This window comes from Spermophilus citellus (assembly GCF_964194105.1).
Source record: "Spermophilus citellus genome assembly, chromosome: X".
Lineage (NCBI taxonomy): Eukaryota > Metazoa > Chordata > Mammalia > Rodentia > Sciuridae > Spermophilus > Spermophilus citellus.
In genome coordinates this window covers 117,094,975-117,239,153 of record NC_138190.1, presented here as the reverse complement: position 1 = coordinate 117,239,153, position 144,179 = coordinate 117,094,975, and the positions used below count along the sequence as shown (strand labels likewise).

The window sequence follows — 144,179 nt, the reverse complement described above, 5'->3', positions numbered from 1 at the left end:
ATTCACAGCAGAGATCTTATACCTTTCATTCTCCAATTTTAGCCACGAGTTAGGCAGAAGCACAAAAATACAAAACTCACTGGTTGATATAAAGAGAGTTGGCCATTGCATTTATATTTATTTATTTATTTATTTTTAGTTTTCAGCGGACACAACATCTTTGTATGTGGTGCTGAGGATCGAACCCGGGCCACATGCATGCCAGGCAAGCGTGCTACCACTTGAGCCACATCTCCAGCCCCTGGCCATTGCATTTAGTAGACTTTATATTTCTGTTTGGAATGTGTTTCTGGCAGATGGGAAAATTGAGTTTACTTGTTGAATGTGAGGACCTAATTTTCCTGCAAGTATTTTTGGAGGAGACTAGGATTTTCTTTGCTGTGATATGCGACCTTATGGAAGTTGTGGATTGTAGTTTGGGTGAGGGACCAAGAATACATCAAGTAGCTCTCAGAATGACTCCAAAACTCAGCAGAGTAGATGAAAAATCCATTTTTTTCCCACTAGCTTTTCTGTGTCTCTTGGGAGTCCCTGAGTCCATTGATACCCCTAATGAGGAAAGGGGCAGAAAACTATGGTGACCATAGGGCAGTAAGAGGCTGAAGTAAGAAGGGAAAAGTCTGCAGGGATGGACATCAGGGTAGGGAGGTGAGGGTGTTGAAGAGGCACAGATCAAGGGATTTCCAGGATGTGAAGGGAAGATCAAGGAAATTGAAGGAAGAGGAGGAGAGGTCTGATGGGACAGGAGAGACCTCAGAGGAGCCAGTCTAGTGAGGTCTCCAGTTTCCCAGTGCAGTTCCATCCTATCCTTAGTGAAGTCTGCCATGTGTGATGACAGAGGAGAAAATGGTGGTCAGCTGGAGTGCAGGCTGAGGCAGTGCCCATTGGAATGAAAGTCCCCTTCCCCCACCCTGTAGGGTGGCAGGTGCTGGACCCAGTAGCAAAAAGGAACCAAGTAGGAAGTCAGTTGCACACTAGACTTCTGTCTGGGAGTTGGAGCGGTTCCTCATACAATGTCTATTGGGGAGCAGAAATGCTCCTCTACCTGTTCCCTGTTCAAGGAAAAAGGATGACTCTATCAACTCTTATTCTGTGGTCTGACATCTGATCCATTCTGGTGAATGTTCTTTGTGTTCTGGAAACAAATGTGTTTTCTGTACTCATGGATAAAGTGTGTGTGTGTGTGTGTGTGTGTGTGTGTGTGTGTGTGTGTGTCCATTTTATTTAAATTGTGTTTCAAGTCCCATGATTTCTTATGTGGATTTTCTGTTGGAATGATCTGTCCATTGTTGAAAGTGAGGTCATAAAGTCATAAAGTATTGCATTGTTGTCTATTCTCTTTTCTGTTTTGTTAGTATTTCCTTTACATATTTTACATATTTAGGTGCTCCAATAATGGGTGCAGATATATCTATAGTTGTTATATACACTTGATAAACTTTGCCATTATCTAGTAATAGTATTTTCCTCCTTGCATAGTTGAAACATTTTCTATTTCATCTGATGTAAGTATAGTCACCTGTGTTCCCTTTGGGTCACTATTTTCATGGAACATCATTTTTTATCTCCGCTTTCATCCTATTAGTCTTTAAAGCTACACTGATTTTCTTGCAAACAGCATATAGTTAGATCTTTTGCACAATCTCAAACCAGGTATGGCGGTTAATGTTAACAGGAGGATCACAAGTTTGCCACCAGCCTAGTAACAGCTCAAGATAGCTGTGATCAGGTCATGATGGATTCCTGAAAGTTGCCAGGTTTAACTTATTCTTCTAATCATTTTTAGTTATACATTGTTAACCAAATGCGTATTTACTACTTGTTATTTGTTGTCATGTCACACGTATTAAAATTTTTAGAAAAGTGTATTCCATCCTCAGTAACACACACACACACATAAAATAGAAAAGTACCTTTTTGTTTTGGAGGCATTAATAGTTTTCCATTTATTTTTAGTTATATCTAAAGTGTTTATGCATATGCTACCTTTCTACTACCTTAATTTAAGAAGAAATAAGAAGCTGATATATTCCATGCTTGTGTAAATATATTAAAATAAATTCTACTGTCATGTATAACTAAAAAAGATCAAATAAAAATAATTTTAAGGGCTGGGGTTGTAGCTCAGGGGTAGAGTGCTTGCCTAGCATGTGTGAGGCACTGGGCTCAACTCTCAGCACCACATATAAATAAGTAAAATAAAGGCTATTGACAACTAAAAAAGTATTTTAAAATAAGTTTTAAAAGAAGAAATAAGAAGTTGCATTTGAGAGAAATATTTTTTACCATCCTGGTTTCAATTAGTTTTCTAGTTATTTCCAGTTATTCCTAGATAGTTGTTTACCTAAGTAACACTAGTTATCTATATCACTAATGTATTCATTCAACAAGAAATAAATTATATTGAGAGATTTTTTTCTTTTTCCTTTTTTTCTTTTTAATTTTGTGGTGTTGGGGATTGAACCCAGGGCCTTGTGCATGTGGACAAGCACTCTACCAACTGAGCTATATCTCAGCCCTCTTTTTTTAAAAAAATATTTTTTTAGTTGTAGATGGACACAATACCTTTATTTTACTTTATTTTTTTTATGTGTTGCTGAGGATCGAACCCAGTGCCTCACGCATGCTAGGCAAGTGCTCTACCACTGAGCCACAGTCCTGGCCCCATTGAGAGATTTTTTTCAATCTGCATTCAACTAGTTACTCAGGTAATATTTAATTATTGCTATATAAAATTTACCTATGTATTCTAGTTATTTATAGCACTACTTTCACATTCTAAAAACAAAGATTTTTACATAAGAAAAGCTGTTTTCAGCTTTTGAGGTTTATGTAGTTTTTCAGCACATTCTAGTTATCTCTAATGAAATAGTTCATATCTACCACCAATTATTTATATTTTCACTATCTTATATGAAGAGGGAATGAAAATCGGCTTTAATAATTTTGTGTTTCTCTCCATCCTAGCTTCATGTATTTTTCTGGTTATTTCTAGTATCTCTAGATTATACTTACCTAGGTATCACATGTTATGTATATTACTAACAAGTTTGGGGTTTTTTTTTTAAGTACTTGGGTTTGAACCCAGGGCCACTTAACCACTTAACCACTGAGCCACTTAACCACTGAGCCACATCCCCAACCCTATTTATTTATTTATTGGTGGTGCTGGGGATTGAAACCAGGGCCTTGTGCATGCGAGACAAGCACTCTACCAACTGAGCTATGCCCCCAGCCCACTTTTTATTTTTTGAGACAGGGTCTTGCTAAGTTGCTAGGGCCTCTCTAAATTGCTGAGGCTGCCTTTGAATTTGTGACCCTCTTGCCTCAGCTTTCTAAGCCACTGTGATTACAGGCATGTACCACTGTGCCCAACTACTAACAAGTCTGTTTTTTAAAAAGACTGCAAATTTGGATTTGAGAAAAGTGTATTTTACAGCATCATGCCTTTACATACCCATCGACTTATCTCTGTATAAGCGTTACCTAAGTAATTACAGCACTATTTCCACATTACAAAGACATGACTACTTAGATATGAGAAGAAAGGTTTTTCAAAATCTAAATTCAGTCAGTGTGTCTAGTTACATCTAGTTACCACTGGTAAAATGGTTACACAGGTGTGAATAATACCTAATGGGCACACTCATTAATTCAACAACATTTAGGAATTCAGATGTGAGGGGTGCTTTATGTTGCCAGTTAAGCACTTGCCAAAAAAAAAATCACTACTTATTCCTAGAATTAACTTATATTTCCAACAAGCAGTAAGAAGTTAGTGTGTGAAAAATGTGTATGTTTCCCTAGACTTCTTAGTCACCTCTAGCTAACTCTAAGAATGTAGTTAACATAGATACTACTATTTGTCTACAACATTAACATTTTATTCCAGGATGAAATATGAATTTATTTTATTTTTTTAGGATTTTGTACATTATCTTTATTTTTTATTTGTTATTTTTAGTTATACACAACAGTAGAATGTATTTTGGCAGAATATACATATATAGAGTCTAACTTATTCTACTTAGGATCCCACTCTTGTGGTTTTACATGATGTGGAGTTACCCTGGTCATGTATACAAACATAAGCCTAGGAAATTTGTGACCAATTAATTCTACTGTCTTTCCTATTCCTCTCCCCTTCCCTTCGGTTTGTTTCTCTTTGTCTAATCCAATGTATTTCTATTATTCCCCTCCCCAACCTCCCTTGTTTTGGGTTAGCATCCACAAATCAGAGAGAACGTTTGGCCTTTGGTTTTGGGGGGATTGGTTTATGAAATATGAATTCAGGGTTGAGAGTTGTTTTCAGCTTGGTGAGTTCAACTTGTTTTTCTGATTTTTCTGTAGATTACATATTACTTAAATCCCACTGGATAGCTCTTCAATTAACTCATAATTCCAACAAGGAAATAAGAAGATAAACATAAGATTATCATGATTTTCAGCTTCCTGACTTTGGTTATTTTAGTTATCACTAGTTATCTATATTTAACTAATTATCTAGATACCACTACATATCTGTGGCACTAATTTCTTATTTCAATAGGAAATAAGAATTTAAATTTGACAATGTTCTTTCCTATTTCCTGATTTCAACCAGTATTTCTGCTTATCTCTAGTTACTGCCTATAAATCTATCTCCCAATATTAATCTCTTGGATTTATGGATCATTTCATCACAAATTAAGTTAGATTGAGAAGAATGTTATCCTAGTGCATTTTGTGTTTCTATAACAAAATACCTAAGACTGGATTCTTCATAAAGGAAAGAGGTTCATTTAGCTCACAGAGTATAGCACTGGTATTGGATTTTGGTAATCACTTCATGCTGCATTATAACATGGTGGATGGCATCACATGTTGGGAGCATATGAATGTGAGAGAGAGAGACAGAGAGAGAGAAAGAAAGAGATCACATGGAAAGAGATCACCTCCACCAGTCCAATGAGTGAGAATCATTTCCAAGAAACCTAACTCACTGCCACAAGAAAAGTATTGTTGCCCACGTTCTGTGCGGGCTACGGAACCAGGGTCTCTTGGGCTGGAATGAACAAATCACACAGACACAGAAAATACCTTTTTCGGGATGAGGCTCCTCTGCCTCAGCTGTAGGCTCCCACAAGGGAGGCTAGAGGAAAAGACAAGGGAGGTAGGCGAGAGAGCAAGAGCACGCCCGCAGGAACCCTAGTTTTAATTGAGGAGAGCTGTTCTATAGAATATTACATCCAAAAAAGACAAAAGGGTAGTATTACAAAAGAATGAGGAGGCAGCCCACTCCAATTGGGTAACGCCCACTCCCAGAGCTTCACTGCCCTGCCAAGCGAAAGTGATGTCCACCTGCTTTCCTACAGAGCGGAAGTCAGAAGCCAGTTCCATATCTCCATCCATCAAGGCTAAGGGTACGTGCTCAGCTCCTATGGGGCAGCTCTCCGCAAAGTATGCAGCTTTCTTAAAGATCTAATCAACATCTTTCAAAGCCCTCACCACCTCAATCCTATTACATTGGGGGCCAAAATTCCAGCACATAAATCTCTGGGGGTAAACCATATCCAAACTATAGTAGATATGCTTTTAATTCATGGTTTCTACTAGATGTTCTAATACGCTTTGGTTAAATATTTACCTAAGTACCACTATTTATTTATAGTACTAACTTCTTAATACAACTGAAACATAAAAAGAATATAGAATCCAGGACAAACTTTATTTCAGCTTCAAACTTCAATTACTTATTCTACATATCTCTAGCCATCTCTATGTTACTAACATGTAGGTGCCACTAGTTACAGTACAAACAACATCCTATTCCAAAAAATGTTCAGACTAACATTTGAGAAGAATTTTTGTAGCCTTCAGGCTTCAACTATTTGTTCTGCTTTTATATGGTTATTTCACTTTAACTCTGTGTTTACCTAGTTATCTACTTTACTAACTCTACATTCCTAAAACAAAGAATTAACAATTGGAAAGAGTGTGTTTCCCAGCCTCCTAAATTTGAAGTTCCTGTACATATCTAGTAAACTGGTTACCCCTAATTATCTATACTACTGATACATTATTTCAATCAGAAATTAGAATTTCGTATTCAGAAGATTGATTTCACACTCTTGCTTCAACTAGTTATTTGCAGTTAACTAGTATACATGTCACTACTAATTATTCATATAACTAAATCTTCATTCCAACATAAGATTAGGGTGGTAAGGAATAATACTACAATTTTTCAACTTCTGTACTCAAACAGATTTCTTGGTTATTCTAACTATCCCCTATAAACTAGTTACCTGGGTACCAATATTCATCTATGACAATTACAGATGATTGCAACAATAGTTACATTTATGTGTCAACAAGATGATTTTTTAAACTTCCTGGATTCAAATTGTTGTTCTTTGTATACCTCATTCCCTGTAATTAAATAAATAGGTACCATTACTTGTAAATAATATTAACTCATTATTGTTTAAATTTTTTAGTTATAGATGGACACAAAACTATTATTCTATTTATTTTTATGTGATGCTGAGGATCCTACCCAGTGCCTCACATGTGCCAGGCAAGTGCTCCACCATTGAGCCATTATCCCAGCCCCTCGTTATTTTCATAACACATAAAAGTTAGAATTGAGAATAAAGCCTTCATTAACTTCCTGGTGTCCAATATTCATTCTTTTCTAGTCACCTTTATTTAACTAATCACCTACATGCTACTTCATGACCACACTACTCACTCATTATTCCACTATAATAAGAATTTAAGCTTAAGAAAAAATGTGTTTTTCAGATTCTGGGTTCCTATGTGTTTTTCTATTTATCTCTACTTATTTCTAGTTAACTAGTACCCTGGATATTCTCAGTTATCAGTAATATTAACTCCTTATTTCAACAAGAAATTAGAAGGTAGAATTAAGAATATGGTTTTCATCTTCCTAGATTTAAGTAATAACACTAGTTGTTTGTAGTTGACTTTTTCCCTAGGTTCTGTGACCTATCTAACATATTAACACATTACACTTAAAAAAAAAACTATGATGTCCGAGTTAAGAAGGATGCTTTTTCACTTCCTGGCTTACACTGGTCATTTTAGTTATTTCCAGTTTTCCCTAGTTATCTAGCTTTTATAAGGTTTCACTACTTATCTGTAGTTCTAAGGCAACATCCCAACAAGAAATACGAATATAGTATACAAGACTGTGCGTTCCAATTTCCAGACTTCAAATCAATGTTCTAATTATCTCTAGTTGTCTAATTAAATAAGTGTCACCAAGAATCTATCATATTAGATAATTATTATAATAAGAAACAGGAAATCAGTATAGTGAATTACGATTTTCAACTTTATGACTTCAAATATTTTTCTTAAGTATTCCAACAATAGACAAGAATACAGTGTTATTGAGAAGAATGGTTATTTAACTTACTAAATTCAACCACTTTTCTTTTGTGTCTTGTTTTCAACTCATTTTTTTCTGGATATTATCATTTATTCCTTGGTTACTTACTAATATACAAGGTGCCATTAGATATTTATGACACTAATTTGCTAGTTAAATCAGTAAAGAGAATTTTGAGTTGAAAAGAACATCTATCTCTGGTTATCTCTAGTTAATTAACTACAAAATATGATGATAATGGCATATAGCATATCAGGAAACATAATTGAGCATATCCTTGGTGTCAGGGTTAATATTCAGAGGACAGATACAAATCCCATCTTCCAAACTGGGTGACCATAAACAGGTTACCTAATGTCTCTGTGACTCTGTAACATGAAGGTAATAATACATCTATGCCTATGGGGTGGTAAGAGGGTTAAACATATTAATATAAACCAGTTACTTAGACCACGAAGTCTATGAAAAAATTTGAGTGATTCATGCCAATTTTTACTTGGATAAAGCTAAATTAGGTATGTAGTGTTTTCAAGTCTGCATCAATTTAACTAAAGACTTTAAAACTAACTTGGCTAGGGCTGGGGATGCAGCTCAAGCGTAGCGAGCTCGTCTGGCATGCATATGTCCAGGGTTCGATCCTCAGCACCACATACAAAGAAAGATGTTGTGTCCGCCGAAAACTAAAAAATAAATATTAAAATATTCTCTCTCTCTCTCTCTCTCTAAAAAAAAAAAAAAAAAAAAAACAAAAAAAACAAAACAAAACAAAAAAAACCTAATTTGGCTAGTGCCCAGACAGGCAACAGTCAACAAAAGGGCACATGATTGAAGTTTAGAAAGCACTGGAATAAATCATGGAAATCTCAGATGTGAGAGACCATAGGATTCAAACTTTGATAGATGTCCTACCTAGGCTTATGAAAACCATGATTAAAAGTGTTGTAGTTCTCTCTTATGACTTCAAATATTTGAAGTCACAGGCCAAAAATCATTGCAGGGTACCTAGCTCTGAGAGACAGAGCCCTCCCGAACCCAGCCTGATGAGGTTGGTTAAAGTTAGGGAGAGACTGTGGGGGTGAAATCACTCCACAGTTTTTTTTTTTTTTTCAGAATAAAGAAATCAATCATCCTATAGCTAGTTTCCTAATCATCCGCTGGAAACACGAAATATAAGAGATTTATTTCCATCTGTTAAGCCCAGGAGGCCAGTAAGTAGGGTCCACCTTACTTTTAGGGGCTTATAAAAATAGCTGGCTGGGGTTGTGGCTCAGTGGTAGGGCACCTGCCTTGCACGTGTGAGGCACTGGGTTCGATCCTCAGTACCACATAAAAATAAAAAAGATAGTGTGTCCATAAAAAATGGTTAATTTACCTTATAAAATGAGTACTGATGACAACCGTGGTTATGAAAGTAAAGATGGGGTAAATGATGTGCATTTTCAAGCATAGGGCCCATTGTTAGGAGCTATTCTCAATATTGGGGATATTAACATGACCAATGGTACTACAAAACACTTTTTGAAGGGAATCTGCTCCCCGTTTTGGGGGACCTTTATCAATAGGGAGCAAGAATTTAGAAAGACAGTTCTAGATCTAAAGGGAACAAAAGAAAAAAGAAGGGGGTGGAAGACCGGGAGGGGGAGAGAAGGATGAGGAGGGGGAGGGGGAGAGACGTAGAGCTGAAGGCGTGTACTACCCCAGGTCTACAGCGAAGGGAGCGAAGGCAGCCAGCGAAGCATAAATTAGCAGATACTGCATACTCCACAGTCGCGTCCAAAGGAAGAGCCAAGTGCAGCATAAGCATTCTTGGATGCACTGGGCAAGGTCCTGCACGCGGGCGTGTTGGGTTTCCTGCAGGTTGCATCTGAATCCTCTGAAAATCCAATCTGAAGCTTCCACTCCTCCGTACCCCCTGGAGAGCTTGGGGCACTAAGCTTTCTGTACATAATTGCAAAAATTTTGCAAGTAGCCTACTACCTATTCATTTAATCTTTAATTACTAGGCCGATTTAGGGATTTGGGGAGAAAACGGAACAGAACCAGAGTCCTAGGTGGGAGAGTGGTGCTTACAGACCTCAAGTGTCACAAGGCTCAAAGCCTTCGGTTCAGCGTGCTGGAGCTGCTAGGGGCTAGACGCGGGTTTTTCAGCTCTATCATGGCTTCTCTCGCTCTTGAGGAGCTTAGGATACCTTGCCATACGCCAGAGAGCCAGCATCGATGGCTGGGCTGAGAGATGTTCCAAACATTCCTCCAACGTCTCTGGAGGGTAGTGTGAGATCTCTCTCCTCCGCCCCTCCCCCTACACCAAATCCACTTGCTTTGGGATGAACTCTTGTACTAGACACGGGCAGTCTGGTACAGCCCCTTCTTCCAGACAGTCACCCCGCCCGGGTCACAAGTACTCTAAGTTGCAACTTTTAGTTCCCAATAACCATATAGGCACGCCCCCTATGCGCCCATCCCCCCAGTTTTGTGGCCACGCCCTAGCCCCATGTGCATCCCAGGAGGTCCAATCCACCAATCGCAGTGCGACTGGAGATTACCAGAATAGTAGTCGTCTCGCCAGTAGCGTGCAAACAAACGATCACCCAGACTAGGCACCGGAGACTTAGCAGTGGCACACAGCTTAATCGACGGCACTGACATCATGGACCCTCCGCAGGAGTGCAGCCTCGAGGACGCCAGCTACCAAAGCCTGGGAATAGGCGAGCTCACAGAGAAAGTTCAGGGTCAGTGCCTGGGCCGGGACTTACGCTTTGGCGAGAACTCTTAAAAAAGCAAAATCCGTCTGGGAGAGGCGAGTGATGGGACGCTGTTGCGCTGCCACCACCTCCGCTTCACTGGTGGTAGCCCAGGGCTTGAACACCGTGATCTCTCCCCGTCCCGCTCCCCGACTTCCCTCTTTTCCAGATAAGAAGCCGGCCAAGATATCGGTGATTGTAAAGGGTAGAGACGACCATGGGCAGAAGATAAGGTCCGAATCTGAGCAGGGAGCGACAGCAGAAGTCTGCTGTACTGGTGCGGGAGTTCTCGGCCCCGTGAACCAGAAGGGCGGCGGTGACGAGAAGCCCAGGCTGCAGCAGTTGAAGGAGCCGGGCCACGAGGCCGCAGAATGTTCACAGTCCGGAGATACCGACCAGAGCGACTTCTGCAACAAGTTCAGCCAATTGCAACTGCAGGAACTGGATCGCGTTTTCCAACGCACTCAATACCCCGACGTGTTCGCACGGTAAGCGGCTTGCTCTGGAGGTGCGTAGTTCTCCAGGGCAATACGAGAACATCACAGGGCACCTTTGGCTTTCTCCCAGTCTCCTTCCCTTCCCTCCGGAGCCGGAGCGGAAAGCTACCTAGGGGACTCAAAGCCAGAGTCTGCCCGCCAGGTTGGGGCGATACTTACTGGGAATCACGGTTCATATTTTCATGCCTATATAAATTCAATCAACTAGGGAAACTTTAGCAGAACTTTTTTTAAAATAATGTTTTAGATGTTAGGGCAAGGAGAGTGAAGATAATGTGATCATTGTAGAAACATTTCATTAGTTTTGATGTTTAAATGCTGAATTAAAATAATTACTATTAAATCTTGAAATTTTTAGCGCCCCCTTAAATTCTACAAAGAAAAATCCATTCCTAAAGCAACCCTGGAACTGGGACGATGGGAACATCGGCTAGGGCCCATGGAAGGATAGACATTTTGAAATAAGTAAGAAACGTACATCTGCATATTTTACTTCATTCATAAATCCAAATACTAAACATTTGATGTTTTCTCCCCTTCAGAAAGGAACTTGCAATACCCCTGAGTGTTACTGAAGGCAAAGCGGAGCCCAATAAATCTGAAAAGCCCAATTTGCCAGAGAAGCCATTCTAAAACCTGCATCAAGACTTCAGATACTTTTCTACTAGATATTCTCAAGCTGCTGCTGTTTTTGTTGCCTTTTCCGTGTTTGTGAAATGAGTTTTGAATGGGGGGTGGTTGGGGAGTGAGAAATGAAACAAGTAAACCTGAGCATATGGAAATTTCTTGGTACCAAAAAGAACATGACTTATTAATGGAAGAAATAAAAATGATAAAGAACCAAACGTTTATTCCATGTATGAATAAAATATAAATAAAGTTCAACTTCTAACAATGGTATTTATTTATTATTTATTTTTTGATACCGGGGATTGAACTCAGGGGGTGCTTTAACCACTGAGCCACGTTTCCAACTTTTTCTTTTATGCCCCCCCCCATTTTTAAAATTTTGGGACAGGGCCTCATTAAGTTGCTAGAGCCTCACTAAGTTGCTGAGGCTGGCTTTGAACTTGGGATCCTTCTGCCTCTGCCTCCCATTGCTGAGATTACAGGCACATGCCATTGCACCTGGCTCTAATAATGATTTGTTTTAGGAAATATTTCTATGTGGAGTCAGGTTAGGGCTCAGTCTGACCTGGGAAGTACGCAAATTAATACACCAAGGAGCTAGGGCATGAGAGAGTTCACTGTTAAATTGTTTAAAACTATTTAAATCATGTGTAGACTCTTGGCTAAATGAGTGACTTTATAAATGTTTAGGCAACAGGGTAAAGGAATAATGAATTCCCACACAGCACACTATATGAGTGGTTAATGAGCGGGGTAGTGTAAAAGTCTAAGCGCTTGGTTGTTCTGTTTTTATTCTTCAGTAAAGCAATGTAGATAGTGGAAGCCCTAAATTTTAGTTTTCTGGAGTGGTTTGATGTGTCAGCCAGAAAAAATTGATAAAATACATTGTGAAGGGAGGGGGCAAGGTTTAGCAAACTGGAAATTTGTGTAATATTGGAACCAAAAGAACAATCTAGAGCTGGGGTTGTGGCTCAGTGATAGAGTGCTTGCCTAGCATGTGTGAGGCACTGGGTTTGATTCACCACATATAAATAAATAAAATAAAGGTCCATTGACAACTAATAAAAATTAAAAAACAATCTAGAGTAAAGTTACACTGACCTAAGAAGGGCAAAAAGGTTAAAGACAAATTGCATACACTCAAATACATACCTTGAAGATATGGCACACATTTAAGTTTTTGAACAAATACTCTTGAGGAATTTCTGACATCCAACGGTATTTTTTACCTTTATTTTGTTTATTTAGTTTTTTTATGTGGTGCTGAGAGTTGAAAGCAGTGCCTCACTTGCGCTAGGCAGGTGCACTATCACTGAGTGACAACCCCAGCCCCTAAGGATATTTTAATTTTTTTTTTTAGTTGTCAGTGGACCTTTATTTTATCTATATGGGGTGCTGTGGATTGAACCCAGTGCCTCACACATGCTAGGCAAGCACTCCACCACTGAGCTACAGCCCCAGCCCCTGAGGGTATTTTTGATTGGACAATAAGAACGTTTGTATGTATTACATATAATTCCTTTGTCAGATATATGTTCTCCAGGTATTTTTCTCCTAGTCTCTACTATTTTATTTTCTTAATGCCTAATAAGGTTAAAGGGTTTTATTATTATTATTATTATTATTATTATTATTTAGTTGTAGTTGGACACAATACCTTTATTTTATTTATTTATTTTTATGTGGTGCTAAGGATAGAGCCCAGTGGCTCCCATGTGCCAGGCAAACATTCTGCCACTGAGCCACAACCCTAGCCCAAGGTTAAAGTTTTTAATTTTGAAAAAAAGGTATTGTGGGGGGCAGGCCAAAAAATGGCTTTAGTTAGGCTCCCTCACTGAGACTTCTGGTGGGCTGTTATGTTTTTGAGACTTCTGGTGGGTTATGTTATGTTTTTAGTGCATAGCCAGGGCTGGGAACTAGCTGTTATGGTTAGTCAAGGCCAGAAACGCCAGGATTCAGTATATGGATTCAAGGTCATAAACATTAAATTGGGAATATGTGCCGCCCCCCCAACATTATGTAACCTGTTGACAATGTGCCCTCTTTGTTTGGCCTGCATATAAAAAGGGCCCAAGGAAATGGGATAGGAAGGGCTAAAAGGGAACTGTCTGGGGCAAAGCTGAAGCTGGAGCTTGGCTAATGGCTATAGGGGCCTCCAAATAAAGGATGATCAATACTCCCACATCTTCTTCCATCTGCTCAACCCCAAATCTGTTTCCTGGGTCAGAGCCCCCCCCCCCCTGAACGACTGGTAATTTTTGTTGTCATTTTGGTTTTGTTTGTTCAATTTTGAGAGTTTGTTGTTTTGTTTGCACTGGTGTTTGAACCCAGGGCCTTAGCATATGCTAGCTAGGAGGGGGCTCTACTACAGAGCTAAACCCCAACCCTGGTGGTATTATTTTTAAAGAATGGGTTCTGTGAAATTCATTTGGTAGAGAGGGGTAAAGACTCTTAATTCAGACCAGATTGTTACCTGTGTTAATTTGAAATACTTTTGCAGTGGCTCAGGCAGTGGTGACTCATTTTGGTCAAGGGGCCAAAATATTACTATCTGACACCACAGAAAACCATCAGTTGTATTAAGAGAATATTTTTCTAAACCAGAAGCAATCTCCAGGATGAGTTTATTCAGCTTTGCTCCATAGTGCATGCCTGAGTATAGTGATGGAAAGGAGCCATACATCTGGCTGTGTTGAGTTTTAGTAAATTTTGACCCATTTTGGCTAAATTGCTTTAACTCTATAGGCTGAAATACCCTTTTCCAATCACAGGTAAGGCAAGCTACAAATTCTCCAGGTCACCCATGAACAGCGTTCCTTTTCAGACTATCTTTTTTTTACTCTTAAGGGTTTCAGAGGATAAATGGCTCCTTAACATCCTTGAGAAAACCTGTGTAAAAATCCATTGCACTTGTATTTAGTTACTTCAGACTGAAGTTGGGCTTTTCGCATAGGCTGTTCTCTGTAGTATGACTTTTTGTTTGTTTGTTTCTTTGTTTGTTTAGGTCTTGGGATTGAACCCAGGGGTGCTTCACTGCTGAACTACAATCCCAGCCCTTTTTATTTATTTTTCATTTTGAGACAGGCTTTCCCTAAGTTGCTGAGGCTAGCCTCAGACTTGTAATCCTCCTGCCTCAGCCTCCCAAGTTGCTGGGATTACAGGCAGGCACTGCCACTTTAAATGCGTCCCACCTTATGCTCTTCCCCCACAGCCAGAGTGATAGGAAGGACCAAAAACATCTGAACACCTGATGGTAAATGGTCAGCTCTCAGGATCATTTCTTCAGGCATAGCATTAACTGCTGGAACTGAGTACAGTGTGTCAGCTGGGCTTGAATTCAAGAATAGGAAAAAGTTACTAAAGAATTTACAGACGGAAGGAAAGACAAAGCAATTAACCTAGTCCCAACCTAAACTGAAGGGAAACAGTGATAACTCCCCTAAAATATTTTATCAATAAGGGGCTGGGTTGTAGCTTAGTGGTAGAGCGCGTGCTTAGCATGTGTGAGGCCCTGGGTTTGATCCTCAGCACACATAGAGATAAATAAATAAAGGTATTGTGTCCATCTACAACAAAAAAAATTAAAAAGTATTTTATCAATAAGGAAATAGCTTATTCCTGTGGAGTCTAAAATTTCAATGGTGTAAAGACTTGCATGTTGTGGAGTTTTTTTTTATTATGACATTAATTGTTCAATATGATAAACCAATCCCCTTCCCCACCCCCATTAAAGTTTTGGTTTAAGAATAAGGGGGTCAAGTGGAGGTGGTGTCAGAGGACATTAATGTTCAGAAATATTCCTCTTCCCCATAGCTCTGTGGGTGTAATCTTGGATGGACCTTAGAATGACATCCTATTTCTGGGTTCTGATTGGAGATGGATTCATCTGGAGTCAGTCACTCAGGCCACCTATGTCATCCATGCCTCCTCTGCTCTTGCCTTCTTTTGGCCTGGAATGAGTTCCTGTCAACATCAGTCATTTTGTAATCCCTATTTTCTTTCTTTTTTTCTTGGAGTTGGAGGGTACTGGGGATTGAACTCAGGGGCACTCAACCACTGAGCCACATCCCCAGCCCTATTTTGTATTTTATTTACAGACAGGGTCTCACTGAGTTGCTTAGCACCTCACTTTTGCTGAGGCTGGCTTTGAACTGGTGATCCTCCTGCCTCAGCTTCCCGAGCCACTGGGATTACAGGCGTGCACCATTACGCCTGGCTATAGTACCTATTTTCTAAGGTCTATCTTCATGATAGTTTTTCCAAAGTGTTATTTTGCCACTTTGGAGAACATAACATGACATCAAGAGTACATCACCAAATTCCTGTTAAAACGAATTTAATAAATTTAACAGAGGGCTGGGGACGTGGCTCAAGCAGTAGCACGCTCGCCTGGCATGCCTGCGGCCCAGGTTCGATCCTCAGCACCACATACAAACAAAGATGTTGTGTCCGCCGAGAACTAAAAAATAAATATTAAAAATTCTCTCTCTCTCTCTCTCTCTCTCTCTCTCTGTCTTTTAAAAAAAAATTAACAGAGTCAATGCCTTTTTTTCTTTTTAGTTGTAGGTGAACACAATACCTTTATTTTATTTATTTTTACGTAGTGCTGAGAATCGAACCCAGGGCCTCACATATGCCAGGCAAGCACTCTACCACTGAGCCACAACCCCAGCCCCACCTTTGTTGTTGTTGTTGTTGTTGTTTTAAAGAAAGAGTGAGAGAGGAGAGAGAGAGAGAGAGAGAGAGAGAGAGAGAGAGAGAGAGAGAGAGAATTTTTTTAATATTTATTTTTTTTAGTTCTCGGCAGACACAACATCTTTGTTGGTATGTGGTGCTGAGGACTTGTTTTTGTATTTTTCAGGAAACAAGGGACTTCTCAGTATGATTGATTTTGTGTATAAAATGTTGTTATTAGTATACAGATGGGAATGCCATTTAAACAGAATGGTCGGAAGATCTCTTTTCATGAAGTGACATCCCTGAATCACCATCAGTAGGCCTATGCATCCCACAAAAGTTTTCCAGATACCCAGAGTCTTTACACTGACCTCCATTTTTTCTCCTCTGCCTTCTATCACTCCACCCTCACTCTCACACTTTGGGACCACATGCATGTGCAAGATGGAGCAAGATGAGTCCCCAAGTGAGAGAACTATATTTCCAGGCAGGGCAGAATCCTTTCTGTGCTAATATGAATGCTCAGGCCCAACACTGTACTCATATATAAGGGAAACTTCTTAAGAGGCTACTCAGAGCTTCATGGGAAGGTAGCAGTGGAATCTTCATCTAATACACTCCAAATTATGCTACTGCCCTCTCTCTTTATGAAGAACATGAGGAATAGCCATTCTGGCCCAGAGGTCCTGCTGCTTCAAAAGAAACACAACAGAAGACTCCAAAACCAGAGTGAGACCCTTTTCCCCTTTCTCCTCCATCCCCGACCCAGAGAAGCTTGTTATTGTACCTTCCACATTGAAAACAGATAATCATGTTTTCAAATGTTCTTTGATCATCTTTGAGAGAAACCTGAATCCTGCTAATTTAATTTGGAAAGGGAAGTTTTGGGTTTAGTGCCATTGGAATCAAGGAGATAGAACAATCCTCACAGGAAAGAAGCATTCATTCATTTATGCTGTCATCTTCATGTAAAATAACCAGAGTAGAAAATAACAAAAATGAAAATTCAGGCTGAGCACAGTGGCACACGCCTGTAATCCTAGTGGCTCTGGAGGCTGAGGCAGGAGGATCGCAAGTTCAAAGCCAGCCCCAGCAAAAGCGAGGTACTAAGCAACTCAGTGAGACCCTGTCTAAATAAAATGCAAAATAGGGCTGGGGATGTGGTTCAGTGGTTAAGCACACCTAAGTTCAATCCCCGACACCTAAAAAAAAAAATTCAGCTGGGCATGGTGGCTCACACCTATAATCCCAGCAGTTTGGGAGGCTAAGGCAGGAGGATTGCAAGTTCAAAACCAGCCTCAGCAATTTAGCTAGGCCTTACTTAACTCAGCAAGATCCTGTCTGTAAATAAAATATAAAAAAGGCTGGGGATGTGGCTCAGTGATTAAGTGGCCCTGGGTTCAATCCCTGGTACAAAAATATATAAACAAATAAATAAATAAATTTAGGGTGATATAGGAGACCAGGACAACTTTTTCTGGGGGGGGGGTACTGAGATTGTATCCCAGGGAGTGCTTAACCAGTGAGCTACATCCCCAGGTCCCCCATTTTTAAGAAAAAGTTTAATTAGTTATTGATGGACCTTTATTCATTTATTTGTTTATATATGGTGCTGAGAATCCAACCCAGTGCCTCACACATGCCAGGCAAGTGTGCTACCACTGAGCCACAACCCCAGCCCCAGGCCTCTCATTTTTAAAAATATTTTGAGACAGGGTCTTAGTAAATTGCTGAGGCTGGCTTTGAACTCGAAATATTCCTGCCTCAGCCTCCCGAGCAGCTGGGGTTTTAGGCCACCGTGCCTGACATCAGGCCCACTTTCTAAAAACAACACTTTAAGGATTTCTCAGTACAATCTTTGCTTTTGAGTGATCTCCTGCAATTCAAGGACACTTTAAGGTCATTTTTTGTTAAAAATAGTTAATTGTGCCAGGTGCAGTGGTGCAGGCCTATAATTCCAGTGACTCAGGAGGCTGGGGCAGGAGGATTGTGAGTTGAAAGCCAGCCTCAGCAATTTAGTAAGACCCTAAGTAACTTAGTGAGACCCTGCCTAAAAATAAATAAATATATAAACAAAGAGTGCTAGGATGTGGCTCAGTGGTTAAGTACCCTTGGGTTCAATCCCTGGTAACAAAAAAAGAAATAAAGAGGGCTGGGATCGTGGCTCAGTGGTAGAGTACTTGCCTAACATGTGTGAGACACTGGGTTTGATTCTCAGCACTGCATATCAATAAATAAAATAAAGGTCCATCAACAACTTTAAAAAATTAAAAAACAGAAAGAAATCAAGAAAAGAAAAATAGCTAATTGTGAATACTTAGGTCACACACTATGAAGTAATTGCTAACATGAAGTACTATGGTTACATCAGAATTTCCTCCCACAAGGGTTAATCAAATTTGTAAAGGGTTAACCAATTTGTAAAGAGAGGAAAGCATTTTTTGCCATTTATCCACTATTTTATTTTAAAATATTTATTTTTTAGTTGTAGTTGGACACATTATCTTTATTTCATTTATTTATTTTTTTATGTGGTGCTGAGGATCGAACCCAGGGTCCCGTATATGGAAGGTGAGCACTCTACCACTGAGCCACAACCCCAGCCCCACTATTTTATTTTTTAAAATATTTGCATTAGTGCATTATACTTAAACATAATGTTGGGGTTCATTTTTACATAATCATATATACATGGAATATAATTTGCTCCACTTCAATCCCCAATACTTCCTCTTTGCCTCCCCTCCTCCCTATCCCTGTTCTCCTTCTTTTTGTTTACTGGTCTTCCTTCTATTTATTTATGTATTTAAAAATTTATGCTTTATAGACATACATAGAGGTGAAATTCACAGTGGTATATCATGTACACAATTTGGTCAATTTCACCCCACAGTTTGTACACTTTTTTTTTTCTACTGGGGATTGAAACAAAGGAAGCCTAACCACTGAGCCACATCTCCAACTCTTTTTATATTTTATTTAGGGACAGGGTCTTGCTGAGTTGCTTAGGGCTAATTTGCTGGGTTGGCTTTGAACTTGTGATTCTCCTGTCTCAGCCTGAGCCACTGGGTTTACAGGAGTGTGCCACCACCCCTGGCTTGTCCACTATTTTAACTCCTTTTTTCTCTGCAACCTTCACACCTTTGGGTATCAAGCATCAGCAAAGCACTTGCACATAATGTGGGCTTTTTCACTAAAAGGTCATTACTACCCAGAGGCCCCAGGCCCTGGAAGGAGTGAAGAACATCTAAGAATACACCTATACATGCCCATTTCAGGTGTATTCTTAGATGTTTAGATGATTATTAAACCAGCTCCTTATTCCCAATGTTGAGCCCTGTCCTTTTATTTTATTTATTTTATTTTTTATAGAAAAGGTCCTACTATGTTGCCCAGGCTGGTCTCAAACTCCAGGGCTCAAGTGATCCTCTTCCCTCAGCTTCCTGCATAGCTGGGGCTATAGATGTGCACCACTGTGCATGAGAACTCCTGTTTATTGTTGTTGTTTTGAGATGGTCTTACTAAGTAGCTGAAGCTGCCTTTGAACTCATGATCCTCCTGCCTCAGCCTCCCAAGCCACTTAGATTACAGGTATGTACCACCACACCTGGCTCCTATTCTGTGTGTGTGTGTGTGTGTGTGTGTGTGTGTGTGTTTTCTCACTATGCTGATAGGTTGAGAATATATAAATTTAAATATATTAATGTAAGTTTTTTCCTTTTAATCATTTTTTATTCATCCTTTAGTTATTCAGCCTTTTTTTTTTTTACTTTGGAGAGTTGGGATTTTATGTGTGTTTGTTTTGATTTGATTTTTTTAGTTGTTGATGGACTTATATTCATTTATTTACATGTGGTGCTGAAGTTTGAACCCAGTGCCTCACACATGGTAGGCAAGCGATCTACCACTGAGCCACCACCTCAGCCCCTTGATTTGATTTTTAATTTGTTTGTTCTCACCTTTTTGTTCCTCTTATTGCTCCTTATTCACTTTCTTCCACTATTAGTTCCCAAATTCTCTTGTTTCCTCTTGCTTTCTTTTTATTTATTTTATTGGGTGTAGTTATTTTTCATTCCTTCTTTGCAGACATCATCTGCTACCTCTCTCTGCTCCTCTCTGTTCATTTTTAAAATGTTTTTGAAATTTCTCTTTGCCTTTCTATCTCATTTTCCCTTCACTGTAATTTTACTATGTGTTAGAACTATTCAGTCTATATAATCCCTATCCCTCACCAAAATCAAGTTGTGGTTATCAATACAGTGGATGATGTAGTTGACACCTGTTGTTTAAAGTTGGATCTAGTTCACAGCTGTTAATTGTTGGTGCTGATGTTAAATGCTGACCTAACCATTCTTCTTTGTCTGGCAATAAGTGTTATATGTCATAGTAGGCACTGGACATTTATTTTAAGGCTTTATATTGGTTATTACTATTATTGCTATTCTTTGCTCACTCTTTATCTAGGAGAGACTAGGAAGTGATTGGGATACTACAAATTTATGGGTAGAGATCCTGTTACTGAGCTACATTCACAGATCAGCCAAGTGACAGCAAACCTCACTCCATGCATGAATTTGCCCCATCAAGCTTCAATAATACTTCACATACAATAGGAGAAACAAAAACCCCAAACCAATGACCAGCCTCCAAGGAGGAACAGCTCTAGGAGGACCTCAGGTTCCACTCCTAGACATCTACTCATAGAGCAAAGAGAGAGAGAAGTCCCAAGATAATAGCTCAGAAAAAAACCATAGTATGCTGCAGCTCTCCAAGAATGAATTAAATCAGTAATTTTACAGCAGCAAACTCAACAGAACTTAAACTAGAAATTTACACTTGGATTATGCTGAGCCTAGATGGTGAAGCTAAAAGATACCAACAACCTAGGACTTACTACAAAAAAGATAACTTCACACTGTTTTAATCAGCTTTTCATTACTGTGTCCAAGGACCCTGACAAGAACAATTTAGAGGATAAAAAGTTTATCTTGGCTTATGGTTTCAGAGGTTCAGGCCATGATTGGCCAACTCTATAGCTCTGGGCCCAAGGTGATGCAGAACATCATGAGGCAAGTGTGTAGTAGAGGAAAACAGCTGAGGACATGGCAACCAGGAAGTAGGGAGAAATCTTTGCTCTCTAGGGACACAACATAAACCCAAAGACATACCACCAATGGCCTACTTCCTCTAGCCACACCCTTCCTGCCTATAGTTATCACCCAGTATGATAATCCTTTCAAATTATTAATCCATCAAATGGATTAATCTACTGATTAGTTTACAGCTCTTATAATCTAATAATATCACCTATGAACATTCTTTCATTTTCTCACACATGAACTTTCAGGGTATACCTTATATTTAAACAATAACACACACTAAAGGACACATGCGTAAAGGAGGATGAGGAATACATATCAACAAATGCACAAGTCCATCTCCTCTGAAAACATGAATAAACAGGCAAACAAGTCTCCCCATAAAATTTACAGTACCCCAACAAAGGAACCCACAGCTATGGAAGTGGATGAAATTCCACTACAAATTCATGGGTAGAGAAAAAGACTATTAAAAAACTGGTTATTAAAATGTTCCAGTAGGGGGCTGGAGTTATAGCTCAGCAGTAGAGTGCTTGCCTTGTACACGTGAGGCACTGCATTCAATTCCCAGCACCACATATAAATAAGCAAATAAAATAAAGGACCATATTTTAAAATATTAATTTTTTAAAAAGAGAGAGAAAGAGAGAGAATTTTAATATTTATTTTTTAGTTTTCGGCAGACACAACATCTTTGTTTGTATGTGGTTCTGAGGATCGAACCCGGGTCCCATGCATGCCAGGCAAGTGCACTACCGCTTGAGCCACATCCCCAGCCCAATATTAATTTTTAAAATTCATTTTTAATTTAAATATTAAAAATGTTCAAATAGCTATATCTAAGGAACAAATTAGGAGAGCAAATACAGTAAATGAAAAATCATTTCTTTTTTTAAAATTTTTTTTAGTTGTTGACCTTTTTTTTAAAAAAAAATTTATTTTTTAGTTTTAGGTGGACACAATATCTTTATTTTCTTTTATGTGGTGCTGAGGATTGAACCCAGTGCCTCACACATGCCAGGCAAGTGTGCTTCCACTAAGCCCCAGTCCCAGCCCCTGAAAGACCATTTCAATAAAAAAAAATAGAGATAATGGAAAGAAACCAATTGGAACTCCTGAAAATGAAAGACTCAATGAATCAAACAAAAAATTCACTTGTATGTATCACCAACAGATTAGATTACATAGAAAATAGAATTTCAGGCCTCAATGATAGAACTTCAGGCCTTGAAGACAGGCTATATGAACTTGAACATTCAGTATACAATGAAGGAAAAAAATAAAAGACCATGATCAGAATGTACAAGAACTCTGGGACATTATCAAGAGAACAAACTTGAGGGGCTGGGGTTGTAGCTTAGTGGTAAAGTGTTTGCCTAGCATGTGAGAGGTACTGGGTGTGGTCCTCAGCACCACATATAAATAAATAAAGGTACTATGTCCATCTATAACTAAAAATATTTTTTTAAAAGAGAACAAACTTCAGAGTCATTTAGGACACAAGGGAATATGGAGATACAGGCTAAAGGCATTCAGAACTCCAAATAAACAAGATCTAATCAAGACTAATTTAAATATAGCAAACATACCAAAAAATGGCAGGAAACTAGAAACACATAGCCATAATATAATTGAATGTAAATGGTCTCAAATTCCCAATTAAAAGATATAGATTAGGGGCTGGGGTTGTGGCTCAGTGGTAGTACACTTGCCTGGCATGTGTGAGGCACTGGGTTGGATTCTCAGCACCACATATAAATAAATAAAGTAAAGGTCTATTAATAACTAAAAAAAAGACATAGATTATCAGAATGGATCAGAAAAATAAAATCCAACTATATGTTGTATGCAAGAGACTCATCTCATAGGCAAAGACACCCACAGGTGAAAGCTAAAGGATGGAAAAAGGTATTCCATGCAAGTGGAGTCTGAAAAAAAGCCTGAGTACCTATTTTCATATCTGACAAAGCAGATTTCAAGCAGAAATTAATTGGAAGAGACAAAGAAGGTCACTGCATACTTGTAAAGGGAACAATCCAACAAAAAGATATAATGACAGCTGCTCACAGTGGCTCACACCTGTAATCCCAGTGGCTTAAGAGTCTGAGGCAGGAGGATCTCAAGTTGAAAGCCAGCCTCAGCAAATTAGTGAAATCCTAAGCAACTTAGGGAGACCCTGTCTCTCAATAAAATACAAAATAGGGCTGGGGATGTGGCTCAGTGGTTGAGTGCCCCTGAGTTCAATTCCCTGGTATCCCCCCCCCAAAAAAAAAAGATAATCCCAGGTAAATGTCAGCGCACCTATTTACATTTAAAAAAAAAAAAAGAATACTAGGTGATTTCTTTCAATGCACTCTTATTACCAAAAGACAGATCATCCAAACAAAGTTAATAAAGATATTTCTGATCTAAATAATACTATAAATCAAATGGACCTAATAGGCTTTGTAATGGCTAATCTGAATTGTCAACTTGATTAGATTAAGAGACACCTAATATTAAGAGGTTTCTGTATATGTCAGTGAGGGTGTGTCAAGGCATGGTTGGCAAGTGGGACAGTGAACTGAAGTGGAGATAGTCGATTCTTCTTGAATGGTTTCTTGATTGCAGCTGCAATTGCCTAAGGATATCTTTCATTCTTCCAAAATAGACTCTGCCAGTGATTCTCCAGGGGGTTTCCAGGACTTGAGTCCTGAACTGTGATAGCATCATTGATCCCTCTTGTTCTGAGGCTTCAGCATCTTGGACTGCACAACTACTGGTTCCTCCAGCTCTCCAGCCTGCAGATGGCCATTGTGGGACTATCCAGCTTCTGGTTATGTAAGCCAATCTAATAAATCCATTTTTATAATTGTTTCTGACCCTCTACAGAACACTGACTAATGCAGAATTTGGTACTAGGAGTGATTCTAGAAACAGAATTGTAAGGATGAATTTATTTGGTTGGTTTTATGGTTTCTGGAGTTGGCTGTCTAAATTGGTTAGGCCTAAAGTTACTAAAGTCTCTCCTACTGGTACTATGGAGAGCACTGATAATCCATGGTATGAACTGTTTAAGGAGATTTGTAAACAAATGCCCTCAATTTGCCACTTATAAAAAGCAAGTTTAGTGACTCATACTTTTGAACATTTCTGGAAAACTAAGAAATATGATGATGTTGGTTGGTTGCTTCTGGCTTCACTGGACAAAGTAACAAAGGAGAAGGATGAGCTCAGAAATTCAATTTCTCAGCTGCAGACTTGCATAACTGATGTAAAAACTGCTCAGGGCTGGAGTTGTAGCTCAGTGGTAGAGCACTCGCCTACCATGCGTGAGGCACCAGATTCGATCGATCCTCAGCACCACATAAAAATAAAATAAAGATATTGTGTCCACCTATAACTAAAAAATAAATATTAAAAAAAAACTTCTCAGGGTGCTCTGAGGGAGAATCTTCTTTCTTCTCAGAGGACTGAGGTTGCTGAAAACCAAACACAAATCCTCATCCAGCAATTGGCTGAATTCAGACAAGTTTAACTCTCAGCCTTGGAAGACATCTACAGTAAAAGTGAGGGTGCTGCTTGGAAAAGAATAGAGTCCACTAGATTAGGATGACAACATAAGGGAGGACCCTGAAGGGGCTAGGGACATTGAACTCCTAATTCTGATGAATTTATTTTGCCAGAAATTGTTGAGTCCCCACCCTTAGCCATGGCCAAGTTGTCCTTACTCCCATCCTTGGTGGTATTGGTTTCTTCACCTCACCTCGAGGGAAATAATTCTGTTTTGCCTATGAAAATAGTGAAGACCTTTCTTGATTCAGTTGCTCAGCATGAAAATGTTGATACTCCAAAGGACCCACCCTCACCACCACTTTTGACTCTAGGCCTGTAACTAGATGCAAGTCTAAGCAGGCCCTTAGAGGTAAGGTACAGAATGTGACCCACAAGGAGGTGCACTACTCTCCAAAGGAACTTCTAGAGTTTTCTAATTCATACAAGTAGAGGTCTGAGGAACGTGTGTGAAAATCGATTTTAAGGGTGTGGGATAATAGCAGAAGGAACATAAAATTAGGCCAGGCTGAATTTATTAATATTGGCCCATTAAGCAGATTCTAGTTTTTATGTAGCAGCTAGCAGTATTAAAAAATAGTACTAATATTTTGTTTGGATGGTTGGCTGAAGTATGAATCAAAAGATGGCCTCCTATGGGGCTCATTGTCAGAGCACTTGCCCAGCATGCTTGAGGTACTGGGTTCAATCCCTGGCATCACATAAAAATTTAAAACAATAAATAAATAAAATAAAGGTATTGTGTCCATATACAACTAAAAAAGAAAAAAAAAGATGGCCTACTATGAGTGAGCTGGAAATACCTGATATCCCTTGGTTTACTGTTGATGAAGGAATTCAGAGGCTCAGAGTGATTGAAGTGCTAGAGTGGATCTGTCATATAGGACCTTCTCCTCCATCCTGGGAGGGTCCAGAAGAAGGTGCACAAGTTTGTCCTTACTGAAATAGAATCTTATTCTGGGTATGGATTTGCCTTCCCTGCACATAGTGCTTCAGCCAAAACCACCATCTGTGGACTTATTGAATGCCTTATCTATTATCATGGTATTCCCCACAACATTACTTCAGACCAAGGAACTCACTTCACCACCAAAGAAAGTGAGATAATGAGCTCATTCTCATGGGATACACTGGTCTTACCATGTTTTCCACCATCCTGAAGCAGCTGGTTTGATAGAATGGTGGAATGGACTTTTGAAGTTACAGCATCAGCTAGGTGGCAATACCTTGCAGGGCTGGGGCAAGGTTCTCCAGAAGGCTGTCTATACTTCAAATCAGCATGCAGTATATGGTACTGTCTCTCCTGTTGCTAGGATTCACAGGTCCAGGAATCAAGGACTGAAAACAGGAATGGTACCACTCACCATTACTCCTACTGACCCACTAGAAAAGTTTTTGCTTCCTGTCCTACCTTATCCTCTGTTGGCCTGCAAGTCTTAGTTCCAGAGGGAAGAGTGCTTCCGCCAGGACGTATAACAATGATTTCATTAAACTGGAAGTTAATTTTTATTTTTTGGAACTGGGGACTGAACCCAGGGGTGTTTTACCACTGACCCACATCCCCAGGCTTTTAAAACTATTTTATTTAGAGAGGCTGGGGTTATGGCTCAGTGGTAGAGCTTGCCTTGCTCGTGCAAGGCCCTTGGTTCGATCCTCAGTGCCATAAATAAATAAATAAATAAAATAAAGTTACTGTGTACAACTACTCTCTCTCTCTCTCTCCCTCTCTCTCTCTCTCTCTCTCTCTCTCTCTCTATATATATATATATATATATATATATATATATATATGTAAATATATATATATAGAGAGAGAGAGTGAGAGAATTTTAATATTTATTTTTTAGTTTTCGGTGGACACAACATCTTTGTTTGTATGTGGTGCTGAGGGTCGAACCCGGGCCGCATGCATGCCAGGCGAGCGCGCTACCGCTTGAGCCACATCCCCAGCCCCGAAAAAATATATTTAAAAAAATTTAAAATATTTTATTTAGAGGCAGAGTCTTGTTGATTTGCTTAGGGTCCTGTTAAGTTGCTGAGGCTGGCAACTTAGGTGACCCTCCTACCTCAGCCTTCCAAGCCGCTGGAATTACAGGCATGCACCACTGCACTTGGAAAACTGGAAGACTTTCCTCTGCCCACTTTGGACTCCTCATATCTCTGAGTCAACAGGCTAATAAGGGAGTTATGGTGCTGGCAGGGGTGAGTGATCCAGATTACCAAGGGGAGATTGGACTATTACTACAAAATGGAGGTAAGGAAGCATAGTCCTGGAGTACAGGAAATCCCTTAGAGCATCTCTTGGTGTTACCACGTCCTGTTATTAAGTTCTGTGGGAAACTTCAACAACCCAATCCAGGAAAGATGACAGATGTCTCAGACCCAGGAATGAAGGTGTGGGTCACACCTACAGGTAAAGAGCCAAGACTGGCTTAGGTGCTTGTGAAGGTAGAGGGAATACAGAATGGGTTACATAAGAAGGTAGTTATAAATACCAACTATAGCCACATGACCAGTTACAGAAATAAGGATTATAATTGGTATTAATGTTTCTTTCCTATTTTGTTAAGATTATGTTTGTGCATTATTACACATGCATTAAGAGGACATGTTTGTTACTCTCCTATTATTCATTAATCATGCCATGTAATATTGATTGACTTAACATCAGTAATTAAAGTGATATTAAATGTGTATTAGAATATTTAAGTGGTGGGATGTCAGAAGAGCAAGCATCAAAAGCATTTTTTATTTTTTCTTCCTTTCTAGGGAAAGAACTTTTTGATTATGTGCAGGATAGTTATATCATGTTAGACAGAATTATAACCTTCTTATTGTGTTTATTTGGAGATTAAGTATGATGTAAAGAGTCATGTTTGGGTTTCAGATTAACAAGCGCTAACCTGAATTGTCAACTTAATTAGATTAAGAAACACCTAAGGGCTGGGGATATAGCTCAGTTGGTAGAGTGCTTGCCTTGCATGCACAAGGCCCTGGGTTCAATCCCCAGCACACACACACACACACACACACAAAAAAAAAAAAAAAAAAAAAAAGAAGAAACACCTAAGAGGCTTCTGGGTGTGTCAATGTGGGTGTGTCTAGGAATGACTGGCATGTGGGACAGTGAACCGAAGCAGAGATTTACCCTAAATGTGGGCAGCACTGTCCAATAGGTTGGAGGCTTAGATAGAATAAAAGTTGGAAGAACAAGGAAGTAGCAGCAGATGCATGCTTGATTCTTCTTAGGTCCTTCACTCTTCCAAAGTGGCCTCTGCCAGTGATTCTCCAGGAAGTTTCCAGGCCAGACTTGGGTAGCATCATTGCTTCCTCTTGTTCTGAGGCTTCAGAATCTTATACTGTGCAGTTACTAGTTCCTCCAGCTCTCTAGCCCACAGATGGCCATTGTGAACTATCCAGCTTCATGGATAGATGGATGGATAGATAAATAGTTAGATAGATAGATGCATATAGATATATATCCTGTTGTTTCTGTTCCTCTAGAAAACCCTGACTAATACAGATATCTACAGAATATTTCACCTCAGACAGCTGAATTGGACTGGAATGTAGCTCAGTGGTAAAGCACTTGCCTCACATGTGTGAAGCCAAATAAAGAAAACAAAACCAAAACAAACAAAACAACCAGCTGAATTTACATTCTTCTCAGCAGCTCATGAAAGCTTTTTCAAAATACAACATATTCTAGTTCATAATGTAAATCTTAGTAAATACAAAAAAAGATACAATCCCATGCATTCTAGCAGATCATAATGGAATGAAACTAGAAACAAACAGCAAGAAAAATAATAGGAACTAATAAACACATGGAGATTGAGCAATACTCTTTTAAATGAAGAATGGATCATAGAAGAAATGAGAGAAGAAATCAAGAAATTCTTAAAAACAAATGAGAACAAAATAGAACACATCACAATCTCTGGAAAGTATGAAATCAGTTGTAGGAGGAAAATTTATATCGTTGAGTGCTTACATTAAAAATAGAGATCTCAAATAAGTAAGCTTAGGTTCCACCTCAAGGTCTTACCAAAGGAAGAACAAACTAATTTCAAAATCAATACAATACAGAAAATAATTAAGATCATATACAAAATTGATGATATTGAGAATAAAAATACATTATACAGGATCAATGAACCAGGGTTGCAGGTGTACAACACCATGCCTAGCTTCAATGTTAACATCTTCTGTTAGTGTGGTATATTCGTTAAAATTGATGAATCAATATTGGTACATTATTAAATAAAGTCTATAGTGTATATTTGATTTCATTCTATGTATTGAACATCTTATGGATTTTGATTTTTTCTTTCTGATACTGGGGATTGAGCCTGGGGGCACTCTGCCACTGAGCTACATCCATAGTCTTTTAAATTTTTTTTTGTTTGTTTTGAGATAGGGTATCTCTAAGTTGCTGAGGCTGGACAGGTATGGTGGTGCACAACTGTAATTTCAGTGACTTGGGTAGCTGAGGCAAGAGGATTGCAGATTTGAGGTCAGCCTCAGTAGTTTGGTGAGATCCTGTCTCAAAATGGAAGGGACTGGGGATGGAGTTCAGTAGTGGAGTGCCCCTGGGTTCAATCTCCTGTACCAAAAAAAAAAAAAAAAGTTGCTGAGGCTGGCCTTGAATTTGCAATCCTCCTGTCTCTGCCTCCCAAGTAGCTGGGACTATGGGTGTGCCACCACGCCTATCACTGACTAAAGTTTGATGACATTTATCTAACATATAGTATCATGCAGAATAGTTTTACTACCCTAATAATCCCTCATGATCCACTGGTTTCTCCCTTCCTCCATCCTCTGTAAATCAGATATTTTACTGTCCCTATAGTTTTGCCTTTTCTAGAAGGTCATGTATTTGGAATCACATCACATGTAGCCTTTCAGATTTCTGAAATATGTATTTAAGATCTCTCCACATCATCATGGATTGATTTTTTTAAATTTGAATTTGTGTGTGTGTGTGTGTGCTAGAGATTGAATTCAGAGGTACTCGACCACTGAGCCACATCCCCAGCCCTATTTTGTATTTTATTTAGAGACAGGGTCTCACTGAGTTGCTTAGTGCTTCACTGTGGCTGAGGCTGGCTTTGAACTCACGATTCTCCTATCTCAGCCTCCCAAGCCACTAGGATTACAGGCGTGTGCCACCATGTGGGCTGATTTTTTTTGTAATGCTCAGTGATATTCCTTTCTCAAGATGTACCACACTTTATGTATTCATTTACCTACTGAAGGATACCTTGGTTGTTTCCAAGTTTGGACAGTTATGAAAAAAGCTGCTATACACAAACAAACAAAAGAATACACATAACAAATTCAGGTAAGGATGTTGGGGGAAAGGTACACTCATATATTATTGGTGGGACTGCACATTAGTACAACTACTCTGGAAAGCAGTGTGGAGATTCTTCAAAAGACTAGAAATAGAACCATCATATGACCCAGATATCCCACTCCTTGGTATTTATCTAAAATAACTAAAATCAGCATGCTATGGGGATAAAAGGCACATCAATGTTTATAGAAGCACAATTCACAAAAGCCAAACTATGGAAACAGCCCAGGTGTCTGCCAACAGATGAATGGATAAAGAAAATGTAGTATATATGCATAATGAAGTTTTACTCAGCCTTAACGAAGAACGAATTTGGGCTGGGGTTGTGGCTCAGTGGTAGAGTGCTCACCTAGGACATGAGAGGCCCTGGGATCAATCCTCAGCACTACATAAAAACAATAAACAAAATAAAGGTATTGTGTCCAACTACAACTAAAAAATAAATATTAAAAAAAGAAGAATGAATATATGGCACTTACTGGTAAAAGGACGGAACTGGAGAACATCATGCTAAGTGAAATAAACCAGATTCAGAAAGTCAAGGGTGAAATGTTCTCTCTCATATGCAAAAGCTAGAACAACATAAAGGACAAAAGAGAGGGAGGCAGATTTCATGAAAATAGAGGGGAGATCAGTGAAATAGAGGAAAGGGACTGAGGGGCAGGACAGAGGGACAGGAAAAGGGAGGAAATGAGGAATAAAATGGACAAAATTATGCTACACACATACACACATATCACAATGAATTCCACCTTGATGTATATCTATAAAGCACCAATTTGGAAAAAAAAAAGAAGGAAGACCTGTAGAATAAATGAATGGGAATAGGGAGAGGAAGGGGGGGGGGAGAAACAGTACAGATTGAAATGGAGCAAATTACATTTCATGCATGTATGATTCTGTCAAAATGAACCTTACTATTATGTATAACTATAATGCACTTTTTAAAGAAGTAAGTGATTCAGGTTTTGAGCATGATAATTCATGGTGATGCATGCCTGTAATCCTAGAAACTCAGGAGTCCAAAACAGGTGGATTGCCAGTTTGAAGCCAGCTTCAGCAATTTAGCAAGGCCTTAAACACATTATCAAGACCCTGTCTCAAAATATAAAATAAAAATGACTGGGGATGTAGCTCAGTGGTAAAGCACCCCTGGGTTCAATCCCTAGTACAAAAAAAAAAAAATGTGATCAATAAATTTTAGTCTTGGAAGCTCTTAAACAATTATTGTTATAATCATAAAGTATCTACTAATTCAAATGGATACTGATCAGAAAAGTTTCCCTAATCACTTCTTCAACCCCCATTCTCACAACCCCAAAACCTGTCTCAATTCTTGTGGGTATCAATCATGTACCTTCCCAGTCAGCCGCAGGGTCTCATATTACAAAGAGGAATAGTGTATTGAAACTGAAGGCTCCCATGCCCCATAAGATACAATGATTTGATTCCTGAAAAGAATGTCAGGTCTGTGTTTAGTGTAAATGATTCTTTGTCTGGGCTGTGCTGGTATTCGATAGGACCCACCCTCTGCAAGCCTGGAAACACTGGGCATGGTGGCTTACCTGTAATCCCAGTGGCTGGGGAGGCTGAGGCAGGAGGATCATAAATTCAAAGCCAGACTCAGCAACTTAGTGAGGCCCTAAGCAATTTGGTGAGGCCCTGTCTCTAAGTAAAATAGAAAAAAGGCTGGGGATGTGGCTCAGTGGTTAAGTGTCCCTGGGTTCAATCTCTAGTACAAAAAAAAAAAAAAAAAAAGGAAGGAAGCATGTGCCATGGGGCAGATAGACCACTGTTGCAAAACTTTTATGCTTAACTGATACAAAAGTGCACAGCTTGGTATCACAGAAGTTAGGCTGTAGACTTTCTTCCTTCTTAAGGGGTCTCTATATGTTGCCAAAGCTAACCTTGAACTCCTGGACTCTTGGAATTCCTCCTTTTCTCAGCCTTCTGGCTAGCTGGGATTATAGACACACCTCACAGTGCCCAGCTAGACAGTAGTTTTTACATTGAAAGCTTTCTTATTAGAAAATTTCCATTCCAAATCACATAATTTCTCTGACTCAATTTAGTTCAATTTTTTTTTATTTGCAGTGTGGGGGATTGAATTCAGGGCCTGTACTCATGCCAAGCAAGCACTCTGCCAATAAGCTACATCCCTAAACATTTTTTTTTATTTTTTAAAATAATTTTAGCTGTAGATGAAAAAAAATCTTTATTTTTTAATGTGGTGCTGAGAATCGAACTCTGTGCCTTACACATGCTAGGCAAACACTCTACCAATGAGCCACAACCCCAACCTATCACCAACCATTTTTAAAAATGTTTGTTTTGAGACAGGGTCTAGCTAAGTTGTGCTTGCCTCCATCTTGGATCTTCTTGTCTCAGCCTCCTGAATAACTGGGATTACAGGCATGAGTTACCTCTGGTTTCAATTCAGATTTTGGATCTTGCCCCATGACCAATTGGTTTTTACATAGAAGATATCGATATCCAATATTGTGGTCCATTTTTCTGTTTAACATTATTTCATAAAACTGTCCTTTCAATTTCAAAAAGAAAAGATTTCCCATAATCAATTCATATTAGTTTTCAGTTTGATGAGTTACTTCTTAGGAAAATCCCTGAGGCCATTAAGCTACTAATAGACTTGATTTGGAATTTTTACAGGAAATCTATGTGTCTTCAAAAATCCAAATCAGATAGCCTGGGGATGTGGCTCAGTGGTCTACCACTTGCATGTGTGAGGCCTGGATTTGATTGCTAGCACTGCAACAACAACAACAACAACAACAAAAATCCAAGTCATTTAAAAACAGTATAAAATGGTGCTGCAGCACAATTCACGATAGCCAGATTATGGAATCAACCCAGATGGCTGTCAACAGATGAATAGATAAGAAAATGTGGTATATTTACAAACTGGAGTTTTACTCGCCCATAAAGAAGAATGAAATAATGTCATCTTTTGAGAAATGGATGGAACCGGAGAACATCATACTGAGTGAAATAAGCCAGACTCAGAAAATCAAGGGCCAAATGTTTTCTCTCATTAGTGGAAGTAAGAGCAAAATAAGAGAAAGAAGGTAGTTGGGGAGGGGATCAGATATCATAAGACATAAGGAAGATCAGTGGAGTAGGAGGAGAAGGAGAGGGAGGGAGGAAGGGAAAGGGGAAGAAATATGGAATGAATTCAACAAAATCATGTGATATACATTTGTAAATATACCAAAGGTAATTTCATCTTTATATATACATAGAAAAAGCATATAAGGGGCTGGGGCTGTAGCTCAGTGGCAGCATGTGTGAGGCACTGGGTTCGATCCTCAGCACCACATAAATAAATAAATAAATAAATAAACAAATAAATAAATAAATTAAAGACTTGCTGTGCATCTACAACTATATTAAAAAAATAAAGAAAAGAATGGAGTTTTTGTGAAAGTGAAAAACAAACAAAAAGCGTTTATCTTATTCTTTGCCTTCTGGTATGCAATTATAAATTTGTAGGAGTAAAGAAGTACCAATCAAACATAAATAAATAAAGGAGTGAAAGAAAGATCATCAGAGTAGAGGAGGGAGAATAGGAGGAGAGAGAAGGGGAGGGAAAGTGGGGGGGAATTTGGATTGAAATGAAGTTTAAAAAATAGTGCTACAAAAGTGTACAGACTGGTATCACAAAAGTTAGGGTCTTGATAAGCAAAAAGAGACCAACTACTTGGGAGGCTGAGGCAGGAGGCTTGCAGTCTGAGGTCAGCCTGGAAATTTTAGTGAGACTCTGTCTCAAAATTAAAAATAAATAAATATCAGTGGTAGAACACCCATAGATTCCATCCCCAGTAGCATGCAAAAAATTATAAAATGAATATAAATACTGATCATTAACCCTATTGCTTCGATAGTAAATGAAAGACTGGTTCAATGGGCTGGATAACTAGTGGGTTCCAGTTTCCTTTAGTTGGAGCACATTGGTGGAGATGTGTGACTGGGGAATTAAATATGCAGTTTTTCTTTGGGCTGCTAATTTGATTGGAGAGCATCAGGCTCAAGTCATTAACATAGAATTTGTGCTTTCTAAGTTAACTAGAAAATATGGGCATAAATATCATAGCTCACCCCTAATTGCAATAAACCCTCCTTATTTTGCTTGGGATTTCAAAAAAGAAAAGAAATCATATTTTTTGATGTGTGTATATATATGTATATATGCATAAAGTACATACATTCATATACATACACATGCCTATATAATTATACAGAGAAAGCACACGAAACACATGCAGAATTGTGTGTTGTTCACATGGTTACTCAGTGAAACATATCCTGTGTTCCGTGGACTTTCTCTTCAGGTATTTCAAGTTCGAATCTGAGAAAGGACTTGATCTCCTACGCACCTTAGATTTGATGAACCTCTGTCGGAACTGAACACATGCGCGGACCCAGTTTCCAGACCGGCTTATTTATACTGGTACCTGCCCCTTCCGGTTGGGAGGAGCCCTTAGGTCTGAGGAAGGTATTTGCTGACGTACCCGGAACTGTTTCCAAGGTTTCTTCAGGTTTGGGAGGTTGCACAGCGGCGAGTTGTGGGAGCCAAGGCAACCGGGAATCTTCCCGGGGTCACAAGAGCGCCCCCTTGGCCCTCAGCTTCGGGGGCACAGCTGCGGTAATGGCTCCGGTGTCCAGTTCCCGCAGCCCTGAGCGGGAGGCCTCTGGCTCCGGAGGAAGACGCCGCAGTTCGTCGAAGAGCCCCAAACCCAGCAAATCTTCCCGCTCCCCGCGGTGTCGCCGGTCGCGCTCGCGTTCTTGTTCTCGGTCTGGTGACAAGAATGGCCTAAGTCATCAGCTGGGTGGTCTCAGCCAAGGTTCCCGAAACCAGTCGTACCGCTCGCGCTCGCGTTCGCGCTCTCGAGAGCGGCCCTCTGCGCCACGGAACACCCCTTTTGCTTCTGCCTCCTCGTCCACGTATTATGGAAGCTACTCACGCCCCTACGGGAGCGACAAGCCGTGGCCTAGCCTTCTGGACAAGGAGAGGGAAGAGAGCCTGCGGCAGAAGTGAGTGAGCTCGCCGCATCTTTTCTTGTATGAGCCCCCCCCCCCCCCCGCCTTTCGAGTCCGATTTATCGTTCATTGTGTTTCTGACTATTCGCATTTGGTTCTGCCTGTCTTGCACCCATTTTCGTCCCTTTCTTCATTCCACTCACGGCAACCTTGTATTCTGCCTTTATTTCCCATATATTTTCACTTGTCGGCGGGTCCCTTTATACAGCGCCCTATTTTATCGCTGTCCCCTTACGCGCTCCTGGCTTGTTAGCAGACGTCTCCAAGAGCCTCAGATCTACCGGAATTATAGCATTTACTTGGCTGTGTCATTATCAGTCGTGAGCATGATTTTATTGCTCACAAACTGAATTCATGGAAAGAAGGATCACTATTCTGTTGGTTCCAGAATTCGACATGCAATCAATCATTGCTTGAGTGGAGAAACAGACAAGTTTGAGATAACGGAATATATCAATGGAAATGTTTTGTACGGAATTGTAAAGAGTTGAAATTAAGGATTTATATTGCACAAGATAATTACATGAATGTGGGGGAAGTGATCTGCTTAGCTGTAGATGTAGTTACCTTAAGAAAGATCTGGGTAAGTGGTCTCAATCTTGTTGGTGAAAAATGATGTCAGGGTGAGATTGGGTCTCCACTAATAAGAATGAATATTGGAGTGGGAAAGTGCCTAGTTTAAGGAAGAGGAAGAGGCTTAGAATCATTGCTGTGTGACTCAAAATATCTAATATTTATTAAACATTATGTGTTGGGCATTGTACTAAGCCATGCACTATGTGTTTAAGAAACTAGAAGTCTGAAAGTATTACAGGCATTGAGGGGCAAGTTAAAGTTCCAACAGTTGGGAGATGGCTTCATGATTCTTTTTCTTCCAGCAGTGGGAACTAATAAAGTATAGTGATGAGAAAGACAGGCTCCAGAATCAGACTGCTTGAAACCTTTGTTATCCACCTAATAGCAGTGCAGCCTTGTAAAAGTTAATTTAACCTCTGTGAACTTCATTTCTTCACCATTAAAAAGATGCTGAGGCTGGGATATAGCTCAATGGTAGAGTGTTCACTGAACATACTTGAGGCCCTGGGTTCCATCCTGAGCATTGTAAAAAAAAAAAAAAAAAAGCAGGGTGAGGGTATGGGGGTAGATAAAATTAGTACCATGTCTTAAGGTTGTAATAATTTAGTGCCTGGGACATAATAAATATTCCATAACTGTTAGCTATTAGTGCCTCATGCATGGAAGCAGAAAATAAAAACAGTCCTGAATTAGGTTAAAAGACCTACCCAAGTTAAATTGTTCAGAAAAGTATCCATAGAATATATCACTCAAAAAGCAAATGGCTTCTTGCTGGTGAATCCTCACCAAAAAATGTCAGAACTGCTTAAGTGATTTTTTTTTAATTTTAGTTATAGATGAGCACAATACATCTATTTATTTATTTATTTTTGTGTGGTGCTGAGGATCAAACCCAGTGCCTCACATGTGCTAGGCAAGCGCTGTACCACCAAGGTACAACCCCAGCCCCATGCTTAAGTGAAATTTGCATTTGTACATTTAGAAGATAAGTAATTTGTCTTAACAGTGCAGATGAAGCCAGATGGCAACAGGTATAAGAACAGGACTTTATGTTCTTCATAGTCTGGCAGCATTCTTTCCCCTATATTTGTATATTCTAAATACAGTTACAAGTATGGCCCCTTTTGGACTGTTTCTTCAAAGTGGCAAACCCTTTGAGACTGACTCTGTATAGCTATATCTTTTCCCCTGAATAAAGAAGTAAAAAATTCAAACTAATTATGTTTATTTTGAAGGATTATTAAAAACAAATGGAATCTAAAACAGCTAAACTTTGAGGAACTGAGCCTTAGGGTTTTATTTTTCAGTTTATGAAAAATAGCAAAAATTAAAACAGAATAAATCACAAACATCATAAAACAAAATAATTAAACAATTTTAGTGTCCTCCAAAGAACAGAGAATGTACTCCTTTTCCAAAAAGGAGCTAAAGGGAAAACTGAGGGAACAAACCTGACATCTCATTGAGTATAATATTTGTCAAATAATTTTTTTCTTTTATTTTCGAACTCCCTTTATTTTCTATTTCTAATTCTTCATTTTTATTTTCTTTATTAATTCTTAGCTTCCTGAAAACTGAAGGTTTGACTAAATCAAAAGAGACTTCTTTTTTAATCATGCATGAACAAAGTTATTTCAAAATGTAAAACATTCTGTCACATATTACAATGAAGTGATCAGTTAGAAGCTGTGCTGTGCACTTGGTATAGGGATGCCCTGGACAGTCTCCCAAGCTATTGTTTCTTATCCAGGCACTGAGGCTATCTGTAGTTTGTACCATTTGATAGGATTACGAGAACATCAACTCCTATGTGATTAATTTCCACTTAAACCAGGTTTTTATTAACTTTTAAAACATAAGGAAAGTCAGTTGTGATGGCAGGCTCCTATAGTCTCAGAAGCCTGTGAGGCTGAGGTAGAAGGATCACTTGAGCCTAGTAGTTTGAGGCTAATCTGAGCAAAATAGGGAGACCCTGGCTCTAAAAAGAAAAAAATATAATAAAACATTGGGAAAATAGGATTTAACCGGACTCTTGTTGAATTTGATTGTACATTTAGGAAATAATCCATCCATGAGTTATAATTTAAATGTTTATATCCTCTAGGAGATTAAGTGAGAGAGAGAGGATTGGAGAATTAGGAGCTCCTGAAGTATGGGGACTTTCTCCAAAGAATCCTGAACCTGAGTAAGTGATTTAAAAATATGTTATAACATTAATTTAAATCCTGATTCTATTGTGAACTTTTTTTTTTAATACCAGAGATTGAACCCAGGGGCACTTAACCACTGAGCCATGTCCCCAGCCCTTTTTTATATTTTATTCAGAGACAGGGTCTTGATGAGTTGTTTAGGACCTTGCTAAATTGCTGAGGCTGACCTTGAATTCATGATCCTCCCAACTCAGCCTCAGGGTGCTGGGATTACAGGTGTGCACCACTACACCCAGCTCTGTGAACATTATGGTTAAGTGAAGAACTTTACATCTCAGTTTTTTTTTTCTTGTGATTTGTGCTATTCTACTCCTACGTCTTAAAAATGTAGAACAAGCTGGGCACTGTGGCATATGCCTTAATCCCACTGACTCAGGAGGCTGAGACAGGGGGATTGCAACTTTGAGGCTAGCCTCAGCAATTTAGCCAGGCCCTAAGCAACTTAGTGAGACCCTGTCTCAAAATTTAAAGAAAGGTGGGGGTTGGGGATATAGCTCAATGGTAAAGTGCCTCTGGATTAAATTCCTAGTACCAAAGAATAAACAAATAAATAAAAATAAAAACGGAACATATCTAAGGATTAAACATGTTGCTAGTGGACTTTAGCATGCTAATTGTTCTGTTTAAATTGTAATCCATGCATCAAATTTCCTATTTATAGAAAGGTTCAGTGTTAATATACATTATTTTGAATTATTGTTCTCCACTAACCCAGTTTCAGATTGCATGGCAGTTTATAGCATTACAAAGAAATTTCTTTAAAAATGAACATCAAAAAAGAAAGAAAAAAATAAAAAAATAAAAATGAATATACTGGGCTGGGGTTGTGGCTCAGTGGTAGAGTGCTTGCCTAGCACACTTGAGGCACTGGGTTTGATCCTCAGCACCACATAAAAATTAAATAAAGATATTGTGTCCACCTACAACTAAAAAAATAAATATTAAAAAAATGAGGGCTGGGTTGTGGCTCAGTGGTAGAGTGCCTGCCTTGCATGTGCAAGACACTGGGTTCGATCCTCGGCACCACATAAAAATAAATAAATAAAATAATGGTATTGTGTCCATCCACAACTAAAACAAACAAACAAATTTAAAAAAATGAATATATTAGTATGGATTTGTTCAGCTGATTTTCCTATATCCAATACTATCTGAAGGTGTGATGCTTTTTCCCCTTATTTTGTTTCTTTTGGTACTACTCATAAGTTTTTTCTTCCCTCTTCTGTATTTCTTTGTCTACTTTAATTTGAATTGAGACAATTAAAATTGCCTGACAGGTAAACTATAATTTGTGGCAGGATGAAAAGCATTATTATCTGAAACTTGAGGGCTAGGTGGGGTACTAGGGATTGAACCCAGAGCACTCTACCACTGAGCTATATCCTCAGCCCTTTTTATTTTTTATTTTGAGTCAGGGTCTTGCTAAGTTGCTGAGACTGGCCTCAAAATTGTGATCCTCCTGTCTCAGCTTCCCTAGTACCTGGAATTGCATTTGTGCACCTCCACACATAGCTTGAAACTTGTTCTTATAGATACCTTTAGAGAAAGCTTAAAGAACCTGAACTGAGAGAATTAGAGTTGGAAAAAACTCTAGAAATAATTTTCTAGACAATTCCTAAATTATTCCAGGTTTTATTTTCAGAGGAAAAGATTATATGATGTGGAAACTCTCCTTCTGAACTATTATTTATAAGATTTTATTAATTTTCACTTTCAGAATTCTCTGCAAATGAATGAAATCTCTTTAGACTAGTTTATTAGGTTCTTCCTGCTCTGGGGAGACAGAGCAGTTGTTGCTTTATCATATATCCTTTACACACTTTGAATAAAATCCTGGGGCAGGGAAGGTAGCTTAGTGGTAGAGTGTTTGCCTAGCATGCTTGAGGCCCTGGATTCTATCCTCAGCCTTTCCAAAAGACAAAAAAGGTAAGAATAAAATCCTAAAGTCTCCAGGCACATTGGCACATGCTCAGGAGGCTGAGGCAGGATCATAAGTTCAAAGCCAGCCCCAACAAAAGCGAGGCCCTAAGCAACTCAGTGAGACCCTGTCTCTAAATAAAATTCAAAACAGGGCTGGAGATCTGGCTCAGTGGTTGAGTGCCCGAGTTCAATCCCCAATACCCATCACTCCCTCCCCACCCCCCCCCCAAAAAAAAACAATCCTGAAGTCTTTCCATAGCCTTTCATCTTTCCTTATGGTTTCTATTCCTTTTTCCCTGTGGTTTCTTCTGAAATTATAGATTTTTCTGTGTTTTGTTTGAATGACACTTTATAAACCCTGTAGAATGATGGAAATGCAAGAATTTTTTTTATTATGAAGGTAGTAGACCCTTGAAATATGCTCTTACAAAAATGGTCCTGTGCTTACTTTTATGGTTCTTAGGCAATCAGTGTTGTTACTAAAAATTTTAAGACTCTGTTTAATACTCCTAGGTCCATATTTCATCACTTTTCTAATTCTTACAACCATTTTCTTTAAATTAGCTCTGATGAACATACACCAGTAGAGGATGAAGAGCCAAAGAAAAGCACTACTTCAGCATCTAGTTCAGAAGGTATTTTTTAAATATAGAACTTTTTAATTTATTTTATTTTTATTTTTTTAATATTTATTTTTTATTTGTACACAATACATTTATTTTGTTTATTTACTTTTATGTGGTGCTGAGGATCAAACCCAGGGCCTCACACATGCTAGGCGAGTGCTCTACCATTGAGCCACAACCCCAGTCCCTTTAATTGATTTTAAATAGTAAGTTTAGGGGGGCTGGGGTTGTGGCTCAGTGGTAGAACACTTGCCTAGCACGTGTGAGGCGCTGGGTTCCATTCTCAGCACCACATATAAATAAATGAATAAAATAAAGGTCCATCAACACTAAAAAATATTTTTTAAAAGTAAGTTTATAAGTAGTTGAACATTGGACTTTGCTTTTATTCAGATTGCCAATCATCTATTCCTTTTCAAAAACAATAAAATTGACATTTAGAAATACTTCTTTAGAAATTAGTTTTTTTTAATCTGTGTTTCCTACAGATGAAAAGAAGAAAAAGAAGAAGTCTAGTCATTCAAAAGAAAAGTCTAAGAAAAAGAGAAAGAAAAAATCATCTAAAAGAAAACACAAGAAATATTCTGAAGATAGTGACAGTGACTCTGATTCTGAAACAGACTCCAGTGGTAAGCAAACCAACATCATTCTGCAAGCCTTTCTTCAAAACTAGTTTTTTTTTTCCTTAAAATTTATTTAGAAGGACGTTGTTAAATAATAATAGCCAAAAGTTTCTGAATGCTCCTTGATTTTATGCAGGCAGCCTGCTGTGTGCTTTATATTCATTATTGCTATTTAGTCCACACAATAGCATCTTATAGATGAGGAAATGGAGGAACAGAGCGGGTAATAAGTACCACACCTAAGGTCACATTTGGGATTCAAATGTAAACTAACTGACTCCAAATTGATTGTGCATAGTTGTACATAGCACAGGGAACCCAAACCAACTTGGGGTTAGGCTGCAAGATGTGTGGTGCCAAAGGAAACCATACAGGGCTCCATCAGTGGAGAGCTCTTTTTGTGTAATTAGCATGCCCAGTGGGCTCCACCTCTGTATAATTTTTTTAAAAGGCATGCTATAAAGTACTCCCTTCAGGTTGGCTGCAAGGTACCCCATCTGGGGTGGTACTTCACAATAAGCCACCAAAAAGATGGCTTTTTTAAAAGTTTACTGTTTATCCAATTTATTTCATTTTTTTTTTGGTGGTGCTGGGGATCAAACTCAGGGCCTTGCAAATATTAGGCAAGCACTCCATCAACTAAGCTACTTCCCCACCCGAATTTATTTTTAAATGTGTTCCAATTTGAGCTGGTTTTGTGGCTCAGTGGTTAGAGTGCTTGCCTGGCACATGTGAGGCACTAGGTTTGATCCTCAGCACCACATGAAAATAAATAAATAAAGGTATTGTGTTCATCTACAAATAAAAATATTTTTAAAAATGTGTTAAAATTCAACAGTGTGATATTATCTTATTTTTCTAATTATATTCTTACCTTTTTGTTTTCCTAATTTTCTGTAAATTTGTATAAAAGCCACATTTTTATACCCTCTCCTGGCTGATATATGACTAGAAGTTGCCTCCTTTGGGGTTGACACATTATATATAAGTGTCTCTTCCTCTGATGTTATTCAGGTTTCCTGGTTCCCATTGTCATTTTTCTTCCTTACTGCTGGAAGACTGAATTCTCTTAAAGTGCAAATCTAGGGCTGGGGTAGAGCTCAGTGGTAGAACCCTTGCCTAATATGTGCAAGGCCTTGGGTTCTATCCCCAGCATCACAAAAATAAAACCAACAAAAGCATAAATCTGAGGATGCCGATCCCCTACCTAAAATCTTTCAGTAGCTTTCCCTAGTCTTCAGGGTAAATTTCAGACCCTGATTGATCAGAATCCCATGTTCTTTCTCTTGACCCTGTCACTTGGTACAGAGGGACTCTTTGTACAGTCTGTCCCTTCCTCCAGCTTCACTCACTCATAGCAACCATGGGCATAGAGTACTTTTGTAATAAACTGATATTTTTTTAAACTAGCTTAAGAGTCACCTTTTCCTAGCCAACTATTCTTCAAACACCCTCCCCAAATCAGTCTGATTTCAAGATTCCTCTGTCACTCTGGATTATATTTATCTCTATACCCATCTCTCTTCTCTATCACACTGAGCCACTAGAAAATATTCTCCTCTGTACTGCAATACCATATTTTCACCTTTTTTATCATGAAAATCTTTATAAACATTCAGAAAAGTAAAGAGAATAGCATGACTGATAGTATAATTAATACCATATTCTTATCCAAATTTAACAATTGTTAGTATTTTTGACATAATTGCTTCAAATATGTTTTTGTGTTGGTGCATTATAATTATACAGAATAGTAGGACTCATTATGCCATATTTGTACATGTGCATAACACAATCACATATGGATCTTTTATTGAGATAGTCAAAGTAAGTTACAAATATACTTTGATGTAAATATTTCTATATGCATTTTTAAAAAGTAAGGACATCTTTCTACTTAAACACAAAACTGTTATCTCATTCAATGAAATTAATAATACTCTATATCGCCTTATACCTAGTATGACTTTAATTTTATGTTCCCACTGCCTAGTACAGTTTCTGGCAAGTTGCAATAAATACTAGTATGAATTAATTTCTCTGTAACATCAAATGGTATAGCAATAGGACTTCATCTACTCAAAAGTATTAGGGTTTTAGAATTTAAAATTGTTTCTAATTATAATGTGTTTTAATTTACAGATGAAGTTACAAAGAGGAGAGCAAAGAAAAATAAGAAAAAGGAAAAGAAGAAGAAACACAGATCGTCAGTTTTTTTCTATAATGTTTTAGTGGAAAAGCTAAAATGTGTATAAAATTATATAAAACAGTATGATTCTCCTGTATACTCATCACCCAGTTTGAATTATTTTCAACTCATGGGCAGTCTCCACTATCACCTATTGTCTTGGAACTAATCCCAAATATCATTCCATCCATAAATAATTCACCTTTCTCTAAAAGATAGGCATTCTTAAACACACACACACACACACACACACACACACACACACACAATGTTGTTATCATGCCCAAAATATTTAACAATAATTACTCAATTCTCAGTAGTTTTTTCTACAGTTTATTCAAAGCAGAATCCAAATAATGTCTATAAATTGCAATGATTATATTTGTATAGTGTACTTCATCATGCTCTTCTGACCTCTGTATTTCCCATACAATAATAGATCTAGAGACTTGACAAGCTTAATTTGGGCAGCTTCATAGGTGGTGCTGTCTACTTCCATTAGGAGACAAAATAATGTCTGGTTGTCTCTTTTTGCTATATGAGCAGCCATTGGTTGTTATTGTCTAATCCTTTACTTCATTAGGGTTTGCAAAATGATGATAGCCTAATTCTGACTTTCCTTCTTCATTAATTAGGTAGAATAATTCTATAAAAGAAGCTTGCACTCATCAATTACCTAAATATCCTGAAGTATAGTTTGTACAGCAATTATCATCACTTGTTTTTTAAAATAATTAATTGGATTTTTTTAGTATTATGAGCTCAAAAATGTAAACACATTTAATGCATTTTAATTCATTACAAAGATATTATTAGTGCTCAAATTGGTAAGAGCTGTTCTTAAGCTGTTTTATTTCTGTTGTCTTTCTACAATATAAGAACTATATTTCATTGTTCCCTTTAATCTCTTTTTAAGTAGTGAAACATGATTTGGGTAAATATTAGAAAATTTTTAACTTAAACTTCTCTAACAAGTTTGAATTAGCTTGGAAGTCATTTTCATTACTGACTTAAAAAATTAAAATGTCTTTTAACATGGGAATATTAAGTGAATTTGTATCAAATTATAATCCCTACAGGAAGAAATATAAGAAAAAGAAGTCTAAGAAGAACAGAAAAGAGTCTAGTGATTCAAGTTCTAAGGATTCTCAAGAAGAATTTCTAGAGAATCCCTGGAAGGATAGATCAAGTAAGTTCTTCTGATAGACTTTAACTCAAACAGATAAAACATTAAAGTAACCATTTGGTCAAAATGTGAATGTGTTTCTGAATATCTTTCATGCAGAGACTGAAGAACCCTCTGATTTAATTGGCCCAGAGGCTCCAAAAACACTTGCTTCTCAAGATGACAAACCTTTGAAGTAAGTTGCAGTGTATTTATAATATCTAATGTACCTTTCAAAAAGTATGGCCGTAACTTACCTTGCCAAGCTTATCCCCCTCTACTCCCCAGGTTCCATCTGACCTGGACTACTAAAAGTTCCCTTTGTTTACATGTTTCCACTTTTGTGCCTTATTCAGCTTGTTTCTCCCACCAACTTGCCTTTGCTTCTTCTTCCTGCCCTGTTTTCTTCCCTATCCCCAATTTCTTCCTGTTAAAATCTTTATCCTTCAAAGCCCTTTTCAAAAAGAGTAAGCATATGCTGATTCCCAATACTTCCCCTCCACAAGTAGTTGTAATTTCTACCCCACTTTAATCCTTACAGCATATTCCATTCTTTTGTGGAAGACATTTTTTACCATGTATTATAATTATATCCTTATTAATATGTAAACTCCAAAAGAACAAAGATTATTTTTGTATTTCAAGCTTTGGATTTAATAGGTATGCAAGAAACATTCACTGAATTAAATGAAGGGATAATAGCTTTTAAAGTCTCTTTGAATCAAAGGTAATAGATACTTGTTTCTAAATAGCATTATTATTAGTTATAAGTCTAAAAATATTAATTTTAGAGATATTATTTCTCCATTTAGGGTTTTTTTGTAAGGGAAAAAGAGAAAGGGAATGAGCTAGAGGAAGAAGCAGAAATGGCAGTACCTGTAGAGATAAATAAACCTACAATTATAAACCCTGAATTTACACTCACTAATGTCAGTTCTTTTGTTTAAAATATTTATGCGTTTCTGAGTTAATAATGTAAGTCATAGTGCATTGTTCATTAATTAAAGGAATTCACATTGGGCTTCCCAGCACACTACTGCTCAGCACTGTTATTCTTGTTGTTTGAAAAAAATGTTTTGTGCTCTCTTTAGACGATTAGTTTTATTATATTGAGATGGTTTTTAATGGACCTTTTCTGATTCTGAATTACTTTGTAGCTATGGCCATGCTCTCTTACCTGGTGAAGGTGCAGCTATGGCCGAATATGTAAAAGCTGGAAAACGTATCCCACGAAGAGGTGAAATTGGCTTGACAAGTGAAGAAATTGCATCATTTGAATGCTCAGGTTATGTAATGAGTGGTAGCAGGTATGTTCTTGGCATTGAATTCAGTTTCCATGATTAGCTCTTTTCCTTTTCCTTCTACAAGAATAATATTTTGGTGATTGGAAATTGGAGTATAAATATTGGTTTGATATTGGCTTTTTGGTATAAACATACTTAGCTAACATTCCAAGTTTATATAAAACTTAGTCTCAAACTCAACTATAACCCTAACTTTGAAGAATCACTATTTCCTGTGTCCTTTCCTAGTTCATTTTTTGATACAGATATTTTATCCACTGGAAGATATAGTGAAGTTAGTAACTAACTATCATAGTTCCACAAGGAATGTGGCAATTTAGTAGTAAGAAAAACATTTGCACAAGAAATGTTTCTTGGTTTTTGAGCTTGCTTCCAGCTGTCAGTGTACCCAGTTTTATGGTAATGAATAGCAGAGAAGGATTTTGAAAGATGTCAAGTTCAGTATGCTGAAAGGAATACACAATTAGGGAGAAGAAAGCACAGTAACCAGAGAGAACAAGGAGAGTAAGGTAATAGGGCAGTAGTACTAAAATCAAATTGAAATTTGGATTCTTTAAAACTTACTTCTTTAAAAAGTAGATAACTAGGGCTAGGGTTGTGGCTCAGAGGTAGAGCACTCGCCTAGCATGCATGAGACACTGGGTTCAATCCTTAGCACCACATAAAAATAAAGATATTGTGTCCACCTATAACTAAAAAGTAAAAAAAGTAGATAACTATTTTGAAATGACACTGGAAGCAAATATTTGCAGAACCTAAAGCACACCTTCAGAATCTTGAGAATTCTGAGGACCAACATGTTAAAACATCATTTCAGAGACCTAGCACAGTAAGACAAGGAAAAGAAACCAGAGGCATAAGGATGGGAAAGAATGATATACCACAGTCATTTTTTGTGAAGTATATGTTTACATAAAAAATTCCAAAGAATCTTTAGTTGAATTATAAGTAATAGAAAGGTGTAACAAATTGTTGTATATAAGGTTACTACACACAAGTAAATTGCATTTCTATATACCATCAAAAAGCAACTACAGAATGTAATAAAATAAAAAAAGGAAACATCTTTTATAATAGTGTCAGAGATTACAAAGGACTGGGGAATGAATCTAACAAAAGATGCCCCAAACCTCTACAGGGAAAACATTATTAAGAGACATTAAATAAGACCTAAATGGTGGAGAGCTGCCATGTTCATGGATAGGAAGGCAATATTTTAAAGTTGTCGTTTCTTACCAAATTGATCTATAGATTTGATAAAATTCCAATCAAACAGTTTTTCGTGAAACTTATCAAACTGGTTCTCAAGTATATTTATTAGATGAAAAGGCCAAGAGCCAAGTCATTTCTGAAGAAGAATAGGGAAGGTTAGATTTTCTCTACCAGAGATGAGAACTTAGGAAACTACAGCACTTTAGAAAGTATAGGAGAACAACCAAATTGCTCAATGGAATAAAATACAGAGCCCAAGGACAACCATATGTGTATGAAAGATATAGTGTATGAAAGATATGGCATGTCAGATCAGTGGAAAAGAGGGAACTATTTAGTAAATGGAAAAAGAAAAAAATGGTTATCCATATGGAAAAAGATGAAAGTAAGACCCTAAATCATCATATATGAAAGGCAGGGCCACTAGATTAAGGACTCAAAGAGCAGATATCTTTTAGACCTTGAGATGAAGTATTTTCTAAAGAAAATAAAAAGTCTACTGACCATAATATATATTGATAAATTTGCCTAGGTTAAAAATAAGAATTTGTGTTCATGAAAAGATGCATTAAGGGCTGGGGATGTGGCTCAAGCGGTAGCGCGCTCGCCTGGCATGCGTGCGGCCCGGGTTCGATCCTCAGCACCACGTACCAACAAAGATGTTGTGTCCGCCGAGAACTAAAAAATAAACATTAAAAATTCTCTCTCTCTCTCTCTCCTCTCTCACTCTCTCTTTAAAAAAAAAAAGATGCATTAAAATAAGTAAAAAGACAAGTTTCAAACTGGAATATGATCTTAGAATACACACAACTCATAGTTGAGAAAATTTAAAGAATACCTGTAAATAACACAAAAGAAAAATAGGAAAATGACACAAACAGGCATTTGTCAAAAGAAATAATACATATGCCCAATATTCACTTAAAAAGATATTCTTATTATTGGAAATAGAAATCAAGAACTTAATGAAATACACAAAAGTTGAAAGTTTTAACAATACTTATCATTTTAACGAATGTGGACCTATAGGTTCTCTTAAATACTGCTAGTAGAACTGGATGCAGTAAGGCATGCCTGTAATCCCAGCAGCTCAGGAGGCTGAGGTAGGAGGATCATGAGTTCAAAGCCAGCCTCAGCAACTTAGCAAGGCCCTGTCTCAACATAAAAAATTTAAAAAGGTAGGGGATGTAGCTCAGTGGTTAAGCGCCCCTGAGTTCTATCCCTGGTACCAAAAAAAAAAAAAAAATGGTATTATTAAGAAAAGATTGATGAGGATATTCTGTGAGAAGAATTACTGAGAAATTAAGCCAAAAATAAAATTATCTCCAGGCATCGCCGAATGGAGGCTGTGCGACTGCGGAAAGAGAACCAGATCTATAGTGCTGATGAGAAGAGAGCCCTTGCATCCTTTAACCAAGAAGAAAGACGAAAGAGAGAGAACAAGATTCTGGCCAGTTTTCGAGAGATGGTATACAGAAAGACCAAAGGAAAGGATGACAAATGAGGATTTTCCGATTGCTCAGCAGATATTTTTAATAACAAAAAAGAAAGCCTGGGTTCCATACATATACACAAAAAGATTATTATGCTCTGAAAAAGCTTTACAGTGCTACTGTGCCTTCTATTTAACTCTTTCAATCCCTCAATAAAAAGCTGCTTATTGATATATCTTTAGTAAGTTCTTTGGGTTATTTTGGATTGACTTACAACTTTCTGGTTTAAAAATCCAAAATATGAGTGAAATCCTACTGTATTAGGGGAGGTGGCATAGAGAGAAAGAGTCAGTGAGATGAGAAACCTTAATCACATGCCATGGTTCGGTGCTACTATTGGCTCTACATGATGCTCTCCCCCATCCCACTGAACTTGTGGGAAATGATCATTCCTCTGTGTTGAATGTGTTATAAATGGACTTGATATATAGAAGCTATATAGGAGGCTATTTTTATTAACAAAATGAAGGCTTTGCTGAAAAAAGCAAATCTGGAATTTGAAAACTGACTTGTATAATACAATATACAGTCTGCCCAGGAATTAATTAATTTTGGTTTAAGTCCCTACCTCCATTCTAAAACTAACAAACCAACATGCATACTAGCTATGGATTTGTTTAAGTGAAAATGTGAACATTAGGTGGAATTCCTAATAAATTACTTAAAAATAGTTATTTTAGGGGCTGGGGGTGTAGCTCAGTGGTAGAGCAGCAGGTGCTTGGCATGTGTAAGGCCCTGAATTTGATCTTCAGTACTGCAAGAAACAAAAAGTTCTCTCAAATATAAAGTCTTGGGAAATTTATTGCTATGCCAATATAAATTAGTATTTCTAAGTTGTACTTTAATGATAAGATAACATCTAAAAAGAGTGAGAGTCAACTACGGTCAAGAGTACTGATTGGAAAAATATAGTATTTTAACTTAGTTGTTTCAAACAGATGTAGATAAAATTATATTAAACTTTTTTAACCCTATCCTTTATGTAATAGGTAGATTTCATTTTAAGCATGGTTAAAGCTTTCAGTTTATGTTTTTATATCTGTCATTCATTTTAATTCTTAACTTTGTATAAAAGGCCCTTATTTCATCACATTTTTGAAAGTAAAAATTGTGATCATAATATTTTTCCTTCCCTTATTTTGTTCAATTTTAGTTAGGTCACAAGTGTAAAAGGGGAGGGGCAATGTAAATTTTGACTTGTTATGGTTGGAAACTGTTTGATCTGTGTTGTTATTATGTACATAGGATGAATTTAGGTTACTGGATGATGGGTAAATTCAGACTGTGCTATTTTTAAATGCCCTCTCTCCTTATAATAGTTTAAAGTGGTTTTTCTTTAAGGAATTTATAAGTAAAGCAGTCATATTTCATAGTATAGAGCACAGGTTTTTCTGTATGTTCTAAGAAAATGTCTACTTTTAACCCGCAACTACTGAACTAAACAGCTGTCAGCATGTAACAACATTCATGACCCCTGAACTTGAAGGGATTTGTATTTATCCATTTTGCTGAGCCTAATAAATCTGTAGTTTCCTAAAGTTAAAAGGAAACTAGAGCTAAGCACAGTGGCACATGACTGTAATCCTAACAACTCTGGAGGCTGAAGCAGAAGGATCACACGTTCTAGGTCAGCCTCAGCACTTTAGCAAGACCCTGTCTCAAAATAAAAAATTAAAAAAATAAATAAATAAATAAATAAAAAGGGCTGGGGATGTAGCTCGGTAGGAAAGCAACCCTGTGTCCAGTCCCCAGTATTGCAAAAGAAAAACGGAACTAAGTTCCCAAACTTGTCTTAATCCATTTACTTCCTTATATAATACAACCTAAAGTTTATAATTCCCACTTAAAAGTTTTATTCTCTAAGGACGTTATTTTTTAAAAAATATTTTTTACTTATAGATGGACACAATATCTTTATTTATTTTTTATGTGGTGCTGAGGATCGAACCCAGTGCCTCACACGTGCTAGGCAAGTACTCTACCACTCAGCTACAACCCCAGCCCCAGGACATTATTTTTAGTTGGCATGGTAGTTTTAACTGCAGCAATTTTGTGATATCCGAATATTGTGAATTTTTTTTGATTCTCTTGTGTCCTCCAGAGAGTAGATGCTCAACAACTGTTTGTTGAGTAAATGAAAGAAAAGGTATTTATTTCAGAACCTTACCATTCCTTTTATCGGGGTTTGTGTAGGAAAGATCTGCCAAAGAATTGTTTCAGTAGCATATTCTTTGGGGAAGTAAAGGGAAGAATAAAAGGGCTAAAAGTATTTCATTTTCAGCTTATTACAATTAATGCTTCAAACTATGCTTAGTCACTTGAGCCATGAGTCAATAGTAAGGCTATTGTATTTTAAATATATATATATTTATATATTTTGTTCTCCAAGAAAACTTATCTAGTTTCCCACCTCATGTCTATTGCTCTGATAAGATTATCCCTCCTTTTTAATTTATTGTACAAATATAATAGTAAAAAAATAAGAAAAATTACAGTTCCTTCACATCAATTATCATTTGTATTTTGTGTTTCTTTCCAGTGTTTGTCTTTGTAAATATGTATTCTAAAGTACTTGTAAGTAGTCACTCAGAGTATAATGTAATTTTGTCTTTGGTGTTTTAAAATTTGGCAACCAGACAAGGGAGTCTCACAGGAAAATTAGAAACAAGTGATAATCTGGTGTGAGGATAGGAAGACAAAAAATAAGTGAGGGTAGTAACTGAACCCATCCCTGTGTCATTATCCTCCCACCCCCATCCTCAAGCCACCCAGCTGCTAATGTAAGTAAAGTGGTAAGTTGAGGAAGGCATCATGCCAGGTTGCAGAGTTTCAAAATGTATTATTTAGCAGTAAGATTTAACTCACTATAAATGAATGGGCCTATGAGGAAGGGGAACCCTTCAAACGGGTTATACTATAAACTGTAAAACTATTGCCTTTTTTTTTGATTCCCACTTGTGTCCATAAAAGGTGTGTCTGGGCTGGAGACTTAAGTGCAGAGGGGAAACAAGAAGCCAAGTACTAATCTTAGTTTGGTCTGAGAGGTGAATTTTAGCACCTCTCTAAATTCAGCTCTGTGCTTGCAAGGATCTAAAGGATGCATAGAGGGATAATAAAATCTTTTAGAAACATACTAGTTAATCTGCTAATGTGATGGAAGTTGAATGGAAAAAGGAATGCAAAAAATTACAGCTGGATTGTATGCCGCAAGTTTATTATTCAATAAATATTCTGTGGTTTGATGTGCTGTATTGTATTTTTAATATTTTTGGATTAGAAAAACAATCCTAAAACATTCTGTAAGATTCAGACAATTGAATTTAGAAGGTGATTGACTCCATTAAAAGATTTTTGGCCTCAATAATGTCCCTTGGCCATTTTTCTCGAAAGCGAGCCATTCCTGGTCTACAGAGGAAGAAAAACAAACACCAAAAGCTTTTAAAATTTAAAAAAAAAATTGAACCAGGGATTTACTGTTATATTCCTAGTGAGCAATAAGCCATTTTTTTGCCAGGGAGAGAGTAAGTAGAGAGGGTGGCAGGGTTCTCTGTATTCGTTACTGTTTTTTGGGCCCAATCAACAAAAGGATTAATGAGCTTACATGTAAAGATCTTTAAGAGAGCTATATACAGATAAAGAGATTATTTAATACATGATATAATTCCATGTAATTTTGAAGTTTCTTATAGAAACAATAGACATGACCGGCTTTTTTACCCACCCTATTCCAGCAAATAATCCTCAAGTTTCTAATTATTATTATTATTTTTTGGTGGTGCTGGAGATTGAACCCAGGGCTTTGTGAATTCTAGGCAAGCACTCTACCAAATGAGCTATATCCCCAGCCCCTCAAGTTTCTAATTATTGCAAAACCAGACACTAAGGAAAAGATGTTCTAGACCAATGGCAGAATTCTAGTTTTAGTTCATTCTAATAGGGTAGGTCCAAAGAAGATAAATGACTATTACGTGAATTATCTGGCTGTGGGTCTTCTGGATTCCTGGAGTATAATGACCTTTTCCCCACCCTTTCAAAATATGTCTCCAAATGTTCATTACCTTAGAACTAATGAATGGCCCTCAAAGATATAAGAGACATCAATGGGTGTATCCTAAGAGAAAGAAGGACAACTGTCAGCGTAGACTGAACATACCAACTCTTAATTCCCTCCCTACTCTTCTCTAGATATATACTCTTGAATTTCCAGAATTTGTCCTACTTATAAGGTGGGAACCTCTAAGTGGTAGTTCTTTGTCACTTTAAATCTATCTGAAAAAAAGATCTTTTTGGCAAAAAATATCTTAAGAATTGCCACAAAATTGGAGACAGGTTGTCAGAGGATTGTGCTCTTTATTAATAGGAGCCTGAGGAGTTCATTTACTTTCTTTACATGCTTCAGTTTACTCAGCTGACAATCTCTACCTCTGAAGAATGACATCAGATGGAAATAATATAAATGAACAAGATTTGAAAACATAACAAAATATAAGTCATAATGTCTCAATGTTCCCCTCCCACTCTGACCTCCAAAATGATGCCTGGAATATTGAGCAAGAGCCTTCTTCCCAATACTATCTATATATTGTCTCCAGTATGGTCTGGATCATTTCCACCAGCCTTACTTCAAAATCTCTTGACTTTCAGAGCAAGACAACTGATGGAGGGATATATGACCAGAATTGAACTCTCCATCTATTGTACCTCTTTAGATTACTCCAGCTGAAGATACATGTGTTCTGGAATAGAATGAGTAGGGGATATAGTTGGCTCACTGACGATATCATTCATATATAAAGCCTTAAAGTCAGATCAGAGCTCAGGCAACTTTTGAGAAAGGATGGGAAGACAAAGGGAAAATAACACTTTTCATGTCTGTTATGTACCAGGCATTATGCTTGTTACCAGCCCTGCTCCTCTGAGGACCTTTCTCCTGGAATCATGGGTGTTATTTTGGCTCCTTTCACACCAACTCTCAAGTCAACATGCTATTTGTGGTCTACCTAGTGGCTACAAGCAGTCATTCCTTCAAGATCTTTTTTTTTTTTTTTTTTTTTTTTTTTTGGTCAGGTCTTGTTTTTCAGCAAGACAAATGGCCTGCCCTTATAGAACTTACATTCTGGTGGAACAGACAAGAACAAAATAATTGATGATATAGAATATTTGAAGGTAATAAAATGTAATGAAGAAAAAGCATGGGGGATGGGATGGAACAGAAAGAAAGTGCAGGAGAAAAGGTGAGGGGGTAGAAAACTACACAATGCATGCTCGTAGAGGAGAGTATTCTAGTCAAATGGCACAGCAAGTGCAGAGTCCCTGAGGCAGGACTATACCTGGCTTACTTGAGAAGCAGCAAGATCAGAGGGGTTGGAACAGAGTAAGTTAGTGGAAGGGGAAAGCAGATAAAACAAGGGACCAGATCACACAAGGCCTTGTAGCCATTTGATATGCAAATATAAGTCTCTGGACCTGCAGTGTGAGCACTGCCTGGAGACTTGTTAGTGATGCAGAATCCCAAGTTTTACCCCTGACCTGCTGAATCAGAATCTCCATATTACCAAGTACTTTGTATGTGCTTTAGAATTGGAAAAGCACTTTTGGAAAGTTTTAAACAGAGGAGTGACAGAAATTCACTTGATGAGGTTCACTGGCTGATTGCTTTATAGAAAAGAGGCACATTGATGGCAAGAACAGAAGCAGAGAGTCTGGTTTGGAAGGTGTTGAAATCATCTTGGTGCAAGAAGATGGTGTCTTGGAAGAGGGTGGTACAAATGGACTGGTATGAAATTGTGGGGCGCTGGGTATGTTTTTGAAGGTAGAGTCAGCTGGATTTCTTAATGGATTGGTTGAGGAGTATGAGAGAAAAGAAAGGGTCAAGGATGGCACGAAGAATTTGGCTATCAGCTGAGACAAGGAAGACTGCATGTAGCTCAGATTTGGAATAGAAAATTGAAAGTTTAATTTTAGACACAATAAATGAAATATTTATTATACCTCTGAGTGGGAGAGATCTGGACTTGAGCTGTAAATTTGGGAACCACAAGCTCTTGGTGACATTTTTCAAGACTGATCGAGATAACTATGGAAGTGAGTAAAAGAAAAGGATTTAAGACTTGAGTTTTGGAACACATCACATGTAGAAGTTGGTGTGAGGCAGAGATAGCAATGGAGACTGATAGAGAATGGATGGTCAGTGAAGCAGGATGAAAACCAGAAGAGTGTATTCTTCTAGAAACCAAGTGGGAAGTTTCATGGAGGAGGGAATAATCAGGTAGGACAAGTGCTGCAGATGGGCCAAGTAAGATGAGGACAGAAATATGATAATTAAATTTTGCAAAGAGGGCATCACTGATAAATTTGACTAGAGACATCTCCATTCTCCTTGAAGCTTCACTGTGGGGGAACAGAGCACCAAAAGAAGAGCTTACCGGAGGTTTGCTTTTGGTGATCTTGATGGTGAAGTAGGCAGCGGCACTGACTCGCGGCATGGGTACCTGAGCTGTTGGGATGCTCCAACGCACGCAGTAGATATAGCGGAAGGTGTGACTTAACTCTTCCTTCTTTATAAACTCTGTGTAGTGCACCCAGCGGCTTTGGTACTCCCAAGTCTGCTTCATAGAAAAAAGAAAGCTCACAGACAAAGAAAGGCAGACTTCTACTCAAGCACTTTTGATAAAAGCAGTGCATAACAGTCAGGGTTGCAGCCCTGTTCCGGAGTCCTTGCATTTTTTTTTTTTTATTGGGAGTCAAACTAGAGTCAACTCTCAGTTATCTCCACAGTGGGGGCGTGAAAAGGTGAAGCTGAAATGAAACAAGAAAAGAATGCACATATCACTTGAAATTGGGCTTTAGATTGGAGGGGCACACCCTCTGAAGTGTATGTGTACATATACACAGCCACAGGCTGCTCCACACCCTTACTTGGGTGTGTAATTGGAGTTGTGGTTAATTGGAAAATAATTAAAGAACATGTGTTCTGCTTGCCCCATCTCAGGAGACCTACAGGTGTGACTAGAAAGGAATGAGGCTGGTTTCCACCATTTGTGAAAACTGGACCCTTGATCACAGCTAGAGATGGTTTATAAAATAAGAGCAGAAGAAGAAGTCAGGCAATAGGATAATCCGTATCCCTCAGAAAGGGATGATGCTGTTTGCACCATAGGAAAAGCTTCTCCTTCCCAAAGCACTAGTGGAGTCAATAAACAGAAGACCTTAGAATATCTAACACTCATAGGATCTGTTTTCTGCCTCTCTTATTGCATTTGACACTCCCCTCTGTACTCCAGTGATGAGAAGCAGTGTTCACTGTAGTATCCATATTAAACATTATGGCAGGATCAAATTATCCATAATACATAATGGGCATAGCATTTTGGGCCCACAATACATTGAAAGCCCACAAAACTTTTTTTCTTTTAAAATCAGAAGAAATGGGCACAGTGGTGCATGCCTGTAATCCCAGCGACTCGGAAGGCTGAGGCAGGAGGACCACAAGCTCAAGACCAACCTCAGCAACTTAGCGAGGCCCTAAGCAACTTAAACCTTGTCTCAAAATGAAAAATAAAAAGGGCTAGACAGGCGCAGTGGCACACACCTGTAATCCCAGCTGCTGGGGAAGCTGAGACAAGAGGATTATGAGTTCAAAGTCAGCCTCAGCAAAAGTGAGGTGCTAAGCAACTCAGACCCTGTCTCTAAATAAAATACAAAATAGGGCTGGGGATGTGGCTCAGTGATTGACTGCCCCTGAGTTCAATCCCTGGTACCAAAATAAAAAGGGGTGGGGGGCTAAGGATGTGACTTACTGGTTAAGTACCCCAAATTCAATCTCTAGTACCCCCCCCAAAAATAAATAAAAATAAAATGAGAAGAAAGAAATGAACTTTCAGGGCTGATATCATCTTTATAATGATGTTGTCTTAAACTAAAAATTTGAGGAAGGATCCCACAAAAGGAAGAGGGCAGCCTGGACTGGAGGATGACTCAGGAGGGTTGCTTGAGTCCAGGAGGTCAAGACCAGTTTGGGCAATGTGGCAGGATGCCATTAAAAAAAGTATAGTGTATATATGGGAGAATAGTGCATAGAAATCATAATGCAACCCTGATTCTTAGCACAGGACCTGAATGTAATAGATATTCCACAAGTTAAATTCAGGCTGGGGATGTAGCTCAGTGGTAGAGCAGTTGCATAGCATGTAAGAGGCCCTGTCCATTACCAGGGCCACAAAACAACAACAACAACAAAATACTCCAACTGAATCCCCTTGGGCTACTGAAGTACAGGAAGCTTCTGAATCAAAGAACAGACGTAAGTAGGAAGCAGGATATCTAACAATCCCAGTGATATGGGAAGGGAATGTGGGGAAGCAGATGGCAAAAAGATTTCAGGCCCTCTTTTGTAAAAAGTAGGCTGATCTGCTTTGGTTTGTTTCCAACTCATATCCAGTTGGCCAGAGAGAACCATGGGAATCTAGATTTCTTGAGATCAGAAACTGTGTCTTCTTTCATATATCATCCTTTTTTGTTTGGTACCAGGGATTGAACTCAGGGCTGCTCAGCCACTGAGCCACATCCCCAACCCTACTTTGTATTTTATTTAGAGACAGGGTCTCACTGATTTGCTTAGTGCCTCAGCCTCCTGATATATCATGCCTTTTCATGAAGAAGCCCAACAGTCAACCCCTTGTAGCCCAGTGAAGCATAACTTATTTTCCCTTAACCTTTCTATATTACTTAATATATGTTTTCAGCTCTAAAATTTAATCTTTCACACAATCACAGACTTCATAGCACTGGAATGGTCCCTAGAGATAATCTAACAAAGCCCCTTACGTTGCAGATGAGAATTCTGGGTCCTTGAGTAGAGACACTCTAACATGACACCTGGATGGTACCCAGGGATCAAAGCAGCCAGCTCAATATTTTTTTCCACCCCACCAGATGCTTCAATTTTAAGAGTTCTTCTTCTGAGCTTGGCTCTTTATGTATTTTTTCTCTTTTGTGAACTAAGGCAGCCTTAGATTGACATTAAATTCAACTATTCCCATTAGGCTGGTCTCTTCCCATTTTTATCATTATGCAGGCCCCTGTTTTTGTTTTTTTTTTTTTTTTTTGTGGTGGTGCTGGGGATTGAACCCAGGGCCTTGTGCATGCAAGGCAAGCACTTTACCAACTGAGCTATATCACCAGACCCCTAGGCCTCTGATTTTTATGTACTTCCAGTGAATGTGTATGTTATCCTTATGTTTTGTAATTTTTATATAATACCACTTCATATACTCACTTCCAGGAAATAGTATGTCACTGTGTCACTCTACCATGGATGGCTTAGTCATTTACTTATTATTGGACCCACAAAATCAACAGGCACCTGGAATTACATGCACAAAACTGTTATCTATAGTAAATGACCTTTGGGAGAATAGAACTGGGCATCCTGGCAGTGGAGGGGAAGCTTTCATTTTCTACTTTGTATCTTTTTGTTCACTGGGTTTTGAAAATAATGTCTTATTTTTATTTATAAAAAGAACTGTATTAGATGATGGGAATTTTCTATTTTTTTAATAAACAACCCACTTGGGGCCTGGGGTTGTGGCTCAATAGTATAGTGCTTGCCTAGCATGCTTGAGGCACTGGGTTCTATCCTCAGCACCATATAGATGTAAAATAAAGATACTGTATCCACTTAAAACTAAAAAATAAATTTAAAAAAAAGACTAATGTAAAAAAAAAAAGAACCCATTTGTGGGGCTAGGGTTGTGGCTCAGTGGTAGAGCACTTGCCAAGCAGGTGTGAGGCACGGGGTTCAATTCTCAGCACCACATATAAACAAATAAATAAAGGTCCATCAATAACTAATAATAATAATAATAAAAGAGAACCCACTTGTAAAGCTAGGAGTGGTAGCACATGCACGTAATCCCAACTACTTGGGAGTCTGAGTCAGGAGGATTGCAAGTTTGAGGTCAGCCTCATCAACTTAGTGATATCTGTCTCAAAACACACACACAGGGCTGGGGATGTGGCTCAAGAGGTAGCGTGCTGGCCTGGCATGCGTGCGGCCCGGGTTCGATCCTCAGCACCACATACAAACAAAGATGTTGTGTCCGCCAAATACTAAAAAATAAATATTAAAAATTCTCTCTCTCCCTCTCTCTCACTGTCTCTCACTCTCTCTTTAAAACACACACACACACACACACACACACACACACACACTTGTATATTCTCATTGCCAGATTATGTTTCTGAAAAGAATAAATAAATCGTTGTGCTCACTGGCAATATATGAGTATACTATCCCTACCCCCCACAAATGCACAAACTTCCTGATACTAGGTCTAATCATTCTTATTCACATTGCAACACCTTGAAATCTTTTGAATTTGCATTTTAGGGATTTTCATTGATGATAAAACTATTATTTTGTCATCAAAAATAATTTTATTATTAAGGTAGAAAGAATATATCAGATGGGGGCTGTGGGTGTAGTTTAGTGATAGTGCACTTGCCTGGCATGTACAAGGCCCTGGATTTGATCCCCAGCACCACAAAAACAAATAAACAAGCAAACAACAAAAGAATATATCAGACAATTAGGAAATGAGATGGCACAGGGCTGTAATCCCAGTAACTCAACTCAGGAGGTTGAGGCAGGAAGATCACATGTTTGAGGCCAGCCTCAGCAACTTAGCAAGATCCTGTCTCAAAATAAGAAGGACTGTAGGGCTTGGGTTGTGGCTCAGTGGTAGAGTGCTTGCCTAGCATGCATGAGGCAGTGGGTTCGATCCCCAATACCACATAAAAAACTAAAGTATTATGTCCATCTACAACTAAAAATATTTTTTTTAAAAAAATAGAAAGGACTGCAGATACCTCACATTTCCTCATCTATAAAATGGTCATTGATATACCTATGTACAGGTTTGTTGTGAGGACTAAATGAGATAATACATGGTGAAGTGCTTGGAGTGCTTGGCCCATAGCAATGCTTAGCAAATGATCATCACCTAATTGACCATTCCCTGTTATGTGGTAAACTCTGAGAAACTGACAATAAGCTTAAGAAAACTCTCCATCAGAAATGCCTTGCAGGGCTGGGAATGTGGCTCAGCGGTAGCCCGCTCGCCTGGCATGCGTGCGGCCCGGGTTCGATCCTCAGCACCACATACAAAGATGTTGTGTCCGCCGAGAACTAAAAAAAAAATAAATATTAAAAAATTCTCTCTCTCTCTCTCTCTCTCTCTCTCTCTCTCTCTCTCTCTCTCTCTCTCTCTCTCTCTCTCTCCTCTCTCACTCTCTCTTTAAAAAAAAATGCCTTGCATTTGGGGGCTGGGGTTGTAGCTCAGTGGTAGAGTGCTTCCCAGCACGTGTGAGGCCCTGAGTTCGATTCTCAGCACCACATATAAATAAATAAAAGTAAAGGTCTATTAAAAAAAAAAGAGGGGCTGGGGATGTGGCTCAAGCGGTAGCGTGCTCGCCTGGCATGCGTGCGGCCCGGGTTCGATTCTCAGCACCACATACCAACAAAGATGTTGTGTCCGCCGAGAACTAAAAAATAAATATTAAAAATTTAAAAAAAAAAGAAATGCCTTGCATTTGGTAAATGGATGGACCTGGAGACTATCATGCTAAGTGAAATAAGCCAATCCCCCAAAACCCAAGCCAGAATGTTCTCTCTGATGCCGATGCTGACTTACAATGGGGTGGGGGGAGAAGGGAAGGTTCACCAGATTGAACAGGGCAGAGTGGGGGAAGAGAGGGGGGACAGGAATGGAAAAGAAAGTAGAATGAATCAGACCAGTGTAACTCCACATCATGTACAACCACAAGAATGGGAAGTTGTACTCCATGTATGTATGATATGTTAAAATACACTCTACTGCCATGTATAACTAAAAAGATCAATTTTTAAAAAAAATTAAAAAAAAGAAATGCCTGGCACTGCCAGGCATAGTGGTGCATGCCTGTAATCCCAGTGGCATGGGAGGCTGAGGCAAAAGGATTGCAAGTTCAAAGCCAGCCTCTGCAACTTAGTGAGGCCCTAAGCAATTTAGCAAGACCCTGATTTGAAATTAAAAAAAATAAAAAGGGCTGGGGATTTGGCTCAGTGGTTAAGCACCTGGGTTCAATCCACATACAAAAAAAAAAAGGAGGGGGGATGAGGAGGAGGAAGAAAAAGGAGGAGAAGTAGAAGGAAAGGGAGAAGAAGAAGAAAGAAATGCCTGGCACCTCACTTAGACCTCACTTCTCAGGTTCACTGTATTAGTGGAGCTGGGAACAAGGTTCTTTTTTATCATGAGTTATATAGAGCTTTTAGCTTTTTAGTCATCTTCTTTCTAATTGACTCTATCCTCACAATAGGCCTCAAAGTAGTTGAGACAAATATTTTGACCCCTGGCTTTTCATCTATGAAGAAATAATGGTAATGAGATAAATCCACTCATATATTCAACACAGATTTATTGAGCATCCACTGTGTAGCTGATGTTGCTAGGGCCAGGGACAACAGTGATCTCAGCCTTCATTGTCCATATTATCTGATGGTCTCTGGTAGAGATAAGTGCTGAGAGAGGAATGAATCAGAGAAAGGGAGAAGATTGCAATTCTCAGTGAAGTGGCCAGGAAAGGCCTTGATGAACATGTGGCATTTTAACAAAGATCTAAAGAGAGGTAAAGCAGTGAGCCATGAAAATATATCTTGAGAGAGTTCCAGGCAGAGCAGACAGTGAATGCAAAGACCAGGGCAAGAACATACCTAGAAATTGAAAAACAGCAAGGAGGTGGGAGACTGAAGTGGGGAAAATGAAAAGGGAGAAGGTAGTTGCCGATGGAGTCAGACTCATAAGTGGTGAGAAAGGAGCAGGGGTTCGGATAACTTTATACCTTTTAGGCCATCATCAGAATTCACTTTCCCTTTTTTAAAAATAACTTTATTTTTTATTTATTTGTGGTGCTGAGAATCAAACCCAGTGCCTCACATATGCTAGGCAAGTGCTCTACCACTGAGCCACAACAACCCTGGCCCTCACTTTGCCTTTAATCAGAATGGCCAGTGTGATTTCCAAAAGAAAGTTCACCTGCTTTCTCTGTCCCACTCCAGTCTGATTTAGAAGCCCTGACTGCAGCAGACAGAGGTCTTTGCCCAACGTCAAATGGAGACATGTTGTAGAGCAGGAAGTCCCCAGAGTAACTAATACTTCACTCCATTCCTCCTCACCATGCTCTACCCCTCTTGATGAGAACAGTGAGAGGTGCTACTGGAGCACAGAGGGAGAGTGTAGAGCCAGAAATGCCTGTCCTTTCCTCAGAACCACCTGACCAGGGTCTCTCTAGGGCCTAGGAAACCACTCCAAAGAATGTAGTCTAATGGGCTGGCCAGAGGAACAACACAGCTGGAAACTTGTCTTGGGAACAGGTGAGTTCACCTCCATCAGTTTCAAATGGTTTCTCCTCTGTGGAAGTACAATGAGAGATTTCAAGCCATATTTCTTTAGGTACCTGGCAATTAAGCAAAGCAACCCAAGATCTTCCTCCCAAATCTGCCAGGAAAAGACATAGAGGGATCAGAGCTGGACACAAGTGGGGAGGGGGAACTGATGGACATGTACATCTTACCATCTGGGCAATACATTCCAAAGCTGTAGCAAAAAGACACTTGTTCCTGGGGATGTGGATGTAGCTCAGTGGTGGAGTGTGTGCTTTGAATGAGGGAAGCCCTAGGTTATATCCCTAGCATCACACATACAAAAATGCACTTGATCCACTCACATCCACTCTTTTAGTATGAGCGTAGTGAAGTTGGGAGCCACTAGGACCCCACTGAATGCAATAGCAGGAACAATATGCTTAATGGGAAATGCTAGTTGTCTTTTTTTCCCTCTAGGGCAATGTCAGGTTAAGATGATACAAACACAGAGCAATATGATTAAGCTTTTTACCTTCAAAGACTAACCCACCTTGATTTTGGAACCCAGATGGAGACAATGCTTACTTAAGATAGTCACCTTTGATGTCATTACCTAGGTTTTCTGGACCTCAAACTTTTGATCAAACAAGGGCCCTTTTGTTGTTAACTAACTTACCAAAACAAACTTCTCAATTTGTTTACGGCCTTTTTCTACTGTGAATTCACCATGAGTAATCCACTTGATGTTTTTGATGGGGTTTCTAGCTTCTGCAAACAAGGCATGGATTTGTTAGTTGCCTGGTAGTTGCCATGAAACAATTCTTCAGGCAACCAAACAGGATTATTACCTTCCACAAACTCAACGGCAACAGCGATGGCATCCTCAACTAGAGCCAGAGCTACTTCGGTCACATTTCTGTTGTCTTGTGTGTCCTCCATCATTGCTGTCATCATAGACGTTGTTGCATTGGTTTCAGAATCCTCATCCAAAAACATTACCTTCTGACTTTTGGGTATTTCAGATGCATCCATTTTCTTTTGCCTGGATAAAGACACTCAAGAAGTTACCCTCTGGGGCTGGGGATGTGGCTCAAGCGGTAGCGCGCTCGCCTGGCATGCGTGCGGCCCGGGTTCGATCCTCAGCACCACATACAAACAAAGATGTTGTGTCAGCCGAAAACTAAAAAATAAATATTAAAATTCTCTCTCTCTCTCTCTCTCTCTCTCTCTCTCTCTCTCTTAAAAAAAAGGAAGTTACTCTCTGCATGTGTATGTACTTGCACAGGAATGCACTCAAGTAAATATAGACTATCTCTTGAAGAATCATGACACAGATAATAGCCGTTGTCCCTAGGAAGAAGATTGGGAGTTATGGGTAGGAGTGAGACCTCACTCTTCTTGACTTTGTACCTAGCTTCTGGGTTCTAATTTTCCTGAAAATCAAGGATTTCCACATTCTTAAAGCCATGAAGACTTACATCAAAATGTGTAGAACTGGACATAGTGGCACACACCTATAATCCCAGTCAGTACCTTGGGAGGCTGAGGTAAGAGAATTACAAGTTTGAGGCCAGCCTCAGCAAATTAACAAGACCCTGTCTCAAATTTTAAAAAATAAAAAGGACTGGGAGTGTAGCTCAGTTGTAAAGCACCCCTGGGTTCAATGTTCAATCCCTAATACTTAAGAAAAAGTAATAAAATGATTCTTAACTTCTTTAGAGTTCTAGAAGTCCAAATAATAATTTCTTGTTGAGTCTTTAAAAGAACCTCAATCCCTGCTCTGAGCAACTGGGGTACAGGCTCTTTTAAGATAATGAATTCACAAGCTGGGGGTGTGGCTCACTGGTAGAACACTTCCCTATCTACCTTGTGCAAGGCCCTGGGTTCCATCCCCAGCACCACACACACACAAACAGTAGTCAATTAAAAGTCAAGGCAGCAGAGGGTGGGTTGGTGACTGTTCTTTTTTTCCCCCCTCTTGGACTTTTCAGGCATATAATTAGACCATTTCCAAGAAATTATCATTTTTACTATATATTTTCCTGAAAAATATATCTTTATGGGTATTAGCTTTGACATTTCCAGAAAAAAAACAATGTTAAATGGAAATGGAGATAATGAGCAATCTTCTTTTGTTTCTGAATTCAGTAGGCATGTTTTCTGGTGTTACACTATTAAGGATAACACATATGATTTGATATTTTACCCCATCAAGAAAAAATTTGCTCCTATTCTATAAAGATTTTTATCATAAATTATAAAGTTTTCCAAATGCCATCAACATCTTTTGAGAATGTGAACATTGGCGTTATCAGGGCTATGGACATTCATCTGTCACAGAGGTATCTTGGCACATTTTTAGTCTTTTGAATATTTTTTCCTCAAGTCTTGAATTCTCTTTCTTTCTGTACTACTGCTTAAGTCTCTTCACTTCTGAGTAATCACTTCTTTTCAACACACTTATAAATCCTTGCAGGTAATTTCTTATATTGGAGTTCTGCATGATAGCAGATGTCTCTCTCCAAATGGAGCTATTTACTTTTTCTGTAAATAATAGTTTCCAGTGTGGGGGTGATTGATGTGCCACATTTCATTTAGCTGTTACCCCAGGGCTATGATATTAGCCAATGGATACCTCCCATTTGCCCTTCCAGATCCACTCACTCCCCTTTCCCATCTCTCCCTGATCAATGTCCTGGAAAGCTGATCATACAAATAGGCTCTCTATTGCCCTCTGGTGTCCAGAAGTTTCCACACAAGACCAAACTTAGGGAAGGAGGATGAGGTGGAAGTTATAGATCTCCTGATGGCTCTCCCCCTATAGGGTCACCTGTGGCTGACTTCCTGGACAAGGTTCCAGCTTCACTTAGGGCCAGTGTCTCACACAACCTCTTGGTTTGGTAAGAGTAATCATTTTTTCCCATCAACCCCCACTGCATCCCACTGTTACTGGCGCTGGAGAAACAAAATGTTCCCTTGTTTCCCTGTACTCTAGTTACACCTTTGTATATATCCCCCTTACCAATTATTATAATTTTAATATGCCAACAGTTTCCTATAGAGATGCTGAGACATAAACAGAGGGACTCTTGTTACCATGTAGAAATGAGGAGACCAAGCCTGTCTGGCTCCATAGCCAGTGCTATTAACTACACTACTCTTCTCTCTCCAGGATTCAGAAAGGGTGGTGGGGCCTTGTCCTCACATTTTCATCTGACATCCAGAATGCACCCATTCTCCTGTGAACCTCCTTCATGAGGAGTAACTCCTTGTTGCCTTTCTTAACATCATTGTTGGTCATAGGGGGTGGTGGATACTTTATAAGGCAAACTGGTTCCCATGGCCATCACCAAAAGTAATTTGAACAGCCTTTAAATATTCCTATCATAATATTGACCAGTGTTCATTTAGACCTTGATATTAGCACATTAAGCTCATTATGCCTCTGTCCCAATTCCCTCTTACTGTAGCTGGAGGATAGACAAGATCATTTGCTGAAGGAAATAAAATCTTTCCAGGCTGCCTATTCCAAAACTGGCAGAGGCTAAAAGATGGGTGTGAAGGGGATCTGAAAGCCCTCAACACTGGAGAACTGGCTTACCTTGGTCCTTGGGCCATGCCCATTTGGCCAAAGGAATTTGCCATCAATTCTGTGGCTAAAGACAACCACACAAAAGGTTTTGTAATTTTTTTCAGTTCAATGGGCTTTGGTGAGTTAGAGCATCTTGATCCTTGAGAGAATTGGTCATTTGGTGACTTAGCTTTCAGTAAATTGTCTCTTAAGGGATTGATTAGAAACCAAATCTGTGATCTCCAACACCAAGCAAATGAGCTAGGGGCTTTAAACATGGAAGGATCACCTTAAGATCTTCCCCAGGAAGCCATATGCCCCAACAGAAGGGGGCAGTTGGGGAGCAGGGCTCAGAAAGAAGCTCAGGTTTTATCCTCACACATCTGTATATCATTCTTGACCATCCCTCCAACTGGCTTCTTCTAATTCTTTTTTTCCCCCTTCCCTTTCTAATAAGAGGCTAGATGAGCAGGATGGGTGGGAAGAAATGGGGGCATGGTCAAGTTTGAGGTCTGGGTGATAAGTAAGGAAAAATCATTGCAGATCCTTTTCATGGAATCTCCCACCCCTTAAGAATCCCCATACCTGAGTGAACAGATCTTTGTTTGAAGCAGTAGCAGCAGTAGCAGGGAAAGCCTCAGAAGGAATTTCTCAGCAGCTTTTCCCCCAAGATTCAGAGCCGGAATGTTTACAAATGCTGCCAAGGCAACACCAGTTTCAACCAATGAGAAGAAAAGCCACATGTTTCTGGCTGCTTCTGTTAATAAAAAAGGAAAATAAAGAGTGAGGGAAGGAAGGGGGAGGAAGACCAGTCACAGCCACCATCTGACCTTGATATAACAGGACTAAGTCATAGGAGCCATACCCACTTCTTCCCAGCAGGAGATGAGCTTGCAGGGCTGTGCCTGGAGGACTAGTAATGTTGCATTTCTCAGCTGGTATGCATTGGGCATCCTGATGATATGCCAGTCACAGTATTAAACCTTTAATGATAAATTATCTATACCTTATAACAGCACCATGAAATAGGTATCTGTACTTTCATATTATAGATGAACAAAACAAGGCCCAAAGAGTGTTAAATAAATTGCCCAAACTCAAACCCAGAGCAGTCTGCATCATTAACCATGGTTATTTACTTTTTCATTTCCAAATTCTAAGGTTAGAACCTCCCCTGTGCCACTGACTATTTTTAAAGACATTTTTTGGACTGGGGATGTGGCTTAATGGTAGAATGCTTGCCTGGCCTGTGTGAGGCCCTGGGTTCCATCCCCAGCACTGGAAAAAAAGTCTTTTGTGAATCAAGCATGAGAGAGTATACTATAATGGTTATCAGCACAGACTCAGAAACAATTTACTTAACACTTATCTTTCTCAGTTTACTTGTCTATAAAGTGGGGATGATGATAATACCTAAAGAATAGGATTTTGAAGTGGATTTTTGTTGTCATTGTTGTTTGTTTTTATTTTTGTTGTTTTCTTTTGGTTTTGGTAATAGGCATTGAACTCAGGGGCACTTAACACTGAACTACATCCCCAGCCCTTTTTATTTTTTATTTTGAGACAAGAGTTTCGCTAAGTTTCTGAGGCTGGCTTTGAACTCCTGCCTCAGCTTCCCCAACTTCTGGGATTATAGGTGTGTGCTACAATGCCCAGCTGGAATGGTTTTTTTTTAAAGAGATACATTTATTCAGTGTCAGGATCACAATATTATATTTAGCAATCAACAGTATGGGTGCCAAAATTGTCTTTATTAAAAGCTTTTGTGCCTGGTGTGGTGGCACACATCTGTAATCCCAGTGGCTCAGGAGGCTGAGGCAGGAGGATTTCAAGTTCAAAGCCAACCCTAGCAAAAGCGAGGCACTAAGCAACTCAGTGAGACCCTGTACTCAGTGAGTACTGCCCCCCCACCCCCATCAAAAAAAAAAAAAAAAACCCTTCATTGGAATGCTTTACACTTTCCACAGAACTAAAATTAAAGTAACCTGTTATACAATTAGTCACAAATACAGTCCTCAAGGTTTTTTTTTCCCCCATACACATGAATGTTGTCTAGAATATGGCTTCTTTGTAAGCAGCTAAGCCCTGCCATCACTGTGTCTCGTTGAACTGACCAATCTGATGTAACCTGTAGTTTCCCTGTCACCACCCTGGCTCTCTTCTGCTAAGCTTTGTTTCCTGGCAGTAATTAAAACCTTCTGTCACTGCCATAGATACTGCTGCTGCTGCTGCTGGAACCGCCCTAGCTGCCTTTATTTTGTGGTTTGGCAATATATAGGGTTCCACCATTATAGGGGACAGAGCTTTTGCCTTCAAAGTTTCCTCCTTTCATGGATCCCAAATTTGAAGATTGATTGTTGTAATTGCCAAGATCCTTGTAGCTTCTACCACCTCCAAAACTGTTTCTAGCCAGGCACAGTGGCAATCCCAGAGGCTTGGGAGGCTGAAGCAGGAGGATCGCAAGTTCAAAGCCAGCCTCAGCAACATAGCAAGAACCTATCTCAAAATAAAAAATAAAAAGGACTGAGGATGTGGCTCAGTAGTTAAACACCCCTGGGTTTAATCCCCACTACCATAAATAAATAAATTAAATAAATAAATAAACAAACAAACAAACAAAACTGTTTCTATCATTACCAAATCCATTGTAGCCATCCATGTTTCCACCATATCCACCACCCCCACAGCTGCCATCAAAGCCTCCATACTCACTTGAAGTTTCCTCCATGACCAAAATTGTCATTGTCACCAAAGCCACCTGCATGACTGTCACCAAAGTTTCCAGAACCACTTTGACTTCTATGGCTAAATGAAGCATTAACCATCTCTTGCTTCTACAGCGCTTTCTTTACTTCACAGTTGTGGCCATTCATAGTATGGTATCTGTGAATGACAATCTTATCCACAGTCATAGTTGTCCAAGGCTACAAAAGCAAAGCCCTGAGCTGGGAGACCCTGTCCCTAAATAAAATACAAAATAGGGCTGGGGAATGTGACTCGGTGGTTGAATGCCCTTGAGTTCAATCCCTGGTACCCGCCCCCCCCAAAAAAAGCAAAGCCCCTCTTCTTTCTGCTGACTCACTCAGTCATGAGGAGTCACTTCCATTTTTCCATAGATAATGTTCTTCTGCATCTTCTTTACTGCCACAAAGTTCTTTTTCACAGTTAAGTGGGCCCCTATTCTTTGAGAATCTTTTCTTTAGACAGCTCTCTTTGGTTCCACAACTCTTCCATCCACCTTGTGTGGCCTAGCACACATGGCTACATCCACTTCCTCTGCAGTGGCTTAAGTGATAAGCCCCTGGAGTATTTTGTGTTTGGGTCTCTTGTTACCACATAGTCCATGAGTGTTCCCCATGGCTCAAAATGGCTTCTTAGATTCTCATTAATTATTTCAAAGCTCAGCTCTCTGATGAAGAGCCTCTGCAGCTGTTTGGGCTCTTCAGGAGACATGACAGCACTGGGAAGAGAGACTTTAATGATGCTTTGTCCATAGGCAGAAAAATCTTTCTTTTTTAATTCATGGTCCTGGGGATAGAATGCTGGGTCTCATACATGCTAGGCAAGTGCTCTACCACTGAACTACATTCCCAGCTAGGTTTTTCTTTTTTTAATATTTATTTTTTAGTTATAGGTGGACACAATATCTTTATTAGTTATAGGTGGACACAATATCTTTATTTTATATTTTTGTGGTGCTGAGGATTGAACCCAATACCTCACGCATGTCAGGTGAGCGCTCTACCTCTGAGCCACAACCCCAGCCCCAGCTTTTCTTTTCTTTTCTTTTCTTTTTTTTTAGAGTAACAAGGCATGAGTTTTATTAAAGAGGAAAAGGGAAAGGGGACACTCTTAAGGGAGAGAGTGGGTCCTCTCAAAGAGGAGATGGATAATGTGCCTTTCCTGCACCCCAGTTTTATTGGGGATCCCATAGAGGTTTTCAGAGAGTTGCACCCAGGTCCACCTCTTGACTTTTAACTGACAACAGGATGATGATCCTGGTGATGAGAATCAGGGCCAAGTTACATTTCTCCGGAATGTTGAAGACTGAACACCCAAGAAATGCCTTGGCAATTATTTAAAGGATAGAACAGAGATAGACTTCTCCGCAGAGTAGGGGCCCCAGAGCTGGGTGTCCGAGGAAGTGGGGGTGTCCTGCCTCTTTTATAATTTTAGATTTCCTTTATTCTCATTCTCTCTCCTTCCCCATCCTGACTAGTGACCAAAAAGTAGTTTTTCTTTTTTTAATGAGGATTAAACTCACATAAATTTCAGAAAATTCATGTGAACACTGAGAACAATGCCTGGTACATCAAAAACTCTAATGGCTAGATACTACTCCTACTATTATTAGTAGTAGTAGGTGTATTATAAATGACATTCTTTTAAATGGCCTTAACTGGTGAAATGAAAAGTTGATAACACTATATCAGGACTCAGTTTTATTTTATTTATTTATATTTTTTGGTACCAGGGATTGAACCTAAGATTGCTTTACCACTGAGCCACATCCCTAGCCCTTTTTGTGTTTTAGAAAAGGGTCTTGCTAAGTTGCTTAGGGCCTTGCTAAGTTGCTGAGATTGGCTTTGAACCTGCGATCCTCCTGCCTCAGCCTCCCAAGGCATTGGGATTACAGAGTGTGCCACCATGCTCGGCTCCTGATTTTATTTTATTAGCCCATGAAATTCCCAAGTCTCAGAATGCCTGCCCTGAATCATGCTATGTATATGGAGAGGTTGCTCACCATGAGGCAATTGATCTCAATCCTGGCAAAGGAAGAAAAATGCTATAAATATCCTCATTACCCAGAAGAAATACTGAGCTCTCAGCCTGGAAGACATCACCATATACATTGAGGTTCTGCACACAAATGGTGTTGCTGATATGTTGTGGTGAGGAAGGTGAGTGTGAGGGACAGTGTATCTCAGTAGGAAGAACACAGACTCTGAACACAGAAGGGATTCAAATCCCAGCAGGTCCTTCCACCTCTCTGAGCCTTGTATATACAATGGGGATCTTATTTCTTTTCTTTTTTTTTTTTTTTTTTTTTGGTGTTGACGGACCTTTATTTTATTCATTTATTTATATGTGGTGCTGAGATTCGAACCCAGTGCCTCACACATGCTAGGCAAGCACTCTGCCACCAAGCCACAATCCCCAGCCCCGGGGATCTTATTTCATGGGATTAAAAAGAGGATGAAATGAGGTAATTCATACAGAAAACTCTGAACAAGGACAGGCATATTGTGAGCGCTCAATAACATTACTTACCTCAATCATGATGAGGAAGAGACTAACCATAACAGAATAAAAAAGCAGAGGAGCCAGAAAGAGCATGCCACTGCCCTGAAGCTGGGAGCTTGTATTCTGAGCTCTCATTCATTAGGGAAAATGCCCAGTAGACAAGCTAGAAGGAATCCTGTAGACACTCTCACCAGTGAGCACACTCGCTCCAGGGCTACAAATACTATTAATGAAAATAACTGGCCTCAGTCCTGTCCACTAGTTTGATGCCCATGTAGATCCTGTCAGACCAAATGTTATGAAACTTATAGTGCCACAGCATGCCTGAAACCACAGCCTGAATCACCAAGACCCACAGTAGTACATTCCAAAATGGCAGAACTCTTACTTCCTTTATGCCAAGCTTTGGTGAGCAGCAAGGTATTAGAAGCCCTGGGCCACTGATGAGTGGCACATGGTGAGGGTCTGGCATGGAGGCAAGGGAGAGTGGGATTCTTTTTTTTTTTGAAAAAATTATTTATTTGTTCTAATTTGTTATACATGACAGCAGAATGCATTTCAGTTCATAGTATATATTAGAGCATAATTTTTCATTTCTCTGGTTGCACACAAAGTAGAGTCACACCATTTGTGTTTTCATACATGTACCTAGGGTAATGATGTCCGTCTCATTCCACCATCTTTCCTACTACCATGTCCCCTCCCTTCCCCTCCCTCACCTTTGCCCTATCTAAAGTTCCTTCATTCCTCCCACGCTCCCCCCACCAGCCCCATTATGGATCAGCATCCACTTATCAGAGAAAACATTTGGCCTTTGGTTTTATGGAACTGGCTTACTTAGCATGATAATCTCCAACTCCATCCATTTACCTGCAAATGCCATGATTATATTCTCTTTTATTGATGAGTAACATTCCATTGTGTGTGTATGTGTGTGTATATATATATATATATATATATATATATATATATATATATATATATCACATATATATATATCACATTTTCTTTATCCATTCATCTATTGAAGGGCATCTAGGTTGGTTCCACAATTTAGCTATTGTGAATTGTGCTGCTAAAAACATTGATGTAGCTGTTTCACTATAGTATGCTGTTTTTAAGTCCTTTGGGTATAAACTGAGGAGTGGGATAGCTGGGTCAAATGGTGGTTTCATTCCAAGTTTTCTAAGGAAGCTCCATACTGCTTTCCAGAATGGTTGCACCAATTTGCAGTCCCACCAACAATGTATGACTGAGTCTCTTCCCCCAAATCCTTGCCAACACTTATTGCTGCCATTCTGACTGGAATGAGATGAAACCTTAGAGTAGTTTTGATTTGCATTTCTCTAATTGCTAGAGATGTTGAACATTTTTTCATATATATGTTGATTGATTGTATACCATTTTCTGAGAAGTGTCTGTTCAGTTCCTTAGCCCATTTATTGATTGGGTTATTTGGTTTTTGGTGTTAAGTTTTTTTTAATATTTATTTTTTAGTTGTAGTTGGACACAATACCTTTATTTATTTATTTTTATGTGGTGCTGAGGATCAAACTCAGGGTCTCACATGTGCTAGGTGAGTGATCTACTGCTGAGCCACAATCCCAGCCCCTTGTTAAGTTTTTTGAGTGCTTTATATATCCTAGACTTTAGTGCTCTATCTGATGTATGTGTGGTAAAAAATTGCTACCTTTCTGTAGGTGCTTTCTGCACCCCACTGATTGTTTCTTTTGCTGAGAAGAAGCTTTTCAACTTGAATCCATCCCATTTATTGATTCTTAATTTTATATCTTGTACTATAAGAGTCTTGTTAAGGAAATCGGAGCCTAATCTGATAATGACTATTTGGGCCTACTTTTTCTTCTATTAGGTGCAGGATCTCTAGTCCTTGATCCACTTTAAGTTGAGTTTAGTGCCTGGTGAGAGATAGGGAGAGAGTGGGATTCTTAATTTCCATGCAAGCAAGTGACAAGAGACTCCTTGCAGGCAAAATGCTTTGCGTAGGGGGCTGGGGCTGGGGCTCAGCGGAAATGTACTTGCTGGGCATGTGTGAGGTACTGGGTTCATTTCTCAGCACCGCATAAAAATAAATAAAATAAAGGTCTGTCAACAACTAAAATAACATGTTAAGAAATGTTTTGGGTGGGAGAGTGAGTGGGTGGAAGGAGGCAGGAAAGATTTTCTAGCAGATTAACAAGACTCCTTCTTTGAAGCAGGCATTAAATCAACAGCTGAAACTTTACCTCCTACCCCCAGCCAAGATGCCAACAAATTATAGACCATCTCACCTCCAGGGCTCTCCAGATTGGAAACCTTTTGAATTCTCAATTCAAAACCTTAGAATTCTCTGCTAAGAACAGACTCTTCCAAACTACACCCTCTTCAGACACTAGTGCAGGTGAGTATGGAGATGTGGCACAGAAGCACGAGATGGAGAGCAGTGGTGAGAGCAGCAGGTGAGGCAGAGGAGCTAGCTAGAGGATTGCCAGCTCAGCCCTTGGCTGGTTGTGAGTTCCCCATCCCAAATTCCCACGTTGTCACCTCCCCCCACCCCCATGAGCCTCAAAGCACCAGGGTGTCCAGTCTCCCCAGAACTCTAGGCCCCTATTCCTGTCCTGGACCCTGCTGGAGGTGTGCATCTGCTGGTTCATGTTCTAGTGATGCAGCAATGTGTCCACATTTGCCTGAGTACAACCTGTGCACAGACATCCTGCCCCAGAACTTCAAAGGGCCCTTCCAGACCATTCTGAGAGACGCTGACTTTGCTAATGGCCTGTCAGGCCAAGGTGATTTTGCATACTATTGGATCCTCAGGAGTTGTACATGCCCTGCTCTGCTCAGCAGGACTGCCTGGAGCTGGACAGAATTCCAGGGAAAAGAGAGGCCTGTGCCTCACTTGCCCCCAAGTGTGCAGTGGGGACAATTTGTATGAAGGACATTGGGCTCATTACAGAGAGTTGCTTTGGAGACACCTGTAGGTCATCACTCTGTTAGCTTCTTCCTGAATTGAGGAAAATCCAGGGAAAGGGCCCTAGGCAGGGGTGTTGTATGCCAGAGCCCAAGAAAGAGGGGATGGAACCCCTCTTCAATACCATAGACTTTCTTCAGAACTCCACACCCTAAATCTTGAATTATTTTCTTTTCCACCTATGTAATTCCAGTCATTTTCATTTCCCATCAGTTTCTTCCCTCTCTTTCCCCTACACTCTCATTTTCACCCTACCACACCCTTCCCTGTCTATCTTCTTACCCCTTTCCCTTCTCCTTCCTCTCCTGCCTGTGCCTAGCAAGGTTGATGACTCTCAGAAATGAAGTCTAGGTCAAATGTTGACATTCTCTTCTTTTCATGTGAATCCAGGCAGCCAATACATATATTGAAGTATCTGTAAAGTGCACAGATAACAGGAATTGTGGAGAAGTAAGCTAAGTCATGGTTCCCACCCTCAAGGACTCATAGTCCAGTTGGAAGATGAGATGTGCTGACATGAAAAGATAACTAGTGAGTCAAAGTAGGGGACAGTGAAATGCTTCTGGGCTCAAAACACGAGGCATATTAGATTTGGGCAGATCTAAACAGGTGTAGCTGAGTGATGTCATTACAAGTCTAAAAAGCCACCAGACTGCCCTGGGAAAGGGGAGAAGGTGATAGGATCCCAGGACCCTTCCCAAGCTGCAGGCCCATCCTCACTACTGTGCTAGTGAGACCCAGCTTTAGGCATCTCTGAGAGTCATGATATCATGGAGTCCTCTCAGAATACTCTGACATCCTTGAGTACAAGTGTCTCATTGCTCAGAACAAAGGTACTATGTATGGCAAAGCCTCTTGATTAGCTGAATTTCTGATGGTGATGTCTTGATATTCCAGCCCATAGTTATAACTAGAGTAGGCAGCTCTCATAAGCACTCAATGGAAACTCCAAGGTTGCCCTAGAGGCCTTACCAACTCTACCCCAAATATTAAGTTCTTAGAAACAAGCCACTCTACAGCCACATGTAATAGGTGGCACACAGGGGATAAGCACAATATACCAAAAAAAAAAAAACCTCTTGGGCTGGCAACATCACTCAGTGGTGGAGTGCTTGCCTAGCATGCACGAAGCCCTGGATTATTCAATTCACAGCACCACACACACACACACACACACAAAGCTCTTAAGCATGAGGAAAATATTTTTTGTTTTCTTGGAGGCAATAATGCTCAGTGTTCCCCCGGTCTTCTTTACCTTCTTTCTATTACCTTTGAGATTTTAGTTTTTTGGGGGGTCATAGTCAAAATTGCATACTTGTAAGTTTTATTAGCTGATCAATTAGTTTCTAGCCCAAATATAATTGGCTTCTCCATGTTTTCTAGAACCCAGGAAGGTACCTACCAAGAAACAAATCAACAGATGGTACAAAATATTTTCAAACTAATAAAGCAGCACTTATGTGGGTTTATATAAGAAGTGCCAGGCCATCTTCTTAGTGATGCCCTGAACAGAACAATTACAACTCTAATCCTGAAACAAGATTTGTGGAAATCCCAAAAGCAATTATTTGGCTCTTCATTGCAGAATAGTCTTTGGGGTGGAGGAAGAGATACTGTAGTCCATGGCACAAGATATAGAGGGGTACACAAATATACTGAAGAAACCCTTAACAATTAAAAATTATACAAACATAGCATAGGATATGTTATTTATAGGAATTTCCATCTTTTATAAAAAATACATCAAAAATGTAAAGGTTATTAGAAGATTTTCAACCTCAGTAGGCCACGAAGATCTGCTCCAGCTTCTCTTAGAAAACAAAAGAAGAGCACATCCCAAAAGAATATTCCATGCAAACCTCATAGATGAAATATTTGACCAGGAGGGTGAAGAGTGGATGAGGGTGTATGTGTGTGTGTGTGGGGGGGATTGCACAAACACACAAAGACCCAAACCAATAAGCTAAATGTCATTTTCTTTAATTATCTAAAATTTGGATCTACATACTTAGTACAGACAAAAGTAATTGTTCCATGTGTCTTGTTTCTCTCAAAAACACAATAGAATAATTTGAGTTCTTAGGTCATAAAAATATCAAAGTGAGCTGGGTGCAGTGGTGCATGCCTGTAAACCCAGTGGCTTAGGAAGCTGAGGCAGAAGAATTGCAAGTTCAGCCAGCTTTAATAACTTAGCGAGATACTGAACAACTCAGTGAGACCCTGTCTCTAGATAAAATATTTTTAAAAAGGGCTGGGGATGTGGTTCAGTGCTTAAGCACTCCTAGGTTCAATACTGGGTACCCCTCAAAAAAATCAAAGTGATATGGAATCTCAAACACTAGATGATGCTTAATTCTCACCCCCACCTGTTACCCCCATGTAGAAGCTTCCTTGTGAGGATAGCCAGCTTCAACCCCATCCACTAACCACTTTCCCTTAGAACAGAGGAAGCAGCAAGAGCCAAGAAGGGTAACCAGGCATGCACTTCTCATGGTGGCATTAAACTGCATTTTTATTTCTGCTTTTAGAAAACTCCTTTAGAACAATTAGTCTCATCATTGAAGTTCTTACTGTCTGTTGCCTTCATTTACAGTGCTCTGAGATTCTGTAGATGTGACCACTCTAACAGAACCAGAGATTGAGGCCTTAGGATCCTCCCAACATCACACTTGTGTAAGTGCCTTTTGGGGGGACTTGGGATGAGCTGAAGAGCTGTTACAGTGATGCTCCAATGCAGTGATGATCCCTTCTACATGCATAAGGTTATATATACACTTATAAACTATTTCACATATATAATTGCTTGAAATCATCTCAAATACCTAGGGCCATGTGCAGCAAATACTATCCTCACTTGAGAGATAGGGATGGAGGCTCAGATCAGTAAAGTGATGTACTGAAGGTCACACAACACACAGGTGGAACCTCCTGATGTAAACAAGCTCCCAAATCTCATGTTTCCACATCTCATACCATCTATTTGGAAAAGAAGGGGGTAGAGGTATGGCTCCATGGAAAGCACTTGCTTAGTATGCCTGAGGCTAGGGATTCCATGCCCAACACAGCAAACAAAAAAGAGAGAGAAATCTGGGCATGATGCTGCATGCCTGTAATCACAGCAACTTGGTAGGCTGAGGCAGGAGGATCACAAGTTTGAGGCCAACCTCAGTAATTTAGCAAGGCCCTAAGCAACTTAGTGAAACCCTGGCTCAAAAAATAAATAAATAAAAGGCTGGGGATGTGGCTCAGTGGTTAAGTGCCCCTGCACTAAATCCCCAGTGCAAGAAAGAAAGAAAGAAAGAAAGAAAGAAAGAAAGAAAGAAAGAAAGAAAGAAAGAAAGATTGATTGATTTTATTCTGTGGTCTTAGTGACCTCAGGCACATCACTGAATATAGGTTGGGATGCAGTCCTTGGGAAAATAAATGCCTCCAGGAAAGAAATAAAGGTAAAGTTTATAGATGAGCTAAAAGGGATCTGAACTTTAATGAAAAACAAACAAAAAAAACACACCAGGGAAATTGCTCCCATATATTCCTAAAAATGTAAAATTTAAATTAAATAAAACATCAATAACACTTCCTTTTCAGTGGAGTTCCTGCTACTGTTTTCAGGGTTTCTCAACCTTACGCTATCTGGCATTTTGAGCTACTAGAAACTTGTCATGGGACAGGGTGGTGTCCTGTGTACTGTAGGATGTTTAGAAACATCATGGGCTTCTGCCACTAGATGTCAGAAATATGTCCTCCTCCAAACTCCATAGACTGCCTATAGATCTTCTGAGTGTGCTCTGGGGGAAAATTGGTACTGCTGAGAACCACAGCTTGCTTGCTTGATTGATTCAATATTGGGAATTGAACCCAGAAGTTCTTAACCACTTAGCCACATCCCCAGCCCTTTTTATTTTTTCTTTTGAGACAGGGTCTTGCTAAATTGATTAGGGCCTTGCTAAGTTGCTAAGGCTGGCCTTGAACTTGAATCCTCCTTTCTCAGCCTCCCCAGTTGCTGGGATTACAGTTGTGTGCAACTCTGTCCAAGAACCACCACCGCTTTAAGTCCAGAGCAGCCTGACAGACTATCTTGTTCTGCATAGACTTCCAATGGCCCTCAGAAATTCCAACACCCTGAGGGAGACACAAAAGTCCTTCCTGCTGCAGCCCTGCCAACCTCCCCAGTCCCTCCTGCCTCTCCCTGCCTTACACTCTGCCCTTGCTCTGCAAAACTACTGGTAGAGCTTTCCCACACAGCCACACTAGTTTCCATCTCCACCCTCATTGCTCTTCCCTTTGCTTGGAATATTTTCCCTGAGTTATGTCTACTAAACCCTACCCAAATCTCAAGAGTTGGCTTACAACATCATGATAAATGGAGAAAAACTGAAAGTATTTCCTCCAAAATCAGGAACAAGTCAAGGCTGTCTACTCTCACCATTCTTATTCCACAGAGTCCTCAAAATGTCAGCCACAGCAATCAGGCAAGAAAAAGAAATCAAAGGGATGCAAGTAGGAAAAGAAAAAAGCCAGACTATCTGTTTTCCATCAACATGATCCTACATCTAGAAAACCTTAAAAGTCTACCGGAAGACTTCTAGAATTTATAAATGAGTTTAGCAAAGTAGCAGGATACAAGATCAATACCCATAGCTTTCCTATACTTCAACAGTCATTCAGTCAAGGAAGAAATCAGGAAAACTATTCCATTGACAATAACCTAAAAAAAATTAAATATAGGCTGAGGCTGCAGCTCATTGGCAGAGTGCTTGCCTAGCATGTGTGAGGCACTGGGTTCGATCCTTAGCACCACATAAAAATAAACAAATAAAATAAAGACATGCTCTCCAAACACAACTACCAAAAAATTAAAAAAAAATTTTAATTAAATACATTGGAATTAATCTAACCAAGGCGGTAAAAGAGCTCTATAATGAAAATTATAGAACACTGAAGAAAGAAACTGACGAAAACCTTAGAAGATAGAAAGACATCCTGTCATGTTCTGAGATAGGAAAAATCAATATTGTCAAAATGGCCACTCTACCAAAAGCAATACATAGATTCAATGCAATCCTCATCAAAATACCAATGACATTCTTCACAGAATTAGAAAAAAAACAATTCTTAAATTCATTTGAAAGAATAAGAGACCCAGAATAGCCAAAGCAATACTAAGCAAGAAAAGTGAAGCAGGAAATGTCACAATACCCAATCTAAAATTATAATCCAGAGTTGTAGTAACAAAACCAGCATGGTATTGGCATCAAAATAGACATGATGACCAGTGGAACAGAAGACACAGCAATAAATCCACATGCCTACAGCCATGTGATATTTGAAAAAAGTACCAAAAATTTATTTTGGAGAAAAGACAGTCTTTTTAATAAATGGTGCTGGGGAAACTGAATAGTTATATGCAGAAAAATGAAATTAGACCCATCTCTCTCACCCTGCACAAAACTCAAATTGAAATGGATTAAAGACTTAGGAATTAGATCGAAACTTTACAACTTCTAGAAGAAAACATGGGGTCAACAATCCATCACATAGGTGCTGGCACCGAGTTCCTTAACAAGACCCCCAAAGCACAAGAAATAAAACCAAGAATCAAAAAATGGGATGCTGTCAAACTGAAAAGCTTCTGCACAGCAAAGGAAATGATTAAGAGCATGAAGAGAGAGCCTACAGAATGGGAGAAAATCTTGGCCAGCTACTCCTCCAAAGGGATAAATATCCAGAATATATAAAGAATTAAAAATAACACCAAAAAAACCCAATCAATAAATGAGCAAAAGAATTAAAAAGAAACTTCTCAAAAGAAGAAACACAAGTGGCCAATAAACATATGAAAAAATGTTCAATATCCCTAGCAGTCTGGGAAATGCAAATCAAACTACACTAAGGGGAGAGGGGACAGGAGAGGAAAGGGCAATGAAAAAGGCAGTGGGGGGGGTTGTTAATTGAAATAGATTTCCATGCATGTATGAGTTTGTTGGGATTAACACAGCTACTATGTATAACTATAAAGCTCTGATTAAAAACTTTTTGGTTTAGTGCAGACTTACCCTAAGCCTTTCCTTTACCCCCAATCTAAGGTTGGTTCATGCCCCCACCTCTGTGTCCCCATAGCACCTTCTGCAAATTTCTGTCACAGTTCTTACCCCTCATACCCCTATGTTACTCCTACTGACTGTGAGCTCCTAGAGAATAAGGCCATGCCATTCAAATCTGAGGCACAGTGCCTGGTGTGTAGCACTTATTCAACCAATCTTTATTGAAGTGAACCACAGAGAAGAGCTAAAAGGACACCAGGTTGGGAGTCAAAACATCACAATTATCTTCCCTTGTTGCTGCCGCCAGCTTTACCCATAACCTACCACCATGGCCTAAGCCCGTGGAATTTGCAAAGCTTCCAAAGTCTTAGACAAGAGCCGAGCCCATCTTTGTGTGCTTGCATCCAACTGTGATAAGCCTATGTATTCAGGTTGGTGAAGGCCTTTTGTGCTGAGCCCCAAACCAACCTAATTAAGGTTGATGAAAAGAAGGAACTAGGGGAGAGCATAGGCCTCTGTAAAGTTGACCACAAGAGAAAACCCCATAAAGTGTTTGTTTGCAGTTGTGTAGTGGTTGAAGACCATTAGCAAAGAATCCCAACAAGGATGTAATCCAAGAGTACTTCATATGCAAGAAATGAACAAATAAAATTTTTGGTTGGGGCTGGGATTGTGGCTCAGAGGTAGAGTGCTCACCTAGCATGCCTGAGGCACTGAGTTCAATCTTCAGCACCACATAAAAATAAAAATAAAGATATTGTGGGCTGGGATTGTGGCTCAGTGGTAGAGTGCTCGCCTAGCACGTGCAAGGCCCTGGTTCAATCCTCAGCACCACATAAAAATAAAATAAAGGGACTGGGATGTGGCTCAAGCGGTAGCGCGCTCGCCTAGCATGCGTGCGGCCTGGGTTCGATCCTCAGCACCACATACCAACAAAGATGTTGTGTCCGCCGAGAACTAAAAAATAAATATTAAAAAATTCTCTCTCTCTCTCTCTCAAAATAAAATAAAATAAAATAAAGATATTGTGTCCAACTACAACTAAAAAATAAATAAATAAAGATATTGTGTCCACCTATAACTAAAAAATGAATATTTTAAAAACAATTTTGGTTAACAAAAAAAGCACACCAGAATTTCAGTCCCAGCTCTGCCACTTGAAAGTGATCAGTCACTTTGCATCTCTGAACCTTTGTTGACTCATCTGAGGAATCAATTCAGACTAAATAAGTACCTAATAGGTCCTTCTAGGTTTGAACTATTGATTCTATAAGTTTCTTTTTTACATCTTATTTTAAAACATTTCCCAGCCAGGTATAGTGGCACATACCTATAATCAATTCATGAAGTTTAAGGCAGGAGTATCACAAGTTCAAGACTGGTGTCAGCAACTTAGTGAGACCCTGTCTCAAAAAGTAAAAATGGTTGGGATGTGGCTCAGTGGTTAAGAACCTAAGTTCAATCTGCAATACCAAAATAAAACAAAATTAAAAAAACATTTCCCAAAGGACAGGGCCATTATCTTCCTCTCTCTTCTGAATGATACAGCTTCTTCTACTGTTCTTCAAAGTCTTTTCCTATTGACTATTTCATTTGACCCTAGAAATAATTATACTGTGACAGCTTAGTAGCTGTAATTTTTAAAAATCAGCATTCTTCAGAACAAGTGGCATGAAGATGAACAGTGTGAGATACTACCACTGCATATTTATATGTGCATAAAGACACCCTTTAGGGAGGTGTGATGATTGGGCAGGTGCTGGGCAGGAGATTACAAATCTTTTCACTGCATATCTTATATCATTGGATTTTTTAAACTATGTGAATATGGCATCTATTTTTTAAAAATTAAGGATAATGAAAAAAAAAAAAAAAATGACAACATTTCCAATGCAACATTTCAACAGGCCATAGCAGGTGACAGACGGATCTGAGATTAGCAGCCAGGCCACAACTGTCAAAACGGCTATCAGAAAACCCTTTTAACTATATGTGAAAAGAATCAAGCTGGGAGCTGGGGATATAGCTCAATTGGTAGAGTGCTTGCCTCACATGCACAAGGCCCTGGATTTAATCCCCAGCACCAAAAAAGAAAAAGAAAAGAAAGAATGAAGCTTGGGGTCTGGGGTTGTAACTCGGTGGTAGAGTGCTTGCCTAGCATGTATGAGGCACTGGGTTCAATCCTCAGCACCACATCACCACAGAAATAAATAAAATAAAGGTCCATCAACAACTAAAAAATACTTTTAAAAAAGAATCAAGCAGGGTATGATAGTACACACCTGTAATCCCAACTACTGAGGAGGCTGATGCAGAATGATTCCAAGTTTGAGGCCAGCTTAAGTAATTTAGTGACAATTATCTAAAAATAAAATTTAAGAAAAGGACTGGGAACCAGGTGCAATGGCTAATGCCTGTAATCCCTGCAACTTGGGAGGCAAGAGAATCACAAGTTTGAGGCCAGCCTCAGCAATTTAGCAAGACCCTCAGCACCTTAGTGAGACCCTGTCTCACAATAAAAAATAAAAAGGAGCTGGACATGGTGGCACATGCCTATAATCCCAAAATCTTGGGAGGCTGAGGCTGGAGGATCACGAGTTCAAAGCCAGTTTCAGCAACTTTGTAAGGCTCTAAGCAACTTAGTGAGACCCTGTTTAAAATTTAAAAATAAAACAAGGACTGGGGATGTGACTCAGTGGTTAAGCACAACTGGGTTCAATCCCTGGTGTGTGTGTGTGTGTGTGTGTGTGTGTGTGTGTGTGTGTATATATATATATATATATATATATATATATATATATATATATATATATATGTGATTGGGGATGTAGCTCAGTGGTAGAATGCCCCTGGATTCAACTCAAAGTACCATAAAAAAGAATTGGGAGTGTTTTCTCACTGAGAGCACTTACCTCACATGTGCAAAGCCCCGAGTTCAATCACTAGCACTGGAAAAAAAAAGAATCAATCAAAATCTAATAATCTAGTTTCTGTTTTAATCTAGTTCATTCCCAGACAATAAGATATAAACTAAAATTCAGGGCTGGAATATATTTCAATGGTAGAATGTTTGCCTATCATATATGAGGCACTGGGTTCAATTCCCAGTACCATTAAAAAAACAAATAAAATAAAGATCAACTTCACAGAAGATGCTTTCAAAAGGGGAGGTAAAGAATTTGGATTCCAGGGCTGGGGATGTGGCTCAAGCGGTAGCGTGCTCGCCTGGCATGTCTGCGGCCTGGGTTCGATCCTCAGCACCACATACAAAGATGTTGTGTCCGCTGGAAACTAAAAAATAAATATTAAAAAATTCTCTCTCTCACTCTTTAAAAAAAAAGAATCTGTTACTGGGGCTCCCACTGGGAGGGGTCAACAAACAAATAAATGCTTTAAAAAAAAGAATTTGGATTCTAACACTGAATCTGAACAACTCTTGTTTTTCATTTTGTAGCCTCTAAGGAGATATATTTAGTGGATGATCCCCACCTAGAGGCAAAGTGGAGAAATAACAGACTTGAAAGCAATAGATTTAGTGATTTAATAATGCTATAAATCTTTTATATCCACAATTCCCTATATGTACTGCCTGCCCTCTTTCTTCCTTTCCAGCAATAGCTATCACAACAGCCAATCAAATGAGGCCTGTGAGACACTAAATAATGACTAGTAGTTACATTAAATTTGTCATTAGGGCCGGGTGTAGTGGCACATGCCTGTAATCCCAGCAGTTTGGGAGGCTGACACAGGAGGATCCGAAGTTCAAAGCTAGCCAGAGCAATGGCAAGGCGCTAAGCAACTCAGTGAGACCTTGTCTCTAAATAAAATACAAAACAGGGCTGGGGATGTGGCTCAGTGGTTGAGTGCCCCCAAGTTCAACCTCCAGTACAAAAAAAAAAAAAAATGTCATTAGGATGGGGTGCTTTCCTTGAACTGTAAAAGGTCACTGCTGTACTATCACAGGGTGACACAATAAAGACCAAGTGTGAATATAACCTCCTTCCTTCTATAACTCCTGCCCTGTAAAATGAGGTGGGTGGATATCACACAGCATACGTGTGCTTAAGATCACCTCAATTCAGGCACCATGGTATACACCTATATTCCCAGTGCCTCTGGAGGCTGAGGCAGAAAGATCGTGAGTTCAAAGCCAGGCTCAGCAACTTAGTGAGGCCCTAAGCAACTCAGTGAAACCCTGTCTTTACATAAAATACAAAAAAAGGGCTGGGGATGTGGCTCAGTGGTTGAGCACCCCTGGGTTCAATCCCCAGTACCAAAACCAAACAAACAAACAAACAAAAACAACTTAGTGAATTGGGGATGTGACTCAGTGATACAGCACTTGCCTAGCATTCACAAGGCCCTGGTTACTGTCCCTGGCACCACAATAAAACAAAGAACTGGTGTTCTCACCTAGAAGTCCTGATGTCACCTGTGTTTTTGTATACATGTAGAGCAGCATTGTCTTCACTGTGTCAGCTCTTCATATTATTTGGTTACCTTTAATGTTAAAATATGATGGGCTGGGATTGTGACTCAGCAGTAGAGTGCTCGCTTAGCAAGGGCGAGGCCCTGGGTTTGGTCCTGAGCACCACATAAAAATAAGTAAAAAAATAAAGGCATTGTGTCCATCTACACCTAAAAAATAAATATTAAAAAAAAACCCATGCAACTCTTTCAAGGGATCACTACACTCATTTGAATAAAACAAATGATTGTTGATACTGCTCTATCCTAAAACAAAAGTCAACACTATGCATATACTGTGATAGATACCATACAAAATGAAAGCTGAAGGTGTGATATCAGTTTCAACCTCTTTTTAAAAATTTTTTAGTTGTAGTTGGACACAATACCTTTATTTCACTTATTTATTTTTATGTGGTGCTGAGGATTGAACCCAGGTCTCACACATGCAAGGCGATCGCTCTACTGCTGAGCCACAACCCCAGCCCGAGTTTCAACCTATCTTAACTGTAATTTTATTTTACTGCCATGCAAAGGATTTAACCCAGGGCCTTGTACTTCCTAATGAGTGATCTACCCCTGAGCTACCTCCCTAGGTACCTAAATAAAATTTTAAATACTGCAGGATCCACCCAGAAAAGGAACTAGGGGAAAAAAGTTTGTTTTCTGCGTTATCCTATCAATCTCTGAAGAAATGTTTATTTTAAAATATTTATTTTTTTAGTTATAGGTGGACATAATATCTTTATTTTATTTTTATGTGGTGCTGAAGATCAAACCTGGTGCCTCACACATGGTAGGCAAGCACTCTACCTCTGAGCCACAACCCCAGCCCATGAAGAAATGTTTTTTAAAAATATATTAATACCTATTAAAATGATAATTGTAATAGCATTCATGATGTATTAGGTTCTAGGTACAGAGATAGTGCTTGGTGTACATTATTTCTACAATTGTACAAGTCTTGGCTGCTTCCTGGTTTTGCTTTTTTTTTGTTTTTAAAAGTAATAAAGCTACACTGGATAGACCGCTTGAACTTGTATAGTATATATTAAAGAAAGAAATGCCTTTGTATTTTTCTTTTTCATTTTATTTGGGTTTTCATTTTATTTTGATTATGTATTACATAACACACTGCATGCTTCATAATATATCAAATAACCTTCTAGCAGGGGTAGATGACCATACTGAGTTTTTTCCATCAATCAGGAAAATGCTTCCTTAATCAATGTTCTCCAAACCCTGAAAAACAGTTTAAAAAAAGAGAATGTGAGAATTCTGTTCCCATCAAAGATGTACCATGTACTTTATTTCCACTGTCACAGAATGGCATTCTCTCTTATTAAAAACAAGTGTTTTCACATCCTGTAATTGATGTGAAAATGGAATTGAAATGCAATGAATTTTATAATCACCATAGAAGAATAATCTGTAATGATTTCTACTTTTCCTTTTCTGAGAGCAGCAAACATTACTTTACATGAAAAGACCCTTCCCTCCCTGCAATCAGAACTAAAATCAAGAAACTATTTTTAACACCTCAATTCTTACACAAAGCACTCTCTGAGTCAGAGGATAATAGGGTAAAATCTGCTTCATAAGTAACAGCCAACTTGAGGTACATACTATTATCCTCATTCCATTTTTTTTTCAGATGAGGAAATAGAGGCTCAGAGAGGTTAAAAAAATCACTTGCTTAAGTCAGTAAGGAAGTAGCAGAACCAGAATTCAAGTACAAGGACCCCCAACTCCAAAATCCTTGCCCTGTAAGCACTACACTACTTTTCAAGAGTCACAACCAAATACTTCAGCATCTATAAATTAAAAGATTATTCAGTGACGACATTTCTTCTAGGTATTTTGTTTACTACTACTGTAAGAATTGTCTTGAGAGAAGACAAAATAGTATACTTCTAGGAGATACCTCTCAGAAATCTTAATCCTATTTCACATGCCAGGTGAACTTGATGGTTATTCTTAGACCAAACTTTGAGAAACACAGCTCTAGACAAGTAGATACAGCTATCCCCCCTTATCTATTAGGGATCCATTCCAAAACCACCAGTGGATGCCTGAAACCACAAATGTACATACTGTTTCTTCCTATATATACATTCCTGTTATAAAATTTAATTTATAAATTAGGCACAGTAAGAGTTTAATAGTAACTAATAAAATAATTATAATAAAAGCATTTAACATTTTATAACTTTATTTCTGGAGTTTTCCATTTTAGATCACAGTTGATGGAGGTAACTGACATATGGAAAGTGAAACTGCAGATAAGGGATGACTACTCTAACTTCTGTTATCTCAAATAGCAGTATATTGAGAGGCAGATCACCTACATTGAGTTATTTAATTGCTCTGACCCTCTGTTTTTACCTACAAAATGAGAATAATATTTACCTAGGTTCCCTGTGAAGAATAAATGAGCAAGGAATAAATATTAAAAAGTATCTAAAATTTTTAAAAAGAATTATTAGGAAAAAATACTCCTATAAGTTATATGAACATACTATTAGGTTGAGCCATATGAAAATACTACTACTTGGTCATTTTGACTTATAGAAAACAGCAGTTTAATATGATTCAATCAAACACAGAATTACAACAATTCTTTAAGTAAGTTATTAGTGTGCCAACTGGCAGACCAGTGGAATACAGAAGAGCAAATTCAGGAAACAGGCCCATGTATATATGGAAATTTAGTTTACTAGAATGGCATTACAAATAAAAATAAACTGTTTTATAAAGTAATGATTGTAACAACTGACTATCTCCTGGAAAAAAGTTAAATCCTTGTTCACATTATATTCCCAAATGACCAGTAGATGGATCAAATAAGGACACGAGGAAAAAAAAAAAGAAACTGTAACAGTATTTGGAAAGTATATATGCTTATAATCTTGGGTAGAAAAGGCATTTGTTACAGAAGATGTAAAACCCAGAATACAGAAAGATAAACTAAACATCAAAATTAAAAACTACTATCTGATGAAAAATATCACAAAGTGAAAAAGAAGACTGGAAAAAATATTTGCCATACATAAAAATTTTTTATAAGAATGCTGTTTTCCTTTTTTTACATACGTTTATTTTTATTTATTTATATGTATGTGGTGCTGAGGATCGAACCCAGGGCCCCGAACATGCTAGGCAAGTGCTCTACCACTGAGCCACAATCCCAGCCCATACATAAAATTATTAAAAAAAAAAAAGCTGTGCTTCATGGTGCAGGCCTTTAATCCCAGTGATTTGGGAAACTGAGACAGGAGGATCAACAAGTTCAAAACCAGCCTCAGCAACTCAGAGACACCCTGTTTCAAAATTTAAAAAAGGAATGCCTCTGGGTTCAATCTCCAGTATTTAAAAACAAATCATTAAATACATAAAAGATTGCTTGCCTCACTAGTAGACAAGAAAATGCAAATTAGGTTCCAGAGCTCCCCTCAAGCCTGGCAGATTGTGAGCATCAGAAACATCTTACCTTTGATTTATAATAGCGATTAACTCCAGATATGCGTCTATCTCTTTCCATCAAACTCCACTGATAGCGAAAATGGGCAACCCTTTTTTCCTTCAAATAAAAGACAAACATTATTGCAATTTGTAAAGATAAGTGACCCAACAGATGGATCTTACAACTTTTAATAAGTGCTATGCTAGAAAAATGGAATCATCACTGAAATAAAAGCCAAATTAGTTGGGCAAACCTATAATCCCAGCGACTCAGGAGGCTGAGGCGGGTGGCTTGAAAGTTCAAAGACAGCCTGGGCAACTTGCCAAGACCCTGTCTTAAAATTAAAAATACGAAGGATTGGGGATGTAGATGTGGTAGAGCACCCCAGGATTCAATACTCAGTATCGCTAAAAAATTACTTAATTAGTTAATTAAACTAAAGCCAAATTGACATACAACACCAGAACCTGGTACTTCACGGGTGAAAGACAATCACGAAACCAAAAACCAAATCTATATATATTCCGAGTGTACTTAAAGATGTTGTGAAGGACTAGAAGGAGGAAAAAATGAAAATCCGGGGCTGGGATTGTGGCTCAGCGGTAGATCACTCGTCTAGCACGTGTGAGGCCCTGGGTTCGATCCTCAGCACCACATAAAAATAAAATAAATACAATAAAGATATTGTGTCCAGTTATAACTGAAAAATAAATATAAAAAATAAATAAAATAGACCTACTTTAAAAAAAAAGAAAAAGAAAAAACGAAAATCCGAATGTGATTCCCTAAAGGCTTGCAAAGCAAAGTGGGGGATAAAACCTTCATGGCAGATGGGAGGGGACTATGGATAGGGAAAAAAATTAAGAAGCTACAGAGATGTGAACATGAGAAATTAAAACCAAAATAGACAAAAAAGATCGGAGGTCTAAAGGGATGGGAACATGACAAGCGCCTCTCCACTCTGCCTAGGAATTTTGACCTACCTACCTCTTTCATCTCTCTCTTTCCAGCACCAGATAGGCTACTCTGCCCTATGACACTCTCTTCTCCCTCCAGGAACTATCTATTTCTAATCTAAAGCAAGCTGTGCATTCCGCAAGCCTCCACTTTTAGGCAACATCAAGAAAGAGGAGGGTCAGCCTTGGTATCTCCCATCTCGGAGAGAGGCTCCATATCCTAGCAATCTCCCTATCTCACCGCTGTTTTGGGACCGAGGTCCGTGGAGTCGTTCCCCGGTTGGGGGAAGTAGCCTTACCTTGCCCCCGTTAGTGAACCTGTGGATGTACACAGTTGCCACTCCCGGGATAAGCAAGCACGCGCCCATTATACCAAGTCCTGGAAGAATTTCGAACCACATTTCGGCACGGTTATCTAAACCAAATCCCTACCCCTTAGGCTCCTTAGAGGTGACCGGTTTCGGCTTCTTTCCCAGGAAACCCCGCGGCACCCCGCGAGAGGGCGGTGCCCTGTCTTCCTCCGGAAGAAGCGACGGGGTCCGCCAAGGCTCAAGAGTGTCAGGGGCTCGCGCACTAGCCTGCTGTCACTATCGCTCTCTTGAGGTTCTTCCCTCTGGTTTTTCAGTTCCGACTCACCGCAGAGCGTAAGACGCTCAGTGACGTGAAGAACTCCGTGCAACCCACCAGCCACAGCAGTTTCGGAGCTCGGGACTCTAAAATGGCAGAGCAACTTTCTCCAGGAAAGTCGGCAGACCAAGTGTGCACCTTCCTCTTCAAAAAGCCTGTGCGGAAAGGGGCAGCAGGCCGGCGAAAACGCCGGATCTGCGACCCGGAGCCCGGGGAAAGCAGCAGCAGCAGCAGTGACGAAGGCAACACTGTGGTCCGACCGGAAAAGAAGCGTGTGGCCCACAATCCAATGATACAGAAGACCCGCGGCAGTGGTAAACAGAAGGCGGCCTACGGCGACTTGAGTAGTGATAATGAGGAGGAGAATGAGCCTCAGAGTCTCGGCGTGGTCTACAAGTCCACTCGCTCTGCGAAACCAGTGGGGCCAGAGGATATGGGGGCGACAGCCGTCTATGAGCTAGACACAGAGAAGGAGCGTGACGCACAAGCCATTTTTGAGCGCAGCCAGAAGATCCAGGAGGAGCTGAGGGGCAAGGAAGATGACAAGATCTATCGGGGAATCAATAATTATCAGAAATACATGAAGCCCAAAGATACGTCTATGGGCAATGCTTCCTCTGGGATGGTGAGGAAGGGCCCCATCCGAGCCCCTGAGCATCTCCGTGCCACCGTGCGCTGGGATTACCAGCCCGATATCTGTAAGGACTACAAGGAGACTGGCTTCTGCGGCTTCGGAGACAGCTGCAAATTCCTCCATGATCGTTCAGATTACAAGCACGGGTGGCAGATCGAACGTGAGCTTGATGAGGGTCGCTATGGTGTCTATGAGGATGAAAACTACGAAGTAGGAAGTGATGATGAGGAAATACCATTCAAGTGTTTCATCTGCCGCCAGACCTTCCAAAACCCAGTTGTCACCAAGTGCAGGCATTATTTCTGCGAGAGATGTGCACTGCAGCATTTCCGCACCACCCCGCGCTGCTATGTCTGTGACCAGCAGACCAATGGCGTCTTCAATCCAGCGAAAGAATTGATTGCTAAACTGGAAAAGCAGCGAGCTGCAGTAGAGGGTGGTGCTACGGATTTCCCAGAAGAGCCTGATGAGGGTCCAGTCCCCATTACCTAGATGGTTTTCCATAATTCTCAAATCTCAAAATAAATATTTTGTTGCTCTTTTGAAAATCTTAATTCGTGTCCTTTTTTTTTTTTTTTTCAGGGAAAGTGACAGAAAAGGTGGGTGTTGAGATAGGGTCCTGGTTTAAAAGCTTCAAGGTGAGTATTATGAAGATTTTTAGCACTGGGATAAACATTTCACCTGTGTTTTTCAGAAACCTTGAGCAAAAATTAAGGGGATGGGAGAAGTTGGAGAAAAGAGCTAGAATTTGCTTGAAGTAACACAAAGCTGTGATGAAAGCCTATTTATTATATCGCATTTCTTTATCACATAATAGTTTACAAAGTACTCTGATGCATTATCTCTCTTGAGAGCCAGAACTACTTGAAAATACACCCAAACCAAAGTGTTGGGGTTAGGGTTAGGGAGCATGTCCTCGGTATGGTCCTTGCCCTCTTAAGCACCTATAGGTAATCCCCAATTTCTTGGATATAGAAATGAGATGTGCTGTCCAATACCATAGATGCTAGCCCCACAGAGCTATTGAGTACTTGAAATGTGGCTAGTGGTCACCGTATTGAATGTTACAGTTCTAAACTTGTGAATTTGCATAGGGCAAAAACTTATAATCCAGGCTGGGGCTGTAGCTTAGTGGTAGAGTGGTTGTCTAGCATGTGTCAGGCACTAGGTTCACATTAAAATAAATAAGTGGAATGTGATGGACACTGTTATCCAAAGTACACGTATGAAGACACGAATTGTTGTGAATATACTATGTATATAACCAGAGATATGAAAAATTGTGCTCCATATGTGTAATAAGAATTGTAATGCATTCCGCTGTCATATATAAAATAAATAAATAAAAATAACAAAAAAATGAAAAATAAAATAAAGGCATGCTGTCCATCTACAACTATAAAAAAAATTTTAGGGGCTGAGGATGTGGCTCAAGCGGTAGAGCGCTCGCCTGGCATGCATGTGGCCCGGGTTCTATCCTCAGCACCACATACAAACAAAGATGTTGTGTCCGCTGAAAAATTTTTAAAAAAAATTAAAAATATTTTTAAAAAATTTTAAAAACTTATAATCTATCACAGACTCTAATAGAGTTGATCATGCCCTTTAAAGTTAGTAGATGTGCTTGTCTTCCCAACTCAGTAACTAGCATAGCATTTGGTATACTGTAATCACTTAATAAATAAGATCAGAGATTTAGGAAGAGTGATTGGGGCCAAACCCTCAAATCCAAGATGAGGGGCTTTGACTATATTCTGAAGGTAATGGGGAAACAGCAGAGGATTGGGGAGGGGAAACACAAGTAGACTGGGAGTTTTTGTTGTTGTTGTTTGTTTTGGTTTGGTTTTAATGTTACTGATGTTGCAGTCATGGTATGGATTGCAGAGAGATGGAAGACAAGAGGCCAGGAGAGCAGTTAGGCCAAATGATTAGTAAATATTATTAAAATAACTAGAATTTGGACTGATCAGGAAGCAGATGAAAGAATAAAGATTAAACTCTTTTTTTATTCACATTAACCTATTTAAGGATATTCTTTGAGCAGTTGCACTGCACTTGTCACAGGGGATATTAGCAGTGAATAAGATAGACACAGACCCTGCCCTCATAGAACTGGACACTAAATAATAACAAGTGTGATTAGTACACTGATTAGTGCACTGAGTTTAATCTCCTGAATTAACCCAATCCCAGCCGTGGAGGAATTCAAAGACATGAACCCACATCATACACTGATACATTCTATTATATGAAGTATCATGGGGATCATGAGATACACAAGAGCCTACAGGGAAAGAGGCTTAAGGAAGCATCCCATAAAAAACATTAAAAGAGTAGAGGAAGAAACAGCCAAATAGGAACAGAAAAGAGGACATTTAGAGGCAGATGGAGAAGGAGGAGAATACACTGCCATGCAAGGTAGAGGAAAAGTAGCTTAGAAAGAAATATGGCCATGAGGAGCAAAAGAAGTATTAAAATTGCTCAATTTTTGGTTACTATTCCTGAAAATATATACTTAACAATTTATTCAAAAGTAGAATAAAGCTTTATGGGGAAAGGTATACTTTGAGAGAAAGATCCAGGAACACAATAGAGAAGATGAAAGAGAAAATGCTGCTGCTGACTACTAACTTCTAGAAGGTAGAGCTGGGAAGGTGTGGAATTAGCACAAATCATCCAGGCATAGTGACAGCACACACCTATAATCCCAGGCTGAGGCAGGAGGATGGCAAATTCAAGGCCAGCCTCATAATTCAGTGAGGCCCTAAGCAACATAGTGAGACCCTGTCTCAAAAAATAAAAGGGGGAAAAATTCAAAACAAAAATAAAAGGGGCTGGGATGTGGCTAAGTGGTTAAGCACCCCTGGGTTCAATACATGGTACAAAAAACAAACAAACAAACAAAAAAAAAAAAACGATCAAGTTAGTCTTAAAGAGATAAGAGAAAAAAAAGTGAAGAAATAACATTTGATTACTATTCCACATAATGTTTTTCTTTCTTTCTTCTTCTTCTTCTTTTTTTATTTTATTTTTTTTTTTTTTAGTACTGGGCACTTACCCACTGAACCACATCCCCAGTCCTTTTTGTATTTTATTTTAGAGACTACTAACTTTTAGAATTTAGTAGTCAGCAACAGCATTTTAGACACAGAGTTACTTAGGACCTCACTAAGTTGCTGAAGCTGGCTTTGAACTCACGATCCTCCTGCCTCAGCTTCCCAAGCCACTGAAATTACAGTGTGCACCACCATGTCCGGCTCCCACATAATGTTTTTAGTACTTATATGTGAAATTTGAAAGAGTACACAAAATACCTGCAAATGACTATTCTTGGGATTCACAGCATTCATTTCTTAAAAGCGATAAGTATACAAAAGCACATAATAGTGTACTCAGAAGTATCTTTCATGTTTATTGTTAGACCAGGACTCAAGAAAAGACCACTGACTCCAATTAAAATCAAATTAAAGCAAGCGTATTATTTCGACCGGCCGGGCTGCCTCTCCCTCCCAAAATGGTGGGAACAAGACAGCAGCCCAGCTTTCCTGCAGCCCAGCTTTATAGCCCAGAAAGTTACACAAAGGGGGGTTACAGATAACAAAACTCTGACAAGCATCACACTAATGGTAGTTTACATTTTTTTTTTTTTTTGCTGGCCCCAACATCAGAATTTATGAGGACCATTAGAGCCTCAGAGAGGGTCGTTGTCTGGCCAGGGAAGGCCAATATTTATGAGGTGTCACTAAGTTTCAGAGAGGGCTGCTATCTGGTCAGAGAGCCAGGCATGGGTGAGTTCAAGGCACGGGCAGGCATTCCAAGCAGGTTCAGAATTTGCAGTAATTTATAGTAAAGCGAAATTATCTTTTCATAGCTTTGTGGCAAGATGGCTCCCAATTTTGAGAAAAGATCAGGATGGGTCTATCATTTATAAGCTTATGATCAACATTTTTTTTAGAGAGAGAGAGAGAGAATTTTTTTAATATTTATTTTTTAGTTTTTGGCAGACACAACATCTTTATTTGTATGTGGTGCTGAGGATCGAACCCAGGGCCATGTGCATGCCAGGCGAGTGTGCTACCGCTTGATCCACATTCCCAGCCCATGACCAACATATTTAAAGTAAATATTTTATCACCTTTACTTAAATGGTACAATTTCATAGGTGGAAATTAAATACTTGTTCTTACAAATTGAAAATAAATAAATATGGGATGGAGGGAGGAAGCACCTCAGCACCCTGCAGGGACGAAGCTGTAGCTGAACTCTGAAAGAGCTTACAAAGTCTGAGCCTCCCTTGGGAAATAAACCTCAAATTGAGATTTGAAAGGTGAACAGGAGGGCTGGGGATGTGGCTCAAGCGGTAGTGCGCTCGCCTCGCATGCGTGCGGCCCGGGTTCGATCCTCAGCACCACATACAAACAAAGATGTTGTGTCCGCCGAGAACTAAAAAAAAATAAATATTAAAAATTCTCAAAAAAAAAATTCTCTCTCTCTCTCTAAAAAAAAAAAAAAAAAGGTGAACAGGAGAGAGAGTATCCCAGGCAGCGGGACAAGTATATACTAAGGACCTGATGTGAGAGACTGGCTTCAGCTAAGAACTCAAAGTGATCCAGCATGACTGGAGGGAAAAAGACAAAGATGGCCAGGTAGTCAAAGCCAAAGAGTAGACACCTTGCACTTGGCATAGGGGATGTTATGGAGAAGGAGGAGAGTACACTGCCATGCAAGGATTTGGGACTTTATCTGAAAGGCCAAGGGATGGCCATCAAAGGGTTCTAAGAATAAAAGTGAAATGGCCTGATTTTAATTTCTAAAAGATATTTCTGCAGTGTGGTAAATGGTTTGAAGGAAACCAGACAAAGAGGGCTGGGCAAAGAGATCAGTTAGGAGGGAGGTGATGTAGTCCAGGTGAGAGGATGATGGAGTAGGCTAGACTGGTGGCTGTGGACAGTCATTTAATACATTTTTTTTGAGCACTCACCTCATGACAGACTTGAAGTAGTGGAGTCATTACACAAGCACATAAGTCCCAGCTCCCATAGAACTTACATGAGAGACAGTAACAGATTTAAACATATATGTGTGTGTATGTATACATATTTATACATATATAGAGAGATAAATAGATGTACATATATAATATCAGATTATGACAAGTATTGGGAAAGATGATAATGCAAGATAAGGGGATAAAAAATCAGGGAAGTGGGGGAATGTTATTTTTTGGAGGGGTAGTGGGAATTGAACTTGGGCACTCAACCACTAAGCCACATCCCCAGCCTTATTTTGTATTTTATTTGGAGACAGGGTCTCACTGAGTTGCTTAGTGCCTCGCTTTTGCTGAGGCTGGCTTTGAAATCATGATTCTCCTGCCTTAGCATCCCGAACCATTGGGATTACAGACATACTTCACCACACTGGGTTGGGAATGTTATTTTGTATATGGTGGTCAGAGAGGGCTTCTGATCAGGTGACATTTGAAGAGAGACCTAAAGGAAGTGGGTATCTGGAAGGAGAGCATTCCAGATTGAATGCCAAGTGCAAAGGCTCTGATACAAGAAAGTGCCTGACGTCTGCAAGGGACAGGGAGGAAGAAATGTAATTGGAGTGGACTGAATCAAGAGAAAAGAACTTTAAAATGAGGTCAGAGTAGTTGGAGGAAGGGGCAACTATGAACAGCCTTATTAACCATTACAAGGACTTAGGCTTTTATTCTCAGTGGTGGGAAAAGCCACTAGGAAGTTTTGAGTGGAGGAATGACATAAGGTAACACTGGCTTTGAAAAGAATTCTTCTCAGGGATGGGGCTGTAGCTCAGGAGCAGCACTTGTGTAGCATGCACAATGTCTTGGGTTCAATTCCCAGTACTGAAAAAAAAAAAAAAACAAATCCTTTTGAATTTTGGGGGAGCAATAGGAATGTTTTATATCTTTTAAAAATATTCTTTTATTTTATTAGTTGTAGATGGACACAGTACTTTTTATTTATTTAATATTTATTTTTTAGTTTTAGGTGGAAACAATATCTTTATTTTATTTTTATGTGGTGCTGAGGATTGAACCCAGTGCCTCACCCATGCTAGGCAAGCACTCTACATTTGAATCACAACCTCAACCCTTAGTTATTTATTTTTATGTGGTGCTAAGGATCAAAGCCAGTGCCTCACACATGCTAGGCAAATACTCAGCCACTGAGCTACAGCCCCAACCCTGTTTTACATCTTTTTTTAATATTTATTTTTTAGGTGTAGATGGACACAACACAATACCCTTATTTTTATGTGGTGCTAGGTGAGCGCTCTACCATTGAGCCACAATCCCAGCCCCCTGCTTTACACCTTAATTGAGGTGTTTGTTACATGGTTGTCTACATTTGTCTGAACTCACTGAAATGTATATTTATATGTGTTTCATTGTATTGAATGCAATCACATTGTATGTGGTTATACCTTATTAAGAAATATATTACTAGATGCACTAGCTCATACTCATAATTCCAGCAACTCAATAGGCTGAGGCAGAAGGATCTGAATCTCCAGGCCAGCCTTGGCAATTTATTGAAACACTGTCTCAAAGTAAGAAAAAAAAAATCCTGGTGGGGTGGCGCACACCTGTAAACCCAGTGGCTCTGAAGGCTGAGACAGGAGTATCGCAAGTTCAAAGCCAGTCTCAGCAAAAGCCAGGCACTTAGCAACTCAGGGAAACCCCGTCTCTAAATAAAATATAAAATAGAGCTGGGGACGTGGCTCAGTAGCTGAGTGTCCCTGAGTTCAATCCCCAGTACCCCCCACTCTGCCCCAAAAAAAGTAAAAAAAAAAATGTTCAAAAAGGGTTGGATATGTAGCTAGTTCAGTGGTAAAGTACCCCTGTGTTCAGTTCCCAGTACTTTCACCAAAAAAAAAAAAAAAAAAAAAAGTGCACAAAGACTTTACGAAATCTAAATAGGTATTAACTAGCTTGCTTTTTTAAAATATTTTTTTAGTTGCCAATGGATTTTTTTAAACTTTATCTGTTTATTCATATGTGATGCTGAGGATCGAACCCAGAGCCTCACACATGCTAGGCAGCGCTCTACCACTGAGCCACAACCCCAGTCCCTTATTTTTGTTTTTGTGGTAGTGAAGATTGAACCCAGGGCTCTCTACCACTGTGTTACATTCTCAACCCTATTTATTTATCTTTTTATTTATTTATACTGAAGATTGAAACCAGAACTATTCTGCTTCTGATATAGATCCAGTCCTTTTTAAATTTTATTTTAAGATAAGGTCTTGCTAAGTAGCCAAGGTTGACCTCAAACTTGCAATCCTCCAGCCTCGGCCTCCAGAGTCACTGGGATCAGAGTTGTATACCACCACACCTAGCTTAGCTGTTAATATAAAAAAGAGAAGGTTAAAACAATGAAACCCAGGGGCTGGGATTGGGGCTTAGTGGCAGAACGCTTGCCTCAAATGTTTGAGGCACTGGGTTCGATCCTCAGCACCACATAAAAATAAATAAATAAATAATAAAGGTATTGTGTCCATCTACAACTAAAAAAAATATTAAAAAAAACCAACAAAACCCAAATACCTTTAATGGTTATCATTACATGGAAAAGTGTATGGCGTGATGGGAAATATCAGTATTAAAGAACTGAAAACTCCTTGTATTACTTGGAAGAATGATAGGTACTTATTAGCTCTAAACTTACTAGAAATTAGGTGTTCATGTTGAAATTTTAAATCAATAGTAAATCATGTGCAAAAACTAAAAAGACAATAGCCAATGAGTTAACAGGAACATCATGAAAGAAGTCATTATAAGATTAAAACTGAATGACAACAATATACATATAAAAATATGTGAAATGTAATCATTCCAGGTGTGGTGGTGCACGCCTATAAATTCCAGCAACTCAGGAGGCTGAGGCAGGAGGATTGCAAATTCAAGACCAGCCTCAGCAACTTAGCAAGGCCCTAAGCTAGCAAAATTTATCTAAAAAATAAAAAGGGATGAAGTTGTGACTTAGTGGTCAAGTGCCCCTGGGTTAAATCCCCAGTACCTCCCCCCCCACAAAAAAGCCAAACACACACACAATCATTAGGGCTAGGGATGTAGCTCAATGGAGAAAATTTATAGTATTGAATGCATTTGTAATAAATATTCTAGGCTGGTGATTTAGTTTAGTGGTAGAACACAAGCTTGGCATGCATCATGCATGATGCTCTATGTTCAATCCCCAGCACCAAGGGGAAAAATTCCAAATTATTACATAAAGCATTCAATTTACAAAACTAGAGAAAGAGCAGAATAAACTTAAGCAGGTAGAGGGAAGAAAATAATACAAGAGCAAAAATTTAAAAACAAACACAGCAGTTTCTCTGTGTCTTCATCCCAATCTTCAGGTAACCACTAATCAAGATTCTGTCAGTATAGATTATTTTGCATTTTCTAGAGTTTTGAAGAAATGAAATAATAATGTATATATAGTATTATATTTAGCTTCTTTCACTCAGCATAATTCTTTTGAAAAATCATCCATGTTATTGTATATATTTATAGTTCATTCCTTTATGTTCCTGGGTAGTATTCCACAATTTATTCACCTATTCACTTGTTCACAGACATTTAGATTGTTTCCAGTCTTTGACTATTAAATAAAGCTGTTGTGAATCTCCATATATTTAAAAAAAAACATTAAATACATTAGAGTGAAACTCCACATCATGTACAGCTGAAAGAATGGGATCCTAATAAGACTAAGTTATACTTCATGTATGTATAATATGTCAGAATACACTCTACTGTCATGTATATCTAAAAAGATTACATAATAATGGTGAAATTTAAAAAATTTAAAAATAAACATGATGCTGAACACAGTGGCACATGACTGTAATCCCTGCAACTTCAGAGGCTGAGGCAGGAGGATTGCAGGTAAAGCACCTTGAGTTCAATCCCCATTATTAGGAAAAAAAAAAAACAAACCTATAGAAGTAGGAGGTGAGATGGCAGAAGGAAAGATGTCTCCAAATAGAACAAAAAGTAATAGATACATGATATTTGACCACATAGAGTAGGGTTTTACATTCGTGAAGGAGTTTGATGGAAAAAATATTAATGATTACAAGAAAATCAATCAAATCAATAAAATATGTTAGTCTGCTGTTACTGTGAAAAAATACTTAATATAAACATTAAAGATTTATTTTGAATCACAGTTTCAGAGGATTCAGCCCATGGTCAGTTGTCCCATTACTTTTGGGCCTCTGGCTAGGCAGTAAGACATGGTGGGAAGCGTTTAGTAGAACAAGGCTGGAACAAAGCTGCTTACCTCATGGGGACCAGGAAGTGAAAAAAAACCAAAGTTCCATTATTTCCTTGAAGGTCATGCCCCCGCACCCCCCCTCGACTTAACTTCTTTCCATTAGGCCCCACCTCCTAAGGCTCCACAATAGTACCACAGGCTAGGGAACCAAGCCATCAACTTTCAACAGCTGGACCTTTGGGAAACATTCAAGATCCAAATTGTAACATAAAGCAAAATATAAAAATGAATAAAATAAAGGTATTGTGTCCATCTACAACTAATTTTTTTTTTTAAAAAAAGAAGGATTTGAGGTATTAGGCAAACCACCTTTTGAGTTTAAGGTTTAGAAAAAAATTCAAAAAATTTTAAAAATTGTAGCAGAAAGATTAATTTAAAATTCCTCATCTTAACATTAAGATAAAACTTTTATTTTGAATAGCCTTTCCTTAGCTAGTGACTCTAAATGGTTCATTTAAAAGTCACTATTATTCATTATTTGTATGATTATCTGAACAACATTTTGAAGTATTTGTTTTTATTTCCATTTTGTTGTTGTTATTGTTGTTGTGCTGGAGTTCAAACCCAAAGGCTCCTGCATGCTGGGGGAGTGTTGTGTTCTACCACTGAGAGCTACAGCTCCAGCCCTAGTTGGAACTGTTTGATACAATGAAAAGGCAAGGTATCTGTACTGTTCACAAAGAAGGAACATAAACTTCCTTATCTTAACATTGGAAAACTTTTTTTTTAATCTTCAGTACACTATGCTACTTGAAATAGGAAAGTGCTCATTTTGAAACATTTTTCCTTTAGTCTTGGAAGTTAATATTAGAAGTTGTTTACATAAAAGAGAAATATTTCTGGTCTTAATTTTTTATAGTCTTATATATTATTCTTTGATGCCCACCACCCCCATTTGGGAGCTTTTTTAAAAATTAACTAATTTTCTTTTTTAAACATTTTTTTAGTTGTTGATAGGTGTTTATTTTTATTTATTTATATGTGGTGCTGAGAAACTAACCCAGTGCATTTGGGAGCTTTTTATAGCCCTAAATTCCTCAAACCTGATTTCTTTTCTTCTCTTTTCTTTTAGACAGGGTCTTGCTGCGTTACCCAGGCTGGTCTAGAACTCCTGGGCTCAAACAATCTTCCTCTCTCAGCCTCCTGAGTGGCTGGAAGTACAGGCATGTGCCACACACCTCTGTTTGAGTCTCATTTCTATACGTTCCATTATTTCTCTCTTTAACAATCTTTCCCTACTTCCCATATCCACAGAATATTTTTGTGAAGAGTTGCTTGCTATTTTTGTAATGCAATATTTTACTAACATTATTGTTACCCCAGGGAATCTAAACTACCAACCTTGAGATATAATTTGAATTTATGAATCAGCTGTGTTACCTACTAACCCTGCAATTTTGGGTTTGAGCCACCAATATATGTCTTAATTTCACTCACTGAAAAAGAAGGAAATAGCAGCTTTCTCCACCCCTTTTCTTTAATTGCTCATGATACAGAATTAACTTGTTCCATTGAGTCTAAGACTTTTTTCACATTTTAACACTTCTGAAATCAGGATGAATTTAAAGGTTGACGGTGTAATGCAGTTCAATTGGCAGTATTTTTCTTTCTTGGTATATAAAATAGTGGTGGTAGCTTCAGTGGTATCAGATTTGATAATGCAAACCCTTTCTCATTGGGACAATAAATTTTACATTTTGTAGGACTGAGTTTTACTGACAATTCAATGAGTTTACACAAATGTGCAGTAGTGCAACTGTCACAATCATGATAAAGAATGTTTTCATCATACCAAGAAGTTGCCAGGATCCCCTTTTCAGTTCATCTCTTTTCCCTACCCTGTGCTCTGGCAATCACTTATCTGCTATCACTATTTTTTTTTTACCTTTACTAGAAGTTCATATAAATTGATCCTTACAGCATGTACTCTCTTTGTGTCTGGATTCTTTCATATAATCATTTTGATTTGAGGGGGGAAATGGGGACTTGAACACAGGGGCACTTGACCACTGAGCTACATCCCCAACACTTTTTTGTATTTTAGAGACCCCTGAGTTGCTTAGGGCCTCACTAAGTTGCTGAGGCTGGCTTTGAACTCATGATCCTCCTGCCTCAGCCTCCTGAGCTGCTGGGATTACAGGCATGGGTCACCTTCCCTGGCTATATAATCATTTTGAGATTCACTCATGTTGATGCGTATATAATTAGTTCATTTTTATTGCTGAGTGGTATTCTATGAAATGTGCCATATTTTGCATATCCATTCACCTGATGATGGGAATTTGGATTGTTTCCAGCTTTGGGTAATTTATAAATAATGTAAAATTGGCTTTTTCTTTAAAAGTGGGAAGGAGAGTGAGCCCAACTAAATCAAGTTGGGTCTTTCCCCTGCTTCCTGTGGAGCCCCAGCACCAAAAGAGAATCCTTTTACTTTAAAAACGGCGATGAAAACAAATCCTACACATTTTGGTGATACTGCTCCTTTACACCAGTATCTCGTGTGTTTAAGTATCTACAAATCCCAATCAATACATGGAAAAGAAACTAAAGCCTCTGAAGGTACACTTTGGATTCCATGATAGAAAATACAAAACTGGACACAGTGGTATATCTGTAATTCCAGCTACTGGTGATGAGTTTTGCTCCCGCACATGTTGAAGTATAACATTAGAGAAGCACTGCAAGTAAATAGCTGATATCCTGGTATCCCAGTAAGTGAGGCCTTCCTCCTTTTTTTATTTGTCTTAGGCTTCCTTTTCTCTCCCGCTCTCTTCCCCTTATCTGCTTCCTGCCTAAGTGACCAGGCCCAGGAGATGCTCAGTGGGAGGGCCAAAAGGAGAGAAGCAGCCCATGACACAACTTTATAACTCCCTGTAGGGAGGGAACTGGGGCAGGTTATCTTGATAGGGTGGAAGAAGGGCTCTGAAGGCATTTCAATCCCACAGGGGGCAGTCTCCAACTTCCAGGACTCACTCAAATTGGCTTCCATGATCCTTGATCCGACCTGCCTTGATTTACCTACCTATACTGACTGCCTAATTCTGGCTTCACTGGAGATAGCCTGGGCAATGCAGTGAGACTCTCCTCCAACTCCATCTCACAAAACCCACAATTGTTCCAGAGTGAGGCAAAATTTGGATAATATTATTTATCCAAAGAATTATGCTAAGCACCCCCCCCCCACAAAACCTATATATTTTTTAAAGAAATGGGGCCTTTTTAAAAATAATTTTTAGGGGCTGGGGATGTGGCTCAAGCGGTAGCGTGCTCGCCTGGCATGCGTGCGGTCTGGGTTCAAACCTCAGTACCACATACAAACAAAGATGTTGTGTCCGCCGAAAACTAAAAAATAAATATTAAAAAAAAATAAAAATAATTTTTAAATTTATGACAGCAGAATGCATTAAAATTCTTACTACACATATAGAGCACAATTTTTAACATCTTTGGATGTATAAGGGCTTTTCTAATATTTATTTTTTAGTTGTAGTTGGACACTACCTTTATTTATTTATTTAGGATTGAACCCAGGGCCTCACCCGTGCTAGGCGAGTGCTCTACCGCTGAGCCACAATCCCAGCTCCTATATTTCGATCTTTAAAAAAATCCCTAAATTTTCAAGGTGAAAAGATTTGATTTATTACAAATAGGAACATGAGATATCTAAGGTTCCCATACTCCTAACCGAAAGCGGGTAACCGTTTTGTATGCCGGGATATGTAGTCCCCGAAAGAGCTGTTTCTAGTCAAGATGGCCGAGTTGCTCACGATGTGCGAAAGGGCGGGCCTCGAGGGAATCTGGGTCGCGAGGGGATTGGGCGGCGCGGGGACTCAGCAGGCGGGAAGTAAAGACCAGGTATTAGAACCTTTCCACTGAGGGAAGCTGATCACCCTGAAGTATCGCGAGATTTTGGGGGGCCCAATGGAACACGCAGCTTCGCTTATCACTAGGGGCATTTGTTGGGGGCGGAGCTCCAACGGGAGCTACCCGCGAGTCGTAGGTGCCCAGCGTAACGGCGTTGGCTGAGCGGCCGCTCCGAGGAGCTTAACCGTGGCCATGAAGGAAGAAAAGGAGCACAGGCCTAAGGAGAAGCGAGTAACCCTGTTAACGCCCCCGGGGGCCACAGGCAGCAGCGGTGGGGCTTCGTTGGAAGGTGCCAAAGGGGACGATAAGCAGGACCGCAACAAGGAGAAGAAAGAAGCTCTAAGCAAGGTGCCCAGCGGCAGCTGGCCCGAGAGGGCGGGACGGGTCCATGGCTCGTGGAGGTTGCTGGAATGGGGTTGTTTCTTCCTCTAGGGGTTCTTCTCTCTCTCCGTCTGAATGAAAATCGCTTCACTTTGTCTTGTATATTAGCCCTAAATGGGGGGGCGTCCCTCCTGACCAAGCTCTGGGGTGGGGTTAGGGAAAGAGGGAATTCCCCAGACAAGGGTTTAGTCCGAGCTTCTAGATGATAATGGGAGGGGAGAGCGGAAGTAAAGGAATGAGGAATAAAGTTTAATTGGGGAGAATTATTAGTGAAGGGAACTTCGGGGTGGGAGTAGTTTGCGGTAGGAATATTAATCGAGGCGAATTGGGGGAGAGGGCTAGGAGGATTAATTGTCTGGAAAGGCAGATCGAGAACATACTGTTTTGAGAGCAGTGGACGAATTTTTTGTATGCGTTATGGAGTTTTTACGTCTTTAAGCTGAATGGTCAAGGATTTTGTTTTAGGGTGTGTTAGACGTGGATGAGAGATACTACTAAATTCAAATTTCATGGCAAAAGACCAGGGATGGCATGCTAATTTGCTACTAGATCTATTGGAAATGAATAGTAGACAGTGTTTCCCAAAACTGGTAAACTCTGCGATAGAGGTTTTCCTTGCCCCAGGCGGTTTTCATCTCCAGGAATTTTTAAAAACCGCGTTAGTATTACGTTTGACTAATTCTGAACATTGGACTACAGAAGAATATTTTCTCTTGGGTTTTAATAAGTGATCTTATATTTTAAAGCCGATCTTCAGGGACTGTGATTCTTTCAGGTATGATAGAAAGTTGACTTGTACTAATTTTCCTTATTCATTTCCTAAGGTGGTAATTCGAAGATTACCTCCCACTTTGACCAAGGAACAGCTTCAGGAACATCTTCAACCTATGCCTGAGCATGATTATTTTGAGTTTTTTTCTAATGACACTAGGTAAAAGAAAAAAGAGGGAGGGGTAAATGAAAAAGGTTTCTTCCATTCTTTTTACCTTGTTAGTGTTTTTCATTTGATTTTTGATCCTGTCTCTTTAAATGTGTACTTGTAATTCAGCCAGACACATGCAAGTACATTTACATAATTGCTTTCTTCTCTGCAGTCTGTATCCTCATATGTATGCCAGAGCATACATCAACTTTAAAAACCAAGAGGACATTATTTTGTTCAGGGATCGCTTTGATGGTTATGTATTCCTTGACAATAAAGGTGAGTCTTTGTAACTGAACTAGAAGGGGAGTTTGTCATTTTTATGTTTAAAACAATATACACATGGCAGTGTTTTCTCCATGACTTTGTAGGTAGCTTTTCTAAAATCCTAGGTGATAAAATGTGTAACATTTAAAAAGCTTTACACATTTGATAAGCTTATTGTATTCTTATAAATTGGTAGTCCTGGGTATTTTTATTAACCTGTTATTTCTTTAATTTGATCAACTGAATGAAACTGCCACAGTTTTCTCTTTGTGAGACAGATTTTTTTTTTTTTTTGTCCTGGATTAGACCTTCTGTTTTGACTGTTTAGTCACAGCAGCAATTCTGGTAAATGACTCTTTAAACTTGTATGACAAGTTTTAAATATTTACCTCTCACCCTGCTTCAAGGACCATTTATTTAATTATTTAATTCATATCCTTTAAGCCAACAGTTGTATATAATTAAAACATCAAGTTTGATCCTCCTACATTATATCCAGAAGGGTCTAGTCTACAGGGAAGGCATATTTCTGCCTTAACTTGCTTTTTATTTAAAACCTGCTGCTTGCAACATTTAGCCAGAAAATATCCAAGTTGCCATTTCTTATCTTTTGGGGGGCTTTGTAATCATAGGTAAATGGTGTGGTTTGGTTTGTTTTGTTTTCTTAGTATTACTTCAATTTGGTAAAATTTATCAGGGATTATGCCAATAAAAGCTGAAGAAGGATTGCCAACTGTGTTTGTCCAACTTTTTTTTGTGTGTGTGCTGGGCATCAAACTTTGGGCCTTATGCATGCTAAGCTTGTGCTCTACCCATGAGCTACATCCCTGCCCTACTCCCACATTTATTAATTCCCTCAAACCATCTAGTTTTCCACCCTATTTTTGGAATAAAAGGTGGTTTTCCATCTTTTTATAACAATAGATAGTAATGATTTCCTATTTACTTAGCTTGGAAATCCAAGTTGTGTTTGATTTTTACATTTCTTTTTAAAACTTACATTTAATACAAGTGATGAGTCTTGTCAGTTTAATGTTTTTATTGTCTTATTCTCCTAGACCTAATTATACTTTTATATTTTATGTCCTTATCAGCTAATGCTTAGACAACTACTGTCTGTAAATTTACAGGATTTTCTATTTATATTTAATTCAATGTATTGTCATAAAATTAATCTTTTTAAGTTAACAGTTGTGGAAAAGAATGAAAGTATGAACTCAAATTGTTAGCCAAAGCCCTCCATAGTCTGGCCTTGCTCCTGCTTTTTCAGCTTGTCTTCCACAATTTCCCTCTGCTTTAGTCTGGTTTATTTATTCCATTCCTTCTCAGATATATCACAATTATTTAGCTAATCTGATTCTGCATTTGCTAGGATTTCTTTTTTAAAAAACATTTATATTTTTAGTTGTAGTTGGACACAATACCTTTATTTTTATGTGGTGCTGAGGATCGAACCCAGGACCTCACATGTGCTAGATGAGCGCTCTACCGCTGAGCCACACTCAGCCCTCTTTTTTTTTTTTTTTAAAGAGAGAGTGAGAGAGGAGAGAGAGAGAGAGAGAGAATTTTTTAATATTTATTTTTTAGTTCTCGGCGGACACAACATCTTTGTTGGTATGTGGTGCTGAGGATCGAACCCGGGCCGCCCGCATGCCAGGCGAGCGCGCTACTGCTTGAGCCACATACCCAGCCCCAGCCCTCTTTTTATACATATATTTTTTAGTTATAGATGGACCCAATACCTTTATTTTATTTATTTATTTTTATGTGGTGCTAAGGATGGAACCCAGTGCCTCACATGTGCTAGGCAAGCTCACAACCACTGAACTATAACCTCAGCTCCATTTGCTAAAACCACATTTCTAAAACCACATTTCCTCTATGACTGCTTTGTGATGCCTTTAGGTCAATTCTTATTCTCATTTATGCCAATGATCAAAGTAGTAGTTTGTACCTTGTGTGACATTGTTCTATGGCTGGAATCTGGTGAATTTTTTCTAATATTGTTTTGTTTTTTTCTTTTTTCAATTGAGATATAAATTCACATACCATGAAATTCACCTACTTAAAGTATATGAGTCAGTGGTTTTTGGTATATTCACAAAGCTGTGCAACTATTTACAGAATGTTTTCATCATTCCAGAAAGACACTTATGTCTATTAGTAGTCATTTCATATTCTCCCCTTCCCCTAGTCCCTGACAATCACTAATTTACTTTGTACCTCTATGAATTTCTTTATTCTGGACATTTCATATAAACATACATATGTGGTCTTTTATGACAGACTTCTTTAACTTAACATAATGTTTTCAAGGTTCATCCATGTTATAGCATGTATCATCACTTCATTCTTTTTTATTGTTATTTTCTGCATTATTTAAATTGTGGCAAAATTAATATAAAATTTTCCATCTTAATCATTGTTAAGTGTACATCAGTCGTGTTAAGTATACTCATATTGTGTAACCAATCCAGAAATTTTTTATCTTGCACCAGGCACAGTAGCACACATCTGTAATCACAGCAACTTGGGAGGCTGAAGCAGGAGGATCACAAATTCAAAGCCAGTCTCAGCAACTTAGTGAGACCCTATCTCAAAAATAAAAAGGACTGGGGATGTAGTTCAGTGGTAAAGTGCCTCTGGGCTCAATTCCCAGTACCAAAAAAAATTTTTTATCTTGCAAAACTGATACTTTACCTATTTAACAACTAGCCATCTGCTCCCCATACCCTTCTACTGTCTGTCTCTATGAATTTGAACTATCCTAGATACCTCAAATAATTGGAATCATACAGTACCTTTTTGTGACTGGCTTCACTTAGCATAACATTCTCAAGGTTCATCCATGTTGTATTATGTATCAGAATTTCATTTTTAATGTGAATGTTCTATTGTACATATACACAATATTTTGTTTATCCATTTATCTATTAAGGGACACTTGGGTTGCTTCTACTCTTGGCTAGTAGGAATGATACTGCTATGAACATGGGTGTGCAAATGTGGAATTTCTGGGTCATATGGTAATTGATTTCTTTTTTCTTTTTTTTCCTTGGGATTGAACCCAGGGCTTCAAACATGCTAAGCAGGCATTCTAGCACTGAGTTATATCCCTAGCCTCTGTTTTTGAGGAATAAAAAATAGTGTTTTTCCTAACAGATACACCATTTTACATTCCCACAAATAAAATAACAAATGTTCCGATTTTTCCACATCCTTATCAGCACGTTATTTTCTTTTTCTTTCTTTCCTTTTTTCTTTTTCTTTTTTACCAGGGATTGAACCAGGGGCATTCAACCACTAAGCCATACCCCCAGCCCAATATTTATTTTGAGACACGGTCTAGCTAAGTTGCTTAGGGCCTAAGTTGCTGAGGCTGGTTTCAAACTTGTGTCTCAGCCTCCTGAGCCACTGTGCCCAGCATTTTTGGTTTTTGATAATTGCCATCTTAACAGGTAATAGCTTGTTGTGGTTATGATTTGCATTTCCTTACTTATTAGTGATGTTGAGCATCTTTCCATAAGTTTGTTGGCCATTTGCATACCATCATTGGAGATACTTCTTTTTTGTTTTTGTTTTTTGCATTATTGGGGATTGAACACAGGGCCTTGTGTATGCTAGGCAAGCATCCTACCACTGAGCATATCCTCAGCCCTGAGAAATTTCTATTCAAGTACTTTTACCATTTTTTAATTTTTTTGTTGTTGTTGAGTTGTAGGAATTCTTTATATATTCTGGATATTACACTTTGTCAGATAATATGATGTGGAACTATTTTCTTTCAGTTATCTTTTCACTTTGTTGAATGTGTCCTTTGGTGCAGTTTTAAATTTTTTTTAATTTATTTTTTAGTTATAGGTGGATACAATATCTTTGTTTTATTTTTTATGTGGTGCTGAGAATCGAACCCAGTACCTCACGCATTGTAAGCAAGTGCTGTACCTCTGAGCCACAATCTAGCCCTTAAATTATTTTTTAATACCTTTATTTCATTTAGTAATTTTTACGTGGTGCTGAAGATTGAACCCAGGACCTCACATATGCTAGGCAAGTGTTCTACCACTGAGCTACAACCCCAGCCCTATTGCAGTTTTTAATTTTGATAAAGCCCAATTAATTTTTTTTAAGAGAGAGTGAGAGGAGAGAGAGAGAGAGAATTTTTAATATTTATTTTTTAGTTCTCGGCGGACACAACATCTTTGTTGGTATGTGGTGCTGAGGATCGAACCCGGGCCGCACGCATGCCAGGCGTGCGCGCTACCGCTTGAGCCACATCCCCAGCCCCCAATTAATTTTTTTAAATATTTATTTTTTAGTTGGACAACATACTTTTATTTTATTTATTTTTTATATGGTGCTGAGAATCGAACCCAGGGCCTTGCATGTGCTAGGCGAGCACTCTACTGTTGAGCCACAATCCCAGCCCCCAGTTAATTTTTTAATAAGAGTTTTATTGTAGTGAGAATACTTCACATGAGATCCGCCCCTCTTTACATTTATTACTTATGCTTTTCATGTCTTGGGGTTTTTGTTTGTTTGTTTTTTGCCATTAACAGGTTTTTCTTTCAGCTTTGTTGAGGTATAGTTGACAAACTTATGTATGTTTAAATTGTACAATATGATAATTTAATATACATATGTATTGTGAAATTATCACAATGAATTTAGTTAACACACCTATCACCTCAGGTAGTTACATTTTTAAAAGTAATAGCTTTTTTGAGATATAATTCACTTGTCATAAAATTTACCCTTTTAAAGTATATACTTAAGTGGCTTTTCATATATTTACAAAGTTGTGCAACCATCACCACCATCTAATTTTAGAACATGTTCCTACCCCAAAGAGAAACCCCATACCCATTAGTTGTTAACTCCTATTCTCACCACCACCATCCCGAGCTCTGGTCAACCATTAATCTAGCTTCTACCTCTCTTTAAATTTGTCTGTTTTAGAGATTTCTAATTTTTTTTTTTTTAGTACTGGGGTTTGAACTCAGGAGCACTTGACTACTGAGCCACATTCTCAGCCCTATTTTGTATTTTATTTAGAGAGAGGGTCTCACTAAGTTGCTCAGCGCCTTGCTTTTACTGAGGCTGGCTTTGAACTCGTGATCATCCTGCCTCAGCCTCCCAACCTGCTGGGATTACAGGCATATGCCACGATGCCTGGCAAGATTTCTATTTTTTTAAAATATTTTTCTAGTTGTAATTGGGCACAATACCTTTATTTACTTACTTGCTTGCTTGGTTACTTACTGTGGTGCTGAGGATCAAACCCAACTCCTTGCACGTACTAGGCGAGCGCTCTACTTCTAAGCCCCAGCCCCAAGATTTCTAATTTTTAAAACATTTTTTTAGATGTTGAGGGACCTTTATTTTATTCATTTGTTTATATTCGGTGCTGAGAATCGAACCCAGTGCCTCATACATGCTAGGCAGGAACTCTACCACTGAGCCACAACCCTAGCCCAAGATTTCTAATTTTTTTAAACAAAAAATCAAAGTGCCACATTTTACAAGTTGAATTTAAATGAATATTTTACTTACCTGCCATATCTTCATTAATGTACTTGAGACAGGGTTTTGCTGTGTTGCCCAGGCTGATCTCAAACTTCTGAGCTCAAGCCATACTCCCAAGCTATTGGTACTAATTGCCATTGTCACTAATTATGTTTTTAGTGTGAATTTTGGGCTCCATTGGTAGCCTGTTGATTACAATTGTGCCAGTGTGATTTATGCAATTTGAGAGACTGTCTTCAAATGACTGCCATCTGAGAAGACCTAGAAAATGGTGGATAGATCTCTTGTATCCACTTTTTACATTTTCTTTGTTATAGAAAGTATATATAGGGCTGGGGATGTAGCTCAAGCAGTAGCGCGCTCGCCTGGCATGCGTGCGGCCCGGGTTCGATCCTCAGCACCACATACCAACAAAGATGTTGTGTCCGCCGAGAACTAAAAATAAATATTAAAAAAAATTCTCTCTCTCTCTCTCTCCCCCCTCTCTCTCTCTCTCTTAAAAAAAAAAGAAAGTATATATATATATATATATATTTTTTTTTTTTTTCTCTAAACAGGTCAGGAATATCCTGCTATAGTAGAATTTGCACCTTTTCAAAAAGCTGCAAAAAAGAAGACTAAGAAAAGAGATACCAAAGTTGGGACTATTGATGATGGTACAGTATAGCTTTAGTTACATAATGCTATTGCCATAGACTTTTTAAAAATTAAGTCAATTTTAAGAATTCATTAGACCCCAGTATTTTAAATTAGAAAACACAGAATAAAGTTAATGAGAAATGTTATTTCAGTGAAAGCTTTGCTTAATTCTTAGAATGTAGATGGGTTTCTTGCAGAGTTTCTGCTTTCTGGCTAGTGGCATTTCATTCTTCTACCACTGAGCAATATGATATTGACTACTGAGTGGTAAATCATCATGGGTTTATTAAGTAGAAGACAATGGGGGAAAATCAGATGTTTCCAAGTACAGCTGTTCCTTGAGGTGCCTTATCATTGTTACAATTATTTGATTTTTAGTTTCCATCATCTTTATAAAGAAGAAGGTTTGAACCATGATGGAAAAATTTCCATACCCAAGTAACTTCATATAAAGTTGTTGAAGTAGTCAGTACTATTTTCTAGGCTTTGAATATGTAGTTAACTGCACATGTAGTAATTAGGTTGAATAAAAAATACAGGAAGTAAAAAACTACAATAAGTTCTGTGTTAGGTAGACCAGCTCCAGATTTTAAGATCTCTGTATTGTTATGCTGGACAAGTATTGTGTAATAACTCTTTGTTATTTTGGGTAAGGGTTTTTTACTGCAAATACTTTGTATGAGAGATTGATATTTTAGGATCATCTGGTTGAATTTCTATCATTTGTTAACATAAAAGATATGTTATTAAATAGTAAAAACTCAATAACATAGCTGCTTATTGATGATACCACAGATTTAGATACAGAAGACAGATCAAGTGACATACTCAGCAATGTGTAGAAATGAGCCAGATGTATATCTCTTTCTGAGAGGTTTCTAGGAAAGAACTACAGGAATTATTGTTGCCTCCTGTACCACATCTAGGACTTTCCCTCCATCTCACCAGTTTATCTTTTTGGAACACCTGATTTTCTATGTTGAATTTACTTAAAGTGAGGTGTATTCATATAGGAATTGCTTATATATTATACCTAATATTCTCTGAAGGTTCCACATATATAACTTTTATTTAGTTCTCCCACAAGTGTGACTCGGATTAGTAGGAATGTTGATTTTTAACAGCAAACTATAACACCCCTGGTGAGTCTGTTTAAATGTGTGGTGTCTCATTTTTCTTGACCCAGATTCCCTTAGTGTAGGTATTAGTAAAGGGAGTAAGGGACCAGTTAAGCCCCAAATAGTCTTATCTTCCGTATTTTTCAGTCTTTTATGAAGTAGAAACTTTTCTTCTTTGTTAAATAAATAAGTATCTTAGATAGTATTTCCTTTTTTGTTTAAAGTCTCAGTTTTCTGGTTTCTTAAATGATCATTTAGATCCAGAATATAGAAAATTTTTGGAGACTTATGCCACAGATAATGAGAAAATGACATCTACTCCAGAGACACTGCTAGAGGAAATAGAAGCCAAAAACAGAGAATTAATAGGTAAGTGGACAAAGGAATTGGGGCAACAGCTTTTTCATCAGATACCCAAGTCTATCTCCCACTTCCCTCACTTGCTCTGTGTGACCTTGGGGAAGTCACTCCCTTCTCTGAGTTTATTTCTTCTATTGGAAAATGCAGATGATAATACCTGTCTCACAGAATTATGAGCGTAGATTGATAAGATGGGACAAATACTTGGTTACCTGCATAATGTCATGTTAAAAAAAAAAAGTTTAAAGACTGATAAGGCATGTTTAGACAGTGGTATGTCTTTGAAGATTAACTGGTATTCTTAAAATTTTTTTGACCTGAAAATATGAAAAAATGAAATTACTGCAAAATTGAAAAACTCTTGGAGAAATTGTAGCTTGAATGTTGGTTCTAAGTAAGGTTGATATTATAGTAGCAGTTCTAAACAGGAGCATAGTCTTTGACTATGATTTCTACTCCTAGGAATTTGTTTTCAGGAAGTAATGTGTTCCAAAAGTTAATTGTAGGAGGGCATGGTGGCACATGCCTGTAATCCCAGCAGTTCAGGAAGCTGAGGCAGGAGAATTGCAAATTCAAAGCTAGCCTCAGCAATGGAGCAAAGCCCTAAGCAACTTAGTGACACCCTGTCTCTAAATAAAAAGTGAAAAGGGCTGGGGATGTGGCTCAGTGATTGAGTACCCCTGGGTTCAATTTCAATCCCCAGTACCAAAAAAAAAAAAGAGAGAGAGAGAGAGAGAGAGAGAGAGAGAGAGAGAGAGAGAGAGAGATGGATGACTATAAGGCTCATAGAATTTTTCAGAATGTTAAAAAATTGACTTATTTTTCGTCTAAAACTTGTTTTTTTATTAATGGCTGCATAAGCTAAGTCCATTTTGGGTAACATCCTTACAATAAATTCCCTTAGTGGAAATACGGGGTCAAAAGGATTGGATATTTTTAGTCTCTTCAATTTGTTTCCACTCGAACAAATTTGTACTCCTATCAGTAAAACAAGAGAATGACCTTTGTACATAATTCTCACTAACTGCAAATTTACTCTTAAAAGATTGATTTAGTATTTTAATGGGAGTTTCTTCAGTTTTTAAAAAAGTATTTTAAACCTGTGTTGTTGAAATCAAATACTATTAAACTTCTTTTTGATAATACAATTGTGAACTTTCTGTCTAAGGGGTATAGTTTTCCCATCTTGGGTGGGTGGCATGAAATGTCAGAAAGTGGAATCCTTCTAAGGGTTGACAAGTATTATTAACAATCTGTTTATATTTATGTAGCTAAAAAGACAACCCCACTTTTGAGCTTCCTGAAAAACAAGCAGGTAAATCTTTTGTTTTTATAGTTTTCTCTTTAAATTCGTTAGTTCATATTCTATAAACATTTTAAGAGCATTGGGCTCATATAGGAGAAATAGCCACTTTTTCCACAACTATTCTTTAAAGAATTGGTTCCTTGGTCTCACTTTGGCCTTCTCCTTCACTCTGGTTGTGGGACCAGGGGTTCACTCTGCAAATCTGCAGAGCCCTTAGCTTATCCCAGAGACATTCTTGACACATATTGAAAGATTCTGAAAATATGGCAAGGCAGCAGTGGGATTTTAGCAGGTCCTCTACTTTCTCTCTCATTTTCTGAGTAGGGTGGGGGTTTGAGTAGGTGGTAGAAAGTAGGACGGAAAGATGATTCAGTTTAGTGAGTGCCTACCATGCCTTTGGGATTCATTAGGTTTTAGGTGATGTTTTGTTTGAAGACTTGTTTCAATGTCTCTTTCTAGAGAATGAGAGAAGAAAAGAGGGAAGAAAGAAGAAGGCGAGAAATAGAAAGAAAAAGACAACGAGAAGAGGAGAGAAGGAAATGGAAAGAGGAGGAGAAAAGAAAAAGGAAAGATATAGAAAAGCTAAAGAAGATAGATAGAGTTCCAGAAAGAGACAAATTAAAGGATGAACCAAAGATTAAGGTATGAAAATAATTGAAACCAACTACATGTTGCTTAAAATTGCATGTTTTTTTTTTTTTTTGCATGCATCTTGTGTTTGTGTAAATGAGTTTTTTTGGTGGTGGTTGTTTTTTTGGGGGGGGGTTGTCCTTTTTTGCAGGGAGTGGTGGTACACAAGTAAAAATTTTTCCTATTAAAATTATTTTTTAAATTATAATTTATAAGGATTAAGTATTGTATATGATATTATTTAATGAATATCTTTTTTTAAATCATTGAAAATGTTTGATATTTGGACTATTAGTCTCAGTTCACAGTAAATGAGGGCTCAGGGCTGGCTGGCATGAATTTTGGGTTTTATTCAGCTTTTCCTTCATAATTGATACATGAAGTTGCCTCATCTGTTTGTTTTCCACTGTCTTCAGGTACACAGGTTTCTGTTACAAGCTGTGAATCAGAAAAATGTAAGGACCAATTACATGATACAGAGCACCTAGTATCATGTCACACACACAGGTCTTAGCTCCTCAGTCCTTTTGGTGTGGTGGTGGTGGTAGTGTTACCTATTAAACCCCTTCAGACTGATGTGGGTCTTTTTAAAAGCTGAGCTATTTAAATTCCTACCCTAAAATGAAGCTGAGGTGATTTCCTAATGTTCTGCTTCAATGACATACAGCCAGAGGACAACCAGGCCTATATACCTCTTTCTCATCATCTTATATGCCTCTTATAACTGGCTGCCTTGTGGGAGGACTAGGGATAAATATCCTGCATTAAGTATTTTTCCCCTCTCACATGACTCCCATCTTATCTTCTTGCATCTGAGAATCTGTGAGTAGCAGATTCTGATCAGTGCACTGCATGTAGGAAGGAGAAACCCTGTAGAAAGATCCCAACCTTGCTGCTTTTCTTCTGAGGGCATGGCTTGGGCAGTTCTTACTTCTTGGAGAAGTACTAGTACCTAGTACTTCAGAAAGTCAGAGAACATCGCATAGAGATGGCAGCAGGGTCTCCTTTTACCTCCTGAAAACTCAGAAGTTTATGTGGCTAGGGTTCCCTGAGTCTTCATAGGACTCATTATTGGTAATAGGTGCTTAGGGGAAGGGGGAGTTTCCCATTTTAATTCTTTCCAGCAATCTCTTTGTCTGCCGTGCCACAAGTGATTTGACTTGCTATTCCTGATGATCAGCAAGGCAGAAGGTAGAGCCAGCCATGCTAGAGACATTCATTAATGTTCTTATTAGAATAATGAACATCTTGGCTTCAAATACAGATGTTCATTAAAGAAATAAGAACACTTCCAATGAAACCTGCACATGGTATCCTCACTTTACACTGGTGCTTTCTTCTTGTCCAATTTGGACTCCTATTTGCAGTGGCTGGCTGTGTGCTGGAATGCCCCATGCTTAAGTCTTCTGATGCTTTGCCTTTTGCTTGGTGACTAGTATGATGCCTTTACCCTGAGATGAACCTTGTATGAAGCCCTCACTTTGAGACTTAAAATACTTCTATTTTGCCTAAGAATCTCTCTGACTGCACTTAAGTGTGGGTATTCTAGAGAGATTTATAGCAGTGATGTGAGAAAGAATAGCATTTTTGAACATATATATATGTGTGTCATATATATATGTGTGTGTATATATATATTTTTATATATATTTATATATGTGTGTGTGTGTGTGTGTGTATATATATATATATGCCATTGAATGGAGTTCCTCTTCAGTAGAGATGGAACTTCCCCATCTATAATATAAGGCATTTGGATTTTTAAATCAAATACCAGGTAATTCTTGCTATTTATCTCTAATGATAATTTTATCATCATAAATATGTTATTCTCAGGCTCAAGGCAGAATTATTCCTGCAATGGATCTCTCCTTTGGTGACCAAGATATTTGTCATTCCAAATTCATACCCATAGATAGTTCTATAGTAATGATCTACATAGCATTTTGAGTTTGTGAAATATTTTCCCATCAAATTATATTGATAGACATGCTGGTGTGCTACAAAGCATACTTGGAAGTGTGCATTGGTTCACTTACAGGTTGACCCATTTAAAGCCAAAGGAGTCTTGATCCCATTGCCACAAAGTGATTAAACCACTTAATTTGGGTGGATAACACTTTCACATTAATAGCATTACTATTCTCATGCACTAATTGTTCACCTGAAAGATTAAGAGAACCTGCAGAAATATGGGGGCCTTCTACAGTCTAAACTTTAAATATTTAGTAAATTGTTTTAATTGAATCCGAAGACAGTGCCCCACTCTTCAAAATAAAACGTGTTTTCTTTAAAGTTGCTCAAGAAACCAGAAAAAGGAGATGAAAAAGAGTTGGACAAAAGAGAAAAAGCCAAGAAACTGGACAAAGAGAATCTGAATGATGAAAGACCCAGTGGGCAAAGTTGTATACTGTCCAAGCATTCTGAAGGCGAATTTAAAGATGAAAAGCCAAAGAGGTCAGTCATTCAAGGGCTCTTGGCTATATTTGATTGCTAGATGCTAATTTCATTGCTATAACCTGGAATTGTATTTGGATTAAGATAAAACTGTTTAATATAGGATAAGGAGACAAGGAGGAAGGTCAGATATTCTGGTAACTTAATCTGGATCAGTGATTTTGGGGTCTTGTTGTTTTCTAAAACACTAGTATTTTTTAACCTTGCTGTAAAAGTGCAACCTCACTGCAGTAGCCAAATCAGAATTAGTGTTCCTGCATTTGTGGTTATGTTTGAGGGTTCAGTCTCTGTTTTCATGCAGATCTGAAGATGAGAGTTGCAGAGACTATAGGGAGAGGGAACGAGATTACGAACGAGATCAGGAGCGCATTTTCCGTGAGAGAGAGAGACTAAGGCGGCAAGAAGAAGAGCGCCGAAGGCAGAAAGAGCGCTATGAGAAAGAGAAAGCTTTTAAAAGAAAAGAAGAAGAGATTAAAAAAGAGAAAGAAGCACTTCGTGATAAAGGAAAGAAGAATGAAAGTACAGAATCAATAGGCAGCTCAGAAAAATCTGAAAAGAAAGAGGAAGTGGTTAAGAGAGACCGCATAAGAAACAAGGTACTGCTTTTTGTTAAATTTATTTCACAAGGATTTGTTTTCCTCTTATGGCAAATGTAAAGGGGACAGCTTATAGTTTATTGTAGATACTTTTTATCTGGTGCTAGGGATCCAATCCAGGGCCTTAAAAGCACTTTGCCACTAAGCTACATCACCCAGCCCCTACTGTAGAATTTTTTTGAGAAAAGAAATTAGGAAATAACTCTATTAAATTCAACATTTCACATCAGAGCATATATCCTATGCATATCATTGTTTCCCTATTTTGGACACTAACAACAATCTCCTTTATTTTTTTTTTAATTTTTAAATTCTTTTTAGTTATACATGACAGTAGAATGTATTTTGACATAGCATACATACATGAAGTATAACTTCCCATTTTTGTGTTTGTACATAATATGGAGTTACACTGCTCCTGTACTCATATATGAACATAGGAATGTTATGTCTGATTCATTCTACTGTCTCTCCCTACTATGGAATTTTTAAGGGAGAAAAACTATAACCATTCATGACTTTTTTCAGTCTTTGATGGATTTTTTGTTGACTGTAGAAATTTCAAACATTCACAAAAGTAGAAAAAACAAGATATCATTAACCCCCATGTACCCATCACCCAGCTTCAAGTTATCATTTTGTGGCTATCCCATCCCTACTGCTACTGAATTATTTTCAAGGAAATCCTAAACATTTAATTTCTTGTTTAAATATTTCAATATTAGAAATAGTCTTTATTTTTTCCTTTTGTTTATAAATATTTATTTTTTAATTGTAGTTGGACACAATATCTTTATTTATTTATTTTTATGTGGTGCTGAGGATCGAACCCAGGGCCTCACATGTGCTAGGTGAGCGCCCTACTGCTGAACCACAACCCAGCCCCTTCTTTTTTTTTTTTTTTTTTTTTTTTTTGTACTTGGAATTGAACAGCACTCTACCTCTGACCTATAGCCCCAGCCTGAGTATTTTTCTTAATAATATAATCCCACCAGCATTTTCACACCAAAAGAACTAACAATAATTCCTCAACATCCTATCTACTCAGAGTTCAGATTTTCTCAATTCCTAATTGCTTTATTAATGTCATATATTCATATAAAGGTCCAGAAATTATATTTGCTTGAAATATCTCCTTAAGTTCTTTTTTGTTAGAACTTTACGGTTATACATAGTAGTTGGGAGTTCTCTCTTAACCTAAACAATTCTCCCTTTTTTGTTTTCCTACCATTTATTTACTTGTTGCAGAAACCAGTTTTTCTTGTAGAGCTTCTCACATTCTAGAATGGCAAATTACATGTCTTTGGTATCATTGAACATGTATCTTTCATTTTTCCTTGTAATCAGGTGCTGGAGTTGTGGCTTAGTGGTAGAGCACTTGCCTGGCATATGTGAGGCCCTGGGTTCGATCCTCAGCACCGCATATAAATAAAAAAGTAAAATAAAAGATCCATTTACAATAAAAAATATTTTTTAAAAACTAGTAATAAACAACTGAGGTTCTAGCCCAGTGGCAGAGTGCATGCCTAATGTGCACAAGGACCTAGGTTCAACCCACAGTACCAAAAATAAAGAATTAAAAAAGAAAAAAAATAAAATTAGTAGTTATTTCTAGGGCAGAGGCCAGCAAACTTTCTGTAAAGGACCTCATGGTAAATATTTAAGGCTGGCTTCAGCCCTAGAAAAAAAATGAGCATGACTGTGCCAGTCAGACTTTATTTACAAAACCAGGCCACCTGTAATCTAGACACTTGGATATATTCAGCCATAATCTTTGGCAAGAATACTTTTTAGGTGATGCTGTACTTCCTTTCGATTGCATCACTTCAGGAACCATGGTGTCTGGGTGTCCTTTTCTTTGTGATGCTGTGATTAATCAATAGCAGTTTTACTGTGATTATAACAGAATGTCGGTGAAAATAACTAGTTGAATTATTTATGGAAAAAGGGTCCTAACTTCTCAAATGGTTCTGCAAAAATAATTGTGTGTGTGAAAAGAATATGTGCACACATACATTAGAGACAAAGCAAATATGATAAAATGTTAAAAGTAATCTAGGAGAAGGACATGTGGATATTTATTGTAGATAAATAAGCCATTCTCTGAAGAGGTGGTTCACACAGTGCCTATACTGTATATTATACTCATTTCTCACTTTTCTAGTAAATGCCTGTCTGTATGAAAAAATAATAACAATAATGCTTTAGCTGGGCACAGAAGCACACACCTGTAATCCTAGCTACTTAAAAGGCTGAGGAAGGGCTGGGTGCAGTGGCATACTCCTGTAATCCCAGCTGCTTGGGAGGCTGAGGCAGGAGGATTGAGAGTTCAAAGCTAGCCTCAGCAATTGCAAGACTGCTAAGCAACTCAGTGAGACCCTGTTTCTAAATAAAATACAAAATAGGGCTAGGGATATGGCTTAGTGGTCGAGTGCCTGAGTTCAACCCCCCATCCCCCAAAAAAAGAGGCTGAAGAAGGAGAATTGTGAGTTTAAGCCAGATTAGGCAATTTAGAAAAAAAAATGCCATGTTTGTAGCATGTTCTATGGATCTGAGATCAGAATTTCAGGGAAATTTCTAATTTAAGAGTTTTCATTCTTTTATCGCGTCATTCTTATATTTGTTTTCACTTCTAAGCATTTTTGTGTGTTTAGTGCTAGAGAACAAACCCAGAGGCCTCACACATGCTAACTAAACGCTCTACCACTGAGCTATATCCTCAACCCCTCCTAAACACTTTTATGTGGTGTTGCATTTTAAAGTCAGTTTACTGATGGGGAGAAGAAATACCTGATGGCTGTGGTTTTGAAGATTTAAAAAATTCAAAGTAATTAGTTCATGTTGAAATGGTTAAGAAAATTAGGCGGTTGATTTCTCAAAAATTTACCTTAGGCATATAAAATAATACTTACAGAAGTGTTTGCTTTTCTTTGGAGAGAGTAGATGGACAATTGTCATATACTGTGTGCTCAGTTAATTTGGTATATATTAATACATAATTTATGACTCTGAAAACCCTATGTGAAAGCTTAATAGAATGTTATAATATGTACATATTTTATTTTGCTTCAGGATCGTCCAGCAATGCAGCTCTACCAACCAGGAGCTCGAAGCCGAAATCGACTTTGTCCCCCTGATGACAACACCAAGTCTGCAGATTCAGCCACACAAAGAAAGGAGGAAAGTGGTATTAGCCATAGAAAAGAAGGAGGAGAGGAGTGATAAGTTCACATGGTCATAGGTGTCCTGACTGTGTAGGCAGCCAAAGAGCACGTATTAAGCAATCCAGAAGTGCCTTCAGGGCAAAGGAATAGAGAGAAAGAAAGGGGGTCGCTGTGCTGGTGGGATACACTGCAGAGGAGTATGTTTTGTGTCAAAGCAGGAATCTGATTGCCGGCTCAGAATTGGAAATACAATTTCATTGTTTTTGCAATTTTTACAGATTAATTTTAAAGTGTCAGAAAAAGATGGTAGTAGATATGCCTTGTAATTTACAGGTGGGAAATGTTAAGTGAGGACTTAATTTAATATGACATGAAAAAAGAGAGAGCAAGCTGGCTCTAAAATCAAAAGGTGTTACTAATCCTGGATTGAATTTTCTGCTTTTGAGTGGAGCAGAGTCACTTTGAAGTCTTGTTCAGATCTACTTATATTCCATTGTTGGTGATAACTATTGACTTTGTGTAGTGTAAGAGCAACAAGCACATAATTGTACAAGTACAGTGAAGAACAAATTTTTACTAATGCAAAAAAAAATTTTTTGATGCAAAAATTTTAAATTTTAAATAGTCACATTATATCTAGATCTTATGTCCTAAAATTTTAGGATTAGCGTTAGGTTTTTGTTTGCTTACGTGAGCTTAGCATCAATATTTTTAAACATCTCATTTTGCCTTTAGCATTTTTTTTCTATTAATAGGTATAATATAGTCCATGTTTGATTCTTGACAATACAGTCTTTGTTTTATCTTAGGTCTCATGACTTGAGTGCATACTCTCTTCAGGAAGGAAACTACACCAATATCTGTTCCTGTAAAATAGCAGCTTTTAGTCCTGGCTTGTTTTGTAGTGCTTTCAATAAATATCAGTAGCACTCAAGTATAGAGCTAAGTGTGTTCATTTATTTATTTTTGTGGTAGTGGGGATTTTTGTGGTAGTAGGGCCTCATGCTAAGCACACTCTCTACCACTGAGCTTCATCCCCGGGCCCAAGCTAAGTGTGTTTACTAACTTTACTCAATAGCTATTGGTTTTAAGAAATTGAACTTTGATACTGAATTAACCTTTTGAGAATTTTGAAAGGGGATGACCTGATATTAGTTTTTCACTAGTCCCAAAAGGAGAGGATAAAGTCAGGGCTAACTGATCTTGTTCTATAAGAACCAAAATATTTGGACAACATTCTTGTGCTTCTGGCTTGATTTTTTTCCAGCCAGATCTTTCTGATGTGGCATAAATTGGTCTTTACTTAATAAGTCAGTACTTTATATTTCCTCAGGTTTTAGAAACCAGTCCCAAGAAGAAGATAGAGCAGATGAAACTTGAGGACATTATGCTAAGTGAAATAAGCCAGTCACAAAAAGAAAATAAATATGATTCCACTTACATGAAATACTTAAAGTAGTCAAAGATCATAAAGTAGATTGGTCATTTTCAAGAGGTGGGCGAAGTGGGAAATGGGGAGTTATTGTTTAACATGTAGCATTTCAGTTTTATAAGATGAGATACTTATGGAGATGCATGGTGGCAATGGTTATACAATATTATGAAGGTATTCAAAATCACTGAACTGTACTTTTAAATGATTTAAGGGGCCAGTTGCAATGACACATTCTTGTAATCCCAGCAACTTGGGAGGCTGAAGCAGGAGGATTGCAAATTCAAGGTCAGCCTCAGCAACTTAGCAAGACCCTGTCTCAAAATTAAAAAGAAAAAGAGACTGAGGATGAAACTTAGTGGTTTAAGTGCTCCTGAGTTAAATCTACAGTACCAAAAATAAAATAAAATGGTTAAAGGTAAATTTTTCTATTATGTGTGGCTTTGTTTTTTTGGTACCAGAGATTGAACCCAGGAGTGCTTTACTACTAAGATATACCCCCAGCCCCCTTTTTTTTTTTTTGGTATCAGGGATTGAACCTAGGGGCACTTAACCACTGAGCCACATCCCCAGCCCTTTTTTATAATTTATTTAGGGACAGGGTCTTGCTGAGTTGCTTAGGGCCTCTATAACTTGCTGAAGCTGGCTTCAAACTTGATATCCTCCTGCCTCAGCCTCAGCCTTCTGAATCATTGGGATTACAGGTGTGTACCACCATACCTCATTATGTGTATTTTACCATAATAAAAAAAATTGGGGAAAAATTTTAAAAAATTAAAAAGCACATAGAAGAGCCATTAAAATGATAATGAAATAGTCTTCAACTAGGACAGAGTACTAAAATAAGGGAAGAGAAAATTTCCAAGAGAATGGCTGACAATGTCCTGTGTCAGAGAAAGGTTAGGGAAGACAAGAATTGTGAAGTGTTAATCCAATTTAGCATTATTGAAGGCATTATTGAACTTGTGAGAGAAACCATGTTAGGGTGAAGGGTGAATGGCAGTGGGCAGTGAAGATGGGGCCAGTTCTATAAATATGTCTTGGAGTTCAGAGAAGAGATCTGGGCTAGAGATATAGCTGGGAACTCATGTATTTTTAGTTAATTGAAGCTATGGGAGTAGATTCCATCACTTAGGGGAAAAGGTGAAGTAAGAACTGAAGCAGGGGCTGGGTTTGTTGCTCAGTGGTAGAGCACTTGCATTGCATGTGTGAGGCACTGGGTTCAATCCTCATCATCACATAAAAATAAAGGTCCATGAATAACTATATAAATATATATATATATATATATATATATATATATATATTATAATTATATATACATATATTTATATATAATTATAAAACTGAAACAGACATAGGGCCCAAAGACAGAGAAGGCATAGCCAGTGAGTAGAGGAGAAAAACGAGAATGGTCTAGCCTACTTAATCTAAAGAAATATTTCAAATAATGAAGTTTAGTCAGTGGTAGAAAGCTTACCTAGCACCTGTGAGGTCCTGAGATTAATCCCCAGCACTGGAAAAAAAAAGTATTGGCCAGCAGGACTGGATGCTAGTGAAAGTTCAAATATGATGCCTGAAAAGGGCAACAGGATTCACTGACTTATAAATCATTAATGGCCTGGAATTATGGGTAATGGAAGCCATTGTGTTAAGAATGAAAAAGCATATAACTTTACAGAAGTCTGGCCATGAAATCAAATGGAGATAAATAAGTAAATGTTGATGAAGGATCATTAAGTGTGAGAAATACTAAATTATGTTTAAAAGCCAAAGAAAAGCTCTAAGAGGATGAATACATAAGAGAAGTGATACCCAATATTGTAGGTTTATTGAAAAGGCAGGTGAAAATGGAAGCCAGAGTAGAGGTCAGACAAAAGGAGAAAAGGCCCTCCTGAACCATCAGTCATGAGTTGGCACTGCTAGCCTCCTTAACAGCTGGGTAAACTCAAGGCAGTTTTCCTATCAGCACCTCCCTCTTTTCTGTTTGCCTTGCCAGTCCAGCTCTGGATAAACCACACTTCCCCACCCCTTTAAATTTCTTCTTTATTCATTTAGCAAATATTTACTAATCACTGACTATGTGCCAGGACCTGGGGGTCAAGGACTCAAACAAATCCTTGTCCTTAAGGAACTCATGGTCCAGTGGTAGCGAGAGACAAACAAAGTACAGTGCACAATGTGAAAAGGACTGTAGTAGGACAGGAAGGTGTGGGAGTGTTGCTAGAGAAAATCCCTAAACCAGATCAACCGGTGAAACCACAGGAGGGACCTGGAATGGTGATGGCACACCTGTAATTCCAGCTACTTTGCAGGCTGAGGATCCCAAATTTGAGGTCAGCCTCAGCAGCTCAGCAAGACCTTGACTTAGCCGGGTGTTGTGTTACATGCCCATAAACCCAGCACCTCAGGAGTCTGAGGCAGGAGGATCTGAAATTCAAAGCCAGCCTCAGCAACTTAGTGAGGCCCTAAGCAACTTAGCAAGGCCCTGTCTCAAAAGAAAAATAAATAAATAAATAAGGGCTGGAGATGTGGTTCAGTGGTTAAGCACCCCTGGGTTCAATTCCCAGTACTGCAAACAAACAAACCACAGGAGGGCTCTCCTTTTTTTTTTTTTTTTAATTTTCTTTTTTTTAATATTTATTTTTTAGTTGGACACAATATCTTTATTTATTTGTTTTTATGTGGTACTGAGGATCAAACCCAGGGCCTCGCACATGCTAGGCAAGCGCTCTACCGCTGAGCCACAACCCCAGCCCAAGGGCTCTCCCTTTTGCTAAGCAAATTTTTAATACATGTTGACATCCTTTTTCACAGTGCCATTTTTCTTTCCTTTTTTTTTCCCCGTTCTCTAGTTTTCTTCCTTGCTCTCCCTTCTTCTTGTATTGGGGGAGCAGAGTAGGGACTACTTCCTTATTATAATTTCATATTTTTTTCTTATTTTCTGGGTGAAGGTCTCCATATGTTATATCATTTGGTCTCAAACTCCTGAACTCAGCTAATTCTCCTGCCTTAGCCTCCCTAGTTGCTGAGACTGCAGAGATGCATCACCATGCCCAAAGTATAATTTCATATACTTACTAAAACTTATAGGGGTCAGGAGTTTAGCTTGAAAGGGTAGCCTGCTTGCCTAAGACCCTGGGTTCCAGCCCCAGCTGAAAAAAAGGGGGCTGGAAATATAGCTCAGTGGTAACATGAATTTTAAAAAAATAAACTTATAAATAACAGAAAAATTAGTTCATTCCATTTTTTGTCTATTTTTATTCAGACTGGTTTGATTTCTTGGTTGTTTTTTTTTTTTTTGTTTGTTTTTGCTGTGCTGGAGATAGAACTCAGGGCCCTTTGCATATATAGGCAAGTGCTTTACCACTGGGTTACATCATTGACCCCTGATTTCTTTGGAAATAAAGACAGTATGAAGTGGGGCATGGTGGCACATGCCTATATACCTAGCAATAGCGGCTTGGTAGGCTAAGGCAGAAGTGATCAAGGCCAGCCTTAGCAACATAGCAAGACCCTGTCTCAAAATAAAAAGGGCTCGGGATGCAGCTCGGTAGTAGAGCGCCCTGGGTTCAACCTCTAGTAATGTCTCCTCCACAGCCTAAAAAAAAGGGGGGTGATGCAGATAACTCAGAAACTGGATATCAGCCTTTATTGAGTCCCTCCAACTGTTGTGTTCCTCGCTGTGATAGAGGAGTGATACTAAGGGAAGGCAGGAAAAATTCTAGGATTGAGGACATTGAGGGTAGGGACCTCCATGGCAGTGAAAAAGGATGGCTTGGGCATTTCTGAGGCTCCCCTTCCAGATCAGGAACTTAACTCCCTTCCCCAGAAAGCATATACAAAGTGGTCCTAAGATCATAATTTAGCTCTGGTGATAAAATTAAGCTCTAACATTCTATGGTAATAGAACTCTGTATATTGTGTGTGTGTGTGTGTGTGTGTGTGTGTGTGTGTGTGTGTATATATATATATATTTTTTTTTTTTTTTTTTGGCGGGGTGGGTGGGTACCAGGGATTGAACTCAAGGGCACTCAACCATTGAGCCACATCCCAACCCTATTTTGAATTTTATTTAGAGACAAGGTTTCACTGAGTTGCTTAGCACCTCCCCATTACTGAGGCTGGCTTTGAACTCATGATCCTCCTGTCTTAGCCTCCCAAGCCACTGGGATTACAGGCATGTGCCAGTACCACATCTGGCAGAACTATTTTATGGTGGCTGCCTTCAGTTTTTTTTTCTCTCTCTTTTTTAGGGGGGGAGGCAGCATTCTGGGGATTGAACCCAGAGGTGCTTTACCACTGAGCTATCCTCAGCCCCCTCCTCCCTTTTTAAAATTTTAAGACAGGATCTAAGTTGCTTAGAGTTTCACTAAATTGCTGAGGCTGGCTTCAGCTGCCTGAACTGCTGGGATTAAAGGTTTGCACCACCATGCCAAGTCTGTCTGGTTTTCTTCCTTTCTTCTCCCCCGACCACATTTCTTTCTTCCTAAGTACTAGGGATAGAGCCCAGGGGCACTCTACTATTGAGCTACACCCCCAGTCCTTTTTAAATTTTGAGACAGGGTCTCACTAAATTGTACAGGCTGGCCTGGAACTTGAAATCTTCTTGCCTCTGACCCTCGCCCCACCAAGCTGAGAGGTTACAGGCATGGTCCCCTGCACCTGGCCCTAGAATTTTCTTTACTGTCTCTGGGCTGTTCTTTGCACCACAGAAGTGTATTATACTTCATATCATTAGAGAAGGCAAGGTTAACAAAGATAGGCCTATACTTGGTGAATTCTTAGAAAGTATATGTTGACAGGTACAAACACAGGATTAACCATCCTTAGAAATCTTGCAGAACTCATTGACTCACCAAATATTTATTAAGCTCCTACTATGGATTTTGTGTGTGTATGTGTGGTGTTGGGGATTGAACCTAGGGCCTTGTGCATATACCAACTGAGCTATATCCCCTGCCCTAAGCTCCTACTATGGAAATATTGGTAAATACATAACTGGTTCATTGCAACTTTAATATATGATATAACATGTATTTCCAGACCTTAAGATCACCCTCTGGATTTCCAGCCCTGACCACCACTATGGTCTCAGATCTAGCTTTCTTTGGTACATCTACACCCAAATGATCCATAGGTATTTGGGTTGCAAACTGAACTCAAGTTCCTTCTGAACCTCACTCCCATTACTCAGAGAAACAGAGTCTGAACCCAGGTGTGCTGTCCACTAAGTTGGATCCCCATCCCTTTTTATTTTGAGGCTGGCCTCAAACTTGAGGTCCTTCTGCCTCAGCCTCCAAAGTTGCTGGGACTACAGGTGTGCATCACTGCACCTGACTCTCAGAGGATGTTAACCACCTATCCATTCAGCACCAATAGTCATATTGGATTCCATCTTCAATCCCCACAATCAATAAATCATTATATTCTGTTTGCAAAATCTAGCCCCCTCATCTTCATCCTCACACTAACCTAGTTCAGGCTGCCATCTTTCATTTGTTCACTCACTCTTTTTTTTTTTTAATATTTATTTTTTAGTTTTTGGCGGACACAACATCTTTGTTTGTATGTGGTGCTGAGGATCGAACCTGGGCCGCACGCATGCCAGGCGAGCACGCTACCGCTTGAGCCACCTCCCCAGCCCTACATAGTTCTTAATATATCATATTTCACAGTTTGATTCAAGTGGGTTATGAACTCCCATTTTTACCCCGTATACAGATTGCTGTATCACATCAGTTACACTTCCATTGATTTACATATTGCCATTCTAGTGTCTGATGTATTCTGCTGTCTATCCTATTCTCTACTATCCCCCCTCCCCTCTCCTCCCCTCCCCTCCCCATTTCTCTCTCTACCCCCTCTACTGTAAATCATTTCTTCCACTTGTATTATTCTTCTCTTACCCCTCATTTCCTCTTATATGTAATTTTGTAAAACCCTGAGGATCACCTTCCATTTCTATTTTTTTTTTGAGAGAGAGAGAGAGAGAGAATTGTTTTCAATATTTATTTTTTAGTTTTCGGTGGACACAACATCTTTATTTTATGTGGTACTGAGGATCGAACCCAGTGTCCCACGCATGCCAGGCAAGTGCACTACTGCTTGAGCCACATCCCCAGCCCTCACTCACTATTTTTTAAACACATACCATGTACCATTCATCTTTTAGGATTTGGAATTATATGAGTGAACAAACAAAATTCCTGTTTGCATGGAACTTTCATTGAAGTGGAGAGAGAAAATAAAATAAGCAAAATGCATATTGTTAGAGTGACAGGTGCATAGGAGAAATAAATAAGTCATGCAGGGGAATATGATGTTCACAGGTGGTGGCTGAAAGACTTCCATGAGAAGGTGGCTTTTGAGTAAGTCGTTGAGAAAAAAATGATGGAGCTACCCCTGTGCCTTTCTAGGGGAAGAACATTCCAGAGAACAAAGCACATGGAAAAGTCCTGGCATAGAAGTATGATAGGCAAGCCAGGCACAGTAGTGCAAGCCTGTAATTCCAGCAGCTCCAGAGGATGAGACAGAAGAATAGTGAGTTCAAAACCAGGTTCAGCAACTTAGGCCCTAAGCAACTCAGTGAGACCCTGTCTCTAAATTAAATACAAAAAGAACTGGGGATGTGGCTCAGTGGTTAAGTGCCCCTGGGTCTAATCCCCAGTAACAACAACAACAAAAAAGTAGTATGCCTGTCTTGTTACAGGTTGGCAAAGAGACCTGTGTGGCTGCAGAGCAAACCAGGGAAGAGTAGAAGGGGATGGAATAACAGTGCAGTAGCACATACTTATAAACCTAGCATCCAAGAGGCTGAGGCAGGAAGATTGCAAGTTCAAGCCCAGCCTTAACAACTTAGTGAGACCCTGTCTCAAAATGATAATAATAATAATAAGAAATGGGAATGTAGCTCAGTGGTAAAGCACCCCTGCGTTAATTCCCTAGTACCCAAAAAAAAAGGGGGGGGATGCACATGGAAAGCACATGTAAGTCTTTGAGAAAAAAATGATGGAGCTACCCCTGTGCCTTTCTAGGGGAAGAGCATTCCAGAGAACAAAGCACATGGAAAAGTCCTGGCATAGAAGTATGATAGGCAAGCCAGGCACAGTAGTGCAAGCCTGTAATTAGTCAGAGAACTAACAAGGTCAAGATTCTATGTGGTACAGTTAGCAATTGAGACTTCTTTGGTGCGGGGGGACATGGAACTTTTATTCCAAATGATATAGGAGCCTTTGCAAAGTTTTGAGAAGAGGTGTGACAACAAAATAATAGGACTGCTCTGCTATTCAGTTGAGAAGAACCCAAAGCAGGGAAAGGGAAGAAGAAAGGAGGGAAATCAGGCTATTGTGATAATCTAGTATAGAGCTGATAGCAGTGTGGAACAAAGTGGTAGCAGTGCAGGCTGCTAGAAGTGATTCAATTCTGGACATGTTTTGTAGGTAGAGCCAAAAATTTGCTGACTGACCAGATGTGGGGTTTGGCAGAAGAGTCAAAAGTTCCTTAAGCAACTGGAAGGATAGGGCTGTCACTGAGATAGGGAAATCTGCAAGAAAAATGTGTGTGTGCACAAGTGTGTGAGCATGCACCAGCAGAGGAGGCTATGAGGAGTTCAGTGTTGGGACATGTAAAGACATAAGACTGAATGAGATCGCCATGAGAATGAGTACACATTGAAGAGAAGACACACAATGATTGAACTCTGGGGTACTCAAGCATTTAGAAGTGAGACAGGGAAGAATCAACTAGTAAGATTCTGAAGCAGAGCTGGGTGTGGTGGCGCACACCTGTAATCTCAGTGGCTAGGGAGGCCGAGGCAGGAGGAAAGTAAGTTCAAAGCCAGCCTTGGCAACTTAGCAAGGCCCTAAGCAACTTAGTGAGACCCTGTCTCTAAATAAAGTCTAAATATAAAAAGGCCTGTGGATGTGATTCAGTGGTTAAGCACCCCTGGGTTCAATCCCCAGTACCAAAAATAGAAAAAGAAAAGAAATTCCAAAGCATTAGTCTGAAAGGGGAAAAAAAAACATAAGCAACTATGGTGTTCTGGAAACAAAATGAAGAAAATACTACAGGCAGGAGTCAACGAAGACAAATATTAACATGTTGGATAAGATCAGCTCAGGTCACCTATTATATGATTCCCTTTATATGAAATGTTCAAAATAGAAAAACCCATACAGATAGAAAGATTAGTGCTTACCTAATGCTGGAGGAGGGGGAGAATGGAGAATAGTTGCTAATGGGTATGAATATATTTTTGGATGACAAAAATGTTCTGGAAGTAGCTGGCTACAGTGACATGACAGTAATCCCAGGGACTCAGAGACTAAGGCAGGAGGATCACAAGTTGAAGGCCAACCTCAGCAATTTAATGAGACACTTAGCAAGTTGGTGAGACCCTGACTCAAAAAAAGTAAAAAGGGCTGGGATGTAAATCGATGGTACAGCAGCCCTGGGTTAATCCCCATTATATCACACCCCACCCCCCAACCCGGCAAAATGTTCTGGAATTGGTGTTGTTTGGAATATACTAAAATCCACTAATGGGTATGTTTGGGAATGGTGATTTGATGGTATGTGAACTATATCTCAATTTTAAAATAGAATAGGAAGCCAGCATGTATGATTTTTGTCAAAATGAACCCAACTACTATGTATAACTATAATGCTATAATAAAAAAGAATAATAAGGCAGATATATTGGCACACACCTATAGTCCCAGCTCTTTGGGAGGCTGGGGCAAGAGAATCAGAAGTTCCAGGCCAGTCAGGGCAACACAGCAAGAGCTTATCTCTTTAAAAAAAAAAAAAAAAAAAAGAACAGGAGGTGAGGAATTGGAAACAATGAGTACAGACAAATCTTTCCCAGAGTTCTGTTTTAAAGGGAAGGACAGAAAGCAGTAATCATGGGCTGGGGATGTGGCTTAGTTGGTAGAGTGCTTGCCTTGCATGGTCAAGGTCCTGGGTTCAATCCCTAGCACCACCAAAAAAAAAAAAAAAAAAAAAAAAAAAAAAAAGCAATCACTAGAAAGAATGTGAACAGTTTTTTAAGATTGGAGAAATGAAAACATGTGTATGTTGATAGAAACAGTCAAATGAAAAGCAAGGACAGAAAGGAAAGAATTGCCAGAGCTGGGTTGTAAAATAGGTAAGGATTTGGACCAGGAACTCAAACAAGCAGGTATGCTGGCTAGCATAAACACTTATCTGTAGTAACAGGAGGATAGCAGAGTACAGATGCTTCTCAACTTACAAAGGGGTTACGTCGTAATAAAGCCATCCTAAGTTGCATATATCATAATTTGAAAATGTATTTAATATAACTAACATACCAAATGAGTTCATTTTTTGTTACCATCATGAAATACCCAAGGCAGGCTACTTTATAAAGAAAAGAAGTTTATTTGGACTCATGGTTCGAGGATGCAAGGTCTAGGGCCCTCATCTGGCAATGGCCTTCTTTCTGGCAAAATCCCAGGGAGGTACAGAATATCACATGGCAAGAGAGAGAGAGAGGCTGGGTGCCGTGGTACACGCCTGTAACCCCAGCAGCTTGGGAGGCTGAGACAGGAGGATCGCAAGTTCAAAGCCAGCCTCAGCAATGGCAAGGTGCTATGCAACTCAATGAGACCCTGTCTCTAAATAAAATACAAAATAGGGCTGGGGATGTGGCTCAGTGGTTGAGTGCCCCCGAGTTCAATCCCTGTACCAAAAAATAAAATAGAAGAAAGGAAGGGAGGGAGGAAGGGTGGGCAAGGTAAGTGGATAGTTAAGTAAAGATGGAAGACGTGGAAGAGCAATAGAAAAGGAAAAAGGTAAAAGGGATTGGTGGTCTCATGAAGAGATGGATGGTTCCAACGAGGTGGAAATATTGTTAGTGTTGGGGCACTAGAAGAAGTGAGTTAAAAGATAAGAGTGGGTGGTCAGACAATGGGATAACATCAAGATCAAAGGTTTGGCAAAGGAGCAAATGGCTGGTATGTGTTGGATGAGCTCACTGGAGCAGAGGCTGAAGGCCTGAAAGTAACTGCATGCATAATGATGTCCCCAAGAATTGTTACAATAGTTTTTGAGGGGCTGGTTGTGTAGTTCAGTATAGGGCTGGGGATGTGGCTCAGTGGTTGAGTGTCGAGTTCAATCCCTGTACTAAAAAAAAAAAAAAAAGAGAAGGAAGGAAGGGAGGGAGGGTGGACAAGGTAAGTGGATAGTTAAGTAAAGATGGAAGATGTGGAAGGGCAAGCATATGAGACAAGCCCAAGACCCTGGGTTCAATCCCCAGCACCAAAAAAAAAAAAAAAAAAAAAAAGTTTTTGAGAGAGTGACAGTGAGCCAGAAACAAAATCTGCAAGGAAGGAGAGGGAGACTCAAAGACTGATAGGTGACATGAACAAAGAGCATCATGGTATTGTGGATGTTACTATATGCATCTCCTTGTTTTCCTCTTGCCCCCACCCCATCTACTCTCCATACTGCTGCCCAAAGGATCTTTCTAGAAAGCTTAGATAAAACTGTTACTTCACCTTTAAAAGTTTTCAATGGCTCCTGACTGCCTTGAGTAGTAATTTTGAAAATATACCCTGAGGAGCCCTCTTGGCTGGGCAGAAACGCTTCAGGAATTCCTCAAACAAGAAATGCCCAGGCCAGGGGCTGGGGATGTAGTTCAGTGTGTGTGTGTGTGTGTGTGTGTGTGTGTGTTTTCAGCACTGAAAACACACACACACACACACACACACAAATTCCAGGCCAAACAATGAGGATGTAAGCCAGCTAGGCTCACTGGCACATGCTACTCAGAAAGCTGAGGCAAGAGGATCGCAAGTTCAAAGCCAGCCTCAGCAACTTAGCAACTTAGTGAGTTCCTGTCTCGAAATAAAAAATAAAAAGGGCTAGGAATGGAGCTCAGTGGTAGAGTGCTTGAGCAGCATGCACAAGGCCCTAGATTCAACAAAACCACAGCACTACAAAACAAAACAAATGAACAAAAGACAACAAAGAAAAAAAGATATAAACTACCCTGTTGAACCACTTCTTCAATTTTGTCTGTCCCGTGTATTCATGCTGATTCATTTATTCACCAAATACTTACACAGCACCTCTATGTGTGAGGCACTGTTCTAGGCACAGGGAGGGAATACAATGATCTATATCTTCATGAAACTTATATTCTAGAGAAGGAGTCAGACAATAATATATCTCAGATAAGCACTATGGAGAAAAAGCAGTAGTAAGGGTAGAGAGTGCTGAGTGAGGGTGGGGACTACAATTTTAGATATGTGGTAGGCAAAAGCCTCACTGAAGAGGTGATGTTTGGATAAAGACCTAAAGACACTGATGAAGGAAGCTATGCAGTATCAAGAAGAGCTCCCTGGGAGAGAAACAGCAAGTGCAAAGGCCCTAAGATGGGAATGTAACAGGCCAGTGTGGTGGGAAGGGAGTGAATTGAAGGCAAGAGCAGTGAGGGATAAGGTCAGAGAAGTGGGAGCGGAAGGGTTGGATTGTGTATGCTTGTTATAAGCACTTGGATCTTTACTGGGATAATTTATGAACCATTCAGAGCCATTAAACCACTGACTGGCATGATCTGACTTAGGTGTCTTTTTATTTGTTTGTATGACAGTTTTTCTTTTTTTTTTTTCTTGGTGCTAGGGATAGAATCCAGGGCCTCATACTCGCTAAGCACATGCTCTACCACTGAGCTACATCCCCAGCCATAATTCGGGTTTTAACAGGATTACATTGGCTGCTGTGTTGAAGAGACTATAGAGGAACAGGGTCAGACAGAAGGAGGGTTAGGTTTTTCTTTTAATATTTCTTTTTAGTTGTTGATGAACTCTTATTTCATTTATTTATTTATTTGTCTGTTTTATTTATTTATTTATTTATTTCTATGTGGTGCCTCACACATGCTAGGCAAGCGCTCTACCATTGAGCCACAATCCCAGCCTTATTTTTTTTTAATATTTATTTTTTAGTTTTTGGCAGACACAACATCTTTGTTTGTATGTGGTGCTGAGGATCGAACCCGGGCCGCACACATGCCAGGCGAGCGCGCTACCACTTGAGCCACATCCCCAGCCCCCAATCCCAGCCGTATGTTAGGCTTTCCAAATAAACCAAGTAAGCGATGAACCAATGTAGGGAAGTGAGGAGCACTGGATTCAAGATATATTTTGAAGAGAGAACTGACAGGATTTGCAAATAGATTGGAATAAGGGCGTCAAATTAAGAGTAAACTCAACGGTGAATTTCTATATAAAATGGTTTTAAAACAAAGAATTAGAATATGTAACAGATGTGATTCTGCAATCTGTATTTGGGGTGAAAATGGGAGTTCAAAACACAATTTGAGTCAAATGTATGAAAGATGATATATCATGAGCTATGTAATGCTTTAAATAATCAATTAAAAAAAAAAAAACAAAGAATTAGCTGGGTTTAGTCACATATACCTCTAATCCCAGCAACTCAGAGGCGGCTGAGGCAAAAGGATCACAAGTTTGAAGCCAGTCTCAGCAACTTAGCAAGACCCAGTCTCAAAAATATAATAAAGTAAAAAGGACTGGGGATATAATTCAGTGGTAAAATGCCTCTGAGTAGTTCAATCCCCAGCACCAAAAAAAAAAAAAAAAAAAAAAAAATCTGCTAAAGAAGTCCATAACTTGTTGACCCCAAAGATATAAAGCTCAGATTCAGGGATGCCCTGGATACCTGTTCTTGGTCTCTATATCTTTTCAAATACACTTCCCTGTTCCTGGAAACCATACCCTAGTTTCTTTCTCTGTGCCCTATTCTTCCTTCAGGATTTTCCCCAGATAGACTGAATTTTGTGATTGAAAGCCTGAAATCCCCTGTGTTTTTGTTTTTGCTTTGTTTTGTTTTGTACCAGGGATTGAACCCAGGGGTGCTTAATCACTGATCTACATCCCCAGCCCTTTTTTATTGAGATAGTGTCTTGTTGAGTCACCCTGCAGAATTGCTGAGGCTGACTTTGAACTAAAAGTCCTTCTGCCTCAGTCTCCTGAGCCACTAGGCTTACAGGTGTGCGCCACCATGCCTGGCAACCCCTATATTTTCTATCAGGCTGTTACCTCTAGCTGGAATGCCCTCCCCATCTCTTCATGCCCTGACCCTACCGGTACTAATTTGCTTAGGCTGCCCTAACAAAATATAGTAATCCTCCCTCATTCATGGTTTTGCTTTCTGTGGTTTTTCAGGTCAGAAAATATAAAGTGGAAGGCGAGGATGTAGCTCAGCAGCAGAACACTTGCCTAGCATGTACAAGGCCTTATGTTCCATCCCCAGAATTCCAAAAACAATAAAGCAAGATTGCCTAGAAAATATTAAGTGAAAAATTCCAGAAGTAAACAATTCATAAGTTTTAAATTGTGTATTATTCATAGTGGAAGATGGGCATTATCCCATTGTCTAACATATCCACACCATATATTCTACCTGCCCAGTAATCAGTAGCCTTCTGGGTTATCAGATCAACTCTTGCAATATTATAGTACCTGTTTTTGAGTAATCCTTATTTTACTTACCACAAGAGCAGTGATGTTGACAATTCAGATATACCAAAGAAAAGCTATAAACTGCTTCTTTTAAGTGAAAAAGTGGAAGAATCTTACTTAGGAAACTTTTAAAGCTTTGTATCCTGAGGTTAGTAAGAGCTATAATAAGAAGGAATCTTCTATCCATGAAACTGTGAGGGAAAAAGAAATTCATACTAATTTTTCTATCACACCTAAAACTGCAAAATACTGCTGTGGTATGTATATGTAATATGTATATATTTAGAGAAAAAATTAGTATACGTAGGGTTTGGTACTACCTGCAATTTTAGGTCTCCCTGGGGATCTCAGAATGTATCCCCCACAGATAAGGGGGGATTTCTATAGCACAGACTGAGCAGCTTAAATAATAGAAACTTATTTTCTCACACATCTACAGATTAGAAGTCGAAGATCAAGAGGTTTGGGAGGTTTGGTTTCTCTTAAGACCCCTATCCTTTAGAATCATTCTCCTTATATCAGAGAAAATATTCGGCATTTTTTTTTTGGGGGGGGGATTGGAACTTCACTTAGCATTATCTTCTCAACGCCATCCATTTACCTACAAATGCCATGATTTTATTCTCTTTTATTGCTGAGTAATATATTCCATTGTGTATATATGCCACATTTTTAATCCATTCATAGTGGGTAGGGAGGGGGTGGGAGCATGGGAGGAATAGATGAACTCTAGATAGGGCAAAGGGGTGGGAGGGGAAGGGAGGAGGCAGGGGGTTAGCAAGGACAGTGGAATGTGATGAACATCATTATCCAAAGTACATGTATGAAGACACAAATTGGTGTGAACATACTTTGTATACAACCAGAGATATGAAAAATTGTGCTCTATATGTGCGATAAGAATTGTTTTTTTAAATATTTATTTTTAGTTGTAGTTGGACACAATACCTTTATTTATTTGTTTGTTTGTTTATTTATTTATTTATATGTGGTGCTGAGGATCGAACCCAGGGCCTCGCATGTGGTAGGTGAACACTCTACCACTAAGCCACAACCCCAGCCCTGAAATAGGAATTGTAATGCATTCCACTGTAATTTATTTTTAAAAAAATCAATTAAAATTTTTTTAAAAAATAAAATAAAGTGAAAAAAAAGACCCCTATCCTTGACTTGCTGAAGGCCAATTTCTGTGTCATCATATAATCTTTCTTTTTTTTCTTCTTTGTGTGTGCATGTGTGTGTGTGGTTATGAGACTGAACTCAGGGTCACTCTACAAATGAGCTTCATCCCTATCCCTTTTTATTTTTTATTTTGAGACAAAGTCTCACTGAGTTGCCCAGGCTGGCCTCAAACTTGTGATCCTCCTGCCTCAGCCTCCCAAGTTGCTTAGTAAAATTATAAGCATGCACCACACACCTAGCTAATCAACTCTTTTTATAAGGACACCATCCTAAAAATTCTCATTTTATTTTATTTTATTTTTTTAATATTTATTTTTTAGTTATCGGCGGACACAACATCTTTGTTTGTATGTGGTGCTGAGGATCGAACCTGGGCCGCACGCATGCCAGGCGAGCGTGCTACCGCTTGAGCCACATCCCCAACCCCAAAATTCTCATTTTAAATTTATCACTTATTTAAAGCATTAAAGGCCCTCTCTCCAAATACTGTCATATTCAGGTAGGTGCTAGGGGTTAGGCCTTCAATATATGAGTTTGGGGGAATACAATTCAGCTCACTTTTTCCCCCTCCAGTGCTGGAGACAGAAGGCAGGCCTTATGCTCACTAGGCAAGTGCTCTACCACTAAGTTACATACTCAGTTCCAGAGTAAAACATTTTTTAAAAATCTGCCCTGCTAGGCACATTGGCACACAACTGTAATCCCAGTGGCTCAGGAGGCTGGAGCAGGAGGATCATGAGGTCAAAGCCAGCGTTAGCAAGGCCCTGAGCCACTCAGTGAGACCCTGTCTCTGAATTTAAAAAGGGCTGGAGATGTGGCTCAGTGGTTAAGTAGCCCTGGGTTCAATCCCCGGTTCAAAAAAAAAAAACTCTTCCCTCCTTGATTATAATGACTCAGAAGTTAGACAATAAATTAATTACATGGCATGCTAAAAGGTGATAAGTGACATCAAGAAAAACAAGGCACAGAATAAATCGGACATTATTACCCTATGTGAATATATGATTACACGACCTGTCTCTACATCATAACAACCAGAAGAATGAGAAGTTATACTCCATTTATGTATGATGTTTCAAAATGCATTCTACTGTCAGGTCTAACTAATTAGAACAAGTTTAAAATTTTTTTTTTAATATTTATTTTTTAGTTGTAGTTGGACCCAATACCTTTATTTATTTATTTTTTTTTAAGAGAGAGAGAATTTTAATATTTAGTTTTAAGTTCTCGGCGGACACAACATCTTTGTTTGTATGTGGTGCTGAGGATCAAACCGGGCCGCACGCATGCCAGGCGAGCGCGCTACCTCTTGAGCCACATCCCCAGCCCCTATTTATGTATTTTTATGTGGTGCTGAGGATTGAACCCAGGGCCTTGCACATCTTAGGCAAGCACTCTACCACTGAGCCACAAACCCAGCCCACAAATTTAAAAAATTTTAAAAATTAAGTACATGTTGAAGAAAAAAGAAAAAGCATGAAAGGAAGGGGGATACAGAGTTCTCAGTTAGTCTCACTTAAATGGTGACATCTGAGCCCTGACTTGAAGGAGGTGAGGCGACAAGTCATGGATTCCTGAGTAGAGAAGGTACCTAAAAGTAAGGCTTCATAGAGGACTGTGGTGTCTCTGAAGGAAAAATTGGGTCAGTGTGGCTTCAGCAAAATAAGAGGGAGAGGGCTGGGGTTGTGGCTCAATGGTAGAGCACTTGCCTGGCATGTGTGAGGCACTGGGTTTGATTCTTAGCAAGCACCACATATAAATAAATAAATAGATAGATAGATAGATAGCTAAATGAAATAAAATAAAGGTCCACCGACAATTAAAATAAACACACACACACACACACACACACACACACACACAAAGAGGGAGATGAGGAGGAGGTTGGGTCAGAGAAATAATGGGGTCCAGCCTGGTAGGACCTTTTTAGTGACTGTAAATACTTTTTATTGGGAGAGCAATGAGGAGCCATTGAGGTTGTTGAGCAGAGGAATGACATGATCACACTTGGGTTTTGAAGGGATCACTGGCCACTTGAGGAGGTAAGGGCAGAAGCACAGAGACCAGTGAAGGGCTACAAAATAAACTAAGTGAGAGAAAGGCACTTGGATCAGGGTAGAGGTGACAAGTTGCTAGATTCCAGATAAATTCCACAAGCTGATCAGTTTTGCTAACAGAATGAATGCAGTGTGTCAGAGAACGAGAAAGGTAGAAGTTTTGGTTTAAGCAATAGGAAAAATGGAGTGGCCACATGCTGAGATTGGAAGGACTCTGAATGACCCAGTTGGTGAAGAGATCTGGAATTCTAGGGCTGGAGGTGGAGCTCCGTGGTATGGTGCTTGCCTAGCATACACAAGGCCCTTAGTTTGAAGCCCCAAAGATCAGGAGTTCTCTTTAGCACATTGTTATTGTTTGGATATGAAGTGCCCCCCAAAAGCTCCTATATTAATGCAGGAATGTTCAGAGGTAAAATGTTTGGATTGTGACAGTTATGACCTAATTAGTCCATTCTAGTTTGAATGGACTGGTGGTAACTGTAGGAAGGTGGGGCATGGCTGGAGGAGGTCACTGGGGACATGCCCTGGAAGGGTACATCTTCCCTGTGGACCTTTCCCCATTCTCTGCTTCCTAACCCCACCATGAGCTGAGCAGCTTTTCTTGGCTGGGCCCTTTCCCCATGATGTAATGTCTGTCTCACCTTGGGCCCAGTGCAATGCAGTCAGCCATCTATGTACTGAGACCTCTGAAACTGTGAATCCCAAATAAACTTTTCCTCCTCTGCAGTGTTGTCACAGCAATGCAAAATCTGAATAAAACAGACATACTATATTTAAAGCATGCATTAGATATCCAAGTGGAAAAGTGAGACTGTAGAGTTTGGAGAGAGATCCAAGTTAAAGGTAATACATTTGGCTTTTTTTTTTTTTTTTTTTTTTTTTTTGGTGGTGGTACTGGGGATTGAACCCAGAGCCTCGAGTGCGCTGTTAGGTAGTAGTTAGTAATGAGCAATGAAATGCGAACTAATAACAGTAGGGTCACAGGGCTTCTTTGAAATTGCCTTTAATGAATAATCAAATAACCCGTAGAACAACAACAGGTGTACTAACCCAGAGAATAAGGGGGGGGGGGGGAACAAAGGGAACCAATTAAGAAATATGTCAAGAAAGAAAGATCAGCTGGGTGTGAGAGCTGTCTCAAGATAAAAAATTAAAAGGGCTAGATATGTAGCTCATGATAAAGTGCCCCTGGAGTACATCCCAAGTACAAAAAAATTTTAAAAAGAAAGATCATTGGGGCTAACTCCTGGCAGAGTCTACTGATGTAAAGTTAGGATTTATGACATAGGTTTCTCAATGAATTTCAGAAGGGAAATTTCGTAAATGGCATAAGTGCACTAACTGGAAGAAGGTTGTCCAGTTATTAATCCCAACACCCACATTAACAGAGGTTTTCATTTTGTTTTGTTTTGTTTTGTTTTGGCACTGGGGATTGAATCCAGAGGCACTTTACCACTGAGCTATATACCCAATACTTTTTATTTTGGGACAGGGTCTCATGTAAGTTGCTTAGAGCCTTGATAAATTGCCGAGACTGGTTTTGAATTTGTAATCCTCCTGCTTCAGTGCCGCAGTCTTGGCTGGGCACAGAATCACGAGCCAATCAAGCAGGAACAAAACTTTATTTTGAAAAAGCCGCTAACACTCTCAGCGCCAGCAAGTCAAAAACCGGTCCTCCCACGAGGGTGTCCGACCGGAACCGCGCGCCGACCGGAACCCCCCCGTCTCCTCCCACCTCCTCCGGAATTCCCTCCTACTATCCTTCCCCAACCAATGGGAACTCTCCAGCAGTCCCGTAAAGTCCCGTAACTTGAGTCCGGTAGCAGGCCAAGGTGAACAGCGGGAGTCCAGTTTGCATATGAATGTAAATTTTAACATAATCATCTCAGTGGCTAGCTGGCGTCACTTTACAACCAAAGGTGCCATACATCGTATATATGCTTGTGGCTCCTAGCATCTGCCCCCTTCTGTTTAATTAAGCAACAAGCAATGTGGCTAGGGACCGTGCCTGGTAGGTTGTCCAATTTAACATATGGTTCTTACCCGTCATGGGAGAACTGACCTTTAGGCGTCAGCTTCCTGTCTTAGGTTGAATCCACTGTAATCAGAGCAACCCGTCGCTGACTACCGGTCCAGCATTCAGCCATGCTTGTGGATAGGCCTATGCACCAGTGGGGGGGTGAGGTTCTTGCCTCACCTCTGTTGGCCCCCAAATTTAGCCTTGGTGCCAGTGGGGGGGTGAGGTTCTTTGCCTCACCTCTGTTGGCCCCCAAATTTAGACCATCACTAGTAGAAGGGAGGAGGATACAGAAATGCCACGACACCAAGCCAATTGACGGCTCCTTTGGAAAAATTGCGTCACTGGTGACACCATCAGCAAAGATATGCCAGTATTACCACAATAAACATGGGGTGAGCTGGCAAGGAAATTGCATCACTGGTGACACCATCAGCAAAAATATGCCAGCAGTACCACAATTCGGTGCACCAGATGATATTTCACAATGTATGCAACTGATATATAGTCCAGGCAAGTTCTGCAAGCAGTTCAAATTGGAGGAGTCTATCAATATGTCCATATCCTCCCAAAGTAAATCAAGTCCTTGATAGCATTACTTGTTGAGTTATATTCATTGATGCATCAGTTTATACAGTTTACTGTGATAGCTATCATAGAAGCTGTAGTTTGGTTTTATCTCAGTCTTCACTGGAATTGGGATGGAGATGGAAATTCTGGCAATGATGGTAAAGAGACATTATCCTGAACAGAATTATTAAATATAATAAAAAGAAAAGGTGAAAGTAAACAAACAGATCTGTTAAACTCCTTTAAAAACAATCCTTAACAGCCGTTTACCAAATTTAAATTAGTAAACAAACAGATCTGTTAACCATCTTTAACAACAATCATAAACAGCTGTTCACCTAATTTAAATTAAACCATATAAATCACGTGAATAAAGAAAAAATTCGGATCCATTTTTTCATGAGCGCTCCTCATATAAGAAATATGGACATACACACATACAGACATACAACACAAAACAGAAGTGTGCACACAACATACAACACATAAGACAATAGTAAATAAAGGCCTTGTAACTATACTTAGGTGAAATCTCCATTGCAATGTTTAAAAACTCCACAGTCAAAAAAAAAAAAAAAATAAATAAATAAATAAATAAATAAATAAATAAAAAATAAAACACAGTCAAAAAATAAAACTGATCAGAAAAACATTAACCTAGGTTTGTATGAGCTCAAAAATAAAATAGAACTTTATGATGTGGAAAAATGCAATAATAAAATAGATACTGAAAAAAAAAACCTTGGTTAATCACTGTCGCAGATGTAAGAACAGCCAAGCTGGAGCTCTGGATGTCAGCTGTTATGGATTTGAGTCAAATCATCTTCTTTTTCTGTAGAAATTGTTTTAGTTAATCTCTCTGGAATCCAAATCGGTTGCTGTTCATCCTGTGGGAAAACACAGACAGCGCCCCGATTCCAGACTATCACTGGATCCGGGCCTTTCCATTGTCCTGTTAGAATATCTTTCCAAAGTACCTTAGGCTTATGTACATTTTTGGGGTACAAATGTCTTTCCGCAGCACTAAGTCCCGATGAATCTAAATTTAAAAAGTTTAGAGTAAAAAGGGTTATTTTAAGTTTATCTTTGGGGGATATATACCCCTTTCCAATTCCCTCCTTTTGTTTTAATAAGTACATTTTAATAGTTTGATGAGCTCTTTCAACTATGCCTTGTCCTTGTGGATTGTATGGAATTCCTGTTATGTGAGTAATACCAAATGATGAGCAAAATTGTTTAAAAGAGGAGGAAGTATAACCAGGACCGTTGTCCGTTTTTAACTGTTTTGGAACGCCCACAGTGGCAAAATTTTGTAAGCAATGAGCTATAACATCTTTAGTTTTTTCTCCGGCATGAAGGGAGCCCATCAAAAATCCGGAAGAGGTATCAACTGTAACATGTAAATATTTTAATTTTCCAAATTCTGGCAAGTGTGTGACGTCCATCTGCCAAATATGGTTAGGTATTAGTCCTCTAGGATTGACTCCAAGATTAACTTGTGGTAAAAATGTCACACAATTTTGACATTGTTTTATTATATGTCTGGCCTGTTCTTTAGTTATTTTAAAACGCTTTTGTAAAGTATTAGCATTGACATGGAACCTTTTATGAAAATTTATAGCTTCTTCTATTGTGGAGAAAATATGTATGTCATGTGTAGATTTATCTGCTAGTTCATTGCCCATACTAAGGGCTCCAGGCAATCCTGTATGTGCCCTGATATGACCTATGAAGAATGGATCTTTTCGGTCCCAGATTAGACTTTGTATAGCGGAAAACAAAGAGAAAACAGTAGAGGAAGGGGAAATCCTACCAGCATCTTCAAGGGAATTAATAGCATTAACTACATACTGACTATCAGAAAATAAATTAAATACAGAATCTTTAAACATCATAAAAGCTTGTAATACTGCATTAAGCTCTACCTTTTGAGCTGATTGTTTGGGTACTAAAAATGTAAAAGTTTGATCAGGAGTAACTACTGCTGCTGTACCATTGTTTGACCCATCAGTGAATATATTTGGAGCATTTATGATAGGGGTTTTTCTTGTCATTTTTGGAAAAACTACAGGATGCTTAGACCAAAAAGACAACAAAGGATTAGATGGTAAGTGATTATCAAATGAAACACTAGTTTTACACAGGATTATTGCCCAAGTATTTAACTCATTAGCTAACTCATCAATTTGATCCATAGTATATGGAGTAATAATTTTATTGGGAGAAATCCCAAACACTCCCTTAGCTGCTTTTATTCCTTTGAGTATTAATTGTCCTACAGCCTCAGGATATCTAGTAAGAATAGTGTTAGGGGAATAAGATAAATGTATCCACAATAATGGACCTTCTTGCCAAAATACTCCTGTAGGAATATTTTTTGTTGGTAGTACAATAAATAATAAAGGCAAACTTATATCAATTCTATCCAAATGCATATTTTCCATATATGTTTCAATGATTTTTAATACTTTTCTTGCTTCAGGCGTTAACATGCGGGGTGAATTTGGATCTGATGGACCTTTTAGAATATCAAATAAAGGTCCTAACTCTCCTGTTGGTATGCCTAGATAAGGCCTTATCCAATTTATGTCTCCCAATAACTTTTGAAAGTCATTAAGTGATTTGAGTTGATCTACTCGTATTTGAATTTTTGGTGGACGGACCATGGTTGAGGATAATAGAACTCCTAAATAATTAATTGGAAGATTTAATTGTACTTTATCTATTGCTATCTCTAGATTATAATTTTTCAATAAATTTGTAAGTGTGGCATAACATTCTAGTAATGTGTTTTTATCTTTATGTGCCAGTAACACATCATCCATATAGTGAAATATTTGTAGTTCAGGATTTTGGTTTCTAAGTGGCTGGATTGCTTTATTAACATAAATTTGACACATAGTTGGGCTGTTAGCCATCCCTTGAGGGAGTACTTTCCATTCATATCTCTGATCAGGACCTTCATGATTCAGTGCAGGGATAGTAAATGCAAAATGTGGACTATCCTCGGGATGAATTGGAATTGAAAAGAAACAATCTTTAATATCTATAACTAAAACATGCCAGGTTTTTGGTAAAGCAGACAATTGAGGAATCCCTGATTGAGCAGGTCCCATAATAACCATCTCATTATTAATGGCTCTTAAATCTTGTAATAATCTCCATTTACC

At 38.9% G+C, this 144,179-nt stretch overlaps 5 protein-coding genes across 6 annotated transcripts; 3 read left to right on the top strand and 2 right to left on the bottom strand.

Annotated features, from left to right (window-relative positions):
- Positions 1 to 34,451: 34,451 nt before the first annotated feature.
- On the top strand, positions 34,452 to 51,568 carry NKAP (NFKB activating protein). Its single transcript, XM_081277444.1, has 9 exons — positions 34,452 to 35,003; positions 37,690 to 37,770; positions 40,280 to 40,350; positions 40,830 to 40,970; positions 43,107 to 43,170; positions 44,232 to 44,341; positions 44,438 to 44,513; positions 45,475 to 45,624; positions 48,163 to 51,568. The coding sequence occupies exons 1-9, from the start codon at positions 34,618 to 34,620 to the stop codon at positions 48,335 to 48,337; spliced, it is 1,254 nt and encodes a 417-aa protein (XP_081133570.1). The 5' UTR covers positions 34,452 to 34,617; the 3' UTR covers positions 48,338 to 51,568.
- Positions 45,576 to 82,507, bottom strand: AKAP14 (A-kinase anchoring protein 14). The gene is made up of 6 exons (XM_081277445.1): positions 82,468 to 82,507; positions 65,885 to 66,056; positions 62,577 to 62,770; positions 62,405 to 62,496; positions 54,752 to 54,931; positions 45,576 to 45,678 (listed from the first exon to the last, which is right to left on the bottom strand). Exons 2-6 carry the CDS (start codon positions 66,040 to 66,042, stop codon positions 45,658 to 45,660), a joined length of 645 nt encoding a protein of 214 aa, XP_081133571.1. The 5' UTR covers positions 66,043 to 66,056; positions 82,468 to 82,507; the 3' UTR covers positions 45,576 to 45,657.
- Positions 82,508 to 85,090: 2,583 nt separating this feature from the next.
- NDUFA1 (NADH:ubiquinone oxidoreductase subunit A1) lies at positions 85,091 to 88,924 on the bottom strand. The gene is made up of 3 exons (XM_081277446.1): positions 88,741 to 88,924; positions 87,513 to 87,602; positions 85,091 to 85,264 (listed from the first exon to the last, which is right to left on the bottom strand). Exons 1-3 carry the CDS (start codon positions 88,840 to 88,842, stop codon positions 85,244 to 85,246), a joined length of 213 nt encoding a protein of 70 aa, XP_081133572.1. The 5' UTR covers positions 88,843 to 88,924; the 3' UTR covers positions 85,091 to 85,243.
- A 70-nt stretch (positions 88,925 to 88,994) lies between these two features.
- Positions 88,995 to 90,256, top strand: RNF113A (ring finger protein 113A). The gene has a single exon (XM_081277442.1). The coding sequence runs from the start codon at positions 89,160 to 89,162 to the stop codon at positions 90,192 to 90,194; it is 1,035 nt and encodes a 344-aa protein (XP_081133568.1). The 5' UTR covers positions 88,995 to 89,159; the 3' UTR covers positions 90,195 to 90,256.
- A 12,685-nt stretch (positions 90,257 to 102,941) lies between these two features.
- On the top strand, positions 102,942 to 122,224 carry UPF3B (UPF3B regulator of nonsense mediated mRNA decay). Of its 2 annotated transcripts, XM_081277433.1 has the most exons (11): positions 102,942 to 103,222; positions 104,080 to 104,186; positions 104,350 to 104,456; positions 110,528 to 110,626; positions 111,986 to 112,096; positions 113,359 to 113,402; positions 113,853 to 114,035; positions 114,440 to 114,478; positions 116,320 to 116,480; positions 116,782 to 117,076; positions 120,149 to 122,224. In XM_081277433.1, the coding sequence occupies exons 1-11, from the start codon at positions 103,067 to 103,069 to the stop codon at positions 120,296 to 120,298; spliced, it is 1,452 nt and encodes a 483-aa protein (XP_081133559.1). In that variant the 5' UTR covers positions 102,942 to 103,066; the 3' UTR covers positions 120,299 to 122,224. The 2 variants fall into 2 exon arrangements, with proteins under 2 accessions (XP_081133559.1, XP_081133560.1); XM_081277434.1 differs by lacking the exon at positions 114,440 to 114,478 and having other exon boundaries at positions 102,953 to 103,222; positions 120,149 to 122,219.
- Positions 122,225 to 144,179: the final 21,955 nt, after the last annotated feature.

What these genes read in the sequence shown, in the direction of transcription:
- NKAP (XM_081277444.1), top strand. Translation starts at nt 34,618, where the DNA reads ATGGCTCCGGTGTCCAGTTCCCGCAGCCCTGAGCGGGAGGCCTCTGGC. An exon ending in GAAGAGAGCCTGCGGCAGAA is followed by an intron (nt 35,004 to 37,689) that starts GTGAGTGAGCTC and finishes TATATCCTCTAG; the next exon opens with GAGATTAAGTGAGAGAGAGA. An exon ending in TTCAGCATCTAGTTCAGAAG is followed by an intron (nt 40,351 to 40,829) that starts GTATTTTTTAAA and finishes TGTTTCCTACAG; the next exon opens with ATGAAAAGAAGAAAAAGAAG.
- AKAP14 (XM_081277445.1), bottom strand. Translation starts at nt 66,042, where the DNA reads ATGTGGCTTTTCTTCTCATTGGTTGAAACTGGTGTTGCCTTGGCAGCA. An exon ending in TGCCGTTGAGTTTGTGGAAG is followed by an intron (nt 62,497 to 62,576) that starts GTAATAATCCTG and finishes CCTTGTTTGCAG; the next exon opens with AAGCTAGAAACCCCATCAAA. An exon ending in AAATTGAGAAGTTTGTTTTG is followed by an intron (nt 54,932 to 62,404) that starts GTAAGTTAGTTA and finishes TCTATGAAGCAG; the next exon opens with ACTTGGGAGTACCAAAGCCG.
- NDUFA1 (XM_081277446.1), bottom strand. Translation starts at nt 88,842, where the DNA reads ATGTGGTTCGAAATTCTTCCAGGACTTGGTATAATGGGCGCGTGCTTG. An exon ending in GGTTCACTAACGGGGGCAAG is followed by an intron (nt 87,603 to 88,740) that starts GTAAGGCTACTT and finishes TTTTATTTGAAG; the next exon opens with GAAAAAAGGGTTGCCCATTT. An exon ending in ATCGCTATTATAAATCAAAG is followed by an intron (nt 85,265 to 87,512) that starts GTAAGATGTTTC and finishes ACTGTTTTTCAG; the next exon opens with GGTTTGGAGAACATTGATTA.
- RNF113A (XM_081277442.1), top strand. Translation starts at nt 89,160, where the DNA reads ATGGCAGAGCAACTTTCTCCAGGAAAGTCGGCAGACCAAGTGTGCACC.
- UPF3B (XM_081277433.1), top strand. Translation starts at nt 103,067, where the DNA reads ATGAAGGAAGAAAAGGAGCACAGGCCTAAGGAGAAGCGAGTAACCCTG. An exon ending in TGTATTCCTTGACAATAAAG is followed by an intron (nt 104,457 to 110,527) that starts GTGAGTCTTTGT and finishes TTCTCTAAACAG; the next exon opens with GTCAGGAATATCCTGCTATA. An exon ending in CAAAAACAGAGAATTAATAG is followed by an intron (nt 112,097 to 113,358) that starts GTAAGTGGACAA and finishes ATATTTATGTAG; the next exon opens with CTAAAAAGACAACCCCACTT.